Genomic DNA, 144,179 nt, shown 5'->3' with positions numbered 1-144,179 from the left:
GAAAGAGAAAGGGAGAGAAAGAGAGAGAGAGAAAGAGAAAAAGAAAGAAAAGAGAAAGAAAGAAAGGGCTCTGCCACATCCATCCAAATACTGGAATGTTGGCATCTGGGCAGCAGACATTTGTATGCCTAGTCTTTCCTGTACAGGTGAGCAGGACAAACTCCCTGGTTAACTACTTCTTAATTTTTCCAACACAACTGACTGCTTAGTGCTACAAGTATTCTTTCATGCCCAAAGGAGATGGCTCTCACAGGGATAGTCCCACACACTGGGAAGTAGTTACTGATGTCCCCAGAGGCATAAGCCAGAACAAAGGCTATTCCCCTATATAGCAACTAGTAGAAGTATGGCCAAAATTTTTAAAAATGCAAGAGGAGAGTTAATTCTATGTATAAGTACAGGTAAATCATTTGCCTCTCAGTTCCTCGCTTTTCTTAACTAGATTATCTTCTTATGGTTCTAAAGTACTATGAAAGCAGGTCACATGGAGTAACATGAATGAATTTTAACTAACAGGTAATTCCCATTCACGCACAATGCTTGACGTGAGGAAACTTTTACTTACACAATCATTTATGACCTTTGGTTAATATGTAACAACAGTTATTGGCAACAAACAAAATGTTTAACAACAACGTGTAGCAAGTGCTCACTGAACTGATCGTAGCACTGCAGACACTGAGGAGCAAAGGAAGAAAAGCTCTATCCTGGTTGCTTTCCTTTCTTCTTCATACAGATGCAAGCAAATCTTCCCTTTCAAGAACTGGCTCAAAACTGACATTTTCCAGACTCACACCACTGATGTCTGAGTCATCTTACTTCTGCATTCTCTCAGCATTTACACTGTAGTTTCCAATTTACAGTTCAGTTGTTGTCATTCAGTCGTAACCAACTCTTCACGCCCCTGTGGACCACAGAATGTCCATATTGTTCGTAGTGTTTTCTTGGCAAGTGTGCTGCAGAGGCTTGCAATTTCCTTCTCCGGTAGATTAAGGAAAACAGAAGTTGAGTGACTTGCCCAGGGTCACACAGCTAGTAAGAGTTTGAGGCCATATTTGAACTTAAGTTGCACTAACTCCAGGCCCAGTGCTCTATGCACTGCACCACCTTGCTGCCTTTACAGTTCAGTATGATCCATCTATCTAGCCCTGACAGTCATTCATTCTCCATTCTCTCCTTTATATGTGGGATGGCCCTGATCATCAAGATCATCTAGATTTTCCACAATCCCAAACTTTGAGAGTGATAAGAGAACTCAGCAGTCAACTAGTCTAACCTAGAGACTAGTAATCACTCACTCACTTTTAGAGAACATGATAAAAGAAAGAACATGCAGGCAAACACTGACATGGACCCTAGATTTTAAGAAGGCAGAAGGGCTGATTCAAAGGGAAGATAAGTAGGATCTTATAGACTAAAAGATTTCAAGAGAGGTCAGCCCAAGAGGAATAGCTGCTCAAGAATAAAATTCTGAAGACACCAAGAGAAAAAATGTCAATGAGGGCAGAAAATGGGATTGGCCTGGACAAGCTCAATGTGGATGCATCAACCAATTTATATTTCAAAAATAAATTTGTAGAAGGTAGCAAGGCTAGGCACCAGAGGACAAAACTAAGAAAGCATAACACAGGTGCCTATGGTCCTTCTGAAGGACTTATGATGAAAGGTGCTGTTTTCCAGAGAAAGAACTGATAGAGCCGGAATGCAGAATGAAAATGCTTCTGCTTCACTTTATTTTGGGGCTGTTGGGTATTTTTAAAGTCTGTGGTTTTTTTCCCCACAGTATGACCTAAATGGAAATGTATTTTGCATGACTACACATGTATATATAACCTACATCAAATGGTCTGCCTTCTCATGGTGGGGAGAGATTTTGGAACTCAAAATTTGAAAAAAACAATATTAAAATTGTTTTTACTGGTAATTAAAGGAAAACATTTTAAATTACAAGAAAAAAAATAACACTGATCAGTGCCAAATCTCAGAAGGCACCACAGCTAGTGAGGGAGGGTAAAGACAACAAAAAGATATGAAGTCTGAAAAGAAATAAAGTCAATGTGACTGTATTCCCTAGGAAAACTCCAGAATGGTTCAACAAAGACATGATGGGAAAGCTGTGATTACAATGGGCTGGAGTGGCTCCCTCAAGAACAGGTCAAACCAGACTAACCTGACTTCCCCATTAGGCAGGGTCACTCCACAAGTATTAACGTTCAAGGCAGGCGAAGATGGTGTAAGTGCTAGACTTGGGAGTCAGGAAGACTTAGAAATAGACCTGGATGGAAATATACTCAGATCATTAAGAGACCACAAAACACTGCTGGTCTGATGGCATGGGCCATAGGCTAAGGCTAAATGGGCACTTTTTGGGGGGAGGCGGGAGAGGGTTGAAGCAGCTGAAATCCTTTCAGCAAAATACACACTGCAATTCATATTAACTTAGGAGAATGGTGATTCAGTGTCCACCTCCTCACCAGCTGCCTGACCAGAGGGAGAACCTGCCACCAAGTTCTGGAGGGTGACCCCTAAAAGCTGGGATCCTGCTGAACCCCTTAGTAAGCTCCTCACTTAACTCACCACATCAAGGAGGCCTCAATCACATTTTACCAGCTGCCTGGCACCTCAGATGACCTATTCAAAAGACCACTTAAGCTGAGATATTCAGAATCATTTAGGATATAAAATGTTTTAAATTCACCAGAGGCAGTTTTTCTTGTAAGAACTACAAGTAATAGGCAGGCAGAATTAAATGCAAAAAAAAAAAAAATACAAAACAAACAAAAACCTTACACAACTAGCAGATTTACAGTGTTATTCTTTCAAAGCAATCTCCTTGGGAAGCCACCTCAACAAAATCATGCTTAAGGTATTTTTAAAAAATGGCTTTTGAAGAAGGATTACCTTCAGAACTACACAGAAAATTCAATTTTATAACTCTGTAGTTCCCTCATTTTTGAACAGTATTAACGCAACCCAAATGTCTTTTTACCTTATTCACCAGACTTGGCTATAAAGTTATTGGTGTTATTTAGTCAATCAGTCATGTCTGACTTTTTGTGACCCCACTTGGGGTTATCTTGGCAAAGATAGTGAAGTGGTTTGCCATGTCCTCCTCCAGCTCATTTTACAGATGAGGAAACTGAGGCAAACAGAGTAAAGTGACTTTCCCAGGGTCACTCAGCTAAAAAGTGTTGATCTGAATCCAAATTTGAACTCAGTCCTTGAGTCAGTGCTCTATCCACTGCACCATCTAGCTGCCCTGGCTATAAATTACAGTTACAAAAATCTAAAGCCAGTCTCAATGAATAAAGATTTGCCACCACTGGGATATTTGGGACAACAGGCTGCTGCCTTCGAAGAGTTCAAAAAGCATATTGATGAGTTTCCTTAGAATATGTAACAGTACAGTAGCTAAACATTATAAAGTCACACTACACATATAAAATGTACCAGGCAAAACAAAATTTCCTAGTTTTAAGATTTTTCGGTTATCCGTGAAAAAGGAGGACGTAAGCTCCACTTTCCAATGGCTATGTATTTTAAGAGTAAAGAAAACATATGGAAAAACTGGCAAACTGAAATGTCTGACCTGACTCAATTCACAGAGGCTCCTATGGATGGGAAAGTCCAAAGCAGGGTTTATTCTAGCTGTGAACTGCATTCTGTTCATTTTGATTACTTATAAGCTTTCCTTATTCAATTTTCTAACTCCCATAAAACTTTTTGAAAACGTCTTTTACTTAAAAAAAAAAAAAAACCTTTTATAATTTTCTGTATAGTTATAGAAAAGCAATCATCATAGCTCAATAACAAGGCAGCAGATTTTCCTTTTAAAATGTCTGAAGTGTCTTAGCGTATACCAACAAACCTAAAAGTAACTTGTTTATGTTTAATTAAGTAACCAATATTCTTTAGGGGCATTCTAATTATTTACTAGCAAGGTATAAAATTATAAGACTTCTTATGTTGAATCAAAACCTCTAAATTATACATTAGTTTATTTATTTCCCAAATCCAAGAGTCTGCAGCACTTTTTAAAAACCTGTTAGGAAAAGCACCATAGAAATTAAATATTTATCTTAATGTTTGGTGAGAAATTGCTTTCAAACAGCAATCTTCCTACGCCTACAAGTTTTACAGACAGACGGATGCAGACGTAGATACGTCACTTATTTTACAGAAGTGTTTTACCTCAGTTTCTTCTTAAACATCTGGCCTGAAAATATTTGTTTACAGCAGAAGTTTGAAAAGTTAAAGCCACAGCAACGATCTTTAAAATAAGGTAATGGAGGAAGGGACAGTTTACATACAGTACCTACAAATTCCACACTTCTCACAATGGTACTGCTTCTTGTCTTTGTCAAAGAGGTGGCATATGTCGCAATAATATTCTCCAAACACAGTGCTACATTCTTCACAAGTCTGTTGAGCCTATGAGAAAATAGGACAGAAAATATTTAAAATAAATTTCCATATCGTGCTGAAGCAGAATTCTAATACTCCCAATTACAAGTTCTTGTCAAAGAACATTGATATTTTTAACTCATTTGAACTGATTAAATTAAATCTCAAGATTAAAAGTGCATTTTCCCACATAGAGACACAGGAACTTTCTGATCATCTCCAGATAAAAGCACTCACAAAACAGAAATGGATCATAAGGCCTTACACTCTGAACTTTGCCACACTCGGCACATAATACTTCTTTCACTTTAAACCGATCCAGAGGATGATCTTCTTTGTCATCATGGCATAAGCGGCAGATGTAAAGTTTATCACAGCAAGGAGCCTATCCAAAAGAAGAAAAGATTTCAACGTATTAAAAAAAGAAAACTTTTTTCTTTCTTTTTTCTTCACATTCTGCAATGGAAGTCAACAAGCCTGTGTCTGAATTCCACCTCAGCCACTTATGAGCTGTGACCAAACTAAGTCAAGAAAGAGACCAGAAAAATGAGCTAACAATAACAAAACCAAAAAAGAATCTGATCATATAAAGTTACTATGTTATTAACAGGGAAGATTAAAACAAAACTCAGAAGAAGACAACAAAGTCAAGTGCTACATTCAAAACCACCAAGAAAAATGTGACAGTCTTAGGCCCAAAAAGAATTCCTGAAAGGGCTCAAACACGAATTTTAAAATCAGATGAAAGAGGTAGAGGAAAAATATGAGTAAAAAAAATGAAAATGATGCAAGAAAATCATGAAAAACACCAATAGTTGCACAAAAGAGGCACAAAAAAGTACTAAAGAAAATAACACCTTAAAAAACAGAACAGGCCAAATGGTAAAAGAGGCACAAAAATCCAATGAAGAGAAGTCTTTAAAAAGCAGAATTGGCCAAGTGGAGGCTAATGACTCCATGAGACATCAAGAAAAAATAAGACAAAATCAAAAGAATGAAAAGATAGAAAAAAGTTTGAAATATCTTCTTGGAAGAACAACTGACCTGGAAATATATCAAAGAGACAGAATTTAAGATTTAAGATTTACCTGAAAGCTATGATCAAAAAAAGAACCTAGACATTACCTTTCAAGAAATTATCAAGGAAAACTTCTCTGATATCCTAGAACCAGAGGGTCAAACAGAAATTCAAAGGATCCAACACTCTCCTCCTGAGTGAGATCCCAAAACAAAAGCTCCCAGGAATACTGAAGCCAAATGCCAGAGCCACCAGGCCAAGGAGAAAATACAGCAAGCAGTCAAAAAGAAATAATTCAAATACCATGGAGCGACGGTCACGATAAGACAAATTTTTGCACTTTCTACATTAAAAGACTGAAGGACTTAGGATATCTGAGAGGGCAGAGGAGCTAGGATTACAATCAATAATCACCTATCCAGAAAACTGACCATAATTCTTCAGGGGGAAAAATGGGTATTTAATTAAATAGAGGACTTTCAAGCATTCCTGATGAAAAGACCAGAGCAGAATAGAAAATCTGACTTTCAAATACAAGACTCAAGAGAAGCATAAAAAGGTACACACAGGAAAGAGAAACCATAAGCGATTCAATAAGGTTAAACTGTTTCCATTCCTACATGGAAAGATGACAACTTGTAATTCAATGGGATGATTTCAAAAAAATAAAACTAAGGAGTGAGGAAAAGGAGTGGGAGAAATGTGAAAGGAAAGGTAAAATGGGGTAACATATCTCACATAAAAGAGGCTCAAAAGAGCTTTTACATCAAAGGATGTGGCAACAGCATTTGAACCTTACTCTCAGTCACAACTGCTCAAAGAGGAAATAACATACACACTCGAATGGGTATAGAAATCAACATTACCCTACAGGAAAGTTGGAGGATAAGGGAATAAGAAAAAGGGGGACGGGGGAAGACTGATAGGATGGCAGAATGGGGACACAGTAGTCAGAAGCAAAACACTTTCAAGGCTGGATAGGGTGAAAGGAAAGAATAGGATAAATGAAGAAAATAGGATGGAGGGAAATACACAGTAATCTTAACTGTGAAAAAATTTTATAGCAAGTTTCTCTGATAAAGGCCTCATTTCTTAAATATGTAGAGAACTGAGTCAAATATGTAAGAATGCAAGCCATTCCTCAAACGATAAATGGCCAAAGGATATGAACAAGTAGCTTTCAGTCCAAGAAATCAAAGCTACCTATAATCATATGAAAAAATGTTCTCAATCACTGTTAACTAGAGCAACGCAAGATGCCACCCCAAACCCTAGCAGATTGACTAATATGACAAAAAGGAAAAGGATAAATGTTGGAAGGGTTGGGGGCAAGACACTAACACACTGTTGGTGAAGTTGTGAACTGACGTAACCATTATGGAGAACGATTTGGAACTATGCCCAAACAGCCATAAAACTGTGCATAACCCTTTGATCCATCCATAGGAGGTCTGTATCCCAAAGAGATTTTTAAAAAAAACAACAAGGGAGAGGACCTATATGTAGAAAAATATTTATGGCAGTTCTTTTTGTGTGGGCAAAGAACTGGAAAAATGAGGGGATGTCCGTCACTTGGGGAATGGCTGAACAAGTTGTGGTACATGACTGTGACGAAATATTACTGTGCTTTAAAAATGATGAGCAGGATGTTCTCAGAAAAACCTTGAAATACTTACATGAACTGATGGCAAAGTGAAATAAGCAGAATTAAGAGAACACTGTACACAGTAATAGCAATACTGTATTCAATCAATTGGGAATGACCTATTTTCAGCAATACAATCAAAGACCTGAAGGACCTATGATGAAAAACTCCACCCACCTCCAGAGAAAGAACTGATGAAGTCTGAATGCAGATCAAAGCCTTTTTAAAATTCTTCTTTATTTTTGGGGGGTTATTTTTGATCTGTGTTTTCTTTCACATGACTAATATGGAAATGTTTTGCATGACTACACACGTATAACCTTTATCAAATTGCTTGCTGTCTCAGGGAGGTAGGAGGGAAGGGAAATGAGGGAGAGAATCAGGAACTCAACATTTAAAAAAAAAGTTGTTTTTACATGTAATCGTAAAAAAATAAAGTATTAAACTGAAAGAAAGAGAAGTCTCTATCTTAATTACATAGTTAAACTACCAGTCCCCTGGTAAGTGAAATCCCACCCTTAAACAAAATGAGACACTCAGAGGTCTCTGGAAAGGTAACAAAAGGAGACACTAAGGCAGATCAGACGAAAGGAAACCCAGTGATTCAGTTAAACAAAGCTCCCCTGAATTGAACATGCCCACCAGCCAATTCTCAGGGTGGGCCTGGAGCTCTTCCATAAATGAGGTGAACAGAGAATGAAGACAAGACCCCAAGGCTTTAGTCTGGTGGAGGGAATTATGATCTTTACAATAACATAATTGCTTTTGTTTTTCTTTTCGTGTGACAAGTCCTTGGAGTAAATCACAACCTCCTGGGTCTTCATATATAAACTGGGGAAGGGAGAGAGGCAGAGACGCTTGCCTTGGTGGGATGGATGGCGCTAGTCCAAGACTCAGACACTCACAAGCTAGAAGACCTGCAGGAAGTCACCTAACCTGCTGTAGGGGGAAGCAACGTAGGATCTCTGGCTGCTTTTATTTTAGTGTAATCAAATGCCTCTGACTGAATAACGTGATTAAAGACGATTTTCCCACCCACTAACGGGTCTGGAAGATCTGCAGGATTGTGCTAGAGGCGCTGGTTCTCAAGGGTTGCACTGGGCTCTGGCTCTAAAAAATGTACAAATACCGAGTTGAGGTTTCACTTTAGGGCTTGGATTTTGGAAGAAACTTTCTGTCTGCCAGATGAGACTCTGGGCAGCTGCTAAGCAGCCCCTTTTCCCCCCTGCTGTGAAAACCCGGATGTCGGGGCTTCCCTCTCTGGTCAGCCAGCTGGGAGACCAAGTTATCTCGGGCTGAAGTTCTAGGTGCTGACCTCCGCCCCTGAACTAAGTGGAAGACACCTGTGCTTGATTAAGGGGATGGACGAACCTGTACCGCAGGCCCTCCGGGTACATCGGGTGCGTGGTCGCACCTCTTTGCCTCAGTTTCCCCACCTGTAAAATGGGCTGAGCTCTGAAGGCCTTTAAACAAGGCTGACCACGTGATAAGGATAAAGACAGCGGGTGGCAGCGCGGCCTCGGCTCCGTGTGCCTCAGTTTCCCCACCTGTAAAATGGGCTGAGCTCTGAGAGCCTTTAAACAAGGCTGGCCGCGTGATAAGGATGAAGACAGCGGGTGGCAGCGCGGCCTCGGCTCCGTGTGCCTCAGTTTCTCCCGCTGTCCCCCCGACCCCCACCACAAGGCCGCGGCTCTCTTTGCGTGCCCCCGGCATACAGCAGTCGCTTAATAAACGCACAGGGCCCAGCCCTCGCTGCCAACCCTTGGGCCCCTCCATCCCCGTCCCCGGGCGCCCGGGCACCCCCGGCACAGATGGCAGCCCCCGTCGGGGCAGCCCTGGCCCTTCCCTCCCCCACCGCTGTCACCTTGAGGAAGCATCCGCGGTCGTAGTGTTTGCAGCCCCGACGCGCTCGTCCCCCGCTGCCGCCGCCATCTTCGCTCTCCACGGCCACCTCCGCCGTCGCCATCTCCTACCCCTCCTCCCGCCCGGCGCCGGATCCGAGGCCGCGCTGGAGCTGGAGCCGGGGCCGGGGCCACAGCTCAGCCGCGGCCCCTCTAGGCCGCCACCGCCTCTACGGCCGGGCCGCGCAGCCGCACCAGCCGAGGCGCCGCGGCGCACGTGATGGCGCCGGGAGGCACGTGATCCCGCTCCGAACAGCCGAACTTCCGCTTCGCGGAGAGACCGGGCGGAAGAGGAAGGAACCGTCCGCCAATGGCGTTCGGATTAGACACCCTTGTACCGCCCCCGGAGATGGGAATTGGTCATCAAGGCAAGCAATACCCGGCTTATCCCCTGCACCTCTCCCATTGGCTGGAGGCTGTGAAACCCCGCCTCCACCTTTATGCTTCTACGAAAGGAGTGGCTGGAACATCAAGGAGCGCTGCTACGGACGAACCAACCCAAGCGTCCGAACTGGAGAAGCCCCGCCCTCTTTTCTTGACGGGAAGAGAGCGCGCCTGCGCGCGGGATCTGGGATGAGTAGGATGGGAGAGGTCCCACCCTCTTCACCTGCCCAAGGTTACCCCTGAAGGACTTAGGACCTTGCTGTCGTCCTAAATATCCCAAACTGGAAGAAAAAAAAGAAGACGTCCGCTTGCCTGTTTATTTGGCCTCCATGAAACTGTCACTGGTTTGGGGTCCTTGTAACTAATTAATAATTAACGCTGCCTGATTGACCCAGCACCCGCCAGAGTGCAGAAACCCTGAGGATTCCCCTGCCTCGTCCTGGCTGGGGAGGACGGGCGCGCCTATGGGCGTGTCTATGGGCGCGCCTATGGGCGTGTCTATGGGCGCGTCTATGGGCGTGTCTATGGGCGCGTCTATGGGCGCGTCTATGGGCGTACTCATACCCCACCTTGCACCTTGATTCTCCCCCTCCCTGCTTCTCACCTGGGAACCCCAAGGCTGAGCTTCAAGGACCTGGCCCTGCTGAACGAGTTCCACCCAAGCCTTCCTTCAGCCAAAGAAAAGCCAAGTTTATGAAAGACTGGGCACGTTGGGTGGGCACCACAAGCGGGCCAGATAGGACCTGAGCACCTTCACCGAGGCCAGGTGGCAGGGATCTAGGGGTGGGCCCCTAGTCTTGGAGGAGGGGTCTATGGAGGATCTTGATGGGACTGGGGTAACTAGTGATGTCCTCAGAGGGGGTGGGAAACAGCTCAGACCTTGGAGGGCTTGGGTGGGAAGCTGGTGGGGCAGTCCTGAAATAACAGGTAATGTGGGGGCCAGGCTTGGTAACAGAGGAAGTGGGAAGACTCTCAGAGAGGTAAAGAGGTTTCCAGAGTCTGTACCCTGCCATCTTGACATGTTCCTGCTTCATGGTCCCCCAGACAGTCCTACAAACTATGCCATGGTGATTGTCCTTAAGGACAGACCTGACCATGTAATTACCCTACTCAATCAACTCTCTGTTGCCTCTAGGATAGAATATCAGTTCCACTGTTTGCCTTCTAAAACCAAAGTATGTCTTTCCACCTTCATTATGCCCCCTGACACACTCAGTCATCCAGCCAAATGGGGTCTTCTCTCTGTCCCTCATATACAACACTCAAGCACCCATGTATATTCGTGGCCACTTCCCACCCCATGCATGGAATGAACTCTCCCTTCAATTATGCGTCATAGATTTCCTTCCTTCCTTCCTTCCTTCCTTCCTTCCTTCCTTCCTTCCTTCCTTCCTTCCTTCCTTCCCTCCCTGATACTCCCCAGCATCTAGTATTTCCTCTTCCAGTTTTCACCATCAGTTTCTTAAATGCAGCAAAAACAATAAATCAAGCTCTGATTGCCTATGCTCACTCTGAAAATTTAACAATAGCTTCCAAATGCCAACAGAAGTCAGCTCCAGCACAACAGGGAGCTGAAACCACTTCCATTGAATGGCTCTTGGGCCTTCACCAGGTGAAAATACTTTGAGACTGAACCAATCAAACAGAACTGAAAGTGACCTGGGCCTGTAAACGAACTTGAATTAACTATTGGTGAGCACTAACTTGTTCAAGCTCTGAGCATTGTTCAGTTGCGTCTGACGTTTCACAATCCCATTTGGGGTTTTCTTGGCAAAGATACTGCAGTGGTTTGCCATTTTCTTCTCCAGTTTGTTAACAGATGAATGGAATGAAGTTAGTGAAGACTTCTCAGTGCTTAACAAAAGGCTTTTAGTAGATGGTTAGGCCTAAGTTTCAATTTCCCAGAAATCATGTGACTTTTGGGAATACGAAACTTAAACTACCCCCCTTGGGCTGCCATATCAGCAGCCACGTCAACATAATGTCTATTGGTTGTTCCACTGCTGCCTTGTCGCCTATTCACAGGGTAGGCTGTCGCATTTAGATTGTGAGCCTGTCTCCCAGCCAATACAAGTAAAAGACCAGCACTGGAGTGGGATCTGCATTAGGGCTATATAATCTCTTTTTTTGCCTTCTGAAATTGCCTCACTCTCCTGATTACTTATCAGAGAGGAGATACCCTTTCTCTCGAGATCATAATAAAAACTTGCTGCTTTGCTTCTACCTTGAGATGTCTCTGATTTTTATTTGAGTTGGGGTCTCTGACCCACAGAGATGAGGAAATTAAGGCAAACAGGGTCAAGTGACTTGGCCAGGGTCACTCAGCTAATAAGTATCTGAGGCTGGATTTGAAGTAAGGAAGATGAATCTTCCTGACTCCAGGACTAACACTCAGTCCACTCTACAACAAACATAGAGCAAAGGGAAGACTGAGCTGTGGTAGAGACAGGATATAACAAGAGGAGTCAGTAACTGGCTCTATGAGCATCTTGAGATTGTAGGAACCTGGGACAGAGAGAAATCTGCCCAAAAGTTCAGCTCTTTCCCCAGCTTCCCTCTTCCTCCTGCACCACTATGCCTATCTATCCAAAGACACCATAATTAATCTAAAATCTGCTGTTTTGTTACCCACATGATGCCTGTAAACTAATTTTGCCAAGGGTCAACTAGAGGTAGTTATAAATAGATTAGGCAAAGTACCCAACCTCCTCTTAAGTGTTAGGAATTTTCTTCCCTGGGAGCTCAAAAGATTTGTGGCTGATCTCAGAACTCTTCATTTAAAAATAAACTCCCTAAATCCCAAGAAAAAAGAATCAGAGACCTTTGGTGCCATTATGTTGCCCACCATGGTTTGTTAACATGGTCTCTGTAATGGCTGTACTGACCTGTCAGTTACAAAACAAGTTAGCCAATCAGAAAGATTTCTGAAACCCCAGACTGCTTGACATACCAGTGATCCTTGCAAGTGAACTCGAGCAGAATTTGTAGATGCCCGTGGGTGCCAGAAACCACAGAACCAGCTTTGACCAGCTCAAGGCAACCTTGAGCAGCAGCTGCAGACTGGAATAGCTTGGCTTATTGTGTCTTGAGGTCCCTCTCACCTTGACAACTTCCCCTTCTAGAAAGCCTCTAGAAAGTACAAATATCTCACCTTTCTCCACACCCCCTATGAGCAGGTGAGAACAATCTCTCTCTCTCTCCCTACCTCCCTCTCTCCCTCTCTCTCTCCCTCCCTCTCTCCTGCCTTGCAAGGTTTCTTTTGCAAGCTCTTCCCAGACAATAGACACTTTGTAATCTGTGATCAGACTCTATTTCATTTAAGTTCCCTATTTGCATCTGAGGGTCTTCCTCTGACAGGTTAAAATGAGTGAATTATTAGTATTAAGTGTTACATTGAATCCCCAGCATTTAGCACAGTATAAGACATACAGTCCTTTGTTTTGGAAGAGGACCAATGGCATCACAAGGTGACGTCCTGATTCCTGCATGAATTAGATTTAAGACTGACAAAGTCATCAGCCTCACTCTCTCTTCTGGAGGCATCAAGGTCTAGTGGCAGGACAAAAGTCAAGATGACTGTTGATGGTATGGAATGCAGTGGATGACCTTGGTATCTTCCATGTCTAACCATGCCCTAAGCACTCCACAGTATCTGCTTCAGCCACCCTCATGGACAATTGGAATAAATTGTTCTCATCTGCCCATTTCACTGGGTGAAGTTTTCACACACTTGGGGTAGACATCCCCCTAACTCACCTACCAGGTTTGAGGTCTGTCAGTTACCTTCAATCCTGTTTAGCCCATCTGCCAAAACATTTGTGAGGGGCGGTCACTGCCCATGCTACAGCTTCTTGGGGCCACAGGTAAGAGGTGGGTGGCAGGCGGACACCAAAGGTGGATGAGCAGTCCTCACACCAGAGATGCTAGAACTCCTTGAACATGCCATAAAAAAAGCTGTTCACTGATTTATTAATTATAAAAATCAAACTTCCTACCAGAAAAGATAAGTGACAGGTGCAAACAAAATCGCACCAATAAGGCTTAACTTGAAAGAAACATCATGACTTATAAAATGTTCACCAGTACCACATATCCTTTTCCCCTTCCCTTCATTGCACCTTGGTGCCTGACAGATCATATAATCTGAGTTTTGTACAAAGCTAATCTTCCAAGCTCTGACATTTATCAAATAGACTATACCTTCTTAAACAACCTTAGCCCTGTGGTTTATGAGCTTAAGAGTTTCAGAGTTCCCAACAGTGATCTGTTCTGACTCAATGTAATTAAAGTGCAAAACCACATTTGAATCACCAAAGTTATGCTTTATACCAAATAAATAAATAAATAAATGGATGCCTGGGCTATGCAAGACTGAGCAAGAAACTGATCATGACCAGTGATGAGCTCAACCCTACGGAGGTCAGTGCCATTACTGATGCTTTCAAAACAGCCTTGCCTGTGGGCAGCATATGGTCATATGAGTACATGACAAACAAAACCGGGTACTTTGGAATGGTACAAAATTGTCAGGATTGACACAGATTAAGGAAATCTGGCTTTGAAAAACTAAATATTTCTTCTACATTTTGGTGAAGGCATTCTTTATGGTAGATGAATCATAATAAAAGTAAATGACAAACTATGTTTATATTCCAAATTTTTTCCCCTTTCATCACAAATCATGTTTTTGGTTTATAATTTTTTTTATAATAGACATTATAAGTATCAGCAAACATGAGCTCTTCAACACATAAAGAAAAAAACAAAAAAAGGAGGATGCTGTGGACTTCTTTTATATACAGTTTGGGTTTTTTGCCCATGTACATGCTGGAGGTTTTGTTGTAGTTCAAATGTAACATGGTAGTTCCCCAACTACTTAGCTTCTCTGTCCTTCTCTGCTCCTTCTGCTTTCCTTTGCTTATTTTTTAATTATCCATGGACTTTTTTTCATTCTTTTTTAATATTATTATCATTTTCCCTACCTCTTTCTCCCCACTTTAAAACTTAAAAGCCCTGTTTTGTAATAAATGAACATAGTCAAGCAAAGTAAATTCACATCTTGGCTGTATTTGAAAATGTATGTCTCATTCTACCTATCTAGTCCTGCCAATAAAAGGGGGTCTGGCACATGTTTAGAGTGCCTTGGATGGTGCTTCTTCACATGGTGATTGCTAGGGAACTTGTTTCCTAAAGAAAGAAAAAAATCCTCCTCTCCTTTCCATCATCATTCCACATTGAAAAGGAAAATAAAAACAAAACCTATAATAAATATGCAAGGTTGAGCTAAAAGAAATTCCTGATTTGGTCACATCCCCAAAGCAGATGTCTCAGTCTGCATCATCAATCCATAATTTCTCCATTATGAGGTTGGTAGGTGCCTTGGAGGTGGAATTTTGATTGGTCATTGCATTGATCAAAGAGAGAGAAGCTTTGGAACAGCCGTTGTACTGAGTGGGAGAGACTGAAGTCGCTTATGAAGGAGTACAAAGATTGCTTTGCTGCCACGAGGGCCTGGTTAGGATTAGGTGATGGAAATTTGCAGTGAATGCAGACAACATTGTTGTCAGATTACCTGTATACCTCTATTCAGCAGCACTATGACTAGGAGGGGAGGGAGCAGATGATGGGAGTAATCCAGGGATGGAGTTTGGCAAGGAGTATGTGGAAATAGGATGATCATAGCAAGGGATTCAAGGGTCACTAAGGAGTTGAGATTGGAAAAGGAAGAGATATAGCCAGAGGACGGATGATGGCCTGGGAAAGTACCATGGCTCATAGGGATAAGAACTCAAGGTGACAAACGTACTCAGACATTCATAACATCGGCAGTCCTATCTTGCAGCCACACACATTGGTCAATCCAGACTTTTTAACGCCAACCTCCCCCTTAATTCTCTAGCTGAAAAAAAGGCTTTTAAAAGAAAAGAAGCATACAGGGGCGAGGAACCTGAAACCTGGAGGCAACATGTGGCCTTCTAGGTCCTTGAGTGCAGGCTTTTGACCAAGGAAAAGTTTTATAGAACAAATCCTTTTATTAAGAGGATTTGTTCTGTGAAGTTTAGATTCAGACAAAGGGCTGCACTTGAGGACATAGAGGGCCAGCCACATGTGGCCTTAAGGCTCATCTACAAGGTTCCCATCTGCACAAGGAATTTCCCAGTCTGGTGCAGACTGAATTGTTGTGTTCGTCCTTCATTGCCGAAGATCATGCCATCAGAGAAATGATGCCATGAGTTGCACTTGACTTTGTTTTGAGTGAGGGAGGGCTGTGCAAGGTCACCAGCCTCACTTCTCCCCCAGACCCATCTAAATCCAGTGACCAGATATTCATCCGGATGACTAGAGATGACCCAGGATGCTCTGGGAGACCTTGGCCCCTTTAGTCCAAGACCTATTCAGAAACTCACTTAGGGTGAGGTAATTCACATTCAGTGAATAGGCCTCTTTAAGAAGTAGCCAGGGGATGAACCCTTTAGTGAGGCATAGGAAAAAAAAAGCCAACATCAGGTTGGGAGGGAAACAGCAACAGTTACTATTGATAATCACTGAAGCCAGCCCTTGGGCAAAGGCCTAGTGTCCTCCAGTGTGTGAGCTTCAGAGTGCAGTAGGTTTAAGGTTTTTGGAGAGGGAAAGGAAGGGAAGGGAAGGGAAGGGAAGGGAAGGGAAGGGAAGGGAAGGGAAGGGAAGGGAAGGGAAGGGAAGGGAAGGGAAGGAAAAGATCTATGAATAAGGGAAGAATTTATGACCAAACAAAGGATAGGGAGGATCATGGGATGTCTAATGGATAATTTGATTACATGATGTTAAAAAGGTTTTGTGCATACAAAACTAATGTAGCCAAAACTAGAAGGAAAGCAGGAAAGTAGAGGAAATTTTTACAGCAAGTTTCTGTGATAAAGGCCTTATTTCTCAAACATATAAGAAACTGAGTCAAATTCATAAAAATATAAGTCATTACCCAATTGATAAATTGTCAAAAGATATGAAAAGGCAATCTTCAAAAGAACTCAAAGCTACAGTAATTTAAGTGACCAGAGAAAAGTAAATTCAACTAAAAATAAAGCAAACTCAAGAGTAACACAAACTCTAAAGAACAAGATCCAAATCTGGCAGCATGTTTGTGCCTGTGGTCTGGCCCTCCCTGGGTCTGAGCAGGCCTCCTGACCTTAGTCTTCTTTCGCCATAGATGACACTTCAAGATAAAATACTAAAAGAAGGCTACAAGTGTCCATCATATATGCACTCTGCTCTAGACATGACATTATTGGTGCCAGCTGGATAATGAAGTAGCACAAACTTCAAAGCCAACAGAATATCAAAATATGACTGTGGAAGTGAATATTCATATTCAAATCGTTCTTGAACTATTAACAGCTGCCAGTGAATTCCTCTTGTTTCTCCCCTCCTCTTCTGAAATGGATGCTTGGGAGTATTTGTAAAGATGACATCGTAGCTCAAGGTTATTTGCTTTCTGATCTGTAAAAATCATTTTTAGAATAATCTGATTCCTCTTGAGGATCTCATTGATGGAAAACATAAAAAGAGAAGAAATGTATTTTATAGCTTACCCTGTCACTAGGAATGACTGAAATACATGATCTCACTGTGTTGTCTATACTAGCACATTTTTTTGGTAGAACAAAATAGAGCCATTAAGGCTACCTCCAAACAGACTCCTTGAAATATTATAGGATTCTCTGACATAAGGATGATACTAGTGCCTCTTCTGCCTCCACCCCAGACTGTCCTGAGGATTACATATAGGTATAAAATAGAATTGTATGCTTGTGCACAGAGGCTTAGAACCTATGTTGATCCATCTAAAGTAGGGCTTCTTAAACATTTTTCACAGCAGACTGAATGGTACCTGTCTTGAATCCCAAGGACACACAGGGAATCCAGTGTGGAATGCAAACAACAAATTCTTTCAGCTCGCGTTGGGGTGAGGGGCTTCATCCTTGACACATTCAGGGCCTCCTGCATCCTCTGGGTCCAGTGTTTCTGGAAAATATGGCAACACAACATTCTTTGACATAGCAAAAGAAAAATCTAAACTACAAAACTAATTTCCCTTATCTGTGTAATAAGCACACATGCATTCCACCATATCTCTCATGATTCCTAAGACCATGGGAAGAAAGTTCTGGTGCAACGAATGTGTAATAGTCTGGGAGCCCAGCAGTTCCAGTATGTTCCTAAGACTCACTGAACAAGAAGAAACATCAGAGCTGTAGAGAGGAAGTGAGAAGAAAGACAGAGAGAAACTCTGGGCAAAGAACAGACCAGAGACTTTATGAGATCCTTCATTATATTGGAAAGTAGTGCTAGTCAGCCAAGAAATATTTATTTCTAACATTGAAGTATAATATGAATTGGGTATAGGACAGACAATTTATTTCTCTATGTACAAGAAAACCAAAAATATTTTTTAAAACCCTCACAAGTTCAGAACATGAGTCAGTAACTTAACAGGATTCAGTACTTTATGAATATGGCTATAATCTGCTGGGAGGCTAACATTTAACAAGCTGCCAGGTGTTTTATATTCATCTTGGCTCTGCTCATTCACTCTATGATAAATCTGAACCCCCTCTGAACCTCATGCTCAGCTACTTCTCCATCGGTGGCTTTGGCCACTGCCCCACCACAACCCACCTGAAGAGGTTTTCTACTGGAAAGTGGAAACCGCCCTTCCCATTCCTGTGAATGCTATTGGCCCTGCACTGACAGACTGTCAGACCTAACTAAATAGTAATTGTTTCTCTTTTACCCAGGAATCCTGAGGGCTTTCCTCTCCCAGTTTGATTTTTTTTTTTTTTATTAAAAGGGCCATACTTTGAGTAACTTGAAGAAGCCCATTCATTAAATGGGTGTATCTCACTCAAAGTGAGAATGTGACAAGACCTTAGCCTGAAAGAGTCAGGGTCTCACACAGCATTCCGGGTCATCTCCAGTAATCCTGATGAATATCATGCCACTGGACTCAGATGGCTCAGGAGAAGAAGGTGAGGTTGGTGACTTTGAACAGCCCTCCCTCTCTCAAATCAAAGTCAACTGCAAGTCATGTTATCATTTTGACATCATGGTCCTCTTCAAACACAACAACAACCTATCACCTCACAAGGACATGTCCAACTTAGGGTTGCTCCTAGTCACCTACTCAGGAAACGAGACATAAAAAGGACCAGTCAAAACCTAGGGTCAGGCTTCCCTATGTAGGACATATGCTCATGGCCACAGGGAGGTTGGGTGGGAGATAGGGACAATCATTTCTTTCCCTGCCCTTGACTCTCCAAAGTAGTCCTGACATTCCTCACTGCTATAAAGGAAGAAAAGAATTGAAGGAATGAGTCAATCATTTTGTGGTGTGAGTTTCTCAGCTTAGCAGCCAATTAGGGAAACCTTCATCATCTCAAACGGTGAGCCCTGAGTCATACGTAGCCAGAAGTTGACCTCAAAGCTGCCATGACATGGATTAGAATCAATAAGGCTGACTTTGTGCACATTCTACAGGGTAGGGGTTGGGGGGAGGAAAAGAAAACCTTCCTACCCCTATACATATCATTAAATCAACTAGAATGAAACTCCCTTAGATAAGAATTTATTAACGCCTTTGGGTTGACTTTATTCTAGAACTCTCTCAAATACCAATGCTTCTCAAACTTGTTAATATTTCTCCAATCTCTTGTCCAAGCAGCCAAGACAAACAAACAAGCTTAGGATGCCATATATGGGCAAAACATGAACTACCACTTTATCCATGAGAAACGAGCAAATTTCCATAAAAACCAGATACCAAATTAATATCAAATAAAATTGAAATGTAGCATGGTTTTATAAACCTCACTGATTTCTCTTGGTTTATGATAACAATGCAATAACTAACATTTATATAGTACCTAGTACACTATTCCACGTACTGTGCTAAGTGCTTTGCAAATATGACTTCAGTTGATTCTAACAGCAACCCTGAGATATGGGTGCTATTATCTCCATTTTTCACATGAAAACACTGAGGCAAACAGGGTTAAGTGACTTGCCCAAGATCACACAGCTAATGTCTCAGGCCAGATTTGAACTCAGGAAGATGAGTCTTCCCAACTCCAGGCCCAGCACTCTATGCATTGTGCCACCTAGTTGCCCTTTGTAAATATATTGGTTAAAGACTATTAAATGTAATAGTCCTTCAAAATCAAGTGGAAGAAATTAATTTTATTCGAAGCAGTCAGAAAATCATTGTTCTAAAAAATGCTAAACTTAAAGTAGCCTGGAAGGAAGAGTAGTCTGGTTGCAGAATATATGTGTATACATTACATATACATATATGATGCATATATATACATTTATATGATATATTTGTATATCATATATTTTTCTGCAACCAGAATAATTGCCCTTTCATTTATACATATATGTATGTGTATACACATATGTGTGTAAAATAGACTATGTGAAAAGAAAGATGAAAGAGGCCAGATGGGGGCTATAGCAATAATCTTGGTGCAAGATAATGGGGACCCTGACTGGGGTAATATTATAAGAATAGGAAAAAAAGAGGCTGATATGAAAATCATCTGGAAAGGAAAAAATTCAACAGGATTTGATGAGTCATGAGACATAGGAGGATGATGACAGATGAGTCAAAAATGACTCCAAGATGTTGAGTCTACATGAGTAGGAGAGACAGGAAAGTTGGGAGTGGAAGATGGATTTGTTCTAGGGACATGTTGGATTTGAGGTACTGGCAAGACATTCAGTTGGAAATGTCTAACAGGAACTTGGAGATCTAGCATTCTAGATACAGATGTGTTAGTCATGATTATAGTGGTGATGGTTGAGGCCATGAGAATGCATGAGCTATCTGGTAGGAAGAAGGTAGAGAGAAAAAGAAGAATTCCAAGAACTGGACCTTGGGAAGTACCCTCTTTTAGGAATATTTAAAAGGCACTATTGAGAGAAGCAGACAAGGGGCAATCTGAGACATAAAGGTAAAATAAAAGTTATTCTGCATCACAGAGAAGTCAAAAGACACAAGTCTGTCATAAAATAGCATAGTCAGTGGTATTAAATGCAGAGGAGAACCCAGGGAGAATGGAAGTGGAGGGAAAGCCCTTGGCTTGACTTATATATGAGGGACTTATTGAGACTTACAAGGGAACATTCTTAGTAAAGTGTTAGGAACTTGTATTTGTCCTTTGTTCTCAAAGAGGGCCATGACATCGAGATGATGACGTGGCTAGCAGTTGACTTTGATTTGAGTGAGGGAGGGCTGTGCAGGGTCACCAACCTTACCTTCTTCTCCTGAGCTATCTGGGCCCAGTGACCCAATATTCATCAGGATGACTGGAGATGGCCCAGGCTGCAATGTGAGACCCTGGTCCTTTCAGACTTAGATCTTACTTAGGTCTTATCACAATCTTACTTTGAGTGAAATACACCCTTTCGATGAATTGGCTTCTTTAAGTTACTCAAGAGATGACCCCTTTGATTAAAAAAAAAAAATCAAACTGGGAAGGGAAGACCTTCAGGGTTCCTGGGTAAAAGAGAAACAATTACTATTTAGTTATTACATCCACTCTGTGCTAGGTGGGTGGGGACTTGTCTAGTATATGAGCTCCAGAGTGAATTTGGATTTAAGGCTTGATCTTTGTGCAAGAAATGTAGCTTGTTAGGAACAGAAGCTACATTAAGAAAGGAATAGGCAAAGAGATGTGGGTTTTAGATCTGGCTCCACCACTAACTCATTGTAACCTTGGGCAAATCGTTTTGCCCATCTGAGCCCCTAGTCCTAGTTCTTTATGTAAAAAGGATTCTGTGTCATTCATTTGTCCTTCATTCTTGAAGAGGACCATGACATCAGGAAGGTGATGCCATGACTTGCAAGTGAATCAGATTTAAGTGAGGGAGGGCTGTGCAAGGTCACTAGCCCCACACTCTCCTCTGGAGCTATCTGGGTCCAGTGGCCAGATACAGATCAGGATGACTGGAGATGGCCATGCCCATGGGAAACAAGTGTGTTTCCTAGGAGGCTCCAGGTCTTGAGGATATGCCTGGTTGGAATGACCAGGACATCAATTCCTGGAATATAGTTACTATGTAGAATATATATGTGTGTATATATATATATTTAGAGACAGAGAGTCTGTAGAACATGTAAGCATCTAGAACATATAAAATATATGTAGAACATATAAAATAAACATGTAGAACATATAAAATAGTTACCATGTAGAATATAGTTACTACAGTGCCCAGGACTAGAAGAGGGAGCAACCTACTTAATAACTAGCAAGAGTAAGTGGAAGAAACTGAGAGAGTGGGTGGACCTCTCGCTTTTACTGTGAGGGTGGGGTGGGTGGCAGAATGTTCCAAACAAGATCCAAATGCCTGTATGACTATATAATGTACTGTCCCTTTAGGACACCCCTCTATTAGTAGTGAAAAGGTCAGAAAAAGTATTTTTACCCAAGAAAAGTGGCAGGTCGGTGATGCAGTGAATAGAGGACTGAGCTGGAGAAAAGAGGACCTGAGTTCAAATCCAGCCTTACTTACTAGCTATGTGACCTTAGGCAATTCATTTGACCCTGTTTGCCTCATTTTCCTCATCTGTAAAATGAGCTGGAGAAGGAAATGGCAAAAGCTCCAGTATCTTTACCAAAAAAAAAAAATCCCCAAAAGGGCCACAAAGAGTTGGACACACCCAATCAACCAAACAACCTCAAGAAAAATTATATCAACTGTTAGAGAACATAAAAGATTCAGTCAATAAATTAAGCACCTACTATGTGCCAGGCACTGTGATAAGTACTAGAGATACAAAGAAAGACAGAGAACCCACAAAAGGGAGTTGAAAAGCCAGGGTTGTGAGGATCAAATGAAATATGTTTAAAGCCCTTAAAACACTACTTGCTGGCACTTAATAAATGTTTGTGTCTCTCCACCCCAAAAGATACTAGTCATCTTAAGAGGTAATATTTTCTATACGTGTTTTTAAGGATGATTATAAGATGAAAGAGCTTGTAAATCTAACATTCAAGTGCAGACCAACAGAGCAAGCTAGCCCAGCAGAAGCAAAAGCGATAGGAGGCTGTTTCTCTAAGCAGGTCAAACAACCACCACCTTGACCACCATGTCTACTCAGATTCAAGTGGAGTCATCCTCAGACTCTGAATCCAAGAGCTTTTGGAATAGCCTTGCTTCCACAGCCCAGTGATTACAGATATTTTGAAAAGCCACTCCTGCGGAGATGAAGTCTCCTACTAATGATCTAGCCACATCCATTGAAGACCCAGAAAAGAAAATTCTTGTCACCATCAAATGGTTTAACATCAGAAACTAATATGATTTTACCAGAGGAAATGATATTAAGGAGGATTTATTCCCATCTCTTTTGCTACTGTACCCTAAGGTCCATGGGACCTTTCCATTCAACTGGTCACTGAAACCATCCCTAAGTGTGTCTCTCCCATTAGAATGGGAACTCTTTGAGAGCTGGGGCTGTTTTGCCTTGGTGCTTTGCACATCCTAAGTACTTAATAAATGCTTCATTCATCCATTCTTTCACAGAACAGAAGAGGATTAACCCAGCTGGAGAGTAGTGAGCTCTAACAGATAAGCAGTGAGCCAGTTGGGGTGATGTAGAGGTTCTCTAAAGGACAAATCAAAACCTTAGTCCACAGTCATATGTTACTCTGGCTGTTGGCTCTTCTCCCTCATTTTCTTCCCTGTCAAGTTCCTGGGTTCGCCTACTTTCCTCTGCAGATACTCACTGCATTGGTGGAAGAGCATGAACCAGGTTTATGTGGGGAATGTGACATGATTTATTATTAATGCACTTGCTTTAATATGTGAGTAACATCTCTTTTTAACTACTGCTAAGCGGAAAGGTCTAAAATTCACTGTTGTGAGTAATTCATTATATAAATACCAAGCGTTATAAAACCCTGTGTGTGTGTGTGTGTACCATGCATTAGAATATATTACATTATGAGTGGCTGATAATGTAGAAGGAAAAACATTGAAGGCAACTCAAGATAGGTGAATAGAGAAAGTACATTTCCCCTCTATAGATTTCCCATTAGGACCCCGAGAGGGTTTGAATGCAGTCATATTTTGGTGCTCAATATCTCCCTCTGTCTCTCCCATTCTCTCTCTCTCTCTCTCTCTCTCTCTCTCTCTCTCTCTCTCTCTCTCTCTCTCTCTCTCTCTCTCTCGTCTTTATCACAACTAAGGCTGAGATCAGGTTGGGCTGAGCAAGTCAACCCAGAAAAAGTAGGAGATATCCATGTCTCATGTGAAGAGTGACATTGTGGGAAGCCATGTCTTAAGCACCCCATACCCTCCTACTACTATTATAGGTAGACCCTTTCAACCTTACAACAGACTTTTACCATACATTTCTTACGCTGGAGCATGAGACTATCTGTACAGAAAAAGAAGACAGATGAGGAGTTTGGGAAATGTGTTAGAAACTTTGAATAGAAGTATGATTATCAATCAAACAAATAATAAAGCATTTATTGAGTGCCTGCCTTGGGTCACACACATGGATTCCTTTAATGCCAGTACTCACATGGTACATAAGAATACCACTCATACTCTGGGCTGGCTTGCTCACTCCCACCTGTCCTCACTTTGACAGGGATAGGTTCTCAGAGAGAAAGATAATTGAGCATCACCATATGGCTACATTCAAACTCTCTCAGGCTCCTAGGGGGAAACCTGTTAAGGGAAATACACTTTCCCTGCTCACCTATCTTGAGTTGCCACTGATGCTTTTCTTGTACATTACCAGCCACTCATAATGTAATGTGCTCATAATGTAATACTCTCATAATGTATATTGTAGTTCATGTTGCTAATAGCTGGGAACACAAATAGAAAAATGAGAAACTACCTTCCTGTACAGAGCTCATATTCTATTGGATATAATAGTGATATGGGACTTTAATTATCTGAACAAGTGCTTGTTAAGCTGAACATCTAATGGAGCTATCTCTCCACCAAAGACAAAACACCAAGTAGTGCCTTGGCTTGTCTTCCATTTTTCAAGAGCTGGAGAAACTTAGGGGCAACTAGGTGGCACAGTAAATAGAGCACCTGCCCTGGAGATATAATCTGAATTCAAATCTGACCTCAGATACTTAAGCCTCACTGTCACCATCCAAAACATACACACACACATACACACACACACACACACACACACACACACACACACACACACACACCACAAGACTTGTAGAAACTTAAATTTTCTCCTGGATGGAAGTCTCAATGACAAGGAGGGCCTAGTTTCTGAGGGGCAGGGCCTTAGATGAATTGATCACTCCATCTGAGAACCTGTATTAGGAAAGAAAAAAGTTAGTCATAATCTGATGCATCGTAGATTTGAAGAGAAGAAACCTAAAAATGTTCAGAAAAAGGATAGGAAGGATATTTTGACATAAACTTCTACAGGGAAAGTCAACCCAAGAGAGATGGAAAGCTCTCAATGGAAAAATTTCTGAAGATACAAAGAGAAGAAAGTGATTCAGAGGAAAATGAATAGTTGTATAAAATGTAGCCATAGGGGATTCACCACCTAATATAGATTTTTAAAAAGTCATGTACAACTTTAAAACTAAGTGAAGTGAATGTTGAAAACAAAAAATAAATAAATTAACTTAAAAAATATATATATAGACCTGGTGGGATTGATGGGGTGAGGGTCAGGGCTAAGGGCCCAGGTCAGGATGCATGGTACAATGCAGGCATACATCAGAGATATTGCTATTTCAGTCCCAGACCCACTGCAACAAAGCAAATACCACAATAAAAGAAAAAGTCTGGTACAGAAGGTGGAGGCACATGCAGGTAACTGATAAGGAATCCAAAAATGTGGCATGACCTGTGTGAGGAGTACTAAAGGTCAGAATGAATCTGCTAAGAAAACCTAAAGGTTTCATGCACTAAGACTTTTGGAACACTATTGCTTGTTTAGGGAAATGACTGAATTTTTTTTCTTCAGTTGCCTTCCTAGTTGGTATCTCCTACAGAGGAGGGAGAACTTACTAAAAGTCTATATCCAAAAACCCAAACCTTCCAAACAAATATCAATTATACAAGAGGCCATAGCAAGTAGACCCACTTATCTAAGCAGATATTGAACGGAAATCAGAAAAATTATATGGCTTAGATAATATATACCATGTAATAATGGTATATATATAATATATAATAATTATATATAGAGAGAGACAGATAATAATACCATAGTGGGTGAGCTTTACCTCTGGGAGTAAGGTATCTCAGCTCAACCAAGATCTTATCCAAGAAAAAATTTCCCAAAGTCTCTGAGGAAGCATCCCAGAAATTGAGGATATGTGGAGGAGCTAGCTTTTTCCTCTAGGTCGTTCTTCCAAAGTCCATTCTGAAGAGAATCTGGAATTATGTGTGTGTCCTCTCTTGAAGAAAAAGTGAAAAAAGGTCTCTCCTCTCTCAAGATCCCAAGATAACATTTAATAGGGACAAAGGTAAAATCTTACACTTCAGTTCAAAAAGTCAACATCATAAGGCGATGAAGGAATGGTCAAACAGAAATTTGTTTGTATAAGATTTTGTGGTTTCAGTGGATTCTGGAGGTCCATATAAGACTAGAGTATGATGAGACAGCCAAGGAAACTAATGAAGAAAGTCAAAGAAGTTTGCATTTTGCATTGCTGTGGACTATCCTCCCATGATTTCCTGCAGCAATGGGCTCTGTGGCCTAGCAACCCCTTCCCCAAGCCATGTTACCTTAGTCCATTTCCTGACAAAAGCTGCTTAGGAACAGTCATTAAGATTGACATCCTCACCAGAAGTAATAACAGGCAATACTGCAGTAATGTTGTCTGCTTGGTTCACTTGTGGCAACCCATAATGATTACAGAAGGTGCCTCAGTTCTAGTCTGAGAAAGGGATCCTCCCACCATCAGTTCATTCCACAAATAGACCTAGGTCATTGGTGGTCATGGAGGAAGCTAGGTAGCTCAGTGGATAAAGTGCTAGGCCTGAAGTCAGGAAGAACCAAGCTTAAATACAGCCTCAGATGTACACTAGCTACGTGACCCTGGGCAAGTCACTTAACTTCTATTTGCCTTAATCCATTGGAGGAGGAAATGGCAAATCACTCCAGTGTCTTTGCCAAGAAAACCCCAAATTGGGTCATCAAGAGTTGGAAATGACTGAAATGATTGAACAACATTAGTGGGCAAGCTTCCTATTTGACAAGTCAAGTCATCCTTTCATGACAAGTGTATTGGAACCCCCAAAGCATTCAGGAACTTTCCAGGTTTCTCATGCGCTGATCTCCTGTGTGACTGCTCAGGAAGCCATGTAAAAGTGTCATGTCAACAAGCCCACCAGATTTACCAAGTTGTCACTGGGCCTTCTCTATGAGCTGCAGTGCCCTCTCTGATGTTCCCCAATCTGGAATGTGCTAGGCATCAGAGCCCACTTTCCCCCTTTCCTCTCCTTCTCTTCCCTTCCTATGTGGCCCCTTAGATTAGGAAGGCTGTTTAAGTAAAGAGTTGTATTAAGGATGTGTGTGAGTTTTTAAAGGAAAACAAAACCAAACACCAAAACTGAAGGCAACAAACCCTAAGTTTTCTCTATCTGAATCATCTATGTGCTTTCCAATAGTCTTGAGTGACTTTTTTTACTTTGAACTCAGGAAAAACTGATAAACTTTGAGCCACTTTTTTAAAAAGTGGAAGAGAAAACTAATGTGATATTGGGCTTTGATGAGAGGCCCAGTATCCAGGAATAGGGAAGAAGCATCCCACTTGGACTCTGCCTTAGTCAGACGTCTGGAGCATTTGGATACCACCATTTAGGAAGGAGACTGATAAATTGGAAAGCATGGAGAACCAGAAAGGTGACCTCAAGGTCAAGTCACATGAGAATTGACCAAATGATTTAGCCTAGAGAAGAAAAGCTTGGGGGGTGGCATGGAAGGAGAAAGGGGAGGACTGGACATGATGGTAGTCTTCAAGGGTGGGAAGGGCAGTGACCTGGAAGAAAGACTGGACTTCTTGGTCCAATTCTGCTTGGTCCCAGAGTGCAACATAGGTATCACAGGGTGATACCTTCACAAAGACTGTGCCCTTTGGTGATGAAGAGCTACTTCTCTACATCTAGCTTTTAGAGTCTTTCCTTTAAGGCTCACCTCAAGTGTAAGTTGCTACAGAAAGCCTTTCCTGACACCCTAAATGTTAGTGTTCCCTCCCCTATGGATTTCTATTGATAATGTGGAGACAGAAAGAGAGAGATAGACAGAGAGACAGAGACAGAGAGACAGAGAAGAGACAGAGACACATGGGGTGGGGAAGAGAAGGAAAAAGGAGAGGGAAGAGAGAGAGGGAGAGGGGAGAGAGAGAGAGAGAGAGAGAGAGAGAGAGAGAGAGAGAGAGAGAGAGAGAGAGAGAGAGAGAGAGAGAGAGAGAGAGCTGGAACTGAATGAGATAATATATTTTTTAGAAATTTGCAAACCTAAATTGGAGTTATCATCATCATCCTTATCATTGTCTTATCCATATAAATGTCATTTCCTCCCAGGGGTGTATAAGCCCCTCAAGGACAGGGAATATTTTTGTTTTATCTTGCTATCCCCAGTAGCTAGCTCAGTACCTGGCATATAGTAGGTACTTAATTTTAATGATATTTAAATATATAATTATAATTACATATTAATTATAATTAAACAATTATAGTAGGAGCTGAAGTTGCTAAATTTTGATGTATAGAAGGAAAAACAATCAGAACTATCCAAAGACTGGAATGCACCACTTTGGGAGGTAGTGGGCTCCCCATTCACCCTAAGTCTGGTTTCGGAGGGGATTGCTGAGGTGTGGTTTGCACTAGGTAGTCTCTGATTAGATTCTGTTAACATGAGATACTTTTGTTATCTCTTTTGGCATTTTGTAGAATGGAATTATAAAACTCTTTAGAATTGGAAGGGGCCTTCGCAGCCATCTAAACCAGCCCATATCCCTGTAAAATTCCTAAGCACAGTATAGGCCACTGGACTTGATATCATTTTTCTTGCATTGTTATATACTAGAAGTAGATATGAAATTATGTCATATGACTTAACCCCCTGATACCTCCTCTGCCCCCTTCTGATTGTCAGACACTGGTCATTAACCCTTCATCTATCCCTCAACAGAAAGACCTGAAAGAATTTGATTGATGAGTTAGAAATAGGATTGAATAAATGGCCTTTCAGAGTTATCTGTTCCCAGTCTTGTGTTCTGTATTTTGGTTAGGACCTCAGAAGTGAATATGGCTACTGGAGACAGAGAATGAGCCTCTCATAACTGCTTCCTTGACAGCAATGAACCACAGGAAAAGGAAGCCAGGGACTCTGATAGGAAACCTGCTAACAACTTCCCCCAAATAAGATTCTTATTTATTTATTTATTTGTCCATTCATTCATCATTTGTTTGTTTGTTTGTTTAATGAGTAACTGCTAGATGGAAGGAGTCAGAATCCAGGGCCATAATATAGTAACACTACCCATAAGTAGATGCCATACGGATGAAAGGGGCTTTCTCTGTGTATGTACATATACAATACATAGGGTATAGAAGGGTTTTAAGGGGAACTCCAAGATCTGACTTCAAGGAGAGAAGAATGGCACTTGGCTGCCATCCCAAAAGTTTGGGGGTTGATAAATCTCGTCTGGTATTTGCCTCGCTGATCCCTTACCCACCCACTTGCTGGCCTTTTCCCTTATGGAGCTTTATGCAAATACAAATTACCTGAATCAGACAGTGGGTGACTCACTGACTCCCTTTTAAATCCATGTTGGCTTTGACACAGTAGATACAGAGACACCAGGAACTATGGCTTGCTCACCATTACCACTCTGTTTCTCCTACAGGTTGCTGTTTTTCTGGTTGATAATAACTGTGGCAGAAGGTAAGTTCTTTTTTTTGGTGGGGGGGCTTATTCTAACAATAAATTATGACAATGATGCCTCACCTTTATATGTAGCATTTCACATTTTAAAAATGAGATAATATATCAGATTGCATGCCATCTTGGGGAGGGTAGGGGAGAAAATTTAAAACTGATGGAAGTGAATGTTGAAAACTAAAAAAATAAATAAGTAAAATTTTAAAAAGAGATATTTGTAAAGTGATAGCACAATACCTGGCACACAATAGGTGCTACATAAATGCTTATTCCTAGCCCCTATAAAGCAACTAGATCTGCTTATTAATGATTTGATCATTAATAAAATTAACTGCAATTGTGTGGGTAATGGGATCCCAGACATCTTGGTAGAGTAGAGACAGCTGTCTTGGAAGCCAGGACAAGCCCTGGTCTCGGCAATTGGTCTCAGAAACTTTCTAAGACAAGAAAGTGCCGACCTGCATTGGTGAAAGGCATTTCCTCACCTGGGAATTCCAAATACCGATGAAATCATAGGTCAGGTCTCTGTCCCGTGGTTATTTAACTTTATAATCTCCAATTTAGAAAGACTTCAATCATCTTTTTTGGGTTTCCACATTTTCCATCCTAAAACAATAGAATCAAATGGGTTCAGGCTAACATAACTAAATAATTAATAGGATTTATAGTTCCTTCTGTTTCACCTTAGCAACCACATGAGGACTTTTCAATCAAGTAAAAAAGCATATTTATACGTAGATGCATATATATGTACATGTATATATGTATATGTATATATTACACACACGGAAATACAGTACAGATATTCCCTTAAAATCTTCACCATAACATAATTATTTTCATCCCAACTCACCACATAATAATTATAAGAAAGGTTTCCTTAGCTTCACCTTTTCACTTATGAGCATGACGTGCTGTCATGCAGTGAAATTCATGTCTAGACTACAAGAATGCCATAAATACACTTTAAAGGAAAGACTCAGAAGCAAGCCTTTTGACAGATTTTTTAAACAGCATTCTGAAGTTGAAGAGCTATTGTTGTTGATGCAAACATTGTTGTCAATTTACCAATTTGATTTAAACATTTTACATAACACATGGTAGACCCTGATCTCCAGAAGTTTAAATTATAAAAAGGGTTAGGGTGAGGGTGGTAAGGACAGCAACAGAAACAGCCCACATACAAGGGAGTGAGAGCTACGTGGAAAGGAGAGGTGCTGGCAAAGTGCTCTGAATAATTTAGACAATGCCAATCCCTCATCAGGTTCATTGTACAGAGGAGATGTTAGATTTAGCTGCCTGTGTGTACTGAGAGCCAGGGTTCTCAGCCTTACTGTCTGAACAGAAAACTGAAGACTTGATAACAGCCCTTATAATTTTCTTCTTAACGTAGATTGCAAATGAAAGTCTAATAAACTGGGGCTAAGAACAGAGAATTCTTGCTAACCTAATCTTTACATGTTTCAATCACTTCTTAAGGATCAGATAATGTGTTTGTTCTGTATCTTTAAATAATAAAACTAATAGAATTGAGAGAAGTGGGAATGTGGAACATATTTCAAGTTATTTGATTTTTCAAGTACAACAAATTGCAACAACAGTTGTTTCAGGAAATACTACTGGTGAACTTCAATTTAAAAAATGTAACTCCTTTGATCACAAAGGCTTTGTTGCTTTTTAAGAAAGAGGCTGCTCAGAGTATCTGAAGTCAGAAAGACCTGAGTTCAAACCCAGCCTCAGACACTTAACAAATACATGACTGTGGTCTCTGGGGAGTTCCATAAAGACAGAGAAAAGTCTCAGAAACACAATGACAAGACAGAGGCACAGAAAGCTTCTCTGCTGATAAAAGCGCTAAGTTTTAAAAAGCAGCTGTGGGTTCTTCACACACCAGGGTGACCCATAAAGAGATAAAAGAGAGCAGTCACAGGAAAAGAACCGTTTCCTAAACAAGATGCTAGAAATCAGTTACACAAATGAAACCAGATGTGACAGAAAGGTGCCAGGTTATAGCATTTCAGAACTGATTGGAGCAGGGCAAGAGAAGATGGCTTCTCATGAAATGGTGTGCTCATTTCACTGGATTCCCATGTGTCATACTCTGAGTAGAATTACATAAAACCTCAAATCAGTGTCTTTAAAGAAATGTATTTGGCTTCGTACTGGGAAGTAGGGATAAAGAAACATGAATTCCATTGGCATAAATGAAGGGGCTTTGGCACTTGGTTTTTTGTTTGTTTAACTGTTTTCCTTTTTAGTGATCGCAGTAGTACTAGTATTCTAAATTCTTCTGGGTAGAACTGCCCTTCTTTGCTCCTATATTCAAGCCTATGGATAGAAGATCCTTGGCAAGAATTTTCCCCTAATTTCCTTAAATTTAAATAGAGAGGACAGCTAAAGGGGAACTCTTGCTTCCTAGAACAGTGACATGCCCCAAATTTTGCCGTAGGTGTGTAAACAATACCAAGGTCAAACAAATTCTCTTTCCTATACTGGACACAGGTAGTATTTGCTCAGTAAAGTGACCAAAGTCCCCTTGGTCCATGGCATTTTTAACAGTATCTTTTACTGTGTTTTACAGATCCCCCTTTCTCTTCCCTTTCACTATTATATCTATCCTTTTCAAATGTCTAACCCTCCAAGCAAAGCGTCATCATAGCTTTTTACCTAGAGCTTCCATTGATATCAGCAAAGAAATTACCTTCTTCCATAAGCCTGAAACCAGGAAAATACAAGTGTGGCATTTTTTTTTCCAGGTCAAAGAAACAGATACAACACCTTTGGAATATTAGAGCCTACTGTTAATCCTACAGACTGTCAGATCTTTACTCTCACTCCTCCCCCTGCTACCCGGCCTCCAGCAACAACCTCCAGACCAGTCACTTTAACAACCAGATGGTGCCATTTCCCTCATTTCAGAAAACCCAGAATCCCCTTTGGGTTCCCCAACCATCCTTTCAGACATCCAAACTATGGCTACCATCCTCATTTACCACCTCACACTCGTTGTCGGTACCCATTCTCACTGCCTCGGAGACGTTTCCACCATCACAAGTACTTCCCCAGAGTAAAATTCTCAAGAGAGAGTTCATCAGAGGAATACAGAAGGAAGAGAGAAGCCCCTAGTCTTCTGAAAAGGATATGAAAGGTGCCAGACCTCCAAAGGAGGAAGAGAGCCTCTGTTTTTTTCTTGAAAAGAGACAGTTTGGATTCTAAACTTAATGAACTGGGAAACCAAAGGGAAAGAAACCTGGCCTTGGTTCTTTTAGTCAGCAGTGAAGAAGCAATGACAGAAACTACATTAGACTTGTTATATGTCTCTCAGGGCATTTATCTCCCATAGGAAGGAAATCTCACAACGGATGGTACTGGTAATGTCAGTGAATGGAAGGATAGTAAATGTTGGGAGAATTTTTTAACCTCTTCTAAACCAATGGTCCCCTGACCTCCTGCAGCAACACCCAATGAGTAATCAACCCATGACGGGGTGGGAAGGGATCCAGGCCTCCCATTCAATCCTGGGGTTTGTCTCCAACCCAACCATACCACTCTCTTCACACATTGTCTCCTAACACTCCGTCACTTTTGTCTACAGCTATGCAAGATCCTCCTGCCCTTTCCCCTCTGTCTGGTGTCATCTCCAGCACCAGCTGCTCCTGGGTTCCTTTAAGAAAATTTTCTCCTCCTTCTCCTTCACTTCCCGCAAGGTAGCCACGGCTTGTCCCCTGGTCACCTCATGGCTGAAGCAGGTAGCCCTTGTTTGGTTCTCTGCTCTCTGATGGCATCTACACTCTGGGGCAATGGCCAGTGAGCAAGAGCTCACACATCCATCCTTCTTCATTTTTGGTGGATCAGAGCACGTTGTACAAGATGAGCAGGCATGGATGGGTTTTGATCTTCATGATATTATCTCTCCTTGGAACTTTCCCCATTCACCTTTTCTGAATGTCCCTGTTAATGTCAAAGTAATGCAATAAAGCTATCCTTCCTATCATGCAATTTCACAACCTTGGCTTCATCTTCTACTCACACTCTCCTACATCATGTATCCAATGTTCCAATCTCTATAAAATCTTTCCCATCTACCCCCTTCTTTCTACTCACATAATACCAAGACACTAGCAAAGAACCTCGTTGTCTCTAGACTGAATTATTACAATAGCTTCCTAACTGGTATCCCTACTTCAAGCCTCTCCCTGCTCCAATGTACCCTCCATTACAGCTGCCAGTGATTTTGTTAAAACAAAGGTCCAACCATGTCACCCTTTGCTCAAGCAATTCCAGTGGCTCTCCTTCAACTCTAAGATCAAATATTATTTTTATCTTGATCTCTTTTATTTCTGTAAATTTCATCATGCACACAACTGTACATGCACAGAAATTATGTGTACACTGTAATACAGATACAATTTTAAAATGAGTGAATACTGATAAGGGTGCATGTTAAAGACCAAACATGCAGCCCGGAATAGAGGAGTTAGATGGTGGCCCCACCACATTCTCAAGTGGGCCTGGAACTCGATTAAAATGTAATTGGGAAATAAGTAACAAAATAAACAAAAATACAATAAAACATAGATAACATAATATTTTTAAACTAAGTCATTCTGTAGCTACACGTATCCTTATGTACAAGTTAGTGACCCCTGATTCTATTTGAGTTTGACACCACTGCTCTAAACTACAGCAAAGTTTCAGAGTGGTTCATACAAAATTATAAAGCAGGATGAAGACATCTGAGGGCAAAGCCTTGCACACATGAGTCAGCATTTTAATGGAGGATATGGGAAAGGGAGGAGAGAGGTGGAAGGGGAGGAAAGGCAAGGAAGGGAGGGACTGGGGGAGCCATGGGGCAACCAATGGCCATTTCAGGGAAGGATGCAAAGTAGTTTTTGAAAGAAAGTTTGAAGGTCAAAATTAGAATGACTTTGAATATAAGTAACATTTTAGGGTCACCCTACATAATTTTTAACTGGACTGTCTGCACTAAATTAATTCCAGAAATATCCATTCCAGACAGCATGCAAACTGCTTGTTGTGAAGTCATTTTTCAGTTGTGATCAATACCTCATGGCCCCATTTAGGGTTTTCTAAAAGGGCAAACATATTGGAGTGGTTTACCATTTTCTCCTCCAACTCATTTTATAGATGAGGACACTGAGGCAAACATAGTTAAGTGACTTGCCCAGGGTCACACAACTAGTAAGTGTCTGAGGCCAGATTTGAATTCAGGAAGATGAGTCTTCCTGATTCTAAGCCCAGTCCACTGCACCACCCAAACTTTTCAACAGTTTTTGAAAATTAGCATTAGTTAGAATTACCTCTTGAAAAACTTGTAGTACAGTTTCAACAGACAACAGAGTACAGAGAACAACTTAAAAGAGGTATTACCAGTTTTCTTGCTCAGGAAAGCAGCAGACATAAGTTAACTGGGCTAGAGGAGACCTTGTGCTTTTAGCCAGAGGTATCAAGCATGCCAGAACCAGATGAAAATATTAAGTGGGAAATATTTATCAAAATAAAAAAAAATACAATAGATCATTTTATAGCTGAGGAAACTGAGGCAAGTCAAACTTCTTCCTAGAGACAGCTAGGAAGCACAATGGATGGAGCTCTGAGTCTGAAATCAGGAAGACCTGCGTTCAAATCCTGAACTAGTTATGGGAATCTGGGTAAGTCACTAAACCTCAGTTTGCCTCAGTTCTCTTCAACTGTAAAATGGGATAATTAACCTATTCATTCATACTCTTTGGATGCTGACTTTTCAACCACTCACAAAGCCATGTAGCCTTTAAAAATATCAATAAAGTAAAACCTTTAGAGGTTTTCTTCCTATGTGATGTGTTATAAATGTTTTTGGTTTTTTTTTATTGTTTAAAGGTGTTTATTCCTGTGTAAAGGAGAGTAATGACAATGTCATCGTGCACATGGGGCACGTATAGTATGTGTTTAGAGGAAGCTAGTTGAATGTAGAGCCACAAACCAATTTCAGACAGTTCCCGGCTGTGTATATGACCCTGGGCAAGTGTCTGCCTCAATTTTCTCATCTGTAAAATGGGAATTATAGTAGCACCTACCTTCCATGGTTGTCATGAGGATAAAATGAGATAAAATTTTTAAAAATGGTTGCTACTATAATTCTCATTTTACAGATGAGAAAATTGAGGCAGATTTTGTTGATATTTTTAAAGAAAAAAAATCATTATGTGTGGCACACACTTCCATAATGGATCTCTACCTGCTTTTCTGGTGAGGACACAAAGGATGGGATAGAAGAGGCAACAGGATCATATCAGGTAACTTCATTTTAAGTCACTTTGTATAAAAGTAGCCAAGGTCATCCACTGCATCCTGGGCCATCACCAGTCATCTTGACTTTTGTCCAAACACTGGACTTTGATGCCTCTCTGGAATAGAGAGTGAGGCGGACAACTTTGTGCAACTCTGCCTCCCTAAAATCCAATTCATTGGGTAGCTAGGTGGAGAAGTGAATAGAGCACCAGCCCTGAAGTCAAGAGGGCTGAATTCAAATCCAGCCTCAGGCACTTGGCACGAGCTGTGTGACCTTGGCCAAGTCACTTAACCCCAACTGCCTTGCCTTCCACACTCAAAACCCTGTCCCCCCCACACACACAATCCAATTCATGCACAAGTCTAGATATCACTGCATGGTGTCATTGGTCCTCCTTGAAAACAGAGGACAAGCCACAACAATAACCAAACATAACCACAGGAATTGTACAGGAAAACAATCTTTCACTGCTAAAGAAGAATAACATTCTAGTCAGCTTGTGGAAATGCTCACCCAAAATGGCTACACTGCAGGGTCCACTTTGTCCCCCTCCCCAAGAGTCACCTTGGGTCACAGGAGCAGCAGGGGAACTGCTGCTTCCACTGCCCTTGGCCATGAGGGTGAGCTCTGATGGACTAGGCCAACTGGATGCTTTACTCTGGGCCAAGTCACAGCTGTCCAGCTCTAGGGGCTCAAGGAAAGGGGGTCAGCAAGGAGATGAACACAAAAGGGCTAAAGACAGTCGCTTTGGCTTCCTACCCTGCTGACAGTGTAGCATTGGAACTTAGCTGGGCACACAAGTCTGAATCAGAGAGCACCTGGAATCTGGGTCTGGGAGCACCTGGGGGGCCTGCTGCAGAGGTGCATCAAAATATCGCACCCCTATCAGGGAGGAACACTCTAAAATGTTTATTCCTAGAGTTGCTATAGAAAGAAAAAAAATAAGTGATGTCAGACTCCTTGGATATTACTGAATTCTAAAAGGTAATTAACATATTTTTCCCTCTTCTGTTCTCCATCCATAGATTCTTATTAAGGCTGCCAAAATCTTAAAATGAAGAGGGCTATGTGCTGTCAGGACTACACCAAGACATTGGGAGCCGAAGGTTTCTCCCTTTGCCAAAATAGTCCTTGTGTGGTGCGCTGCAACGGAGAATAATTGGAAGGGCCAGGGCAGACCAGATTTTCACAAACCATTGATCGCATGTCTATATCAACCACAGAAAGCACATGGATGCATACATATTTGAGGATGAAGAATTAATATACAAGCAATGCCAAGAAGCAATTAAATGTTAATGTATTTTGTAATTGAATAATGAGGTGGAAAAAAACAAGGGTAGAAGGGCATTTTCCTTGGTAGATCAAACAGCAGAGTGCTATATTCATTTACTACTGTGTCTTGAGCACCTAACCTATTCTACTGGTCTACCCTTCTGTTTCTTAGCCAGGATCAAGTGTCTGATCATTGCTGCTTTATGATACAATTTGAGTTCTGGTAGAGCTAGGCCACTTTCCCTAGTATTTCTTTTCATTAGTTGCCTTGATATTCTGAATCTTTTGCTCTTCCAGATGAATTCTGATATTATCTTTTCTAGCTCTACAAAATAATTATCTGATAGTTTGGTTGGTATGGCACTGAATAAGTAAATAAATTTAGGTAAAATTGTCATTTTTATTATATTGGCTCCACCTACCCATGAGCAACTGATGTATTTCCACTTACTTAGATTGGACTTTATTTGTGTGAAAAGTGTTTTATAATTGAGTTCACATAGTCCTTTGGTTTGTTTTGGCAAGTAGATTCCCAAATATTTTATAGTTTCTACCGTAGCTTTAAATGGTACCTCTCTTTCCATCTCTTGCTGTTGGGCTTTGTTAGTAATATGTAGAAATGCAGAAGATTTGTGTGGGTTTATTAACCTGTAACTCTGCTAAAGTTGGTTATTGTTTCAAGTACTTTTTTACTTGAATCTCTGAGATTCTCTAAGTATATCATCATATCATCTGCAAAGAGTGATAACTTAGTTTCTTCTTTGCCTATTCTAATTCATTCAATTTCTTTTTCTTCTCTTATTGCTGCATCTAACATTTCTAGTAACATATTGAGTGATAGTGGTGATAATGGACATCTTTGTTTCAGCCCTGATCTTACTGTAAATGCATCTAGCTTATTCCCATTGTATATAATGCTTCCTGAAGGTTTTACGTAGATACTGATTATTATTTTATGTAAAGTTCCATTTATTCCAATGTTCTCCATTGTTTCAAAAGGAATGCTTTTATCAAAAGCATTTTCTGCATCTATTCAGATAATCTTGTGGTTTCTGTTAGTTTTGTTGTGGATATGATCAATAATGCTAATGTTTTTCCTAATATTGAACCAGCCCTGCATTCCTGGTATATATCTTACCTCATCATAACACATTATTCTCATAAATTTCTGTATTCTTTTTGCTAAAATCTTATTTAAAATTTTTGCATCTGTATTAATTAGAGAAATTGGTCTATAATTTTCTTTCTCTGTTTTGGCTCTTCCTGGTTTAGGTATCAAAACCATATTTGTGTCATAAAAATAATTTGGTAAGACTCCTTTACCAATTTTACCAAATAGTCTATATACTATTGGAATTAACTGTTCTTTAAATGTTTGATAGAATTCACTTGGAAATCCATCCAGCCCTGGAGATGTTTTCCTAGGAAAGTCATTGATGGCCTGTTCAATTTCTTTTTCTGAGATGGGCTTATTTATGTATTCAACTTCCACTTCTGTTAATCTGGGCAATTTATATTTTTTAAAAGAATCATGCATCCGAGTTAGATTTTTAAGTTTATGGGCATACAGTTGGGCAAAGTAATTTCTAAGTATTGTTTTAATTTCCTCCTCATTGGAGGTGAATTCATTCTTTTCATTTTTAATATTGGTAATTTGGTTATCTTCTTTTTTTAATCAAATTCACCAAAGGTTTATCAATTTTATTGGTTTTTCTCATTCAACCAATTCTTAGTTTTATTAGCTCAATATTTTTCTTAGTTTCAGTTTTGTTAATCTCTCCTTTGGTTTTCAGTCTTTCTAATTTGGTATTAACTTGTGGATTTTCAGTATGTCTTTTTCTAGCTTTTTCAGCAGCGTGCCCAATTCATTGATCTCCTCTTTCTCTGTTTTATTAATGTAGACATTCAAAGATATAAAACTTCCCCTAAGAACTACTTTTGCAGTATCCCATAAGTTTTGGTAGATTGTCTCATTATTTTCATTCTCTTGAATGAAGTTATTGTTTCTATGATTTATTGTTTAACCCACTCATTCTTTAGGATTAGATTATTTAATTTCCGATTAATTTATCTTTAAATTGTCTTTTATTATACATAATTTTTACTGCATCATGATCTGAGAAGGATGCATTGACTATCGCTGCCTTTCTGCACTGACTTGTGAGGTTTTTATGCCAATAAATTTTTGCATATGTGTCATGTACCACTGAGAATATTCCTTTGTATCCCCATTCAATTTTCTCCCGGAGATCTATAATATTAACCTTATCCAGAGTTTTGCTTACCTTCTTAAATTCTTTATTGGCTTGTTTTTGAGGTTAAATTTATCAAGTTCAGTGAGGGGGAGGTTGAGGTCTCCCACTGGTATTACTTTGCTCTGTGTTTCTTCCCATAACTCCCTTAAATTCTCCTGTTAAGAATTTGGGTGCTATACCACTTTGAGCATAAACATTTAGTAATGAGATTGCTTTGTTATCTATGGTGGCTTTTAGTTGAATAGTTTCCTTCCTCATCACTTTTGATTAGATCTTTTTCTGTTTTTGCTTTGTCTAAGATTAGGGCTTCTACCCCTGCTTTTTTTTGATCAGCTGAAGCATAATATGTTCTGCTCCAACATTTTACCTTTATCCTGTTTGTATTCCCCCATTTCAAATGTGTTTCTTGCAAACACCATATTGTAGGATAATGGCTTTTAACACATTCTGCTATCTGCTTCCATTTTATGGTAGAGTTCACCCCATTCACATTCACAGTTATGATTATTATCTGTCTTTTCCTCTATCCTCTTTCCCCCTTTTATGCTTTTAGTTCTCCCTGCTCCCATCCCCTCCACAATAGTTTCAATTTTTGACCACTGCCTCCCTCAGTCTTCTCTCCCTTCTTTCAGTCCCCCTCGCTTTTACTCCCCTTTTCCCTTACTACTTCTTCCCTCACTTTTAACCTCCCCTCCCTTTTCTTTCCCTTTACCCCTCCTATTCCTGATAGAGCTAATTAGATTTCTATACTTAACTGAATTTGTTGTTCCCTCCCTGAACCAAATTAGATGAGAGTAAATCTCAAACAATGCTCATCTCCTTCCCCTCTTTCCCTCTAGTGGAATGTTTTTGTGCCTCTTCCTGTGATGTAATTTATTTTTCTCTGTCTCCTTTTCACATCTTCCTTTACAACCCCTTCACACTCTTAAATAATATTTTTATCATCACATCATTTAACTTATACCCACTCCTTCTATCTATGTATATCCCTTATCATAATAAGTATGCAATTCTCAAGATTATCAAGTCTCATCTTTCTTTATAGGGATGCAGTTTGGCCATATTGAATAAAAAGGTTTTTCCCTGTCTACATTTTTATGCCTCTCTTGAGACTTGTGTTTGAAGACAGAATTTTTTATTGAGCTCTGGCCCTTTTCATCAGAAATGTCTGGAAATCCCTTATTTCACTGAATGTTCATCTCCCTGCTTGAAATATTATGCTCAATTTTGATGGGTAATTGATCCTAGGTTGTAGTCCAAGCTCCTTTGCCTTACGGTACATCATATTCCAATTCCTCTGATGCTTTAATGTAGAAGCTACAAGGTCCAGTGTGATCCTGACTGTAGCTCCTAGATATTTGAACTGTTTTTTATCACTGTCTGAAGGATTTTCTCTTTCACTTAATAGTTTTGGAATTTGGCATTGATATGCCTTGGTGTTTCTGGTTTGAGATCTCTTTCAGGAGGTGAATGGTGGACTCTTTCAATGAGTATTTTGCCCTCTGGATCTAAGACCTCTGGGCAGATTTCCTTGATGATTTCTTGGAAGATGCTGTCAAGATTCTTTTTTCATCATGGATTTCTGGTAGACCAATAATTTTTCAATCTTCTCCTGGATCTGTTTTCCAGGTCACGTGTTTTTCCAATGAGATATTTTACATTTTCTTTTATTTCTTCCATTTTTCAAGATTCTGTTTGACTGATTTTTGATAGAGTCATTAGCTTCTATTTCCCAATTCTAATTTTTAATAGATTGTTTTCTTCAGTTAACTTTTGCATCTCCTTTTCCATTTGTTCATTTGTTCCTTTTAAGAAGTTATTTTCTCCAGTTAGGTTTTGTACTTCCTTTTCCATTTGTCCAATTTATCTTTTTAAGGAGCTGTTCTCTTTAGTGAATTCTTTTTTCATATTTTAAAAATCATCTGCCAGTTTTTCTTCTGTTTCTTTAATCTGGCTTTGAAAATCCTTCTTGAGCTCTTTCAAGAATGCTCTTTGGGCTTGAAACCAGTTCATATTCCTTTCTGAAGTTTCAGATGGAAGTATAGTCTCAATGCTTACCTCTTTGGTATTCGTGTCTTGTTCCCACAGAAAGATTCTATGGTCTCTTCTTTCCTGGTTTGCTTCTTGCTCATGATGATCACCCTTTTCCTGACTTTTAAAGTGAATCTCTGATTCTGGGACACAAGAGGTTCTGTCCTACAGTTCTTGTGTCTAGAATTTGATGCTTTCTTTGTTGTGACCTCTGGTTCTTTCAGCTAGAACCTAAAATGCTGCAGCTTACCTGGTGTTGAGCTGGCTGGTGTGCGAAAACAGAGGCCAGGTGAAGTCTTTCTGGATTTCCCTGGAGTTACCCTGGAGCTAGCTGTGTTAAGTGTGTGGGAGGGGTGGTCTGGCCACAGGGGAATCTCCCCCACTGAGCTAGAGCACAGGCAAGCTCAGGGATTTGTGAACCCCTCTGTACTAGTGTCTTCTCAATTCCCCTGGGGTGCTGAGGCATGCCTGGGGTCCTTGTCCTAGTGATTGTGGGCTCCACCCCATGGGTCTCAAGATCCCCCCACTGGTTCACTGTGGTGGGGCTGTCTGGGACAGGTCTGGTCCTGCACTTGTCCCCTTCAGCCACAGCAAGAGGGATCCCCCTTTTTGCAATTTTCCTAGCCTCACAGCTTGAGACTGTTTACTGCTTAGGCTGATCCCACTGTTCTAGGACCTTTCCTGGGGAAATATTGTCTGAGTTTCTCAAGGGAAACAAGAGGAGGTAAATAGCAATTACCAATCACTCTGCCATGTTAGCTCCCAGGAGTTCAAGTAGGTGATTTACAGACATTTAATCTGAGAGCTGATATTCTCAGGAGCAGCTGCTGCAGTTACCTGGGGTTCTGCACTTCTCTCTCTCTCACTTCCCCTGGACTCCTGTCCTCAGCTGGTATGTTTGAGAATCCACAGTGCTGCTCCTTCAAATCACCCAGGGCTTCCTGCTTGCTTTTGCTATGGGAGGGTCCACACTGGTACAGCCTGGCATTGTGTGCTCCTCCAGTCCATGTAACAGATCCTTCCTGTTGACCTTTCAGTCTGTCCTGGGTTGTAAATCTGCCAACTCTGTCTCTTGTTGTATTCTGCCACTCTAAAATTTGTTCAGATTCTCTTTTTAGACATATCTGAAGGAGTTTGTCCTAGAGTTTAAGTGAGTATGAACTCTCACTACACCATCTACAAAGGAAGTGATTTTCAAAAAGGGGGTTTGTTTTAAATTTTCTGGGCTTGATGAAATGGCTTGACTTAATCTGCTTTCTTCAGTCAACAAAGTACAAACAAGCAAATCCAAAATCCTTCAAACCAATGACGTTTAATAGGAAGATCAGAATTTTAAGGTGAAATAGAAAAGGCAATTCTGAATGGAATTTTAACAAAGAAATAAATGCAGATTATGAGACTGATGCATTGAATGCTGTCTTTGGATGATTTGTAAAAAGAGTAACTGGTCATAGAAAAGTCAGTGTGGTGTGATGTCTAGAACACTACACTTGGAAGTAGTAAGACCTACTGTTGAATTCAAACTCTAAAGCCTGCTATAAGATATCTGTCCTTGCAATACTGCTTCAGGGTTCAAACCTTAAAGTGCTATATCAAGGTTATCTGTTATTTTTCTTGGAGAAGAGCACAATAACTCACATTTGCACAGTGCTCTAAGATGTAATAGTGTGCTTTCCTCACAATTGCCTTCTAAAGCAAATTGGGGAAGCATTTTTTATTTTACAAATGAGGAGCCTGAGACCAACTGAGGTCAGGTAACTTGCCCATAGTCCCATAAACTAGTAAAAGTTTCTGAGTTTGGAATAAAAGTGAGGTCTTTTAAGGCTAAGATCAATGTAATTTATATTCTACCACACTGTGTCCTCAGGGCAGCATGGTGTAGGTCCTGGAGGCCTGGCCTTAGAGTTAGGAAGCTCCCTCTTCAAGTCTAATCTATGACACATATTAGTTCTGGGACCATGGTAAAGTCACCTAATCCAAGTGTCTCAAGTATCTCTTCTAATACACAGATGACAGATGGCTATGCTGGGAATTCCCAACACTAACTATGAAGAGACACAAATGATTGATTAAATCATATTCTAAATGTTCTTCATCTCCTTGATTTGTCTTATGTAGACAGTTAGGTCCAACTCCCTTCCACAGGACTTGGCAATGTTCTAGGGGTAAGTGCAACCATCACAAACACCCTCCACAGACAGGAAGAGCTTGTCATCCACAAGGGACTCTCCTTTCCCTTGGTCTCCTAAGGACTCATTTGCCTGCATCCCCCAAATTTGGGTATGTTGTCTCATTTTTATCATTTTCCTTGATGAAATGATCAATTATTTCTGTGATTTGCAATCTCTAAATTCAAATCATTTATCAAAATATTTTCTAATGCTAATGAGTTTTATCCCATTATGGCCAGTAAAGGATTTGTTTAATATTTCTGCTTTTCTGCATTTGTTGATGAGGTTTTCATTGCTATAGCACACACTCAGTTTAATAGTGCCATGCTTTGGATTTTCATTTAGCCAGAGAGCTATCATATCTAAATTGTCTAAAATTATGTTTGGGTTCTTCATTTTTTATTGCTTTTTTTTTTTCTTACCTTTGGACACTTTTGAAAGGGATCCACTGAGATTTCCTACTACTGTGATAGTTTCGGTGTCAATTTCTTTTTCCAGTTTAATTTTTCTTTTAAGTACTTAGATGCTATGCCATACACATGAGATAAGGATTTATTTCATTCAGTTCAGCAAATGTAACATTTATTAAGTGCCTACTATGTGCCAGGCACTGTGTTGTGTTGTGGATACAAATAAGGAAAAGAAGGACAGTCCCTGCCCTCAAGGAGCTTATAATCAAAAGGGAGAAGACAGCTTACATGGCAATCTGGAAAGCAGAGTTGGAGTGGGTGGGTGGGGAAGGATGCCAGAGGATGTATGAAGAGTAGATACCAGGGATACCACATGGATGTGTCTCACAAACATGAGATCATAACATCATACCTTTCAAGCTTTGAGTTGGAAGGAAACTTTGAGATGATCTATTAGAAAATAGAGACTCAGAAAGTCTATGTTTCTTGCTTAAGGTCACAGAGGGAACAGGCTCAGTGTTTTAACTCAAGTTTTCTGACTCCAAATCCATCTTTCCCAGCTGCCAACAATTCACCTCCAAACAGAGTTGAATTGCTTAGAGCAGAATCTCAAAAATTAATGTAAATTTTTGAAGATAATCACAGATTAAAACTTACTTGCTAATAGCCAGGCATCTCATAGACTGAAACTATCTGGTTGGAAAAAGAATAAAATTTTGTGAGTAATTATGGTAGCTCTTGCTTGAAATAGACTTTCTACCATTTAGTATTGTCCTAAATGTCCTTCTTCTTTAGGATGGGAGGAGATGTCTGTTCACCAAGAAAGTAACCTTCTATGGTTTGGGGCATTTTCCCAACCAGTTACTTGACTTTTGGGTCTTTTGTCAAGAGTAGGGTATATTCTGGGAATCTGTAAAATCTCAGTTCCTCCAAGGTGGCACAATCAAGCATGTACTGGTCTGGGCTCAGGGAAGGATTTTTGTGCCCAGAATCTTAGCAGAGTATGATCTCCACAGCCACCTGGCCTCCAGTTCCACCAAGCCAGCACTAGGGGGCTAGGATTCAGTCAAGCTGTGGGGGTAGGGCCGCCATTCAGTGCGAGACAAAGACCAGCTGCCTCAGGGCGTCTACACAGGGCTGAGGTAGGACTCAGCTCTTCAGTTCCCCCAGGGGTTTTTATGCTCCAACAATGGAGAGGTCTGTGCTGGCTGCTGTGCAGTGTTTGTGGCCTCTGTCCGCTGCTGGAGCTATGGGAAGGCCCTTCTCCCTTCCTGGCCAGCTGAAAATACCCCGTCACTGAGCTTTGGTGCCTGTGGGTTGAGGGATCTGAGGACCTGCTGCTGCAACTGGAGATTCTGCCCCTGAGGTGTCCTCCTACCAGAGTCTTGTCATGCTGGGCTGTGCGGCCAAGGCTGGGCTGGGCTCCATGCTCTGCTCCGAGTCTGGCACAACTGACATTTCCGTGGGCCTTTCAGGTCACTGTGGGCTGGAAATCTCCACTCTGTTGCTCTCCACTTCTGCTGCTCCAGAATTCTTTGAGACTCCCTCCCTACAGGTATTTTATGGACTGTGTGGGGAGACCCTGCCTAAGTGTGTCTTTCTAGTCTGCCATATTGGCTCCACCCCCGCCTCCTTCTTCTTTAGAAGAAAAATAATCACAGTATCTCTTAAGTGGAAGGAGCTTCAGGAGTCATGCAGTAAAGCTCCATACCTGAACAAGAATTTTCCTTTGAAAGCATCCTTTGATAAGTCAGCCAGCCTTTGCTTGAAGATACCAGTGGATTAGAGCTATGGGTGTGGTGTGATGTGAGGAGAACACTCTTAAAATCTATTTCATTTTGAGAGAGCTCCATTTCTTAGGAAATTTTTCTTTCTTTTTTTTGTAAATAATATTTTTTTCCAATTACATGTAAAGATGGTTTTCAACATTCATTTTTTATAAGATTTTGAGCTCTAATTATTTCTCCTTCCCTTTTTCCCTCCCTCCTTTTCCCCTCCCCAATACAGCAAGCAATCTGATATAGGTTATACATGTGCAATCATGTTAAACATATTTTCACATTAGTCATGTTGTGAAAGAAGAAATAAAACAAAGGAAAAAACCACAAAAAACAAAAACCAAAAATGTGAAAATAGTATGTTTCTATTTGCACTCAGAATCCTTAGTTCTTTCTCTAGATGTGAATAACATTTTCCATCATGAGTCTTTTGGAATCATCTTGGATCATTTGATTGCTGAGAAGCGGTAAATCTGTCAAAGTTGGTCATTGAACAGAGTTGCTGTTACTGTTTACAATGTTCTCTTGCTTGTGCTCCCTTCACTCAGCATGAATTCATTTAAGTCTTTCCAGGTTTTTCTGAAATCTCCTTGCTCATCATTTCTTATGGAACAACACAGTATTCCATTACATTCATATACCATATCATGTTCAGTCATTTTCCATTTGATGGACATCCCCTCAATTTCCAATTCTTAGCCACCACACAAAGAGCTGCTAAAAATATTTTTGTACATGTAGGTCCTTTTCCCTTTTTTATGATCTCTTTGGGATACAGTCCTAGTAGTGGGATTGCTGGATCAAAGGATATGCACAATTATGCAGCCATTGCTATCCAGAATGGCTGGATCTGTTCACAACTCCACCAACAATGCATTTTTGTCTCAATTTTTCCCACATCTTCTCTAACATCTAACATTTTCCTTTTCTATCATATCAGCCAATCTGATAAGTGTGAGGTGGTACCTCAGAGTTGTTTTAATTTGCATTACTCTAATCAACAGTGATTTAGAGTTTTTTTATATGATTATAGATAACTTCAATTTCATCTGAGAACTGACTGTTCATATCTTTTGATCATTTATCAATTGGGGAATGATTTGTATTCTTATAAATTTGACTCAGTTCTCTATGTATTTGAGAAATGAAGCCTTTGTCAGAAACACTGACCATAAAAAAATATTTCCTAGCTTTCTGCTTTTTTTCCAGTCTTGATTGCATTGTTTTTGCAGCTCTCGCTCGTTCAGTTCCACTGGACTCCTCTCCTGGGCTGATATGCCTGAGATTATGCAGTGCAGCCACTGCCTCAGACCACCCAGGGCTTTCTGCATGGCCCTGGGCACATGTTGAGCTGTGTGCTGTGTGCTCCTCCACCCCCACAGAACAGAATCAGTCTTCTAAAAAACAATCAAGAATTATACAATATAATCACAAAACCCTCTTGAAAGAAATTAAGACAAATAATTGAACGGATATTCACTGATCATGGTTGGGCTATATCAAGATATTGAAAATTAGTATACTAGCTCAATTATTTTACAGATTTAGTACCATGCTATTACTACTACAGCTACCAAAATTACTTTATTATGCAGAGTACCAGGAGCATAGTAAGTACTTAATAAATGCTCCACCTACCTATTGGTCAGTCAATCTATCGACAGCTAGACAAAATAATATCAATTCAATTATAGGAATAAAATGTAAAGAATTGTAAGGGAAACAATGTGGGGAAAGGAAGAATGGAGGAGGAAGACTACTTCTTGATGTCTTTACAAAGCCATAATCAACAAAATTATTGGGAATCAGCCAAAACAGAAAAACAGATGAGTAGAACTGTCAAATTAAGCAAGTAGGAGAAATAATCACATTCAATAACCCCAAGGACATAAGCAATTTAATTAAATACTTCCTATTTGATGAGAACTGCTGGCAAAACTAGAAGGCATATAGCCCCAAAGTAGGTATAGATAGGCAACTTATACTTTACAGTACCATAGGATTCAAATGAATACCCAATTTAAATATACAAGAGTTCAACTTTAAATAGTTGGAGGAAAATCATTGGAGGCATCTTTCACAACTATAAGTAATGTGAAGATTCTTAACTAAGCAAGGGATATAAGAGATCACAAAAGAGAAAAAACAATTTTGATTGTGTGACATTGAAAAGCCTTGACATGAACAAAATCCATGCAGCTGGTATATGGAAAGAAATTGTTGATAGGGAAAAATCTTTGCCTCTAATCTCTCAAAAAGGGCTGCTACCCAACATATAGAAGTAATTAATGTAGATAGATTTATAAGATCAAGATCACTGACCAGAAAATAAGTGTTGAACAGATATGAACAGTCCTCAAAAGAAGGGTAAGCTATTAACTATTAATTATGAAAGATTTTTTAAAATCACAACTAATGTGAATCAAAATGCTTAAGAGATTTCTCTTTATACACAGCATAGTGGCCAAAATGACAAAAGATATAAATTGCTGATTTTAGAGGAGTTGTAGATAGATAGGTACACTAATACATTGTTGGTGGAGTTACATTGCCATTAATGCAGTAATGGGATACCCTGGGGATCAGGGGTCCTGACAATTCTTCCATGGGGCATGAGCTATGGACCACATGGCTGGCATATGAGAAAGCCTCGTGGCATAGAGCAGATAAGTTCTGCATATGCACTTAATTTCAGGCAGTGGCTATGACTCTGGCCAATTCAGCAGAACCCTAGATAGAACAGAACCTGGACCATGAAATGTTCTTCCTTACTCACAGTTATTATTTAGGCACGTCAGCCACTATTACAGATTACACCATTACAAAATTCCACTGCTGAGCTCAACAACCAGACTGACACCCTGGAGTGAATGGTGGAGGCTGGGACTGGATCCTTACCAATGGAGAAATGCACAAAAAGGAGCAATAATAAAGAAAGGCAAAGAAAACCACTATAATATCCTCCATCTAGTACAGAACTGCAGAGAAGATGCCTGAATCCTTAGGAGGCTCCAAATAGTGGCCAGCCAAGGCCAAAGGAAGGCAAAGCAGACAAATGCTGTGGGTACCCAGCAGGAAACAGGGTCCAGACAGAGTCCAGCCAGTGCAGCCTCCAAGTGGCCCCACCCAAGAGACACAGGAGTGCCTGCAGAATGTGGGTCCAAAGCTTCTCCACCATATCCAGGACTAAGTATAGGTTGCCCATACTGTCCAAGGAAAAGGGAGGCTGGAAACAGAATCTCACCCAAGCACAAAGTCCCAATCCAGGAGATGAGCTGGAGATGTGGGTAAAAGGAAGAAAATGACAATGAAGGAATATTATGGACTTAGAGAAACCCAGATATACAGGAACAGGATAAGTAAATAAGAAACAGAATATGTAAGTGGTCTGTGGATTCAAATGTTCTCATGGGAGGAATCCAGGAACCAGCAGAGGGGTGGTGGATAGATAGCATTTAGGTAAAAATCAACAGAGGAAGAAAGAAAAGCAGTTTTGTCCATGAGGTATATACAACAGACCCCTGGGAAACACATCCCAAGTTTAGCACAAAGTCGTGATACAGGAATAAGAGACCTCAGTTACCTAGGCATCCGGTGAGGCTCTCTCTTCCAAAATCAGAACAGCTAATAATTTCTTGATTTTTTTAATAAAAAGTTCATCCTTCAAAAGGTGGAAGAAATACAAAGGGACATTCTATTTAAGACATGATTCTCAATAACAGGGAGACCCTGGTTCCTAGGATAGGGGACTTTTGAATTATAAAGGACCCCTTCCTCTTAGAGTTTGTAATAGAAAATGAGAAGCAGAGGGAGTCAGGGGAAACAGCACTGGATGTGGATGAAGGGAGATCTTGGTTCAAATCCCACTTCATACAACTAGAATAGTAAAGAGCCCTAAGGCCATGTCACAAGGAACTGGGCATGTGTAGCTTAGAGAAGAAAGGACTGAAGGGAGCCATGATAGTTGTATATGAATGGCTGTCCTATACAGGAGCATCAGACTTGTTCTATTTTTTTTAGAAGACAGGACAAGGAACAGAGATTAGAAGTTGTAAGAACGGAAACTGAGGTGTGACATCAAGAAAACTATAAGAGCTATCTAAAAGGTAGTGAACTCCCCCTCCTTAGAGGTCTTCAAAGGTTGGATGACCACTTGACCTTCAGGTAGGCTGAGGGGACTCCTCTTCAGATACAGATTGAAATGAACTAGGTGCCGCTGAGGACCTTTTTAACCTCTAAAATCCTGTGATTCTGCAATTGTGAAATAGCTGAACAGATGGAAATATATGGATCTGATGTGATTTTACTGCACTGTAGGAAATGGTAAATATAAAAGGCTGAACAAGTCATGGTATATGGTTTTGATGGAATACTACTGTGCAATAAGAAATTTGGAGCTCAATGATCTTAGAAAGGCATGGGAAGATTTGCATGAAATGGTGAAGGGCAAAGTGAGCAGAACCGAGAGAACATTGTATACAGTAGCAATATTGTTTCAAGACGATAGCAATATTGTTCTAAGAACTTTGAGTGACTGAGGCATTTTGACTATTAAAAACACATTAATTAAAAGCAAATGACATATAAAGAGGTTAGATGCATTCCCAGAAAGAACTGATAAATATAAGTATGTATAGAATCATTATACATAAACATATATATACATACATATTAATTTGTGTCTAATAGTAGCCATCTGGGGGGGAGGAAAGTAAAAAGAAATATATATGATAACTTCATTATATATTTAAAAGGAAAGAAAGAAATGGTAAATACAAAGAAGTAGGAGAACAGATGATAAGAACACAAAACAAAGAGAACAAAGCACACAATGATTTCGTAAGGTCACTGACGACAACAACAAAAAGTACTTGAACTATGAAGACTTCTATTGGATAAACCAAGTCTGAGAGAACTGATAAGGAAACACAATTCCTCCTAGCAGAGGTGAGGACTATGGCTGTGGAATGCTACATATATAGCATATGCATCTGCTGGACTCTGGCTTGGTTTAAATATTTGATTGGAGTGGTGAGGTGCTAAGAGAATAGGACTGGCATAAAAACAGAAGGCAGAAAGGAAACTTCAAAAGACAAATGCAAATTACATAACTCTCAGTTACTTCCTACTCATCAAATATGCAAAGATGGAAAAAGTGAATGTGGGATGGGTGGGGAGCTACTTCACTGATGATGGAGTTAGGAACTGCTTCAACTGTTCTGAAACACACACACTTTACAATTATGTTAGAAAAGTTACTAAACTGTTCAGTGATCCCACTACCAGGCTCATACCACAATTAAGTCAACAGCCAAAACAAAGGAATCAGATGTACCAAATATTAACAGCAGCGTAGCTTAATGTGGGGGAAATCTAGAAACCAATTATCAACTTAATGATTGGGATTGGCTTAATGAGTCCCAGTATATCAATGCAGTCCAATTTAATAAACATCTCTTAAGTACCTACTACATGCTGGGTACAGTGTTAGGCATCAGAGATTCAAATACAAAAATAAAACCATCCTGCTTTACAAGCTCACTTTCACCTGGAGCATCACAGTATTGTATGGAATGGTGAATGGTGGAGAGACTAGCATGAATTAATGCAGAAACCAAACCCAAAGGATATTGACAACAACGATAAATAAGGGCAGCAAAGACAGTCATTAAAAGGCAACAGAATTCAGGTAAAAGATAATGGACATTGTTGTTTCCAAAGACCAGAACAGAAATACATCCTTGCTTTCTATTACCAAACCACAAGCTGGAAGAGGTCAAAGATATTAATACTGTTGGTTTTGATCACTATATTAGAACCATTTTGCTTAACATTTTAATGAGAAGTTACAATGGGAAGAGCTTGCCTATTGGGATGTTAGTGAAGTACCAAAACAAAATCAAAATTATGCAAGAAATAAAATTTCACCAAAATGAAAAAGATCATATCCTAAGAAAACCTTGGACTTCCTATGAATCATTTCATTTAAGATATACAGGAAGTTATGAGACATGCAGCTACCATGATGCAGGCCTTCAGGTGTTCCTCAGTTTGGTTACTGTATTCAAGGGAAGTTGACCTCTAGGGCATCTGCCAGGGAGGACCTTGGGACCTGCAAATCAGTAACCAAGAGTTACAAAGTCACAGTAAATTTAAAGCCTACCTTCTTTCCTCTCCCAAAGCTGGGGATCTGGGGGCTATTCAAGTATCACCCCTGTTCATAAACTTAAATTCCATTCTCTAAGAAGGAAGAAGGGAGGGAGGGGGAAGAAGAGAGATAAATGATTTGACTTATTACTTTATACATCTCCCCAAAAGTATGTTTTGGAAGAATAAACAGATTCTAAGGCATATGCATGACAGAGATGAAGTCTAGACAAAAGCCCCATCAAGAAATCCCTCATAGTTATTTCCTCACATCCATGTGGGTCAGAAGGCAAGAGAGTCAGGACTGGAAGGGCTTCAGCCCAGCAGGGAGAGGTTCTAGACTTGTTTTAGAATGAGCGAGGGATTAATCAATTTACTCAATTAGTCATCCCACTCTACTTAGAGCAGCCAACAAAATACTCTAGCCCTGATCCCTCTGTCAGGTCAAAGTATCTCCACTAAATTCATTAATCAATTAAAGGCACTAAACTGCTGTATGCACTGTCACAGCTTATGGTTCTCTATAAAATACCATGTCAGTTAGGAACCCAGCATCTGAGTCTTAAAGAAAGCCCAGAGGAGAGGATAGTTTCAGCTGAGCCCCAGAGAGAAAGGAGGGGAAGGGAGAGGAATAAAAGAGGGGAGCGAAGGGAGAGTGGGGAGGGATGGGAGGGGGAAGGCTGAAGCCACTGTCTCCTTCCCTCACCTTGAAGAGAGCATGATCTTGGGAACTTATGAGGATAAGACAATTTGGACCTATCAGCAAAGAATGCAAGATCTCAGACAGTGTTGACCTTGAGGGTCAAGGACATACTAGATATACTGATCTTCAGGTCACCACAGGGAGCTGGGCACAAAGCAGCACCATCCTGAAAGAGAACTGCCTGGGTTCGCCAAAAAGGGGAGAAATGAACTTGGATTTCCAGGAGGTGTGTTACCTATGTTTGCCTCATGTGCTTTCTAAGCTTGAGCCCACCTTTCCCTGGGCTTTATATATACTTGTGGACTTTACATGTACCCAGGTCATGGAAAAATTGGGAAATTGTTGCACTGCTGGTGGAACTGTGAACTGATCCAACTATTCTGGAGAGCAATTTGGAACTATGCACAAAGGGCTATAAAACTCTGTCTACCCTTTGATCTAGCAATGTCACTTCTAAGTCTGTGTCCCAAAGAGATCAAAGAAAAGGGAAAAGGACTCACATGTACAAAAATAATTATAATAGCTCTTTTGGGAAAGGCAGAGAACTGGAGATTGAAAGGATGCCCATCTGTTGGGGAATGGCTAACCTATCTGTGGTATATGATTGTGAAGGAATACTATTGTACTAGAAGAAATGACAAGCAGAATATTCTCAGAAAAACCTGGGAAGACTTACATGAACTGATGCAAAATGAAATGAGTAGAACCAAGAGACCACCGTACACAACAAAAACAATATTGTACAATGATCCACCATGAATGACATAGCTCTTCTCAGTAATACAATGACCCAAGATGATTCTGAAGGACTTATGATGAAAAATATAATCTGGCTCCAGAGAAGAAATTGATGGGGTCTGAATGCAGATCAAAGCATACACTTTTTTATAGTATTTTTCTAGGTTTTGGGGGAAGGTCTGTGTTTTCTTTTGCAACATGACTAATATGGAAATATTTTTTGTGTGACTGCACATGTACAATCTCTATCAAATTGCTTGCCTTCTCAAGGAGGGGAGAAGGGAGGGAAAAGGAGGGAGAAAATTCAGAATTCAAAATTTTTAAATTTATTTTTACATGTAATTGAAAGAAATAAAGTATTAAATACTTATGGAAAAAAATTTCATATGAGTTATTAGGGACAACAAGCAGATAAGTGTTGCTAAATTATGTCTTTCTTATTTGCAAGTTGTTGACTAAAGCATGGAACTTTGCTGATTGAATCCACTACAAATACAGCCTATGTAAGTCCAGGTGGACCCTCATTCCCTGAATCAATTCAGTACACCCCCTTAGCACAGAAGCTCTTCCAAATATTCTCATCCCTCCTCCATGGTTTCCCTACCACTTTAGTGAGGACATTGCCTGGGGCCTTTTGTCAAGAGCTTCATTGTCTCCTTTCCTCCTCATCTCACATCACTCAACATTTTCCCCAAATATCTCCTCCTTCACCCCTGTCTGAGATAAAGAGATAGTCCTTCTTCTTTCCAAGGAAAGTCATCCCATTCCATCCTGTCTTCAGCAGATTTGCCCCTCTATATTCCCCCCCTACCAATCTTCAGTGTTTCCTTGTCTACAAACATGCTTGTGTCTCTGCCATCACCTGATATCACCATCCCTGCTAGCTCTCATCCTATATCTCTCCCCTCTCTTGTAGCTAACCTCCTTGAGAAAGTCATATACAACCAATGCCTCCTCTTTCTTCTAAATTCTCCTCACCTACTATCTCCAAAAAGATTGCTCAATCATCAAATCTAAGGATTTCTTCTCATTCTTCATCCTTCCTGATCTCTCCGAAGACTTTGACACTATTGGTCATCAATATGGACACTAGATACTGCTAGATAACACTCTCTTCCTCAAGCTTACATGACACTGCTCTCCCCTGTTCTTCTCTTCCATGTTTGACCACTCTTTAATCTTCCTGTGGGCATCCCACAGAGCTCCATCCTGGGTCCTCTTCCTTTCTCCTTCTATATCATTCTACTTGGTTATTTCATCAGCTCCCAACCATTCAATTATGTTGTGTGTGCAGATGATTTTCAGATGTATTTATCTAGTTTCCATCTCTCTCCTGAGTTCTAGGCTTACAGGAACCAGATATCTCAGAGTCATCTGAAAATCAGCATGTTCAAAACTGAAACCTCTCTCAAACCTCCCCACTTTCCATGTTCTCAAACTGCTGTTGAAGGGCCCCCCCATTCTGACAATCACCCAAACTCATCATCGTGGTGTCATTCTCAGATGTGAGTGACACCTCACTCATCTGACCACCACTGGGCCAACCCTCATCATTTTCACCTTCACCTTTCTGGTCTTATACTTTATAGCCTTGTACATAGTGGATAACTGCCCTTCTTTGAACCCAATATTCTGTCTCTTAACTGTGTCTTATCTGGAATGCTCTCTTTCCTCCTCTGCACCCTCCCTTTCCTCTCCTGGCTCCTCCCAGGGTTCCTTGCAGACTCAGCTCACCTATTGAGTCCATCCCAACTACTTCATCAATACTACGCTCTGTACAGGCACCTTCCTCCCCTTTTGTATGTTATCTTTTCTTGTTAGAGGTAACTCCTTGGGGGTAGGAGTTATCTTTATTTGTGTTTATATTTGTGTGCCCAGTACTTACAGCAAGTGTTCAATAAATGCTTGCTATCTTACCTTTCAGGAGGCCTTTTCTAGTCCTGTCCCCTCCTCCTAGTGCCTTCCCTCTGAGATTTTTGTTGTTCAGTCATTTTAGTTGAGTAACTCTGTGTGACCCCCAAATGGTTTTGTTTTGGTTTTTGGCCAAGACACTAGAGTGGTCATTTCTTTCTCCAGCTCATTTCACAAAATACGTTCAACTTATGAATTATGTCAGGAAATAATTCCCTAGATGGTAGATCTGAAGATCCTATTAACTTCACTATTTGCTGCTATACACAAAATACAGTGCAGAACTTAGCACTGGGCCTGGCATACAATAGGTGATTAATAAATGCTGGTTGACCAACTGACCGATACTGACTAGGCCATTCCTCTGATGTTCTGCATTCATTTCACTTCAGTGTGAACACTTGCTACGCTAATGCAGAGTATATCTTTACACAGAAGGAGATTTACTGAGCAACATGGGCCCAAAAATCTATAGGCTAGAAGCCAACCTTCTGGTACTGAGGAGTTTCCAGTACATTAACAACAATAATTTTTTAGAAAGCTCTATGAACTAAAAACAGATGCAGCACACAGGGTTTGACAGACTCCCCCAAACTGGCCCATTGGCGCAAAACCCACCCAGTACATGTAGACAAAACAAGAGTGAGAGAAACCTGAAATATCACGAGGACTGTGAAGGCTATGTCTGTACATGATGCAAGGCCATGTTAGTGTTGTACAGCTCAAAAGCAGTCAGAGATGGGATCCGAGATTCTGAAAATGTTTTGTTTTCTTTCATTATCAGTTTAGAATTGAGAAATAAAGAATTGACACATACACAAAGGAAAGGGAAAAAAACAGTAAGAACAGAACTTTGGGGGGCAGAGCTAAGATGGTGTAGTAGAAAGAAACATGTGCCCTAGCTCTTGCCCCACAGTTGATAAAAACCTGCAAAAAAATGACTCAAAACTAATTCTAGTGCAGCAGAAGACACAAAACGACAGATTGAAAGAGATTTCCAAACCAAGGTAGCCTGAAAGGCCAATAGGCAGGGTCTACCCACATGGGGCATGGAGCAGAGCACAGCCCAAGGAACCCAGCCCAGCTTTGGCCACACAGCACCAGCAAGAACAGGAACAGAGAAGGCCTTGGGGGCAGAATCTCTTGCAGCATCTGCAGTTCCCAGATTTCTCAACACACAAACACCAAAGACAGCTTCAAAGGTCACTAAGAAAGTTTTTTCATATGGGTGAGAAGGGAGCAGAGTCCTCCCCTAGCCCCAGTCCCAGACAGTGGCAGCAGTAGCAGTATCTCTTTTTGGAGCCCTCAGCCTAAAGATCCTGGGGGAATTGAGCCACTGATCTGGGTGTGATCCCTGGGTGGCAGTCCTGGGGTAAGGAAGAGCACTGGCATGGTGGAGCTGGTGGAAGCTCTGGAAAGGAAATTCTCCTTATAGATCCTGGGCAGAAAAGCTTTGGTAGCTCCCAGACCAGAGCACAGTCAGGAGGGGAGTAAAATCCCCTCTATTGATTGTGCCACCTTGGAGGAACTGAGAACTTCCAGATCCCCAGAGTATGCTCTCCTCATGACAAAAGACACAAAAGTCAAGTAACTGGCTGGGAAAATGCCCAAAACAGGGGAAAAAATAAAATCGTAGAAGGTTACTTTCTTGGTGAACAGGAATGTTGCTCCATCCTTTCAGACAAGGAAGAAAAATGCATATCATCAGAGGAAGACATAAAAGTCGAGACTTCTCCATCTAAAACCTCCAAAATAAATATGGAATGGTCTCAGGCCATGGAAGCACTCAAAAAGGATTTTGAAAATCAAGTAAGGGAGGTGGACAAAAAATTGGGAAGAGAAATGAGAGTGATGCAAGAAAATCATGAAAAATGAGTCAACAACTTGCAAAAGGAGACCTAAAAAAAATGCTGAAGAAAATAACACCTTTAAAAATAGACTAATTCAAATGGCAAAAGTGGTCCAAAAAGCCAGAGAGGAGAAGAATGCTTTTAAACAAAAGTAAAAGGAGGTTCAAAAGTTCACTGAAAGAAATAGTTCTATAAAAACTAGAATGGAGCAGATGGAAGCTAATGACTTTATTAGAAACCAAGAAATTACAAAACAAAACCAAAAGAATGAAGAAATAGAAGACAATGTGAAATATCTCATTGGAAAAACAACTAACCTGGAAAATAGATCCAGGAGAGACAATTTAAAAATTATGGGACTACCTGAAAGCCATGATGAAAAGAAGGCCCTAGACAACATCTTTCATGAAAGTATCAAGGAAAACTGTCCTGATATTCTAGAAACAGTGGGTAAAATAATTATTGAAAGAAATCACCGGTCACCTCCTGAAAGAGATATGAAAAGAAGAAATCCCTAAGAATATTGTAGCCAAATTCCAGAGTTCCCAAGTCAAGAAGAAGATATTGCAAGCAGCCAGAAAGAAACAATTCGAGTATTGTGGAAATACAATCAGGATGTAGCACCTTCTACCTTAAGGGACCAAAGAGCTTGGAATATGATATTTCAGAGGTCAAAGGAACCAAGATTAAAACCAAGAATCACCTACCCAGCAAAACTGAGTATAATACTTCAGGGGAAAAAAATGGTCATTCAATGAAATAGAGGAATTTCAAGCATTCTTAATTAAAAGACCAGAGTTGAATAGAAAATTTGACTTTTAAACACAAGAATTAAGACAAGCATGAAAAGGTAAAAAGGAAAGTGAAATCATAAGGAACCTGCTAAAGTTGAACTGTTTGCATTCCTACATGGAAAGATAATATCTGTAATTCTTGAAACTTTTCTCAGTATTTGGGTAGTTAGAGAGATTATACATACATGCATACATGCATACATACATACAGATATATACATATACATATATATTCAGAGGGCGCAGGGTGAGTTGAATAGGAAAGGATGATATCTAAAAAAAATTAAGGTGTGAGAAAGGAATGTATTGGGAGAAGAAAGGGAGAAATAGAATGGGGCAAAGTATCTCTCATAAAAGAGGCAAGAAACAGCTTTTTCAAAGGAGTGAAAGAGGGGGAAGGTGAGAAGGGAAAAAGTGAAGCTTACTCTTGTCATATTTGGCTTAAGCAGGGAATAAATGCACACTCAATTTGGTATGAAAATCTATCTTACACTACAGGAAAGTAGGGGAGAAGGGAATAAGTAGGGTAGGGGGATGGTAGAAGGGACTGCAAATGTGAGGAGGGAGTAATAAGAAGTAATCACTTTAAGGGAGGGACAAGGTCTAAAGAGAGAATAGAATAAATAGGGGACAAGACAGGATGGAGGGAAATAAAATTAGTGTTTCATAACATGACTATCATAAAAGTTTTAGCAAAACTACACATATGTAGCCTATATTAAATTGCTTGCTTACTCAGGGGGGATATGGGTGGACAGGGAGGAAGGGAGAGAAGTTGCAACTCGAAGTTCAAGGAACAAATGTTGAGAATTGTTTTTGCATGCAAATGGGAAATAAAAAATACAGGTAATGGGGTATAGAAATCTATCTTGCCCTACAAAGAAAAGAGAGAAGATGGAGATAAGGGAAGGGAAGGGTCTGACAGAAGGGAGGGCAGATTGGGGAAAAGAGTAATCAGAATTCATAGGGTCTTGGGGTGGGAGAAGGGGAGAGATGGGGAGAAAATTTGGAAGTCAAATCTTGTGAAAATGAATGTTGAAAACTAAAAACAAATAAATAAATAAACTTTAAAAAAAAGAACAGTACTTTGGGAGAATACTGTTTCTTTACATTTTTGACCCCCATTTTTATGGAATAAAACTGTTTTATAGTGACAGGCTGCTTTGGATTTTAAAGTGCTGTTTTTCTCCATTGTTAACACAAGAGCTCCCAAAACATGATCTTAAACTGAAAACTGATCCTAATTAATTACCAATTAAAAAGAAACACAAGAGAAAAAGCAGTGTAACACACAAAATTTAGCATTTTTAAGTTGCTTATCCAAGTTCTAGTAGATTCTTTGTTTGCAAATATTGCAGCCAAATTTTAACACTATTTCATATATATCTTTGAGGGTAGTTATTAGGAGTTAAATTCTTGCAGAGAGAGATTTGGCTCTGAAACAGCATAAAGAGCTTTCAGATCAGGGAGACCATTCCTCAAAGGCCAAGATAGTCTCTCATAGACAATCCTGAGATGTTTTAGTGTAGGGGGAAGAGCTTCTCTCTGCTACTGGATTTTAAAATGCTATGATTAAAATATTAAAATATTTTTTTCTTTTTTCTGTCCAGTTCTATATCAGAAGAGAATGTACAACAAACTACTACAGTCCTGGAGTGAGAAGGAGTAAGAAGATTTCAGGTCTGATCCTTGATCACTCACTAGTTAACCAAGTGACCTTTGACAAGTCCCAGCATCTCTTGGCCTCATTCGCCTCACCTGTTAAATAAGAAGTGACTCCCAGTATGAAAACCAGAAAGCATCTATAAATTTATCCAAAAACTTTATTTTAACATTTTGTCATGCATTGGTTAAAAGGGAGAGAAAAATTCTCTGTATTAAAATGATGTTTTGCCTCATTTGAAAAAAAAACAACTTTACATATTGGGTTTTTAACTGATAAAATTTATAGTTTAGGAAAGAAATTCATTTTATGTCAAATTTTAAAGAAAAATTATTGATTACTTCCTATATATTCAGGATAATAGCATTTAAAACCAGAAAGAGCAGTGTTTCAGGATCAAAACCTGATATCTTAAATGACTAATTCACTCTGATATGAGCGGCTGTTTCTTTTGGGACAGAGAATTTCCAGATACAGCTCTGAGCTTCTGTACCATTGTGGTTAATACCAAAACAAGGCCAGAATTGGCAGTGTTTTCACTTTTGCCATTTAAGGAAGGTCACTTACCAGTATGGTCAGGGTAGCACTATAATGGCTACCCTGCTTAACAAATGGAAACTTCTTATTAGACTTGTTATTATTATTAGACTTATTAGACACTCTTTAATGAGGAAAATCAAAGCAAAATTTAGTCAGAATGATCAATTACAGCATTTTCTAAAGTTCAAAACACAAAAATGATCCAATGTTGCAGCATCTTATTTACTGTTTGGCCAGTTATCACACACAGAGATCTGATATATACCTTCTACTACAGTTATTTTCCAGGCCTATACAATTCATACATGCTGCTTTATTGTATCATGACATGCCAACATCTTACTAAAGACATGCAAATAATCAAAGCCAGCATCCTCTTTTCTTATGACAACTGCCTCGCAATCTCAGCGAAGGAGCTAGACTCTCCTCTCACCCTCTTTGAGACTGTTAGCTACGTTTAGACTTTTGAGACTGCATTGACTCTCTGATCAGGTCTCAGATGAACTTTGTTTATATGGGCTACTGATGTAACATGAGGACCCAATGCAGCAGCCTTTTGAAATATCACTAGGATAAGGTTTGAGTTGTGCCAAAATATTCAATGTGGCAGAATATTCAGAGATTGACATCATATTTGAAAGTATGTTTTTAAGTAGAATGTTTGACTCTGTTTATCACACTCCTATCTGTAAGTACGGCCTCCATAAACAGGCTCCACTCCTGGATTTACACAAGTAACACCAGAAATACCAACTATAAGTCAAGGAATCAACGGGTTGGGATTCTTAGTGCTGTTGCTAGGAACACCAAAGGTGGTTGGATAATCTGCTCTGATCTGTCTCTCTGGGAAGCAGCCAAGATGAACGTTTCAGCTGGGTCTTTCAGTCTGTTCAGGAAGGCTTTTGGTATCTTCCTTTTCATCACTTTGGAATCCCTAGTTTTAGGATCAGCATTGACATCCTGGTTACAAAAGGAAATGTTCATGGGATTACTGATCAGAGAAGGATAAAAAAAACCTTTCTTGTTGTGGAACAACAGCCATAGGAAAATGTTACGCTTTTTTTGTTTCCTCTTTAATAGTCTTTCCATGGAATGGAATTTAAAATTAATGAAGAAATGTAGTGTTGAGATTCATTTGCCAAAATATGAAAAGAATGAGAATGTAATTCATACTAGCTATCACCCACAAAGCATTCAATTTTCAGGTTCAAGAACTCTGAATTTCTGATAAAGGCTTGATTTCTAAAATATGTAGAGAACTGACTCAAATTTACAAGAATACAAATCATTCCCCAATTGATAAATGGCTAAAGGATATGAACAGGCAGTTTTCAGAGGAAGAGATTAAAGCAGTCTATAGTCATATGAAAGAATGCTCTAAATAATTATTGATAAGAGAGACGCAAATCAAAACAACTCTGAGGTACCACATCACAACTATCAAATTGGCTAACATAACAAAAGATGTGGGAGAGTTAGAACATTAATTCATTGTTGGTGGAGCTGTGAGCTGATCCAATCATTCTGGAGAACAATTTGGAACTATGCCCAAAGCGATACAAAAATGTGCATACCTTTTGACCCAGCAATATCATTTCTAAGGATGTATCTCAAAAACATCATAAAAAGGGGAAAAGGTCTCACAAGTATAAAAAATATTTGTAGCAGCTCTTTTTGTGGTGGCCAAGAACTGGAAATCGAGAGAATGCCCATCAACTGGGGAATGGTTCAACAAGTTGTGGTATGTGAATGTAATGGAATACTATTGCGCTATAAGAAATGATGAACTGTTGGACTTCAGAAAAATCTGGAACGACTTATATGAACTGATGCTGAGTGAAATGATCAGAACCAGAAGAACATTATGCTCCGTAACAGCCACAGTGTGTGAGGACTCTTTCTGATAGACTTCGCCCTTCACAGCATCACAAGGACCTAAAATATTCCCAAAGGACTCTTGAGTAAAAATGCCATCTACATCCAGAGAAAGAACTATGGAATCTGAACACAGAATGAAGCAGACTAGTTTCTTTTGTGTTATGTTTTGTTTTGGTTTGGTTTTTCTCATGGCTTCTCCCATTCGTTTTAATTTTTCTATGTAACATGACTAATGTGAAAATGTGTTTAATAAGAATGTATGTGTAGAACCCATATAAGATCGCAAGCCATCTCAGGAAGGGAGTGGAGAGAGAATTTAAAACTTATGGAAGTGATTGTTGAAAAATGAAAACAAATAAATTAAATTTTAAAAAAGAACTCTGAATTTCCATTCTTTTTTAAATAAATTCATCACCATAATGTTTTATCATTCCCTACTCCTCAAAAACTCATTCTCCAATCTCCCAGTGACCTCCAGCCCCTCGGGAATATCCCAGGCCATCAACTCAGCTCTGGCTACACTCTGTCTTCTTTTCTCAACCTTGACCCCTTGGTGAGCCAGATCAAATTGACCTTCTCTTACACTCCTGAATCCTTCATTCCTTTCTTCTATCAATTATCATCCCTTGCCAAACCATGACCCTGGATTATTCCTACTCTCTTGTCTCTTCAGAAGTGTGGTGAGTGGGTCCATTACAATTTATTTTGGTGAATTTCAAATGGGCCCTCACTACATATAGCAAGGCAATCCTCTTGTTGTTCAGTCATGTCTGACTCTTCAGCGATCCCATATGGGGATTTCATGGCAAAGATACTGGAGTGGTTTGCCTTTTCGTTCCCGAGTGGATCAAGGCAAACAGAAGTGACTTGCTCGGGTCACACAGCTAGTAAGTGTCTGAGGCCAGGTTTGACTCTTCCTGACTCCAGGCCTAGTGTTCTATCCCCTGAGCTCCTCTATCTTACTCACCACAGCACCTGTTCCAAGGCATTTCTTCTCTCCTCAAGATTCCCAACTGTCTGAGTATATGGAGTCTCTTCTGCTTGCTAAGGCCAGCTCCTCTATCCTCAGTGCCATTCCCTGTGTCTTCTCCAGAAGAGTGCACAACCGTTTAGTATTTCGTCTCTCTCAAAGTTGTCAGGCTCCTTAAAAAAAAAAAAACATCTCACTACATCCTACAATGCCTGTCAAACGTAATACTATATCTCTCCTTCTTTTCTCAGCTAAACTCCTCGGGAAAAAAAGATGCCTCTATTTCCATTCCCATCACTTCTAAGACCCCTTCTTTAATTTTCAGAATTTGCACTCCATTACTTTGTGGGAGATTTCTAATTTGTTGTTGTTCAATGAGTTTTTTCATGAAATACCCAACTCCTTGATTTGTTCTTTCTTTTGTTGATGAAGCCATTCAGCTGCATTCCATAGCTTTTGGTACATTGTCTCATTACCATTGTTTTCAATGATAAAATTTTCTGTTTCTACAATTTATTCTTTGATCAACTAGAATTATGTTAGTCTCCAATCAAATTTATCTTTCAACTGAAACTAATTCTTCCAAAATTACCAATAATTTTTTTCTCATATAATGAAGATTTTATTAATCCTTGATTGGACATTAGTATAAAGAACTTCTACAGTTCAAAAACACTACTGTCAAAACAAATTTAAATACAATGTACTTGTTATCCTCTTCTCAATTGTTATTCCAGTAACTTTCTAACTTTAAGTTTGGAGGTAACTGTCCCTTAAAAAAGGACATCAAACAACAGTATCCTCACTATGGGTAAAGGAAAAGGTTTTTTAAAAAGCAAAGTTTTACTAATTCTATATTTGAAAAAGTCATACTCATTATAAGGCAATTCTAGTTTTGTACAACACGTTGACAAAATTATTGGGAAAAAAATCTGCCACCTAATTGTTATCCAAGACGACAATGTCACAGTACACAACTTTGAAGGGAGATCCAACACCAGGAGCAGTTTTATTAGGAAACAATTACAATAAAAGATAAGATAAATACTAGAGAATGTTTAGAATTAGGAAACATAATTGAAGAAATTTTTCTATTCTTTCTTGCTCTCTTTATAAGAAAATTAGATTGGGGGCAAGGGGATACCATAAAAATGAATCTCTATTTATCCACAAGATAAATTTCAGAACAAATTAATGATTCAGGTTTCCTAAAAAGGAAGTGAGGGAATGGGTAGGATACCAAGAGATGACATATATATATAACACATCTAAGAGAAAGTATACAAAAATTAAAACCAAGGTAAGATAACTCACTATTTGAAAGCTAAAAATTTCTGTTGAGCTTTAAATTAAAGAAATGAAAAATCCAGTGCATTAAAAGCAAATTGAAAATATGATACACATTTACCTGTATAAAAAGTGTTTTTATTTCTTCACCTGAAGAATCATCTTTTTTCTTCTTACTAATTTTGGATATTTTTAATGAAGAAAGTTCTCTGTCAACTTTCTATATCTTTAGTTTTAGCTCCTGAGAAAATCTGCAAGATAAAACACATTTGCTACTAAAAGATAATCCCATGCTAGACATGTAAATAAACATAGGAATGATTAGACTTAGAAGAAATTTAATTTTTAACTTAATTGTGAAAATAACTAATTATGGCAAGAATGAAAGCATTCTATTGAGAAGTAACTGGACAAAGATCACATATAATTCTGTGACTGATAAAACATACTGTCGATCCACAATACATGATCTTAATAATACTATTAAAATAATTTTAATTAATTACATGTTATAATGAATGCAGTAATGTTTATTGAATTAGGTAGAACTTACTTGAATATTTTGGGGTTTTTTCAAGAAGGAGATATAAAACAAATCAGACTTTGATGGAATTTTTCCAGTTAGATAAATAATTGTTGTCACCAACTTCTAGATTTCACATATTTTAAAACAATAATATAACATGGTTAGGAACAGAAAAATATAGGGCTAATGCAACGAATCATGTTTTCTATCAGTTTACATTTGCTGAGCATCTACTACACGTACCTACACTCAAAAAGGAAATATATATATATATACATAATACACTTGTAAATATTATACAAATACATGCAAAAATATGTACATATATGTTTAATTCAATAAACTTTTATGAAAAGTCAATTCATTCCTGCAGTGGGATATAACATTCTCTGGGGAATAAAAATGTTGACTACCAGAAGGGTAATATAGAGATACACGGTAGGGGTAAACATACTGTAGCATCTTACAAATTGTGGCATCAGTGGTTTAAGGGCTTTCATTGCAATATTTTCTCTCCTTTAAGTAGCTGGAGTATAGTAGTGTGTGATCCTGATTATAGCTTCTTAGTACTTGAACTCTTTCTGACTACTTAGTATCTTGAAATTCTGAATTTTTGTTACAACATTCTTGGGTGCTTTCAGTTTGGGGTTCCTTTCAGAAGGTTTTTGTGTATTCTTTCTATTTTCACTGTGCTCTCTGGTTTGGATGAATCTGGGGAGTTTTCTTTTATGATTTCTCAAAATGTGGTACATAGGTATTTTATTAAGACGTTTTTAAGAGAGGCCAATGATTCCTAAACTATCTCTCTTCATCCTATTTTTCAAGTCAGTTATTTTTGACAGTAGATACCTTACCTTTTCTTCATTTTTTTTCAGTCTCATGTTTCATATTGATATATCCTGTTGCCTCCTGGAGTCACTAAGTTTCGTTTGTTCCATCCTCCTTTCAGGGAGTCTATTACTTTGGTAAGGTATTCTACCTTCCATTCAAAACTATTCTCCTTCCAACTCTTTCATCAACAACTCTTATTTCCCTTTAAAATTTAGCTTCTTTATCCTTTACTTAATTTCTTCCAGTCATTTTTTTATTCCCTGTACCCAAGCCATTTTGTTCCCCTGAGACTTGGCTTCTAATAACTTGCTTTGGAATTCTCTCTTCTTCTGGGCTTGGGTATCTCTTCACTCATATCATTTCAGTATGTTCACTGCATTCAGTTTTCACTTGTTTACTTCTGTTTTCAGCTTCTGTTCATCATTTAGGACTTTGTTCCAGGGCCAGTCAGACTCTATTTAGTTCTGATCCAGACTTCTGGGTTTCCTGCTGTCTTCCATTTCTCCTGATGGATCTGCACTCAGAGCACAGGGAAGATTCAGATCCACACTCAAGGCAGCTTGGGTCCAAGTGTTACGTACTCTAGTCCACTTGAAGAGCCCCCAGTCAGAGCAAGGGCAGATTCTGCAATCCTGCAGCATACTACTCAGAAAACGATGGGTTTGAGGTGTCCCTGGAACATTCCTGATCATAGTGCTGCCAGGCCTCTGCCAAGTTTCCATGAGTTCATCATGACTTCCCTAAGTGAACTCCTTCTAGCATCCATAATGCTTTGGGCTATGTGAGGGGAAAATGGTGAGGGGATGCAGTCTTGCACAGTACAGATGAACTCGTTGTTCCTTTGGATTCCAAATCTCTCAAATTCTTGATCATTATTCAAGCTGGTCTTGTTTTAAGATATTTCTTGGGAGCATATGAAGAAGAGATAGGTTCCACTATAATATTTATAACCTGATAACCCAAACCGTGGTTTTGTTTGTGCCACAGCATGTTTTACTGATGAAAAAAGCACACAGTGTTAAACACCTCTCAGCAAATCCATCCTGGATAAAAAAGTCACGGGGCAGAAGTTCATCACAGAAAGACCTTTTGTCAACATCAATCTGCAAACATTTCTGAAACATCAAGGAAAGTTTTTATTCAAAACAAAGAAAAACTGTCTACATTAAGAGGGATATCCTACATCCTTTAGTCAAAGAGACATCCACCCTCCCCACCTTGGAAAAAACTGTCAGCTCATGGACCTGCTCCCTCATCACATCAATTGAAGGTAAGGTTGGGCATCTCTCTTCCACTGTATTTGTATTTATCACTAAAGGAAATGTATCAGGGGCTCTTAATACCCTCAAATACTACATTTTAAGTAACAAAGGGTAACTGTAAAGATGACACAATTATCAGGAAGTGAAAAAACCTGTAAAGACAATTTCCCCAAAGAAATGATAGAGATACAGTTGAAGGAAGAGTGATAAGATTGAGGAATATATCCCAACCTTTTCTCTTCTCTACTTAATTCAACCAATTATGCACTTACTAGGTACCAGACTTTACTCCTCTAAATTTTAATATGTATTATTGTAGTAAAAAAAAGTCTGAAAAATAGAGACCCATATCTTTTAAGGCAAAATGCATTCCACATCCAGAGAAAGAATTATGGAATTCAATCACAGAATGTAACAGATCATTTTCTTTTGTATTATGTTTTATGATTTCTCCCATTCATTTTAATTCTGCCATGCAACATGACTATGGTGAAAATGTATTTAATAGGAATGTATGGGTAGAAGCTATATAAAATTGTATGCCATCTCATGGAGGGAGGGGGGAGTTAGGGGTGAAGGAGGTAGAGGGAGAGAAAAAAATCTAAGTCATATGATAGTGATTGTAGAACACTGAAAATAAATAAAAGAATAATAATTTAAAAAGAAAAGAAAAATAGAGACTCATGGTCCACCAGTAAGTTTCATTATTATTAATAACTGGTTAATATTTAATATTAATAATTGGTTAACAATGTCTCAGTTTTCCAATTACATGTATTCTTAAGACAGGGATTCATCACACAAAAGTGTGATGTCTTTAAAGCGCCTGATATATTACTGTCGTTTAATCTACATGATGCAACACAGTTATGGTACACACTTGCAGACACATACACACACACACACACACACACACACACACACACACACACACACCCCAAAATACTGTGTACTGAACTGGAAAGAGTTTTAGCCTTGAAATCAAGTCAGACTCTGGTGCCTGAGGCTCCTCTTTGCTACTTATTGACAAGCTACAAGGACTTGCACAGAGTAACAAGTGGTTAGTAAATGTTTGTTGATTTGGATAAAGTATTTCAACACTGAGTCTCAGTATCCTCTTCTGTAAAATGAGGGTTATAATGCCTATGCTTCCTGCCTGCACTTTATAAACTGTACAATGCTGTCTCTCAATGGCACATAAGCACTCTGAATGAATGCAAAGGCCTTCTATTGGACTTTATCCTTAGGATTTTTCTCTCAACCATGACCAGGACTCACATAATCTAGAACTTTTTAAAGAGGAAAATAAGTAGGGATCAATGTTATATTTGTCATGAGAATTCATTTCTTTTCGAACACAAAATAACACAGACCACATAGATTTACATGTGCCATTTTCTAAAGTACTTTCTAGAAGTAGACTCAATCTTGGGATAGAGAGATTTTCCCTTCACATTATATCTGGATGATGTATGACACTAATACCAGGTTACATCTAGGGTCTTTTCACACAGCTTTTCTCACACAGGAACCCAGGTATTGCCAAATAAATCAAACTCAAGGCCCACTGGGTCCCAGATTCTGTTCCTAACCAAGGCTTAACATGGAAAGTGCAAAATTGTCTTCCTGGAAATGAGTATGATCCTGAGAGTTTTTCTCTTATATCCGTATTTTGTACTTATTTCTCTTCTGAAACTGAGTTCCATAAATGAAGCAAAAGAGAACCACCTTTGGTTCATCCCATTTTGATCAAATTCCAAAGGTTCCCCCCACCCCCCATGGTATTTCCAGATTTGGTGAATGAGTGCAAAGTCACTTCCCCAATGCCGTCCACAGTCTTGTGATGTTCAGTCTAGTCCCCTTGTCCTTTCTAAGGTGAAGAGTCCTCCTCACATCCATCACTTCTCTAGCTTCTGAGATAAATGGTTATTTCTTTCTTGTATTAATAACTAACTTCAATTAGGATCAAGTTTTCCCCTTTTTCTTCTTCCTCATACAGACAACAACCAATGCGGGAAATCTTGGGCAAGACTATGGATTCCTGCTCATTGTGTTTACTCAGGAAGTTCTGGGAAAATGTGCATTCTCCCTTTTGTCAGAGAGGTGATATAGGAATTAATAAGTCTCTTTAACCAAGACTTGGGTGATCCAAGTCACTACCTCAAGACCCTCATTGTAATATAGCCCACCCTATAACATTCATTCTCTCATTAATTGCTAACCATACAGAGTTGATTGCCACCCTCAGGAATACCTACTCTTCCAAGAGCATATAAACTATAAGCCCACCACTATTAGGGGTCTTTGGCATTCAAGGGTGTCTCTGACCTTTATTACTAATAAACATGCTAGCCTTGTTAGTGAAATGATTAAATTATCCAGAAATTATTTCTCTCAAACTTTTGAAATGTCATTCTCAAGGACATTTAAATGTCACTCTGCGGACCAGAACCACAAACAATATTCCAGAGACAGATGCATCATAAGGATAAAATTATATTTTCTGTTGTATTTCCAACTGCCTTCAACATGAAACTGAGCTTCTGATGGGACTCCATGCACCTGGAAGGGCAGTGGGAGGACTAGGCCAGGGAACCATTGACATTAACAACAACAGCTCCCAGTTACATGCTACCTGGAGGTTTCCTAAGTAACCAAAGCCTGGGTAGGGCCCGGCTTCTAAGAATGCTTCCCCATGTGGAGATTAGAACTAACGATAACTTTTCTACTTATTTCACAGGACTCTTTTGAAAACCAAGGCCCAGGGTAGGAAAAAGGTGCTCCTAGATCCATTCCAGTCATCTAGCAGGAGCAAACAAAGCATTCTGTCCCTTACTTTTGCTAAATCAATCACCACTGCAGGGAGCATCCAAAAGTGACTTTCAAAACAGTCAGCTTCTTCAACTTTAGGCAATTTCACATTCACAAGGAGTGGGTTCTTATAGAATAGTTTCTGATGTCTTGGGACTAAATTTCCTGAAAGCAAAAACAGCGCCCAGTAACTACACATAGTAATAACAGCTACTATTTATATAGCACCTTAACACTTGCAAAGCACTTTACAAAATTACCTAGCTTAAACCTCACAACAACCATAAGAGATAAGTACTGTTATTACTATTACTTTTTTGTACTTTACAAATAGGAAAATGAGGCCCAGAGAGGCTAACTTGGACAGGGTCACACAAGTAGGGTCCTGAGGCCAGATCTGAATCCAGGTCTTTCAGACTCCAACATTCTGTCTGCTCAAAGTCAGTGCAGAAGCAAAGAGAGGATAGAGAGCACACAGATGACTGAAAAATGTAGCTTTGTGTGCTCTGAGCTCTAAAATCATGTAAAACGCAGCAAAGGTAATGCATATGTTAGGTGTTGGGCAACAAAGATGTTAAAATTCAAAGCAAGTCATTTTTAGTTGTTTTTCAGTTGTGTTGGACTCATTATGACCCCATTTGGAGTTGTATTGTCAAAGATACTGGAGTGATTTTTGATTACCTTTTCCAGCTCATTTGACAGATGAGGATCTGAGACAAACAAGGTTAAATAACTTGCCTAGGGTCACACAGCTAGTAAGTGTCTGAGTCCAGATTTGACTTCATCAGGAAGATGAGTCTTACTGACTCTAGGGCCTGTGCTCTATCCATTGTGCCACCTAGGTACCCAAAACTAAATCGCAATTATCCATTATTAAGAATTTCAGGGGTGGATCCAAGATGGTGGAGTAGAAAGATGAACATACACTAGCTCTTCCCCCACTGCTCATAAAATGCCTGTAAAGGGGACTCTCAACAAATTCTAGAGCAGCAGAAGCCACAGAACAATAGAGTGGAGGAGATTTCCAACCCAGGGTGACCTGAAAGGCCGACGGGAAAGGTCTGTTGCACCAGATGCAGAGCAGAGCCCAGCTCAGCCTTGGCCTAATGGCACAGCTCCAGGAGGAGAACACAAGCAGGCTTGGGGGCAGAATTCCCAGTCGCAGTAGCAGCAGTTCACAAATCCCTCAACCCACAGGTGCCAAAAGTCAGTGAGAGGGTTTTTTCAGCTGGCTGAGAAGGGAGAAGGGCCTGCCCATAGCTCTGGCCAGAGGTCACATTGGGTGGGTGGCAGCAGCTTCTACAGCAGCCCCTAGAGAAGCCTGTATCCATTGTTGGATCTTAAAACCCTGGGGGCACTGAGCAACTAATTCTTACCTCAGCCCTGTGTAGAGGCCCTGCCCCCACCGAATACTCCTGAGGGATTTGAGCAGCTGATCTTTATCTCACACTGAATGGTGGCCCTGCCCCTGCAGATAATCTGAATCTCAGCCTCCAGTGCTGGCATGGTGGAACTGGAGGCGAGGTGGTTGTAAAGACTAAACTCTATTACTCAGATTCTGGGCACAAAAATTTCTTCTTGCTCCCAGACCAGTGTACACACTTAATTGTACCACCTTGGAGGAACTGAGATCTTACAGACCCTCGGAGTATACCCTGCTCTTGACAAAGGACCCAAAAGTCAAGTAACTGGTTGGGAAAATGCCCAAAAAGGGGGGGAAAAAATAAGACTATAGAAGGTTACTTTCTTGGTGAACAGATATCTTCTCCCATCCTTTTGGAGGAGGGAGAACAATGCTTACCATCAGGGAAAGACATAAAAGTAAAGCCTTCTGTATCAGAAACATCCAAAATAAATATCCAATGGGCTCAGGCCATGGAAGAGCTCAAAAAGGATTTTGAAAATCAGATAAGAGAGGTAGAGGAAAAATTGAGAAGAGAAATGAGAGAGATGCAAGAAAATCATAAAAAGCAGGTCAACACCTTGCTAAAGGAGACCCCAAAAAAAAGCTGAAGAAAATAACACCTTGAAAAATAGGCTAACTTAACTGGTAAAAGAGGTTCAAAAAGCCAATGAGGAGAAGAATGCTTTAAAAAACAGAATTAGCCAAATGGAAAAGGAGGTTCAAAAGCTCACTGAGGAAAATAGTTCTTTAAAAATTAGAATGGAAGAGATGGAGGCTAATGACTTTATGAGAAACCAAGAAATCACAAAAGAATGAAAAAATGGAAGATAATGTGAAATATCTCATTGGAAAAACAACTGGCCTGGAAAACAGATCCAGGAGAGACAATTTAAAAATTATGGGCCTACCTGAAAGCCATGATCAAAGAAAGAGCCTAGACATAATCTTTCATGAAATATCAAGGAAAACTGCCCTGACATTCTAGAACCAGGAGGCAAAATAAACATTGAAAGAATCCACCAATCACCTCCTGAAAGAGACCCCAAAAAAGAAACTCCTAGGAACATTGTAGCCAAATTCCAGAGTTCCCAGGTCAAGGAGAAAATATTGCAATTAGCTAGAAAGAAACAATTGGAGTATTGTGGAAATACAATCAGGATAACACAAGATCTAGCAGTTTCTACATTAAGGGATCAAAGGGCGTGGAATAGGATATTCCAGAAGTCAAAGAACTAGGACTAAAACCAAGAATCACCTACCCAGCAAAACTGAGTATAATACCTCAAGGGAAAAATGGTCTTTCAATAAAATAGAGGACTTTCAAGCATTCTTGATGAAAAGACCAGAGCTGAAAAGAAAATTTGACTTTCAAACACAAGAATGAAGAGAAGTATGAAAAGGTAAACAGCAAAGAGAAGTCATAAGGGACTTACTAAAGTTGAACTGTTTACATTCCTACATGAAAAGACAATATTTGTAACTCTTGAAACTTTTCAGTATCTGGGTAGTGGGTGGGATTACACACACACACACACACACACAGAGAGAGAGAGAGAGAGAGAGAGAGAGAGAGCACAGGGTGAGTTGAATAGGATGAGATCATATCTTAAACAATGAAATTAAGGGGTGAAAGAGGAATATATTGGGAGGAGAAAGGAAAAAATGGAATGGGGCAAATTATCTCATAAAAGAGGCAAGTAAAAGACTTTTCAGAGGAGGGAAAAGTGGGGGAGGTAAGAGAAAAATCATGAAGCTTACTCTCATTACATTCGACTCAAGGAAGGAATAAAAGGAACACTCATTTTGGTATGAAAACCTATCTTACAATACAGGAAAGTGGGAGAGAAGGGGATAAGCAGGGTGGGGGGGATAATGGAAGGGAGGGCAATGAGAGGAGGGAGCAGTTAGAACTCAACACTCTTGGGGAAGGACAAGATCAAAAGACAGAATAGAAGAAATGGGGGAGCAGGATAGGATGGAGGGAAATATGGTTAGTCTTACACAACACGACTATTATGGAAGTCATTTGCAAAACTACACATATATAGCCTACATTAAATTGCTTGCCTTCCCAATGGGGGGGGGGGGAGGGAGGAAGGAGGAAAAGTTGGAACTCAAAGTTTTAGGAACAACTGTTGAGTACTGTTCTTGCATACAAATGGGAAACAAGAAATACAGGTAATGGAGTATAGAAATTTATCTTGCCCTACAGGACAAAAGACAAGATGGGAATAAGGGAAGGGAGGGATGTTAGAAGGGAGGGCAGATTGGTGGTAGGGGTAATTAGAATGCTTGGCACTTTGGGGTGGGGAGAGGTGAGAAAATTTGGAACTCAAAATTTTGTTGAATGTTGAATGTTGAATAGTTAAAATAAATTTAAATGCATGTTGAATACTTAAAATAAATTTTAAAAATAAATAAATTTTAAAAAATTAAAAAAATAAAAAGAGCATTTAATTTTCACAAAAAAAAAAGAATTCCAGGGGGTGGTGCCAAGATGGCAGAGTAGAAGGAGAAACCTGTGGAAGCTCTCCCGCATAGCCCACAAAACATCTGTAAAAAAATGACTTTAAACAAATTCTAGAGCAGCAGAAGCCACAAAACAACTGAGTGAAAGAGATTTCCAGCCCAAGACAGCCTGGAAGGCCCACAGGACAGGTCTATTGCAATGGGCTCAGAGCAGAATGCAGCCCAGCCTTAGCCACACAGTGTAGCAAAGAGAGGACTGGAGCAGGCTTCAGGGTACCATGGGAAGCAGTAGCAGTTCCAAGATTGCTCAACTCACAAACACAGATTCAAAGGTCAGTGAGAAAGTCTTTCACCTGAGTGAGAGGGGAACGTGGTCTGACCCTGCCTGCAGCAGCCACTACAGTGGCAGCATCTATATTTGGAGGCCTCAGCTTAAAGACCCTGGGGGAATTGAGCCACTGATATGGGTCTCAGCCCTGAGTGGTGGTCCTGGGGTGAAGAAGAGGGCTGGTGTGGTGGAGCTGATGGAAGTTCTGGACAGGGAATCCTACTGAACATTTAAAAAAAAAAAGAATTCCAGAGGCACCATGATCTCTGAAGAGAGAAGTTAGCCTAAGATTCAGGAAGACCCACTTTCAAGCTCTGCCTCTGAGAGATCACCCTGGGTAAGTCACTAGCTCTCTGTGCCCAAGGCAACTCTAAATTAAAGAACTACTGCTGATCTGCACTAGTAGATGAGCTCTCTGTGCCCAAGGCAACTTTAAATTGCAGGACTACTGCAGATCTGTGCTAGCAGATGATTCCTTACAGCAATGACATCACATTTAAAAAAAATTTTTTCCTATTGACTTTGGATCTCAGTGGTCAAGTTCATATCTCAACATTTCTCACTTTTTCCATTTTAATGGCATGGTACTGACCTTATAAAAGAGTACCAACATGGAAAACATGAAACATTAAGAATCTCTTATACTACTGGATTTCTATCTTTGACATGAAATGTCCAATATTGATTTCCAAAGAAAACAAGATCACCCATCAAAATTACTCTTCTATTTCTATTTTCCAAAGTCTAGATTCAATATATGTATGAAGAATCTGATGATCATTCTTTGGGACTGTTCCAGACTGCAGAAGAATCCATCATTTTCTACAGTTATTTTTTCCCACAAAAAGAGGGAACAGGGAAGTGATAGTTGAATCTAAAAAAGATGCAACTGGAAATGGCAATCTAAAGGGGATGCAAAATCAACCATCAGTTGTTGAATAAACTCAGCTTTCATATCCCATCTCTGGTAAAATTTTAAATGTAAATAGAAAGTCTTACCCAAACATTTCATAATTCAATACAGCTGATCAATATCAGAATTCCCAGGAAGAAAGGGTTTCCCTGTGAATATTTCAATTAACAAACAACCATTGGCCCATATATCAACACCCCTGAGAGAAATGGAAAAATAGGGTCTAAGAAGCTTGGGAATGTACAATTTACTTAATGAAATTAGCACTGCAACATAACTCATCCTTCCTATTATTTGATACCATTGGGACTTAGAATTATATCCAAATATGTCAAACTGTTCATAAAAATAATTTTCTGTCCAAACCCTGCTTAATTCAGAGGATAAACTTCTGGCAACCCTAACCAAGTGAATACTTCTGAAGAGTCAGAAGTGAGTCCCAAAATGAGTCCCAAAATGTCTGTCACAATATCCAAAGACTTTATTTTATGTGAGAATGTCTTTAGTCCTCAGAACCCATTTTTTTTTACATTGCATATCATTCTACCTCTGTGTTCATCCTTCTTTGCCAAAGAAGACCATTCTATCCAAGAAATCATGACATGACTTGCACTTCACCTTGTTTTGATTGAGGGAGGGCTGTGCACATCACCAGCCTCACTTCTTCTCCAGAGATATCTGAATCCAGTGACCAGATATTAATCAGGATGACTGGAGATGACCCAGGATGCACTGGGAGACCTTAGGTCACATAGGCTAATATTGTGGCAGGTGCTCATGGTGAGGCAACACCCATTCATTGAATATGCCCGTTTAAGATGTAGCCAGAACATGGTCCCTTTAATGAAGCCAGGAAAAAGGCAGACATCAGGCTGGGAGGGAAACAGCCACAGTTAGTACTGATAATCTCTCTAAAGCTAGGAGAGTACAGAGGAGCAATTAGCCTTGGTCCCATTGGCATCCTAGCTTCAGAGTGCAGTAGATTTAAAGTTTTGGGACAGGTAAGGACAGGAGAAAAGAAAGAAAGAAAGGAAAGGAAAGAGAAAGAAAGGAAAGGAAAGGAAAGGAATTTTTTTTTACATTGCATATAATTCTACCTCTAGTTCTTAAATTAGGATTCACACATTGTCAAATGGTCAGTGGAGAAAGATCAACGGAGACTGTGAACTTGCACGGGGAGAAATTATGTCTTCATTTTCGCTAATATCTACCAGAAATTTATCATTTCCTTCTATTATTTAAAAAGATTATTCTGAGAAGGCTTCACCTTGGGATGAGTCCCCAGGTTCTATAACCCGAAAGAAGCTATGAACCTTCACTCTAAGAATAATAGGTCATAAAAGGAAGGGGAGGAGCCATTTCCATGTTGGAGGAAGTTAGAGTTACAACAGAAAGAAAAGAACTAGAGGGTGTGGAGTATAAAAGGAAATATGAAAAAAATTCATCAAAAACAGATAAAATGAAAATATTTTGATCTCTATAAGAAATATCATTGGTTATCTGGAAAAAGTAGCCTGTATGAAATCTCTTTCCAGATAGTGGCAGAAAATTGAAAGTTTTATTATCATACCCTGGGAGAACATTTTCCCTTTGTTCTCTTGAGAAAAACTCTATGATCATAACATCATTATCTTACAGCTACTGATAATTTCATGAGAGTGATCAGGACAAGCTCCCTTGATCAGCTGGCCTGGCACCTATGGGAGCTACCCCAAGGAGCAGGCCTGGGGTCGGAAAGACCTTGGCCCCTACAGGTAACAAGCAAGCTCTGGCTTCCTGCTGAGATCAAATGCAGTCTGAGATTCATGACTGTGAAAAGCTGGAAACTGGGTCATGAAGTGCCACTTATCCAAGAGACTTTAAGAGGAGTGACCCTTCTCACAATCTCTCTTGGGACTGTGTCACTTAGGATCCACAGAGAGTAAAGACTTGCCTAAGATTTATGCACTGAGGTGGGGGTATAATGAACCAGAAACATAAGAGAGGCCTGATACCCTTTTTTAGGTCAGGACATGAACCCAAACTGCATGATCCAGGGACTCCAGCCTTCTGCCTTCCTACCCTCAAAAGCTAGAAAATCTCTAAAAATGAAGGTTGTATATGGCTCATGTTCAGAATCTCCCCAAAATGAATTGTGTCCCTTTAAAATTTAATCACTGTACAGAGCAGATTTCAAATTGGACAACAATTATCTATCACAAAAGAAATGCTTCGAATACAAAAGGCTCAAATTTGTGTGTTAAAACATGATACAGCAAGCCATTTCTTTTAAGCTATTCTCCAGGGTAGCTGGTAGCTAACACAGCAGGCATTTCAGATCTACACTGCCAGAGCAAGTTTGTAGCCAGCCCAACCTGCAGGGCTCATCCACTCCTCAGAGGTCATTTTCTCTTAGGAGCTGCTAAACAGAACACTTCCTTCTGGGTAAAAAAGCACCTGGTCCCAGGAGCTCTCAGCCCACCAAACTTAGAAATGCCTTTATCTATATTGTGCTCAGGGAAAGCATAAAGCAGGAGCTTGATGTCTAGTCTCAGGCTGATCTAGACTGGCATACATGTGTGCATTCACTGTAGCCATTGGCAGGCTGAGGACAGGGAATGAAGGAGAAAAACTCCCATCTTTCCTTCTGTTTTTGTTCTAAGACAGATGTTCCAAAGGGAAGGAGAATGAGACAAAGAGGGCGGTTATTCTACTGTAAGTCTGAGTCCTAGCTTAGCCCTCAGTCATCAGCAGCACATCCATGCCATCACAAGGCCCAAGGAACATGCAAGGAGCTTTACTGAACATGCTCCTTTGTAAGAGGCCGGAACACAGAAGTAGCCAAAGTCTGTACCTACATATGGTCCGTGGGAAGGCCCCCTACAGATCCATCCCACACATGCTCTCTGGGCTGACTGCCAAAAGTCCCAGTTCAGAAGATCATGTGGAACTGCATTCCCCCCATGACATTCTCTCTTCATTTAAACATTTACCATCCCAAGAAAATCATGTCAAGTTACCCATATCCCTAATTCTAGAAAATTCTCAGGAGACCTAAGGAAGCTCAAATATTGTCTTTTCCAGTGTCTTCCCTGAGAGTCCCTGCACTAGAGTCTCAAGAAAGCCCACGTAGCACAATTTCTAATGGCCTCCTATATGTCATAAAGAATCCCAGCAAAAGTCCATGAGGCATAGTGCTGAGAACCCACACCTACCACAGCTGTTGGGTCTGAAAGTTACTAGCACTCCCAAATAAAAAGTAATCAAGTTCAAGCAACAAATAACATTTTATAAAGCTTTCATAAGTCCCTGCCTGCCTGCTTGGTACTTTTAAGACACTTATCAAGCCCAACAACAATTAGGAAAAAAAGTTAAAAATAGAGAAACCACTAACCACAACAATATATTTATATAATGTTTACTATGTGCTATAGTTAGCAGTATGCTTAACTGTAATTGTTATTTCATTTGATCCTCACAACCCTGTGAGGTAGGTGTTACTATCTCCATTTTACAGATAAGGAAACTGAGGCAAATAGAATTGACCCGACTTGTCCAAGGTCATACAGTAAAAGTGTACGCTTGGATTTGACCTTGTCTTCTTAAATCTATGCCTGGTTCCCTATCCACTGTGCTACCTAGCTGACCCTAAATGGAAGGAAGGAAAGAGGTAGGGAGGGAAGGAAGGAAGGAAAGAAGAAGGGAAGAAGGGAGGGAGGGAGGGAAGAAAAAGGGAGGAAGGAAGAAAGAAAGAAAAGGGATGAGAAAAAAAAAAGAAAAATGCTTATCTTCTTCGAGGAAAAGCATAGTCCCAGAGTTCATGAAACTCTCTCAACATGGATTTGGGACCTGAGGTGGCCTGAATATCATCCCTTGATTCTCAGGTAAGGAAACAAACTGTCCTGGGTGAAAATTCTTCCATGGATCCTACCAGTACATGGCCAACCCATACCCTTCTCCAACAGATCCTTGTCAATGCATACAGCAATTCAGATAGAGGTCCAGAAAAAACTCTCCAGGAATCCCTGCAAAATATATGGCACCCAATTTTTTCCAATGGACATCTGTGAAATCAGAGGACATTCAAAATGGAGGTCCAAATTCCATTGATTAAAGAACAAACAGACTAGTTCAAAAGAAATCTAACAACTTCAGATGAGTCCTAAACATGTGGAACTCTCAAAAAAGGATTAATCAGTTAGGAGATAAAGGTCACGGGAACTGGGTAGAAAGAGGACCTAGAATTTTAGGGTTTTATTTAAGAGGGTACATATCAATCCCCTAGTATGAGGGCAAGAGATGAAGAAGAAAGACAGTGAGTTAGATATTAAATTCCTTGAGAAAGGAAAGAAAATGCCTGGGGGTGGGGTTGGGGTGGGTGCAGGGAAGGAAAGTCTATAGATATCTTGGGTTTAAGATATTCAAACCAAAATGTTAGAAAGAATCTGGAAACCTAGAACTAAATCTCAGAACAGGAGTAAATGAGAAGGATAGATGTAGGAGACATATGAATGCAAATGACAGCTAAATCCATGTGAATACATGAGCCCTCCAAGAGAAAAAAAGACAAAGAGGAAATAGGTTGGGATAAAAAAAATAACGTAAATACATACATGCATACATGGTTCAATTCTGTGGTGAACCAGGCTAAATATTATGCTGAGAACAAGAAAAAAAATAAGTACTTTTTATTCTTTTTTGGGGGGACAAATCAGTCCTTCCTAAGTCAATTAAAGTCAACAGGATTTATTAAGTGCTTACTATGTGCCAAGAATTATGCTAAGTACATACAAAGAAAAGCAAAAATGGAGATTTTTTTCTCAAGGAGCTCACATTCTAAAGAGGGTGACAAGATGAAAATAACTGTATAAATACAAAATTCACAGGGTGAAAATGGGAGCTAATCTCAGAATGAAGACACTAACGTGTGAGGGAACTGGGAAGGGAGTAGACAGAGTGAGGGCAAGCCAAATAGCATCTTTTGCTGTTTTTGTTTTAATATAATCAACTGTCTCTGATTGAATAATATAATTAAAGATCTTTCCCACCCATTAATGGACCTGGGAAGATTTGTAGGAAGGCCTTTTATGGATGAGGCACTGGTTCTCAAGGGTTGTGATGCCCTCTGGCTCTAAAAAGTGTATAAAGACACTCAGGTGCAGTTTAACTTTGGGGCTTAGTTTTTGGAAGAAGGTTTGTATGCCAGGTGAGATTCTAGGAAGTCACTAAGCAGCCCCCTGGCTTTGAAAACCCAGATATTGGTGTTTCCCTCTGTGGTAAGCATGTATGTATGTTCAAGTTGTTGCATCTGGCTGTTGATTTGTGATGTATGTATTGCTTAGGTCAGACAGTTTGGAAGTGCTGTCTGTTGGTTGATCTTTGTTTGTCTGTTTGTATTTTCTCTGAAGTTCAGGATGCTGACTTTTCCCCCTGAACTAAATAAATGATACATGTACTTGATTAAAGTGATTGTTGACCCTTCAAAAGTTGCTTTCCTTTTAGAAAAGGTCTAAGAACCTGTGATAGCAGGTTCTCCTGTGGGGTACTTACTTTTAGAGACAGCTAGAAAAAGACTGTGCTGCTAGTTTCACAGAGTACTTGGGAGCAAAATGGAAAGGCAGGAAGGGGACAGATTATAAAGGGCTCTGAAAGCCAAACAGGATCTTATATTTGATCCTGGAGGTGCAGAGAAGACACTTGAATTTGTGGCTGGAGTATAATTCCTTTCGCAACTCAATGGAGAGTGAACTAGAGAGAGAGACTTAGGGAGGCTTAGGGAAGGCTACTGCAATAGTGCTCTCATGGAATGAGCTCTGCACCAGGACAGCTGTTGTCACCAGAAAGAAGGGTGTGTAAATGAGATATGGTCTAACAGACAGGAGGTGACCACTAATGGATACAAGTGAGGAACATGAGTGTCTTCATTCCTCTCCAGGCCACATCCTGACTCTCTACAGGTCTTTGTCTGTCATGTTCACAGAATATTCTTCACCCTAGGAATTAACTCCACCTCTAGAATATTTCTCATGTCACACTTGAAACACCCTCTGTTGATGATTGGCCAGTCTGGGAAGGAGGCCCAGGCCTACATGTCCTCATTCCCTTCCAAGCTGTACTTCCCATGGTACTTTCTCCACACTATGCCTGGTACCTTCTCTTCCTTTTCCCCACTTTTCCTCTCCCTTTTATGTGGTGTCTTCCCCTAGAGATTGTAAGCTCCTTGAGATCAGGTACTGTTTTTCTGCTTGTGTTTGTATTGCCAGGGTTTAGCACACTTCCTGGCACAGAGTAAGTGCTTTAAAAATGCTAACTGACTGGAGGATTGAGAGTGAGACCTTGGAGAGAATAGGGAATGGGAAGGTGAGACTGTAGTTTCAAACCTGGGTGAGTGGAAGAATGGTGGTGTTCTCTGTAGCAACAGGGAAGTTTAGAAAAGAGGAGAATTTGGGTAAAAAGCTGAGCTCCATTTTGGACATGCCAAGTTTAAGATGTTTGTGGGGCATCCAATCCAAAGTATCCAATGGGCAGTTGAAAATACAAGACTGAACGTCAGAAAAGAACTTAGGGTTGGATCGACAGATCTGAGAATTGTTTGGAAAGGGTTGAAAATTAAATCCGTGATTGAAAGCTGCTATATTGTGAGAACCATTCTGCCTAAGTTTAACTTGTAAAAACTAGTTTAACTTGTAAAAGAAAGTAAAAAACATGAAAAGACACAGGTGCAAAAATATTTCTAGGAGCACTTTCAGTGAAAGGAAAGTAGTGGGAGAAAGGCAGAATAAAGCAGATCTTGGATGCAGAACAGCTCGGTTCAAGTCCTGACTCACATACTAGCTAGGTAAGGCTGAGCCATAAGTCACTTAACAACTCCGCCTCAAGTACCTTTCTGTGTTCTAAAGCATGCACTAAAAAGAAGTAGTAGAGGGAGTTGCATCACCAGGAAGGCATTCCCTTTGTCTATGAAAGAAAAAAATAAACATCTGGAAGAAAAGTGGGTATCCATCAACTGGGGTTGATGGTTGAACAAAAGGTGATAGGTAAATCTAACTGAATATTATTTTTTTTTTATTTTTTAATGTTTAACACTCACTGCCATACAATTGAGATTTTATCCCCCCCACCTACCCCCCACTACCCCCCTCCCTCCCCACGACTGCATACAATTCTGTATAGGTTCTACATATACTTTCCTATTGAGTATATTTTCACTATAGTCATGCTATGTAGTCAGACTAAAATAAATGAAAGAAATCATATAACAAATCAAAACATGATACACAAACACATACACATACACAAACATGATCTGCTTTATTTTGCGAATGACTTCCATATTTCTTTCTCTGAGTGTGGAAGGCATTTTGCCTTGAAAACCACCTTTGGGATTTTTTTTTTTAAAGAAGTTCTTGCATTATTACAAAATTCCAAGTCTACCAGAAAAAACTCTCGCACACTGTGGTCGTTGCTGTGCACAGTTCTCCTGGTTCTGCTCCTTTCACTCAGCATCAGGTCATATAAGTCCTTCCAAGCCTCTCTGAAGTCTTCTTGTTCATCATTTCTTATGGCACAATAGTACTCCATTACATTCATATACCATAATTTATTCAGCCATTCCCCAATTGATGGACATCCCCTTGACTTCCAGTTTTTGGCAACTACAAAAAGTGCTGCTATAAATATTTTTATACATGTGGGACCCTTTCCCGTTTTTATGATCTCTTGGGGATACAGTCCTAGTAGCGATATTGCTGGGTCAAAAGGTATGTACATTTTTGTAGCCCTTTGGGCATAGTTCCAAATTGCTCTCCAGAATGGTTGGATGCGCTCACAGCTCCACCAACAATGAATTAGTGTTCCAACTCTCCCACATCCTCTCCAGCATTTATCATTTTCTTGTTCTGTCATATTTGCCAACCTTATAGGTGTGATGTGGTACCTCAGAGTTGTTTTGATTTGCATCTCTCTAACCAATAGTGATTTAGAGCATTTTTTCATATGATTATAGATATCTTTAATTTCTTCTTCTGAAAATTGCCTGTTCATATCCTTTGACCATTTATCAATTGGGGAATGACTTGTATGATTATACATTTGAGTCAGTTCTCTATATATTCTAGAAATGAGGTCTTTATCCCCGAGCTTAGCTGTAAAAATTCTTTCCCAATTTAGTACATCCCTCTGGATTTTGGTTGCATTGGGTTTGGTTGTGCAAAAACTTCTCACTAACTGAATATTATTGTCATAAAAAACAATAACTATGAAGAATTGGGAGAAAATTGTGAAGAAACACTTTAGAGGAAAAGTATTTATGCAAACATGACAGACAAAAAAATTTAATCTAAAATATATAAATAGCTGTTAAAAATTTACAAAGGTAACTTCTAAATAAAAGGTAAATGGCCAAAGGATGTTAAAAATTTTCGAAAGAGGTAATGTAGGGTAATAATCATGTGAAAAAAACACTCAATCCATGTAATAATCAAGAAATGCAACTTGAAAAAACTCTGAGATACCACCAGCTCAACAAAAATAATGTCAAACAATGAAATTGAATGAGATTCAGGCATGAGATTGTGGACATAAAGACACATATCCTTTGGGAAACTGTCAATATAGAATGTTTTCAGACAGCAGCCTGTTGACTCATAGTAAAAGCTACACATGTAGCCTCTCTGATTCTGTCTATCGTTGGCAAAATATATGGAGGGTGGTATTTAATAAAAAAAGAGCGAGGAGTCGCTGGTTCCAAAATGTTCACAGTGGCATTACAGACATCTTAAAACACCTAGAAGAAACCAAAATATCCTGTGACAAAGGAATGGTAGTACATTAGCATAATGACATATTATAATTGAGATCCACAAGTTTGAGTAATATAAAGAAAAATTAAATATATTTAAATATAATTAAATATAAAGAAATTTAAATTTATTTAAATTTATTTAATTTAATATATTTAATTTAAATATAATTAAATATGGAGACAAATTTAAGACTTTTCTGAAGTAATGCAAAATTAAAAAAGGAAATCGAAAGTCTACACTAACTCTTGTTATTGTTGTTGTTTGTAGTGCAGTTTGTTGTTATTCAGTCATTTCAGTAGTCCCCAACCTGTCTGGAGTTTCCTTGGCAGAGATATTCGAATGGTTTGCCACTTCTTTCTCCAATTCATTTTATAGAAGAGAAAACTGAGGCAAACAGAGTTAAGTGACTGGCTCAGTGTCACACAGCTAGTGAGTGTCTGAGGTTAAATCTGAATTCAGGTCTTCCTGACTCCAGGGCCAGCACTCAATCCACTGCACCACCTAGCTGCCCCATACACTAACTACAACCATATAAAAGGAAAAATGAATGGGAAAGACAGGACAAACAGAATGCTAGAGGATTCAGAGTGAGTGACTAAAAGATAATATGTAAAGCATTGAAATTAATGTATGTAAATGTTAATAGCTGCAAAGAATATGTAAATCAGTTGCATATGATTATCATTTGGAGAAAAAAACATATAGGGCAACAACTTTAGCTTTGTCCTTCAGAGATTTTTATTCCTCCTAGCTCACTCATGAGATTACAATCCCCTAAAATATTACTAAGAACATATTATAAGCAAGTGTAACTATGTATGAAAATATAAAATTATGCATGAACTAAAATTTTCAAAAAATGTACTTGCAGAGTCAACAATTTTATGTTTTAGAATTTACTTTGTACTATAAGTAGAATCATTATATGAACTCTCGTTTCTTATTTTAGGTCATTTTATGGGAATTTATATAAAGGATTCATGAAAAGGACCTGAAAGATTTTAAAATGTTTTGTGGGGTTGGGGGTGAGGGAGAACAGTGAGCAGCAATTTCAGTTCTTGGATATGTTCTAAAGCCACAAAGAGAGAGCCCAGCAAATTAAAGCCTGTCTCTGCACCCTGGTACAGAAGAGCAAGAATGTTATAACAGCGAACTATGGTGAATGTCTAATGTAAGTATACAAATAGTGCCTGATATGTCCACCAGATCACAGAGGGAGGGGTGGAAGAGACCTTAAGGATGACATAGGTCACCCACCCTACTCCTTTTGTGGAAGAGGAACTGGACATCCATAATGTCTGGAGTTCCCTCTGCTCTTCACACATCTTTACATGGGACTGGAAGGCATCTCTTCTTGCCTCTGTCTCATAGTTTTTTCTTCTTTTAATTCAGCTCAAGCTGAATTTTCTGCTGAAAGCCTCTCCTGATTCTCCAGTACACAAGCCTTTCCTCCCAAACTGCCTTGTAGTCACTATTTCATGTATATTTATATTTACAAGCTTTATACTTATCTTATATACTATAATTATATATTACGCTATATATTTAATATATTATTACATTATGAATGTATATTTTACTTTATACATACACATATATATATCCTTTTTTCTTCCTCAGAATTTAAAATCACTAAGACTAATGATAGTCTCCTTCTTTTATCTTTGCATTCCAAGCACTCAGCTAGCACAAAGCCTAGCATATGAAGACCCTCAGTAAATACTTATTGATTAGTAGGTTGGCTGGTTGATTGACCAGGGTCACACAGACGATAAGTGGAAGAAATATGGTTCAAATCTAAGTTCCCTAATGTTAAATCTAATTCTCTTTCCTCCCACCCAAGTGATCCCATTTAAACTAAATTTAAACTGAACATTGTGATTATGACAAAATTGGATTCCTTTAATAATCTGAAACAAATACTTTTGAACTTTTTGGTATTCTAGTCCATCAGAAAAGGCATCCAGTTCATCTAGTACAGTGTGGTCCACAAACTCAAAAACCAAGTACCAACGTTTATTCTTCTTATATGCTTCTATTAGATTCACCAAATTTTCATGCTTCAATTGCTGTTAAATTTTTAAAAAATAATAAATTCTCCATAAATAAGGTCAAATTATAGTCATATAAAGAAAATTCAAAAAGGATATCACTCAAGAAAGCCTATGTCTTCCCAAATGTACTGCCTCCAAGTATCCAATGACTTCTCTCATTCCAGATCCCTCAGGTGTAGTGTCCTTATACTCTGGTCTGGTCAAACCACATCTAGAGTATAGGGATAATTGTTTGCACCCAACTTTTTGAAAGCACAGATAAACTAGAGAATGTTCAGAGAAGTAGAGAGCAAGAGGATTGGTATGATGAATTCATGATGTTCATCTCAAAGAACATTAGGAAAGGTATATAAGGGAGTCTCCTGTGAAAGAGACCATTCTGCTTATATGCTGACAGATGACAGAACCAGGACCAAGGCAGGGAAGCTGCAGAGAGGCTGAATACATGGAAAAACATGGCAAAAATCAAAGCTATCCCAGTAGGAAATGAACTGTCCTTGGAGGCAACTGATTCCATTGGAAAAGATACGGTTGTCAGAGAAGAGGATTCAATTTTTAATAGTATTTTATTTTTTCAAGTTATACATAAAGACAAATTTTAACATTCTTTTTTTTAAAATATTGAGAAACAAATTTTGTTCCTCCATCATCTCCCAGGGAAGGGGATTCTTTTTTTTTTCCACTTTCTTTCTTTTTTTATTTGTAATTAATTTTATTTATTGTCAGTGTTCTACAATAACTACCATATAACTTAGATTATTATTTTCCCCTCCCTCCCTCCTACTTCCCCCCTCCCTCCCTCCTAACTCCCCCCTCCCTCCCCGAGAGGGTATACAATTTTGTATAGGTTCTACACATACATTCCTATTAAATACATTTTCACTATAGTCATGCTGTATTGAAGAACTAAAATGAGTGGGAAGAATCATCTAACAAACCAAAACCCAATACACACACACACACACACACACACACACACACACACACACACACACACACACACACACACAAATGATCCGCTACAATCTGCGATTGAATTCCATAGTTCTTTCTCTAGATGTGGAAGGCATTTTGCCTTAGAAGACCATTAAGAACTTTTTTTAAGTCCTTGCATTGCAATGAAGTTCCAAGTCTACCAGAAAAAACTCTCATACACTGTGGTCGTTGCTGTGAACAAAGTTCTCCTGGTTCTGCTCCTTTCACTCAGCATCAGATCACATAAGTCTTGCCAGGCCTCTCTGAAGTGTTCCTGTTCATCATTTCTTATAGCACAATAGTATTCTATTACATTCAAATACCAAAATTTATTCAGTCACTCCCCAATTGACGGGCATCCCCTTGATTTCCTGGTTTTGGCCCCCACAAAGAGTGCTGCTATAAATATTTTTGTACATGTGGGACCCTTTCCTATTTTATGATCTCTTGGGGATACAGTCTTAGAAGTGGTATTGTTGGGTCAAAGGCGTTTGTATATTTTTGTAGCCCTTTGGGCATAGTTCCAAATTGCTCACCAGAATGGCTGGATCAGCTCACAGCTCCACCAACAGTGTATTAGGGTTCTAATTCTCCCACATCCCCTCCAACATTTATCATCTTCCTGTTCTGTCATGTTTGCCAATCTGATAGGTGTGATGTGGTACCTCAGAGCTGTTGTGATTTGCATCTCTAATCAAAAGTGATTTTGAGCATTTTTTTCATATGACTATAGATATCTTTAATTTCTTCCTCTGAAAATTGCCTATTCATATCCTTTGACCATTTATCAATTGGGGAATGACTTGTATTTTTGTACATTTGACTCAGTTCTCTATATATTCTAGAAATGAAGTCTTTATCTCCAAGGTTATCTGTAAAAATTCTTTCCCAGTTTTCTACATCCCTCTGAAATTTGGTTGCATTGAGTTTGGTTGTGCAAAAACTTTTCAGTTTAATGTAATCAAAATTATTCATCTTGCACTTTATAATGCTTTCTATCTCTTTTTTAGTCAAAAATTCTTCCCTTCTCCATAAATCTGATAAATACACTATTCCTTGCTCCACTAATCTGTCCACAGTATCCATTTTTATACCTAGATCATGTACCCATCTGGATTTTATTCTTGTGTACAGTGTCAGGCACTGGTCTATGCCTAGTTTCCGCCACACTTTTATCCAGTTTTCCCAGCAATTTTTGTCAAACAGTGAGTTCTTATCACAGAAGCCAGGGTCGTTGGGTTTATCAAACAGTAGACTGCAATATTCATTGTCTACTGTGTTTTGAGTACCTAGCCTATTCCACTTGTCTACCCTTCTGTTTCTTAGCCAGCACAAAGTGGTTTTGATAATTGCTGCTTTATAACACAACTTGATATCTGCTAGTGCTAAGCCACCTTCCCTAGCATTTCTTTTCATTAGTCCCCTTGATATTCTGGACTTTTTGTTCATCCAGATGAATTTTGATACTATTTTTTGCAGTTCCAGAAAATAATTATCTGATAGTTTAATTGGTATGGCACTAAATAAGTAAATTAATTTAGGTAGAATTGTTATTCTTATTATACTGGCTCAGCCTACCCACAAGCAACTGATGGTTTTCCATTTACTTAGATCTGACTTTATTTGTGTGAAAAGCATCTTGTAGTTGTGTTCATATAGTTCCTGGGTTTGTTTAGCAGGTAAACTCTCAAATATTTTATAGTGTCTATGCTAGCTTTAAATGGGGTTTCCTTTTCTATCTCTTACTGTTGGGCTTAGTTACTAATATATAGAAATGCAGAAGATTTGTGTGAGTTTATTTTATAACCTGCAACTTTGTCAAAGTTGTTTATTATTTCAAGTTGTTTTCTTCTTGAATCTCTGGGATTTTCTAAGTATATCACCATGTCATTTGCAAAGAGTGATAACATAGTTTCTTCTTTGCCTATTCTAATTCCTCCAATTTCTTTATCTTGTATAATTGCTATAGCTAACATTTCTAGTACCATATTGAATAATAGTGGTGATAATGGACATCCTTGTTTCACCCCTGATCTTATTGGAAAGGCATCTAGCTTATCACCATTGCATGTAGTGTTTGCAGAAGGTTTTAGGTAGATATGCATATTATTTTGTGGAAAGTTCCCTTTATTCCTATGCTCTCTAATGCTTTTAATAGGAATGGGTGTTGCATTTTGTCAAAAGCTTTTTCTGCATCTATTGAGATAATCATGTTATTTCTGTTAGTTTTGTTGTTGATATGGTCGATAATGCTAATAGTTTTCTTAATATTGAACCAGCCCTGCATTCCTGGTATGTATCCTACCTGATCATAATGTATTATTCTCGTGATAAGTTGCTGTATTCATTTTGTTAAAATCTTATTTAAAATTTTTGCATCTATATTTATTAGAGAAATTGGTCTATAATTTTCTTTCTCTGTTTTGTCTCTTCCTGGTTTAGGTATCAAAACCATATTTGTATCATAAAAAGAATTTGGGAGGGCTCCTTCTAGGGAAGGGGATTCTTGACAGTGGCAGATGTGGATAAGTGGTCTCAGGTCTCAGGACTCTGACTCACCAATGTAATTTTACTTTGAAATGCAGAGAATTAATTCCTTTAATGAGAGACAAGAAAGGACAATATCCTATTCGCAAGCATTTTTTAAATGAGTGTGTGAGGATAATGATCAACTAGTACAAATATTTCATTCTGATATTGACTCTTCTCCAGGACCTAGAGAACTAAATAGAGAATAATGAGTTGTTACATATGGGCAGTCTAGATTTCCTTGAAAGAAAAATGTCACCATATATCAAGATAAGGTCCAAAAGGATACATAATTTAGACATAAAGGGTGATACCATAAGCAAATTAGGAGAGCAAGGAATAGTTTACATGTCATATCTATAGAGAAGAGAAGAATTTATGACCAAACAAGAGACAGAGAACAACATGAAATGCAAAATGGCTAGTTATGATTACATTAAATTTAAAAGGTTTTACACAAACAAAAACAATGCAACCAAGATTGGAAAAAAAGCAGAAAGCTAAGAAATATTTTCTTACAGCCAGTGTTTCTGATAAAAGTCTCATTTCTCAAATACATAGAGAATTGAGTCAAATTTATAAGAATACAAATAATTCCCCAGTTGATAAATGGTCAAAAGACATGAACAGTCAGTTTTCAGATGAAATTAAAATTATCTATAATCATATGAAAAAAAAATGCTCTCAATCACTGTTGGTTACAGAAATTCAAATTAAAACAACTCTGAGGTACCACCTCATACTTATCAGATTGGCTAACATAATAGAAAAGGAAAAGGATAAATGTTGGAGAAGATTTGGGGAAAATTGAGACACAAATGCATTGTTGGTGGAGTTGTGAACCGATCCAACCATTCTGGAGAACAATGACTATATGATTGTGCATACCCTTTGATCCAGCAATATCACTACTAGGTCAGTATCTCAAAGGGATCATAAAAAAGGGAAAAGGATCTACATGTACAAAAATATTTTTAGCAGCTCTTTGTGTGGTGGCCAAGAATTGGAAACTGAGGGGATGTCCATCAAATGGGGAAAGACTGAACATGATGTGGTATATGAATGTAGTGGAATACTATATTGTTCCATAAGAAATGATGAGCAAGCACATTTCAGAAAAACCTGGAAAGACTTAAATTAATTCATGCTGAGTGAAGGGAGCAGAAACAAAAGAACACTGGAAACAGTAACAGCAACTCTGTTCAATGACCAACTTTGAGAGATTTACCTCTTCTCAGTAATGACATGATCCAAAATGATTCCAAAAGACTCATGATGGAAAATGCTATTCACATTCAGAGAAAGAACTGAGTCTGAATGTAAATCAAAACATACTATTTTCACATATTTGTGTTTTGGTTTTTTATTGTGGTTTTTCCTTTTGCTTTATTGCTTCTTTCACAACATGATTAGTGTGAAAATATGTTTAACATGATTGCACATATATAACCTACATCAGATTGCTTGCCATATTGGGGAGGGGATGGAGAGAAAGGGAGAGAGAGAAGGAGAAATAATTACAACTCAAAATCTTATTAAAAAATGATTGATGAAAACTATCTTTACATGCAATTAGGAAAAAAATACTATTTACAAAAAAAAAGAAAGAAAGAAAAATTTCCTAAGAAATGGAGCTTTCTCAAAATGAAATAGGCTTTAAAAGTGTTTCCCCCACACCACACCACACCCATACCTCCACTACAGTGGTATCTTCAAGCGAAGGCTGATTGACTTATGAAAGGATGCTTTCAAAGGAAAATTCTTATCAGGTACAGGATTTGACTACATGGCTTCTGAAGCTCCTTCCAATTCAGAGATTCTGCGATTTTTTTTCTTTTAAAAAAAAGGCATTTAGGACAATACTAAATGGTAGAAAGTTTATGCCAAGCAAGAGCTACCATAACTACTCAAAAAATTTTACTCTTTTTTCAACCAGATAGCTTCAATCTATGAGATCCCTGGATATTAGCAAGTAAGTTTTAAAATGTGATTATCTTCAACAATTTACATTAATTTTTGAGATTCTCCTTTAAGCAATTCAACTCTGTTTGGAGCTGAATTGCTGGCAACTGGGAAAGATGATTGGAGTCAGAAAACTCTGATTAAATGGTAATCCAAAGGAATATACTTATTCCTCAGCTGGGCATGGCACTATTATAAAATCTGAGTGTGTGCTATAGCAATAAAAACCTCATCAACAAATGCAGAAAAGCAGAAATATTAAACACATCCTTTACTGGCCATAGTGGGATAAAACTCATTAGCATTAGAAAATATTTTAATAAATGACTTGAACTTAGAGATTGCAAATCACAGAAATAATTGATCAATTCATCAAAGAAAATGATAAAAATGAGACAACATACCAAAATTTGGGGACGCAGCCAAATTAGTCCTTAGGAAACCAAGGGAAAGGAGAGTCCCTTGTGGATGACAAGCTCTTCCTGTCTGTGGAGGGTGTTTGTGGTGGTTGCACTTACCCCTAGGACACTGCCAAGTCCTGTGGAAGGGAGTTGGACCTAACTGCCTACATAAGACAAATCAAGGAGATGAAGAACATTCAGAATACGATTCAATCAATCATTTGTGTCCCTTCATAGTTAGTGTTGGGAATTCTCAGTGTAGCAATTTGTCATCTGTAGATTAGAAGAGTTACTTGAGACACTTGGATTAGGTGACTTTACCATGGTCCCAGAACTAATATGTGTCATAGATTAGACTTGAAGAGAGAGCTTCCTAACCCTAAGGCCAGGTTTCCAGGACCTACACCATGCTGCCCTGAGGACACAGTGTGGTAGAATATAAATTACTTTAATCTTAGCCTTAAAAGACTTCACTTTTATTCCAAGCTCTGAAATTTTACTAGTTTGTGGAACTATAGGCAACTTACTTGACCTCAGTTGCTCTCAGGGTCCTCATTTGAAAAAAAAAAATGCTTCCCCAATTTGCTTTAGAAAGTAACTGTGAGGAGAGCACACTATTACATCTTAGGGCACTGTGCAAATGTGAGTTACTGTGCCCTTCTCTAAGAAAAATAACAGAAAACCTTGATATAGCACTTTAAGGTTTGAACCCTGCAGCAATCTTGCAAGGGCAGATATCTTACAGCAGGCCTCAGCATTCCTACAGTAGCCATCAGAGGTTGAATTCAATAGCAGATCTTCCCACTTCCAAGTGTAATATTCTAGACATCACACCACATTGACTCTTCTATATCCAATTACTCTTTTTACAAATCATCCAAAGACAGTATTCAATGCATCAGTCTCATAATCTGCATTTATTTCTTTGTTAAAGTTCCATTCAGAATTGCCTTGTCTATTTCACCTTAAAATTCTGATCTTCCCATTAAATGCCATTGCTTTGAAGGATTTTGGACTTGCTTATTTATACTTTGTTGGCTGAAGAAAGCAGATTAAGCCAAGCCATTTCATCAAGCCCAGAAAATTTAAAACAAACCCCCTTTTTGAAAACCACTTCCTTCAAAGATGGTAGAGTGAGAGCTTGTACTCACCTAAACTCTAGGACAAACTCCTTCAAATACCTCTAAAAAGAGAATATGAACAAATTTTAGAGTAGCAGAATACAATAGGAGACAGAATGGGGGAGATTTCCAACCCAGGACAGACTGGAAGGTCGACAGGAAGGACTTGTTACACGGGGCTGGAGGAGCACACAACACACAGGCTGCACCAGCATGGATCCTGCCATAGCAAAACCAAAGAGGAAGCCCCAGGCAATCTGAAGTGGCAGCACTGTGGATTCTCAAACATATCAGCTCAGTACAGGAGTCCAAGGGAAATGAGAGAGAGAAGCGCAGAACCCCAGATAACTGCAGCAACTGCTCCTGAGACTATCCGCCCTAAGATTAAATGTGTGTAAGTCACATACTTGAACTTCTGGGAGCCAACATGGCAGAGTAATTGGTAAATGCTATCTCCTACCCTTTGCTGACCTTGAAAAGCTCAGAGAATATTTCCCCAGGAAAAATCCTAGAACAGTGGTATCAGCCTAAGGGGTAAACAGCCTCTTAGAACATGAGGCTAGGAAAATTGCAAATGGGGGGTTTCATCTTGCTGTGGCTGAAAGGGTCCCATGCAGGACCAGAGCTGTCACAGACAGTCCCACCTCAGCGAACCAGGAGGAGATCCAGAGGGTGGATCCCACAATCACCAATGTCAGGACCCCAGGGGAAATGAGAAGACACTAGTGCAAACGGGTTCACCAAGCCCCCAGCTTTCTTATGCTCTAGGTCAGCAGAGGAGATCCCCTGTAGCCAGATCACCCCTCCCCTACATTTAACAGAGCTAGCTCTAGGGTTACTCCAGGGAAACACAAAAAGAGTTCACCTGGCCTCTGTTTTTGCACAGCAGCCAGCTCAGCACAAGGTAAGCTGCATCATTTTAGGTTCAAGCTGAAAGAACCAGAGGTCACAACAAACAAAAGCATCAAATTCTAGGCACAAGAACCATAGGGCAGAGCCCCCTGTGCCCCAGAAGCAAAAATCCACTTTGAAAGCCAGGAAAAGGGTGATCATCATGAGCAAGAAGCAAACCAGAAAAGAAAAGACCATAGAATCTTTCTATGAAGGACAAGGAACAAAACTCAAATACCAAAGAGGTCAGCATTGAGACTGTACTTCCATCTGATACTAAAGAAGGGAATACAAACTAGTCTCAAGCCCAAAGAGCATTCTTGGAAGCACTCCAGAAGGATTTTAAAAGTCAAAATAAAGAAACAGAAGAAAAATTGGCCAATGATTTTTAAAATATGAAAAAAGAATTCCCTGAAGAGAACAGTTCCTTAAAAAGGAAAACTGGACAAATGGAAAAGGAAGTACAAAACCTAACTGGAGAAAATAACTCCTTAAAAGGAACAATTGGGCAAATGGAAGAGGAGATGCAAAAGTTAACTGAAGAAAACAATTTATTAAAAATTGGAATTGGGCAAGTAGAAGCTAATGACTCTATGAGACATCAAGAATCAGTCAAACAGAATCTTAAAAATGGAAAAAATAGAAGAAAATGTAAAATATCTCATTGGAAAAACACCTGACCTGGAAAATAGATCCAGGAGAAAAATGTAAGAATTATTGGTCTACCAGAAAGCCATGATGAGAAAAAGAGCTTCGACAATATCTTCCAAGAAATCATTAAGGAAAACTGCCCAGAAGGCAAATATTCATTGAAAGAATCCACCATTCACCTCCTGAAAGAGATCCCAAACCGAAAACACCAGGGCATATCGCTGCTAAATTCCAAAACTATTAAGTGAAGGAGAAAATACTGCAGACAGACAGAAAAAACAATTCAAATATTGAGGAGCTTCAGCTGAGATCACACAGGCCTTTGCAGCTTCTACATTAAAAGATTGAAGGGATTGGAATATGATATTCTGTAAGGCAATGGAGTTTGGACTACAACCAAGGATCAATTACCCAGCAAAACTAAACATAATATTTCAGGCAAGAAGATGGACATTAAATGAAATGAGGGATTTCCAGACCTTCTTAATGAAAAGGGCCAGAGGTCAATAAAAAATTCGATCTTCAAACACAAGTTTCAAGAGAGACATAAAAAGGTAACCGGGGGGGAAGGGGGGCAGAAACCCTTTTTATTCAAAATGGGCAAACTGTTTACATCCCTATAAGGGAAGATGAGACTTGATAATCTTGAGAATTGTATACTTATTATGATATTTAAAAGGGATATACATAGATACAGGGAGTAGGTATAAAATAAATGATGTGATGATAAAAATGAGATTTAAGGGTGCAAAGGGATTGTAATGGGAGGTGTGAAAAGCAGGAGGCAGAGAAAAGTCAATTACATCACAGGAAGAGGCACAAAAATGTTCCAGTAGAAGGAAAGAAGGGAGAGAGATGAGCATCGTTTGAGATTATTCCAATCTGGTTTGGTTCAAGAAGAGAACAACAAACCCAGTTAAGTATAGAAATCTAACTAGCTGTATTGGGAATAGGAGGGGAAAGGGGAAAGAAAAGGGAGGGGAGGCTAAAAGGGAGGAAAAAGTAGGAAGAGAAAAGGGGAGTAAAAAGGAAGGAGGCTGAAAGAAGGGAGGGAAGACTGAGGGAGGCAAAAATTAAAATTAAAACTCTGCTGCAGAGGGGAAGGGAGAAGAGAAAACTAAAAGCATAAAAGGGGAAAAGAGAATGGAGGGAAAGACACAGATAGTAATCATAACTGTGAAGATGAATGGGATGAACTCTACCATAAAATGGAGGCAGATAGCAGAATGGATTAAAAAACATAATCCAACAATATGTTATTTACAAGAAACACATTTAAAACAGGGGGATATACACAGGGTAAATGGAAAAGGTTGGAGCAGAATGTATTGTGCTTCAACTGATTTTAAAAAAAGAGAGGTAGCAATACTAATCTCAGACAAAGCAAAAGCAGAAATAGATCTAATCAAAATAGATAAGGAAAGAAACTATATCCTGCTAAAAGCCACTATAGACAACAAAGCAATATCATTATTAAACATATATGCTTCAAGTGGTATAGCATCCAAATTCTTAAGAGGAGTAACAGGAAGAAATAGCAAAACCATATTATTGGGGGACCTCAACATCCCCCTCTCTGAACTTGATAAATCTACCTCAAAATAAACAAGAAAGAAGTTAATGAGGTGAATAAACCTCAGGATAAGGTAGATATGATAGATCCCTGGAGAAAATTCAGTGGGATAGAAAGGAAAATAACTTTTTCTCAGTGGGACATGGCACAAAAATTGACCCATGTACTAGGGCAAAAGAACCTCACAATTTAGTGCAGAAAGGCAGAGATAATCAATGCTTTCTTCTCAGATCATAATGTAATAAAAGGCAATGGAAAGATAAATGAAAAATTAATTGAAAACTAAATAATCTAATCTTAAAGAATGAGTGGGTTAAATAATAAACCATAGAAACAATCAATAACTTCATTCAAGGGAATGACAATAATGACACAACCTACCAAAACTTATGGTATACTGCAAAAGCAGTTCTTAGGGGAAGTTTTATATCTTTGAATACCTATGTGAATAAAATAGAGAAAGAGGAGATCAATCAATTGGACATGCAGCTGAAAAAGCTAGAAAAAGAATAAATTGAAAATCAACAAGATAATGCCACATTAGAAATACTGAAACCAAAAGACAGCTTAATAAAATTGAAATTAAAAAACTATTGAACTAATAATAAAACTGAGTTGGTTTTATGAAAAAAAAAAACAATAAAATTGATAAACCTTTGGTCAATTGGATTAGAAAAAATAAGAGGAAAACCAAACTACCAATACAAAAATTGAAAAGGGTGGACTCACCCCCAATGAGAAGGAAATTAACAATAATTAGAAATTACTTTGCCCAACTGTATGCCCATAAATTTGACAATCTAAATGAGATGGATGAATATTTTTAAAAATATAAATGGCCTGATTTAACAGATGAGGAAGTTGAATTCTTAAATAACCCCATCTCAGAATGAGAAATTGAACAAGCCATCAATTAACTCTGTAAGAAAAAAATCTCCAGGGACTGATGGATTTACAAGTGAATTCAATCAAAGATTTAATAAACAGTTCATTTAAACATTTAATTCCAATATTAGATTGACTATTTGCGAAAATTGGTAAAGAAGAAGTCTTACCACATTATTTTTATGATACACATGTAGGTGTGATATCTAACCCAGGAAGAGCCAAAACAGAGAAAGAAAAGTATAGACCAATATCTCCAATGAATATAGATGCAAAAATTTTAAATAAGATATTAGCAAAAAGAACACAGCAACTTATCATGAGATTAAAACATTATGATCAGGTAGGATTCATACCAGGAATGCAGGTCTGGTTCAATATTGGGAAAGCTATCAGCATTATTGATCATATCAACAACAAAATTAACCGAAACAATATGATAATCTCAATAGATGGAGAAAAAGCCTTTGACAAAATACAACATCCAATCCTATTCAAAACCCTAGAGAGCATAGGAATAAGTGGGGCCTTCCATAAAATAATAAGCAGTATCTACCTAAAACCATCAGAAAGCATTACATGTAATAGGGATGAACTGGATGTAATTCCAATAAAATCAGGGGTGAAAAAAGGATGTCCAATATCACCCCTGTTATTCAGTATAGTACTAAAAATGTTGGCTTTAGCATAAGAAAAGAAAAAGAAATTGAAGAAATAAGAATAGGCAAAGATGAAACTAAGTTATCACTCTTTGCAGATGATATGATGATCTAATTAGAGAACCCCAGAGAATCAAGTAAAAAACTACCTGAAATAATAAACAAGTTTGGCAAAGCTGAAGGTTACAAAATAAACCCACATAAATCATCTGCATTTCTATATATTATTAACAAAGCCCAACACCAAGAGATAGAAAGAGAAATCCCATTTAAAGCCAAGGCAGAGACTATAAAATATCTGGGAGTCCACCTGCAAAAACAAACTGAGGGACTATATGGACATAATTACAAAACACTTTTTGCACGAATAAAGTCAGATCTAAGTAAGTGGAAAAACATCATTTGCTCATGGGCAGCCAAGTCAATATAATAAAAATGACAATTCTACCTTAATTAATTTACCTATTGAGTGCCATACCAGTCAAACTACCAGATAATTATTTTCTAGAGCTAGAAAAAATAATATCAAAATTGATCTGGAAGAACAAAAGATCCAGAATATCAAGGGAACTAATGAAATGAAAGAGTAGGGAAGGTGGCCTAGCTCTACCAAACCTTAAATTGCATTATAAAGCAGCAATCATCAAAACCACTTGGTGGCTAAGAAATAGAGAGGTAGACCAGTGAAAATAGGTTAGGTAATCCAGACATAGTAGTTAATGAATATAGTAATCTACTATTTGATGAACCCAAGGACCCTAGTTTCTGGGATAAGAACTCACTGTTTGACAAAAATTGCTGGGGAAACTGGATAACAGTGTGGCGGAAACTGGGCATAAACCATTGCCTGACACCATACACAAGAATAAAGTCCAAATGGGTACATGATCTAGGTATGAAGATTGATACTATAAACAAATTAGGGGAGCAAGGAATAGTGTATTTGTCAGATTCATGAAAAATGGAGAAAATTTTGACCAAATAAGAGATAGTGAAAAATGGATCATTTTGATTACATTAAATTGAAAAAATTTTGCAAACCCAATGCAACCAAAATTAGGAAGGAAGCAGAAAACTGGAAAAGAATCTTTGCAACTAGTGTGATAAAGACCTCATTTCTAAAATATATAGAGAACTGAATCAAATGTACAAGAATACAAGTCATTCCCCAATTGACAAATGGTCAAAGGATATGAACAGAGAGTTTTCAGAGGAAGAAATTAAAGCTATCTATAGTCATATGAGAAAATGCTCTAAATTACTATTGATTAGACAGATGCAAATCAGAACACCTATGAGGTACCACATCACACCTATCAGATTGGCTAACATGACAAAACAAGAAGATGATAAATGTTGGAGAAGATGTAGGAGAGTTAGAACACTAATTTATTGTTGGTGGAGCTGTGAGCTAATCCAACCATTCTGGAGAGCAATTTGGAATTGTGCCCAGTAGATTACAAAAATGTGCATAACCTTTGATCCAGCAATATCGTTTCTAGGACTGTATCCCAAAGAGATCATGAAGATGGGAAAGCTTCCCACATGTACAAAAATATTTATAACACCACTCTGTGTAGTGGCCAAGAACTCAAAATTGAGGGGATGCCCATCAATTGGGAAATGGCTAAACAATTTGTGGTATATGAATGTAATGGAATACTATAGCAATCTTGTGCTATAAGAAATGATGAACAAGAAGACTTCAGAGCAGCCTAGAAGGACCTATATGAACTGATACTAAGCAAAAGGAGCAGAACTAGGAATACTTACTACACAGCAACAACCACAGTGTGCGAGGAATTTTTCTGGTAGACTTAGCCCTTCATAGCAAAACAAGGACTTAAAAAAATCCCAATGAACTCTTGAGGCAAAATGCCTTCCACATCCAGAGAAAGAACTACGAAATTGGATCTCAGAATGAAGCAGATCATTTTTTTCTTTTGTTATGTTTTGTTTTGTTTTCATGGTTTCTCCCACTCATTTTAATTTTTCTATACAACATGACTATGGTGAAAATGTATTTAATAAGAATGTATGTGTAGAAACTATAGAAGATTGCATGCTATCTTGGGGAGGGAGGGAGACAGAAGTGGAGGGAGGGTAGGAGAAAATCTAAGATGTATGGAAGTGATTGCAAAAAACTGAAAACAAATAAATTATTTAATTTTTTTCAAAAGCACTTCCAATTATCTACCATTAGTGAAATCAGGAAACAATCAGTCCACTCAGCCCTTTTTTATCCTTTAAATTAATTTATTTAATTTTAGTTTTCAACATTGACCATCCATAAGCTTTTGAGTTTTAAATTTTCTCTGCCTACCTCCCCTTTCCCCAAGACAGCATGCAATCTGATAAAGGCTCTACATATACATTCTTATTAAACATACTTTTACATTAGTCATGTTGTAAAGAAGAATTAGAATGAATGGGAGAAACCATGAGAAAGAACAAAAAAGAGAGAGCAAATGGTATGCTTCAATATGCATTCTGACTCCACAGTTCTTTCTCTGGATATAGATGGCATTTTCTATCATGAGTCTTTTGGAGTTGTTTTAGGTCCTTGAATTGCTGAGAAGAGCTAAGTCTATCAAAGTTAGTCATCACACAGTGTTGCTGTTACTGTATACAGTGTTCTCTTGTTTTTACTCCCTTCACTCAGCATCAGATCATATAAGTCTTTCTAGGTTTTTCTGAAGTCCAACTGTTCATCATCTCTTATAGCACAATAGTATTCCTTTACATTAATTTACTACAATTTGTTCAGCCATTCCCCAATTGATGGGCATCCCCTCAATTTCCAATTCTTGGCCACCACAAAAAGAGCTGCTACAAATATTTTTTTTTGTACATGTAAGTCCCTTTTCCCATTTTAATAATCTCTTTGGGATACAGCCTTAGAAGTCACCAAGATCCTTTTAAAAGCAGAGAAATGGGCCCATGGATTTAAGTGATTACTTAAGGTCACACAGATAATAAACATTGGAGACAGGATTTGAACCCAGCTTTTTCCACTGTCCTGGGATGCTTCTGTCTTACGCTTATCCACAGTGTCACACAGAAAGTGTCTTAGCACCTTGACAATGTCAAAAATGGAATTAAAAGCAATAGTAATATTTCTCTTCCAAAACCATCTCATTTTATTGTTTTAAAATAAAAGTTTATCTGGAAACAAAATGGATACTCACCAATGGGGGAAAGACTGCACATATTGTGGTATACAGATGTAATGAAATATTACTGTTCCAAAAGAAAAAACAAATATGAGAAATTCAGAAAAGAAAGGGGGGAAAAAAGTAGACTCCAAAGATCAATCTCTGATACAATGTGAATGAACACAATAAAATACGACTGAATTCAGACCAAATGCAATGGTCAATATGAGATTCTGAGTGCAGCTGATGACAAAGATGTCCTTACTCAAAAAGCAAAGGACTATGAATGATAAATGGTGCTCACTCTGGGGTTACTCTGGTGGTCTTTTTCTGTCAGTCAGTTTCACCTGTTTTCCTCTACTTTCCAGGAGAGAAGATGCATTAGGAAATATTTGGCATCAGTAAAAGTTTTTAATCAAGGTTTAGATTTTATTACAATTTGATATGGTTTTTTGACACAGGCAAATTACAGTCAAGAATGGTTTTTGGACAAAATGCAATATTAAAAACCTGCCATGCTACGAGAACAGATCTTAAATTTAAACACACATGCTCCATTTTGATCTAGTCAATGTTTAACCACAACAACTCACAGCTGCATTAAACATTAGCAGGTCTTTCTTCTACAAGGACAATGAAACACGGGAATGAAGTTAGGGTAGGAAAAACCTTTAGGGAAGGAGGTTCCATAATAATAGCATAAAGTCAGCCTTGCAAAAAAATATTTACCTATGATTTGGGAAAAATAAGAGACTTACTCTCCTGGCAAACAATCTTGAGTTTGTCATTAACTTGCCATTATCATTAACACATTTCCCTTTGAAATCCTATAATCAACCCATTTTAATATTTCATTTCCTTCTGACCTCCTGTGCCCCTCTCTCCAAAAAGAAACTGAACTGACATGGTCCCAGAAAGGGAGTCCAGAGGAAAAGAATTCTAAGCTGATCCAGTGTCCAAAAGAATTCAATCTGAAAAATACTTGGGAAGTGGTTCACTTGGGGGGAAATACATTTAAATTTGTTTAAATCTAGAAATCTGGCTTCTTTGGGTTTTTTAATTAAAATAAAACTAAATGGAATCTTGAGGGAATGGAGCCAAGATGGCACAGTAGAAAGAGGGACCTGCTGTAGCTGTCCTTACATAGCCCATAGACCTGTAAAAAAAAAATGACTAAACAAATTCAAGAGCAGCAGAAGCCATAAAACAACAGACTGAGAGATTTCCAGCCCAAGTCAGCCTGGAAGGCCAACAGGAAATTTCTATCATATCGATCTTGGAGTGGAGGAAAACTCAAGGAGTACAGCCCAGCCTTGGCCTCGTGGTGGCAGGAAAAGGACTGGAGCAGGCTTTAGGGAGTGGAATCACAGGCAGCAGCTGTAGTTCCCAGATTTCTCAATGGACAAACACAAAAGACAGCTTCAAAGGTCAGTGTGAAAGCTTTCTCATTTGGGTGAGAAGGGAATGCAGTCTGGCCCTGGTCCCAGGCAGTGACAGCATCCTTTTTTGGAGCCCTCAGCATAAAGAACCTTGGGGAATCAAGTCGCTGATCTAGATCTCTGCCCTGGGTTGAGGAAGAGCACTGGGGTAGTAGAACTGGTGGAGGCTCCAGAAAGGAAATCCACCTCGCAGATCCTGGGTGGAAAAGCTAGTCGTTACTCCCAGAGCAGAGTGCAGTCCAGAAGAGGAGTAAAATTCTCTCCCTTGATTGTGCCACCTTAGAGGAACTGAGAACTTATAGGTTCCCAGAGTATATCCTCCACTTGAAAAAGGACTCAAAAGTCAAGTAACTGACTGGGAAAATGCCCAAAAAGAGGGTAAAAATAAGATCTAGAGAAGGTTACTTACTGGGTGAACAGGCATTTTCTTCCATCCTTTCAGATGAGGAACAACAAAGCATACCATCAAGGAAGACATAAAAGTCAAGGCTTCTGCATCCAAAACCTCCAAAAAAATAGGCAAGGATCTCAGGCCATGGTAGAAATCAAAAAGAAATTTGAAGATCAAGAAAGAGGGGTGAAGCCAAGATGGCAGAGTAGAAAGACGAACATACCTACCTCTTACCCCACAGCCCGTAAAATACCTGTAAAGAAGAACTCTCAACAAATTCTAGAGCAGCAGAAGCCACAGAACAATGGAGTGGAACAACAAGAAAGGTCTGTCACACACTGGACATGGAGCAGAGCCCAGCCCTGCCTTGGCCACGGGGCACGGAAAGGAGCAGATCTGAACAGGCTTCAGGGACAGAATCTCCAGCAGCAGCACAGATCCTTCAACCCACAGGCACCAAATGTCAGTGAGAGGGTCTTTTCGGCTGGCAGAGAAGGGAGCAGGCTGTCCCCATAACTCAGGCCTCCTCAGGTGGCAGCAGTAGAGGTAGCAGCAGATGGGGCTCCCAAAGCAGGCAGCAGTCCACACCCATTGTTGAAGGTCTCATCGTAAACCCCCTGAGGGAACTGAGCCCTGTGTGGAGGCCCTGACCCATCCTGAGCAGCTGATCTTAATGTCACACTGAATAGCAGCCCTGCCCCCCACCTAAAGCTTTGGAGCAGCTCATCTGAATCTCAGCCCCCAGTGCTGGCTTGGCAGAACTGGAGGTGAGGTAGTTGTGGAGAGAAAACTCAGACGTCAAGTAATTGGCTGGGAAAATGCCCAAAAAGGGGGAAAAAATAAGACCACAGAAGGTTACTTTCTTGGGGCAGTTGTTTCCTCCCATCCTTTCAGATGAGGAAGAACAAGGCATACTGTCAGAGGAAGTCAAGGCCTCTGCCTCCAGGGCCTCCAAAGGGAAATTAAACCAGGCTCAGTCAATAGATGACCTTAAAAAACAAGTTAGCAGCTTACTAAAGGAGAACCAAAAAAATGCTGAGGAAAACAACAGCCTTAAAAAGAGGCTAACTCAATTGGAAAAAGAGGTCCAAAAAGCCAATAAGGAGAAGGATGTTTTAAAAAGCAGAATTAGCCAAATGGAGGAGAAGGTTCAAAAGGTCACTGAACAAATAATTCGTTGAAAGAGAGAATTGAGTTCAGGGAAATGAATGACTATGAGTTAAACCAAGCAGTTAGTAAATAAAACCAAAAATTTGAAAAAATAGAAGACAATGTGAAACATCTCATTGGAAAAACAACTCACCTGGAAAATAGATCCAGGAGAAACAATTTAAAAATTATGGGACTACCTGAAAGCCATGCTCAAAAAAAGAGCCTAGACATTATCTTCCATGAAATTATCAAGGAAAACTGTCCTGATGTTCTAGAATAAGAGGGCAAAATAAATATTGAAAGAATACACCAATCACCTCCTGAAAGAGACCCAAAAAGAGAAACTCCTGGGAATATTGTGGCCAAATTTCAGAGTTTCCAGATCAAGGAGCAAATACTGCAAGCAACTAGAAAGAAACAATTTGAGTACTGTGGAAAATACAATCAGGATAACACAGGATCTGGCAGCTTCAACATTAAGGGATCAAAGGGCTTGGAATAGGATATTTCAGAGGTCAAAGGAACTGGGATTGAAACCAAGAATCACCTACCCAGAAAATCTGAGTATAATACTTCAAGGGAATAAATGGTCATTCAATGATATAGAGGACTTTCAATCACATTCACATTGAGGAAATGACCAGATCTGTATAGAAAATTTGACTTCCCAAGACAAGAATCAAGAGAAGCATGAAAAGGTAAACAGCAAAGAAAAACCATAAAAGACTCCCTAAAGCTGAACTGTTTACATTACTACATAGAAAGAAAATATTTATAACTCTTGAATCTTTTCTCAGTATTTGGGTAGATGGAGAGATTGTTGTACATACACACATACACACACACACACACACATACACATATATAGATAGAGTACAGGGTGTGTTGAATCAGAAGAGAAGATATCCACACACAAAAATAAAATAAAAATTAAGGGTGAAGGAGGAAAATATCAGGAAGAGAAAAGGAGAAATGGAATGGGGTAGGCTATAATTCATAAAAGAAATGAGAAAAAATCTTGTTCAGTAGTGGAGAAAAGGGAGAAGGGGAGAGGGGGAAAAATGAAGCTACTCTCTCCACATGTGGCTGAAGGAGGGAATAACATGGTCACTAAATGTGATATGAAAATTTATATCACACCACAGGAAAATAGGAGAGGAGGTGGCAAGTGGGGAGAGGGGAATGTTAGAAGGGAGGGCAAATGGGAGAAAGGAGTCACTAGAAATAAACACTGTCAAGAAGGGACAAGGTCAATTGTGGGGGGAAAAAATAAGGAGGGATAGAGTAGGACAGAGAGCAATATAATTGGTATTACATAACATGATTATTATGGAAGTCTTTTGCAAAACAACACATATTTAGTCTGTATTGAATTGCTTGCCTTCTCAGTGGGGCTGGGGAGGGAGGTGGAAAGGGAGAGAAGTTAGAATTCAAAGTATTAGCAACAAATGTAGAGAATTTTTATTGCATATAATCAGGAAATAAGAAATACAGGGAATGGGGTATAGAAATTTATCTTGCCCTACAAGAAAAGAGAGAAGATGGGGATAAGGGAAGGGTGAGGTGTGATAGAAGGAAGGGTACATTGAAGGAACGAGTAATCAGAATGCAAGGTATTAAGAAGTGGGGGGAGGGGAGTGATGAGGAGAAAAATTGGACATGTTACAAAGTGAGGTAAAAGCAATTAGTATTAAAACAATTGACTGAATTAATTACTGAGAATAAATCAATGACATCTTTAGTTTGGGGGAAAAAATTTTAGTCTAAATTTCCTAGAGGAAGGTATCCTCAGGTAAAATCTGGCATTGATAGAAAAGTTAAGGTTTTAATGGTTAATTTTATTTTATGATTGCTATTTAATCAGGAACTAGAACACATATAGAAAGGCATGTAAGCCACTTAAGACTTGCCTCAAAAGATGTTCCTTAGCCAAAGTGAAATCACAATCATATTTGAAACCCGGTTATTGGAATTTGTCATTTTTAGATGCTATGAAACTATTAACTGACTGTTCTTCTGAGTCTAACTCCAGGTATGGATAGCAAGAAAGGCGGTTTGAGCCTCCAATCCATGATGCCAGTAAGCCTGTGAGATTCTGGTATGAACTGCAAAAGGTGATCTCATGGGAAGGGTGGGAGAGCAGCTGTTCAGTCTGGGCTGAGGTAGGATTCTCCTGACTCAGTTTTCCCACTGACACCTGGCAGACTTTAAGCTTGACAATCTACTCCTGCCTGGAATTGCCATGAAGTTGAGGAAATATTGTATCCGTGCAATGTCCCTACTCTTGGTGGCAATTTCCTATAGTCAAAATGTTTGTAAGTTTAATACCAGATCTATTAAATTATAGATTATTTGTATGGGAACATTTGAGGTTAAGTCTAAAATTAAGCTATTAGGCATAGGACTTTAGACCAACAACAATAAGTTAGGGTCCTTTAACTCTTAGTAATACTGTGGAGACAATTAGGTCAAGAGCTTGTGAAGTTAGCAACATCAATATTATTTGTGTATCAGTTGGTTAATGTTTAAAAAAAATTCTTTTGTGGTCCAGATTGTAAATGCTTTAAAAAGAAGTATCACCTGACCAAAAATTTGAATTGTTTTATCTATTACAAACTGTGTTAAAAATGAAAAATTAAATTAAAAAAAACTAAAAAAAAAAAGAAAATCAAGTACGAGAGCTGGAGGAAAAAATGGGAAGAGAAATGAGAGTGAGGCAAGAAAATAATGAGAAGCAAGTCAACAGTTTGCTAAAGGAGACCACAAAAAATGCTGAAGAAAATAACACCTTTAAAAACAGACTAACCCATTCTAATTTTTAAAGAACTATTTTCTTCAGTGAGCTTTTGAACCTCCTTCCCATTTGACTATTTCTGCTTTTTAAAACATTCTTCTCCTCATTGGCTTTTTGAACCTCTTTTGCCAACTGAGTTAGCCTATTTTTAAAGGTGTTATTTTCATCAGAAAATACTGCATGCAGCTAGAAAGAAACAATTCGAGAATTGTGGAAATATAATCAGGATAACACAAGATCTAGCATCTTCTACGTTAAAGGATCAAAGGGCATGGAATAGGACATTCCAGAAGTCAAAGGAACTAGGACTAAAACCAAGAATCACCTACCCAGCAAAACTGAGTATAATACTTCAGGGGAAAAAATGGTCTTTCAATGAAATCGAGAACTTTCAAGTATTCTTTATGGAAAAGATGAAAACTGAAAAGAAAATTTGACTTTGAAACGGAAGAATCAAAAGAAGCATAAAAAGGTAAACAGGAAAGAACAATCATAAGGGACTTACTAAAGTTGAACTGTTTACATTCCTATAGGGAAAGATAATTTTTGTAACTCTTGAAACTTTTCTCAGTATCTGGGTAGTTCGTGGGATTATACACACACACACACACACACACACATACACACACACAGAAAGAGAGAGAGAGCACAAGGTGAGTTGAATAGGAAGGGATCATATCTAAAAAAATAAAATTAAGGGGTGAGAGAGGAATATATTGGGAGGAGAAAGGGAGAAATGGAATGGGGCAAATTATCTCTCATAAAAGAGGCAAGAAAAAGTCTTCTCAAGGGAGGCAAAAAGGGGGGAGATGAGAGGGGAAAAGTGAAACTTACTTTCATCACATTTGGCTCAAGGAAGGAATAACATGCACTCTCAATTCTGTATGAAAACTTATCTTACAATACAGGAAAGTAGGGGAGAAGGGGATAAGCAGGGTGGGGGGAATGAAGGAAGGGAGTGTAATGGGAGCAGGAAACAATTAGAAGTCAACATTCTTGGGCAGGGCCAAAGTCAAAAGAGAGAATAGAAGAAATGGGGGGCAGGATAGGATGTTTTACACAACATGACTATTATGGAAGTCATTTGCAAAACTATACATATGTAGCCTATATTGAATTGTTTGCCTTCTCGGTGGGGATGGGTGGGGAGGGAGGAAGGAAGAGAAGCTGGAACTCAAAATTTTAGAAACAAATGTTGTGGATTGTTCCTGCATACAACTGAGAAACAAGAAATACAGAAAATGGGATATAGAAATTTATTTTGCCCTACAGGACAAAAAAGAAGATGGGGATAAGGGAAGAGAGGGATGTTAGAATGGAGGGCAAAGTGATGGAAGGGATAATCAGAATGCAAGGTATTTTGGGGTGGGAGAAGGGGAGAGATGGGGAGAAAATTTGGAACTCAAAATTTTGTGGAAATTAATGCTGAAAACTTAAAATAAAAATTAATAATTTAAAAAAATAGACTAACCCAAATGGCAAAAGAGGTCCAAAAAAAGAGAGAGGAATGCTTTTAAAAGCAGAATTAGCCAAATAGAAAAGGAGATTCAAAAGCTCACCGAAGAAAATAGTTTTTTAAAAATTAGAATGGAGCAGATGGAAGCTAATGACTTTATGAGAAATCAAGAAATTACAAAACAAAACCAAAAGAATGAAAAAATAGCAGACAATGTGAAATACCTCATTGGAAAAACAACTGACCTGGAAAATAGATGCGAGAGACAATTTTAAAATGATGGGACTAGCTGAAAGCCATGATCAAAAAAGAGCCTGGACATCATCTTTCATGAAATTATCACTGTCCTGATATTCTAGAACCACAGGGTAAAATGAATATTGAAAGAATCCACTGATCACCTCCTGAAAGAGATCCCAAAAGGAAAACTCCTAGGAATATTGTAGCCAAATTCCAGAGTTCCCAGGTAAAGGAAAAAATATTACAAGTAGCCAGAAAGAAACAATTCAAGTATTGTGAAAATACAATCAAGGTAACACAAGACCTAGCAGCTTCGACCTTAAGGGATCAAAGGGCTTGGAATATGATATTCCAGAAGTCAAAGGAACTGGAATTAAAACCAAGAATCACCTACCCAGCAAAACTGAGTATAATATTTCAGGGGAAAAAAATGGTCATTCAGTGAAATAGAGGACTTTCAAGCATTCTTGATGAAAAGACCAGAACTGAAGAGAAAATTTGACTTTCAAACACAAGAATCAAGAGAAGCATGAAAAAGTAAAAGGAAAGTGAAATCATAAGGGACTTGCTAAAATTTAACTGTTTACATTATTACATGGAAAGATATTTGTAACTCTTGAAACATTTCTCAGTATTTGGGTCATTGGAAGGATTATATATGTATATATATAGACAGAAGGCACAGGGTAAGTAGAATAGGAAGAAATGATATCTAAAAAATAAAATTAAGAGGAGAGAGGAATATATTGAGAAGGGAAAGGGAGAAATGGAATGGGGTAAATTATCTTTCATAAAAGAGGCAAGAAAAAGCTTTTTTAATAGAGGGGGAAATGGGGTAAGGTGAAAGGGAAAAATTGAAACTTACTCTCATCACATTTGGCTTAAGTAGGGAATAATGTGCACACTCAATTTGTTATGAAAATCTATCTCACCCTACAGGAAAGAAGGGGAGAAGGGGATAAGTGAGGTGTGTAGGATATAATAGAAGAGAGGGCAAATGAGAGAAGGGAGTAATTAGAAGCAAACACTTTTGGGGAGGGACAAAGTCAAAAGAGAGAATAGAATAAATGGAGCGGCAGGACAGGATGGAGGGAAATATAGTTAGTCTTTCACAACATAACTCTTATGGAAGTCTTTTGCATGACTACATATGTATGGCCTATATTGAATTATTTGTCTCCTCAGTAGAAATAGGAAGGAGAAAGGGAAAGAAGTTGGAACTCAAAGTTTTAGGAAAAAATGTTGAGAATTGTTTGTGCATGCAACTGGGAAATAAGAAATACAGATAAGGGGATATAGAAATCTATCTTGCCCTACAAGAAAAGAGAGAGGATGAAGCTAAGGGGAGGGAGGAGTGTGATAGAAGGGAGGGCAGATTGGGGTAGGAGGTAATCAGAATTCATAATGCATTGTGGGGGGGGAAGAGGAGAGATGGGGAGAAAATTTGGAACTCAAAATCTTGCAAAAATGAATGTTGAAAACTAAAAATAAAGTAAAATAAAACAAAATTATTTTAAAAGCCCAAATCACACATGCCTTCCTTCAGTGTTACCCACAAAAACTATTACGCATGATAAATTATAAATTATCAAAACAAAAATATCTTTAACAAATTCATTTTAAAAGACATTTTAAAAATTCTTAGCAATTTTTAATATTTTAACACAAAATATGAACAAACACCAGAATATCAAGAAAGTTCCTATAGTTTTCCATTTCTAACAGACTAAAAAATACACTCTGTGATACCAACAATTTTTATAAACTAAAAGTTCAGGCAATGGGTGTTTGTAAATTTTATCTATCCCTTTCCTCCAGTGGAATCTTAAACACCCCAACTTCCACAAGCTACCCAAATGCACTACTAGGTTTATCAAAACAATGACTACCTGTCACATTTCTTCATATTATTTCTCCTTTTACTTGGTTTACAATTTTTAAAACAATATTTTATTTAACAGATTATTACATACCAGTGAATGACATTCAGATAAGTTTCTGCAATGTTGAAACTTAAAATTAACTTATTAATCTTACTGTAAACACAAGAGCTACTGTAACAAGAAAAACCTTTTCTAGAAAGCAGTTAGGATTTTATCAATAAACAACTCTTCTGCATTAACAAATACATGCTCACTGACCTTCAATAGCTTGATTTCTCCAGTGACAATTTTTTTTAACCACTCTATCATCTTCTCTCTCCAGGAACTTCTTGATGGCCACTGTTCTTCCATTGGTATTATTCTGACACTTCATCACTACTCCATAGCCAGCCTGACCAATCAGGCCTAGGTTCTCTTATTTCTCCATTTTTAAATAACAATATCAAGAGAAATTTCTCTTGCTCTGAAAACCAGAATACAAGATTAACAATACCTAGGCACATTCATTTTCATGAGTTTAACCACTAACAATGTTTCATGAGTGCTGTATCCTCCTACCCCAATGGAATTTTACCCAAAGACCAGGCTGCAGAAACATATCTGTCCCCCCTCCCTAATCTCCTGCCATCCACCTCTCCTCACCCCCCTCCTCTCTCTATGTCTCTCCTCAATCTCTCTCCTCTCTCTCAATTCCTCTCTGTCCCTCTCCTCTCTCCCTCTGTCTCTGTCTGTCTCTCTTTCTCTCTGTCTCTCTTTCTCCCCCTCTCTCTCTCCCTCTCCCCTTCCCTCACTACTCTCTGTCTCTTCCTTCCTTCCTCCCTTCTTCCCTCCCTCCCTTTCCTCACAGATTTGGAAGGGCTTGAGAGGGTCTTTATTGTAATCCATACCTGAAGAAAAATTCCTTCTGCAACATCCAATCAAGTAGATATACAGTCTTTCCTGAAGACCTGCAATAAAAAGAAATTTCTAAGCAGCCCATCACAATTTGGGACAGCTCTAATCAGAAAGCTTTTCCTTGGGGCCATTAAATTGCCCTATACTAAAAATCCGATCTCACTAAAACTTCCACCAATCGCTTCTTATCATGAATTAGTAACCAAGCAGAATGTGCCTACTTCTTAATCTACCTAACATAATTCTTCTATTTGAAAACATACATCCTGGCCTCCATTGGCTCTCTTCTACAGGCCATTCATGCTCGCCTTCAGCCCCTCCGAGTATGATCTACATTAACCTCACCACCAAGTGCTTTGTCAATGTCTTCCCTTGCAAGTGGTACTGGGAACATCCTTCAAAGGGGGCCTGACCAATGCAAGTAAAGGAGCCTGTTACTTCCCTAATTCTGGGCACTGAACAGCAGCCTGACATCAAGGGACAGTTTTTGACTCTCTCCCATTGTTGATTCTTACTGAGCTTGTAGGTTATCAGAACACACATAACCCTTCCACAGGATGCTGTCCAGTCATACTGGGTGTTCCTGAGACTTATGGCCCACCTCCAAAATTTTTTTTAAAGGATGGGTGATATATATTTTTTTAATTTCACCCACTCCTACAACTTCTTATCTTATTTTCCAGTTCCAGATACATGCTCAGGACACCCACATGCATTAACAATAACCTATGAAAAGTAGATGTAATTTTTTCAGTTGAAAGGTCAGGTCTTCAAATGGGGTAGGGAAGAAGTGTGGAAGGTTCAAGAAAAGAAGAGGCTTGGCAATACCTTTTGTGGGGAGTGGCATACAGAATCAATCAGGAGGGATTAAAAAAATCGCCTGATCTAGGGGAGACTAGATAACATGTTTGTACTATATACCATCAGAGTGGTAAGACTTCCAAAAACTAAGTTCAGCAGCACTTCAGTAGGAGCAGAAGAGGTGGGTGGTGGGCAAAAGGCCAAGAAAGCAAGGGATTTAAGATCAGAGAATATTATAGAGTTAAAATTACTATTTGGACTGAGATTTGGCCTGGGAAAGTACTGAAGCACAGAGGAGTGGGAGATCTTGATGAGAGTGCATAGGTTTAGAAGGGATGAGACATAGGAAGCTATGATCAGATAGAGGAATGTCAGCGTTTCTAATTAGGGAAGGAGGACACGGTGTGTGATGGTGAAATCCAGAATGTGGCCTGAGGTTCAGTGAAGGAATAAGCTGTGCTACTGAGAGGCTAAGGAATTGGGAGTTTGGAAGAGCATATAGAATATTCAAGTCTTCAAGTGGAAGGGAAGGAGATGAGGAGGGAAAAAAGATTGTGAATCAAGTGCTGAACTCCTTGAGAAAGCAATGAGTATACATTGCGTCCATGCACTACAGCTACCGTTGTTTGGGCTGGGTAGCAATTTTTGATAGTGTTTGCTTTAAAGCAGAAAACATGGCTTAGTGATGGAAGTAAAGGGAGAATTCAGAAGGGACAGTGGGGAGTAAGGAGTCTCCTGACTCATCCTCCAGGACCAGTGTGGAGGGAAGAGGGAAAGATGGTGGTGGTGGTGGTGGTGGTGGTGAGACAAAGTTCAGCCACATTTTCATGAAAGCTAGCAGAAGGAAGGAGTGTGAAAGGTGAAAGATGTCTAGGATGAAGGGGAATGTGTTTACTGGCATACAGAGCACATTAAAGGGAGCTGCTATTGCTCATCCTTCATTCTAGAAGAGGACCAATGACTTCAGCAGGGTGAAGTCTTGACTTGCAAGTGAATTGGATTTAAAGGGAGTGGCATGAGATTAGATTAAATAGGTGGGCTGGCACCAAGACTATGGAGGATATTAAAGTCAGAAGTTTTCATTTTATTCAGCAGGCTACGAGAAGCAGAGAAGCAGCATGATCATAGCAATAGAAAGATTACTCACACAGCAATGTGGAACATGAATTGGCAAGAGAATAGGCTGGCAGGTTTCCTGAAGAGGACTATGATGAGACTGAAGACACTGGGAAGGAAAAGGATTCCAGATAAGAGAGATCTTGGAGAAAAAAACCACAAGACTTGCCAACTGACTGCATTGGAGCATCAAAAGGAAGTGGCAAAGATGACTCCAAGGCTATGAGTCTAGCATAGTGGTATACCTGTCCTCACAGCAGTAGCAATTGAGCAGTTGTAAAAGGAATAAGTTTGGAGGGGGAAATGACTTCATTTTCATGTGACATATTAAATCTAAGTGAAAATATTTAGTAGATGCTGGAAATATAGAACTGGAGCTCTACAGAAAGGTAAGGACTGAGGGTGAGAAACAGTTTTGGGATCAACCTACACAGAGGTAATAACTGAAGCAATGGGACTGGATGAGATGATTAATCTTAATTATTATCTGAATTAAGTAGTGCAGACTTATAAACCTTTACTGCTCACATAAGAATTTCCTCACAGCAACATGGTGAAGTAAATAATACATATATCATCCTCATTTTATAAATGAGGAAACTGAGATCCTCAAAAAGGGGTTAAATGACTTGTTCTGAGAAATAAATGTTGGAGTCAGGGCTTGAACCCAGAGCTTCTGCCTCCAAGATCAGTGCCTCTCTCCACAGTACTATGTTAGCTCTTGAATTAATTTAAAAAATCACTGATTTATGGAAACCTTTATTGCCTCATCCCTATTCTACTAAGAAATGATAAAAATATAATCACAGAACTCAGAGAATCTTGGAAAGAACGATTTGAATGAACTGATATGAATATGAATAACCAGAACTTGTTTGGTCTTTTTTGTTTATCGTCCTCCCAGCATTATCCTTAAGTACTAATTCACCATGATCGTCCACTGTGGCATCCAGTCCTTGCTCTTTTATGAAGCAATATGGCTTATAGTTTTCTGCCATCCTCCTCCGTAAGATGTGAATGAGTTTAGATTCTAAACCAGTGTGGGCCATAGCTATCAGATCTAAAATATCTGCTGGCTAGGGTAGCTTCTAAGCTCTTTTGGTCTCCTCCTACAGCAACTGACTTAGTATAAATTAAGCTTCTTCAGAAATAATGTGTCAATAGCCATATTTTTCCCATTTTACAGTGCCGAATGCTTGTTTAACAGCTCAGGTTGGAGTCTTTTAATTTCATACCCACACATTTTGCTCATTCTTAGTCTTTCTTCATGTCTGATATTAATTTTTATCTTTGCTCTAAGACATTGCTGCTGCGACTGTATGGGGACAAGAATGAGCTCCTCCTTATCTGTTAAAATGTAATTAGTTTCATATTCAGTTATTTGGGACCCACCATGCCCAGCCCCTACAGAATCTCTTCTACCTGTATTCATAACATATTAGGCTTCTGAGAAGTCTGTAATAGCTCAGACCTCTCCTTTCTTACTCCTGAATTATCTTTCCCAACACATTTTTCACCATCCTCTCCCATGACCACTTTTTTGCATTTTAATCAAGTATCAAAGCATACATATACATTTGGAGTCTTATTGAGTTTGCAATAGAATTTCTCTACTTTATCCTCTGCAAAAGATGTTGACGCACATGCTAGTTATTTTCATGTTCTTTTTAATTATACTTAGTGGCCAAACTTCCATGCTATGATGGTTCTTCAGGGATGAAAGTTAAAACCAACTCGCCCATCATCTTTATTTGTCCCTCTAAAGAGAGCCTGCAAGTCAACCTTCCATTTAGTGCAATTTCCTATTTTTTCTGGTTTCATTTATAACAAGAAGATGAAAATTATATCTTAGCTCCTCCAGCAATATTTCCACTAACTGGTCATTGGACAAAATCCTCACATTTAGAGCACTAACACCTAAGTTAATGGTTATAGAATGTCTAACAACTGTATTCTTCTCTTAACAACACTGCAATGCTCTACTGCCAGGAGTGGGGAACTGTGGCCTCGAGGCCGCATTTGACCCTCTAGATGCAGGCCACAAGTTTCTATATCAGTAAGCACCCCAACACACACAGAGGGGCCTAATACAACAGGTTCTTAGATCTGCATTCATAAAAGGAAAGCAATTTTCGAGGGGTCAGCAATCACTTTAATCAAGCACAGGTATCAGAGAAAATCAAAATTTCAGAGAAATCAAAAATAAATCAACAGACAGCACTTCCAAACTGCCTGTCACATACATACACATGTCTGACCATTACATACATACACAGTTACCAGAAAGGGAAGCAGCAGCTTCTGTGTTTCAGCAGGGGGGAAGTGGGGGCTCATGAAGGGCTTCCCAGAGTCTCTCTCAGCAAAGAAACACTTCCAGGCAGAAAGCCTCAAAGTCAAACCTCATCCTCAGAGTATTTATACACTTTTCAGAGCTAAAGGGCATAACCCTCTGGTCCAGTGCCTGAATAGAAAAAACAAAAGGTAATTGGGACGTTCCTACAAAACAGCTCCCCTAATCAAGCTTTCCGCGATGGGCAGGCCCATCAGTGAGTGGGAAAGATCCTTCCCAATCCTATTATTCAATCAGAAGCACTTTCAGTAAAACAAAAACAGCAAAAGATCCTAATTTGATTGCCACTTCAGTTCCCCACTACTGTTAGTCCAACCCATCACCTTGGACATGTTTTCCCCTTATAAGCAGGGGTCTGCTGATAAATGTTTAACAACCAGCTCTTCAAAAAATTGTACATACTATACATTTAAGTTTTATCAATATTATTAGCATTTGCTCCATCACTTTCGAAAGTCTAGAAAATCAATCAGCATTTTCCATGTCCAAGGTCAAGATGCCCACACTGAAAACTTAAGCTCACTTTAGCTAGTTCAAGCTGGTCCAGATACACCCATCTCATAGCATCCATGTTACATGAGTATGTGTATGTGTCTATATGTGTATATATACCTGCATACATAAGTATATATATACATATATATGTATGTGCATATATATATATACACCACAATACATATATAGATCATATATACTATATGACTCTTAATACACTCAAGAAGTCTAATCTGATAAAATTTCTATCATCACATCACAACAGGCGTTAAAGTGGAAGTGTGAGATGTAAAGGAAAGAAACCAGTCAAGAAAATTTATAGATTGTAAGTTAGTAGAATCTCATTGATTTGAACATCAATGTTGCAGAAGTGGTGATCATCCAGATGGGCTGGGTTAAATACAGTTACTATTGTTATGCTGATCAACAAGGGAAAAAGTTCCCTAAAACACACAGATCTAGTAAAGAAAATTAGAGAATCTTAACCCCAGGCAGTGTAAGGTAGTGAAAAGAGTGGCAGACTTGGAGTTAGAAGACCTGGCTTGAGTCCTGACACTTTCACTTACTGAGGAACAAAGTATTTTACCACTCTGTTGAAGAGAGAGATGAGAAAGCTGGTTCAAAGTGTGAATGAATTCCCTTAGACCTTCTCTGTAGCCATTGGGAGCTTTACTGACACAAAAGCAGCAGGCCTGAGATTTAGCAAGGAGCTAAACAAAGGCAGTGATATAGGAAAAGGACAATTCAGGATGATTTTAGGTTTTCCTTATGGGGGTTTGGAGTTCCAGGGTAAGTCCTGCAAGATAAAAACACTGGGTGAAGACTATGAATGACACAAGATAAGGGAGATAAGGAAATCCCCTTCCCCAGGATGAGGGGTGGGGACAAGGAATTTTATGGTCCCTCCAGGATATGGGGAAGTGTTGTGGTAAGGGGAGGCTTTAGGGCACCTTCAGGTTAGAAAATAAACCAAGGACTTCACAAAGTCAATCCTTAACGTCATTTTTAACACTTAGGGCACAGTTTCTATCCACATCGCTCAACCACTAGGTAGGAGAATGCTTTGGGGGGGGGGGGGGGGAAGGAGGGAGAAGGTCGGTCTTCAGTAGCTGCTTTCTGCTAAACAAGGGTGAAGAGTTCGCTTCAGCGGCTACAGTAGGTTGGGTGATCATCGTGAGGAACAGAGTGCAGTGCCAATTGAGTCCAGGATGGAGAGAGGCAAACTACTTGGGGTCATCAAGGACAGGAGTTGGCATCCTAAAAGTTGCTGCGGGTGAGAACACACAAAGTGAACCAGGAAATTAAACAAGCACAAACCAAGTGTAAGAGTGAGTAAAATGCCCAATAACAGGGTCACAATGAGGGGAAAGAAGGGAGAGAAACCATGACCCCCAGGAGGAGGTAGGGAGAGACATCAGGCTGGAGTGGATGTCTTACATCCAAGAGGTTGCCTCTAATATCCTCTGAATGCTCAAAGGATAAATTTCATGGAAGATCTTCAGGGAATGTAGGGGAGAGCCATGGAGAATAAGCTAGTATCCTGAGCATGATGGTGACACACCCAGCAATCATGTACTCTGCCTTGCCCCACAGAGTCCCCTATTTGAATTAAGGTATGGAATCAGGAATCAGATGGTCTAGGAATAGAAATGGCTCAAGGTGGGGCCCAGAACACAAGTCCCCAAAGTGAGAGGCTTCAATGCATAGTCTTCTTTGATCACTTTTCTGGCTAGTCACACCCTGCACCTTAACTCACATTTCACATCCTGCCTCCTGCTTGCTTCTCTGCCACAGCACTGCTGTCTGCTTCACCATCCACCCAAATGCTTTTGGGAGAGGGACAAAGTCACTGCCCCTGCCTGAGTGGGGGTGGGGAGGAGAGTAAAATGAGACTGAAGCAGCATCCAGGGGATGAGGAGAGTGTGGAACAGAGGTGGACAGCATAGTCCAGGAGACACAAATCTGACAAACAAGTTCAATATGCAGACCCCAAATAGAAGGAGCATTAAAAGAGATCTCAAAAAAGAGGAAAAAGAAAGAAACTGAGAAACAAAGCAAAGTTTCATTTCCACAAGGTCAAAACTTCCAAAAGGGAAAGCTGACCTGGGACCTAGCATGAGTCAGGTGAAAAGAATCAGGGAATGATCAGGCACAGGCCTGATGAGTTTGAGGGAAAGTCTATCAGAAAGAAGAAAATTAATGACGTAAATAGACGAGTCAAAGGTTGTGACCTGAAAGAGAATGAACCAGTCCATTCTCTGATGGGAGGATCTATCCTGCATGAACTTCATAAAAATGCCTTCACTTCCATATCTCCGTCTCTCTCTGCCTTTCTGGAGAAGGGTGGAGTCCACATTGGCCAAGGCGTTCAATTCCTCTAAACTCCAGTTTAATAAATTTTACTTGATACTTGATTTTGACCCCCAATGTGGGGCTTGATTCGCTGTCTTGGAGGAAGTGAGATTAATAATACAGGATGAATGCTCCTGTAAATAAGTTTTTTTTTTTAGTCCCAAAGTTAAATCTAGTCCAGTCCAAGAATGCAACATCAGACCAAGGGCAGGAGTTCAGAGGAATTGGGGGGCAACATTTGCCAGAGGACCAGGTAACTTAGTATACTAAGCAAAGATTCAGGTCAAACCCGCCCCTCCCCCCCCCCCCCCAGGAACTTCCATTTTGGATCAGTCTTTTACTGATAAAGTGGAAGTCTGGGTGTGTGGCAAACTTTGTTGGTCCCATTTTCCTGTCCGAAAGTTTCCTTGCTTGGTCCTAGCTAATCAGAGAACTTGGACAAAATCCCAGAAATTTGAGCCATGGCGGGAAGGAGAGCCCTCCCAGGTCAAAAGAACTATGGTGGTCACTAGGGCCCAGGGACATTAGCCCCAACAGCAACCAACTGGCATTTCCCTAAATCATCTGGTGTCAGACCAACCATCTCTAGGTATTTATTTGTCCCAGAAGTTGGAGTGAGCTTATTAGGGAGGAATTTAATCCTTAAATTGGCTAGAAACCACAAGTTTTTGACCAGGCCTCAATTCAAATTCAAACTGATGTGCGTACTGTTTTGTTAAAGTGTTTTGTCTGTATTTCATGTTTGTGGGATAAGGCTGTAAATGCAGTCAGCAAAGCTTCCCCCTTCTCTTCCCCTTCTCCTACCCCCACCTAGAACAGTTTCAAAGGAGTGAGTGGGTCAGAAAAGAGAGAAGGGGAAAAAAAGAAAATCTTTCTTTCTGCATTCTTAACCCTGGCCAAGTTTTTGAATGTGAAAAGAAAGATAAGGGGAAATGAACCTCAGGCAGTCTGCAGGGAGAAGTTGAGTTTTGATTTGATGAGATCTCAAAGCTAAAATCTGTATCTGAAGGTTAAATTGGGTCAATGTATCTGCTTAAAAATTGGAATTTCAGTGATTTCTTTTGGAGGCATTGACTCTCTCCAGATTCTGAAAGATGAAGACAAGGAGGGTGAGTATTTAGGCAAATCAATTACTTAATCTTTTAAATTATGAAAGCTTCTGCCTGGAAAGACTGGCATATTTCAAATTAACCTGAGGAGAACAGGTGAAATTTCAAACTCTGTAGAGCCTGAAATTCCTAGGGTAGAACTAACAGAAGGGTCCATGTGCTCAGGGGAGATTACCCCCTCTCCCTCCCAATCTGAGTTCTGCTTGTCAGATGGGCCTCAGAGAGGGGGAAAAGGAGCCAGAAGATGGTATTTCAGCTCTTTAAGGAAGTAGAGTAAAAAAAAAAAAAATAAAGGAAGAGGCAGAATGGCCAGCCACGTGCTCCTTCAAAGGAAATTGTCTTTTAAGTAGCAAAAGTATTTGACTTAAGGTAAAAGAAATAAAGATTTGATTGAAAATATGAAAGTCAGATAAAGTTTGAAGAGTTCAGGATGGGTTAGTTTCAGATGGTTTCAGTAAGTTGTGAGGGTGTGAGGAAGTATTTTAAGAAGACAAAAATCATGTAACTTGATTTAATAGTTAATAGCTAAATCAAATTTGAGAAATTTCAAGCAAACTTAAACAGTTTAAATTCTCAGGTAACCCATCTAAATGTTGTTATATTAATTATATTGCTAAAGTAATGATAAATTGTTTAAGAAGCTGTTATGAATCTGCATAAGAGTTTCTTTGTTGTAGAATTCTTATTGGGAAAATGAGAATCCTTTAAATACACACACACACACACACACACACACACACACACAAGTGTGATTTTCAAACTTGTTCCATCTAAGGATGTATTAAGTATGTTAAAAACTTTATTTCTGCTATTAAGAAGGAAGTTTTAACTAAGATTGTTTTTGCTATATATCAAGCATTTAAGGAAACTTGTTGAATACACAAAGGCTTTGGTTTTAGGTCTTTTCTTGTAATTTCTGTCAATTAGGTTCAAGAGGGTTATGTGATAAATTATAAACTGTTCTTAAGAGAGGAAAACATTTGTTGTATGGAGAAATGCTTGGTAACATCTGTATGATTTTTAGAAAGACTACACAATTTGTATCTATAAGTTAAATTTGTTAAATAAAGCTTTTATGGGGGTTGGAAAATAAGAGACAAGGAACTACAGCTCCTCCCCAGTCAAGACTGGAAGATATGGAAACCTTCCCCTTCTCCCTCTTCAAGTACCTTGGAAGTTTTTTTTCGGGTCTGACCTCTCAGGTCCCAGAGTGTTGGTCAGGTACTTTTCTGTGTTTTCTTTGCCTTGGTTTGTTCTGTTTGTTTTTTGAGGCTTACTCTTAAATCTTTGTTTATGGTGGAAGGGAGTTCCAGCCCCATGTCTATAATAGGTCAATCCTTTGTAATTATCAAAAATTCCCCTTTGGGTTTGTCTTTTACAAAATTAGGAAAAATTTAGTTTCTCTAAAGAACTTAAAAAGAAAAAGCTCATGTTCTTTTGCAACACTGTTTGACCTCCGTATCGCCTAGAGGACCAACAAGCATGGCTAGTTTTGGGGACTTTAAAAATAAGTACTCTCTTACAAGTTAGAATTATACTGTAAGCCTAGAAGAAAAACGGGTAGAAGTTTCCTACATAATGGCCCTTCTTGAGCTCTCAGAACCCTGTTCTCAGGAAAGATTGTGAGATACCTGTAGTTAGAACTGCCCCTCAAAGGAGCAATGGGGGCCAACTGCACATTTTTGATTATCCCCTTCTCATGGCCTCAGGGCTTTTTCCCTTGAGGGAAGTGCTTGCATCTAGAGGACAATTACAGTGCATGTTCTTTTCTCCATCTCAGACCTCATTCAGGTTAGAGAGAAACTGGGGAGATTCTTGGAAGACCTCACTACCAAGGGTTTTAGGGACCTCCCTACAGTAGGAGCTTTCTTGGGAAACAAGCTCAAAAGTTTAGGGATCATTTGTCTGGTGATAACCCCACAAAATATCCAGCAGGAGCAGCTGCTGTTCCCACTAGTGACCCAGAATGGGATTATCAGAAGAGTGAGGATACGGGAAAGGGAGATCTTATGATAATTTGCCTGTTAGAAGGCCTAAGAACTGCATTACAAAAGCAAGTAAATTTTCAAAAAAATTAAGGAAGTTACTCAGGCAGAAAAGGAAAACACTGCCCTTGTTCAAGACCAGCTGGTAGAAGCTATTAAAAATTGTACAAATTTGGATCCTGACTCTATAGAAGGGGCAGCAGCTACAGCCTGGAAGTATCCAGGTTCAGTACATAGCCACAGGCATGGGTAAAGAGAAAAGGGGGATGGATCAGGATAGAGAAGCCAGCCAGTTGCTGTCTGCCCTTGGTAAGACAGCCCATTCTTCTGTCAATAATTATTATATGAGGCGGTGGAGCCAAAATGGCAGAGTAGAAAAATGCACATACTCTAGCTCTTCCCCCACAGCCCATAAAATACCTGTAAAGAAAGACTCTCAACAAATTCTAGAGCAGCAGAAGCCACAGAACAAGAGGGGAGGAGATTTCCAGCCCAGGGTGACCTGGAAGGCCAGTGGGTAAGGTCTGTCACACTGAACATGGAGCAGAGCGCAACCCAGCCTGGGCCACACAGTGCTGGAAGGAGCAGGACCAGAGCAGGTTACAGGAGCAGAATACCCAGCAGCAGCAGGGGAGGGTCGAAGATCCCTTAACCCACAGGCAACAAAGACACTTCAAAGAGAATGAGAGCTTTTTCACCTCTGTGACAAGGGAGCAGGGTCCTCCCCTAACCTGGAGAATTGGATTGATAGGACATAATGATAGGGGAAAGCTTATGGGCCTCTATAGAGCGAGTTCATGCGGGGAAATTCAAGGAGCTCTCAAGGTAAGGTTTTCCAGGGCCCTTTTAGACAAATGGGACTAAAACTCTTTTGGGGTAATGGACAAAGGCTCCAACTTGGAATAAAGTCTTTACACATTACAAAATGATGCAAAAGCAATTGCTATTTCAACAATTGACTGAATTAATCACTGAGACTAAATCGGAGACACTTTCAGCTTCCAGAAATGATTTTCAGTCCAAGTTTCTTGGAGGCAGGTAACCTCTGGTGATATTTTGCATTGATGGACAAGTTAAGTTTTCTGTTTTGATATGAATTCATTTCAAGGACATAAGTTGAAGTTAGTGTTTGAACTTATCATATGTGTAGCTCATTCTTTCAGATTGAGCATGGTTAGAAAGGTATAGGGAAGCTTCGGAAACAGATGTAAATCTATTAGAGTAATAACACAGTTTTAATGGTAAATTTAATTTTACGATTGTTATTTAATCAAGAACTAGAACAAGTGCAGAAAGGCATGTCAGCTACTTAAGATTTACTTCAAAAGATGTTCCTTAGCCAATGGGAAATTATAGTAATATCTGAAACTGATTATTGGAGCTTGTTGTTTCAAGATTTCATAGGATTATTAACTGAGTCTAACTCCAGGTGGGGATAGTAAGAAAGGCAGTCTAAGCCACTGATCCATGATGCCAGCAAACCAGTGAGATGCAAACTGCATGAACTGCATGGGAAGGCTGGGAAAATGGCTCTTCAGCCTGATTTGAGGTAGGATTCGCCTGACTCAATTTCCCTACTGATGCCTGGCAGACTTTAAGCCTGGCTGAATGCCAGTTCACAATCTACTCCTCCCTGAATTGACATGAAGTTAGGGAGATGTTGTTTCTCTGCAATGTCCCTACTCTAAGTGGCAATTTCCTATAATCAAAAGTTTGATAAGCAAAATACAAAATCTATTAAATAATCGTTGGTAGGGGAACATCTGAGGTTAAAGTGTAAAATTAAGCTATTAAGCTTAGAATTTTAGACCAACAACACTAAATTAAGGTGTTTTAATTTTTAGTAATAGTATGGGAACAATTAGATTGAGGGCCTGTGAGGTGAGCATACATAGTCATTATTATTTTTGTCTCAGTTGGTAAATGTTAAAAGAAAAAATGGTTCGTGGTTTGCATTTTAAATGCTTTAGAGGAAGCATCACACGAGCAGAAGTTGAAATTGTTTTATAATGTGATCTGTACTGTATTAAAAATGATCATTTATTGTATTTGTGTAAGTACTGGAACCTGTTATTGACTCCTTAGTGAAATGTCATCCTCCTGATGGGGGAAATGAATACTGAATTAATGCAAAATTTAAAAGCTGAGTTCTAATGTGAATTTCTTAAACATGACAATTGGATAAAGTTCCAATTTTGATTTTGTGAGAGTTATAAGTATATAGAGCTTAGGAATGGTAATCTAAAATTATATTAAGATCAGTTTGGTAGTACAGCGGACATCTGGATTTCTACAAAAACATAAAAGGAAGAAGATGCAGCGATGCTGTGCTGAGGACAGCTCAAACGAGCATCCAGATCAGAAAACTGCATCAGATGATGTTCCTCCCCAGACTGATGTTTGAGATGAAACCTCTAAATGAACAATTGATTTATCTTTTTCTTTTGAATCTCTATATCTGTACTTAGAACAAAGGGATTGCCCCCTTCTAATTTGTCAATGCGTTGGTCAATTTTGCCCCTTCCCATACTCATGTAAAGGGGAGATAGATGAAGGGAAGAATTCATAGGGTAAAGAAAATGGGGAGGTATTGATTGATTGGATTTAGGTGTGGCAACAGAAATTTTAATAAAGAGAAAAGGGGGGAATTTTGTGAGAAACAAAGGAAAGTTTCATTTCCACAAGGTCCAAACTTCCAAAAGGGAAAGTTGACCTGTGACCTAGCATAAGTCAGGTGAAGATAATCAGGGACTGATTAGGCCTGATGAGTCTGAGGGAAAGCCTATCAGAAAGGAGAAAATCCAACCATGTTTGTTAGTGATGTAAATAGGCGACTCAAATGTTGTGACCCAAAAGAGAACGCACCAATCCATTCTCTGAAGGGAGGATCTATCTCACATGAACTTTATAAAAATGGAACTTTATAAAAATGCCTTCAGTTCCATCTCTCTCTCTCTCTCTCTCTCTCTCTCTCTCTCTCTCTCTCTCTCTCTCTCTCTCTCTCTCTCTCTCTCTCTCTCTTTCACTCAGCCTTTCTGAAGAAGAGTGGATTTTCACCTTGCCCAAGGTATTCAATTCCTCTGAACTCCATTTTAATAAACTTTACTTGATACCTTTTTGTGAGTCAAGTTCATCGCTAACAGAAACCAAGAGTCCCATGATATTATTATTCACTTTTGATGTACACTGTTTTCTGATCTTGTTATTTTCTCCAAAGTTTCCACTTCTGGAGGATCAGATGCTATTGAGAATCCAACTCTATACGTGTACATACAAGTAACAACACTTTGCAGGTAGAAACTTTCTACTCTTGAGCTTAGTTATACAGATGAATTTACTTATAAGAGACTGACTTTTATACCATGGTTACCATAAAGGACTTGGGAGGATCCATAAGTAATTAATTCCAAGATAGCACACAGCAATAACTTGCTTATAATAAAACATGTTTGTACCACAGAACACACCGTATAAACAGGTATTAATTTCACAATAGTAACAAACTTTGAATGAAGTTGACTTTTCCATTGATACAAAAATATTCCATGTTACCTTCCTCTAAGAAAATTGCACTGAAATTTTTTTCCTCAAACTGAAAATGTTTCTGATCTAGTTTTTTTCAGTAATAAAAAGAGTAGCAGGCAGGTACCTCAGTTGTATGTTATGTTAACATCATTTTGAAACTTTTAAGGACCTTGTTCCATACAGACATACATCTAGTAACAGAGAGAGGACTAGACCAAATACCCACTTATGTTAATAGGAATGTAACCTTAGGCTGAATAGCCCAGATCTTAAACCCACTTCAATATAGTATCACAGATGCATCCCAGCCTTAGTCTATGGGATAACGATTCCACATAGTGTTGGTACCTTTGTTTCACAAACTTCTTTTCCCTTTGTCTAATTATTTTCATATCATTCAGAAAGAATGTTCTGTTGCAGGGATTTAGTCTTTCACATGGCTATGCATGACTACTAATTTACACAACTGAGGTGTAGAACCCATTGAGACTGACACTTGCTTTGATTATAGAAATTTGCCATAAAAAGGAAAAGCAGGTGGGTGTGAAAAGGGGGAGTTGGGGTGACAGGTTTTTTTATAGTTGCCTTAGAAATGGGGCTTCTTTCTCTCTGCCCTTCGGCCCTCCCGGAATCAGTGTTCCCCTCTGTCTCCAGCAGTATGTCTGTGAGTGAAATCTTCATCAAGCTGCAGGGATTCCTGGCTGCTGAGCAGGACATCCGAGAGGAAATCTGAAAGGCTGTCCAGAGTTGAGAGCCTACAGCCTGAGACATTTTAATTCTGCTTCAAGGGGTTGATCAAGGTTCTGGATTTCAGGACATTCCAAAGAAATGTCTGAAAGCTCGAGAACATTTTGACACAGTCAAAACACAGCTAACATCTCTGAAGACCAAGTTCCCTGCTGATCAGCACTACAGATTTCATGAGTACTGCCGGTTTGTGTTGCAACACTGGGTCTTCCTGGCGGCATTTGCTGTGTATTTGGAAACAGAAACACTTGTGACTGGAGAAGCAGTTACAGAAATACTTGGCATTGAACCAGATCGAGAAAGAGGATTTCATTTGGATATTGACAACTATCTCTCTGGAGTGCTAATTCTTGCTAGTTGTCTCGTCTGTCAGTTAACAGTGTCACTGCTGGGGACCATGCCTGTCCTCTTCATATCTCCACTTTCATCTGTGAGCTAGATTCTCACTTCCGACTTCTCAACTTAAAAATTGATTCAATGAGAAAAAGCTATGATGGCTTGAAGTATGATGTGAAAAAAATAGAAGTGGTCTATGACTTGTCCATCTGAATGTTTCAATAAGGAAGCAGCAGCTGCTTGAATAGAGAAATAGATTTCCTTGTTCTTGACCTTGCTCACCTCTGATTGTTGCCAGTGAGGGGTGGGAGTTTAATATCCTTCTCCTGTGGTAGTTTAGAGGATGCAAATGCTAAAAACTTCTCTTTATTTTCTTACCAGTTGCATGATGCAGGTATAAGAAATGAGACACTTTTTTGGAGAAAAAAAAGCCTTCAGGACAGAATTCCCTTTTGTTGTTTGCAGTGAACTTATTGTATAATTCAGCGTATTTCAGTTCTGCCAACAGTAGTAACTGCCATCTTCTTGGTAAAAATAGTTCTCATGTTAATCCTGACTTCCTTGCCATATTGTGTTGAATGTTTGGTATCTTGCTTATATATTTTTTCTTCTGTGATAATTCCTATTCTTTACATATCCCAAAAGGCAGATCAATCATGCCGGAATTTGGCATGACTTATAAATAAGCAATTAAAAAGAATTTTTGTAAAATTGAAAAAATACATAAAACATGCTTTCTGGTTCAATAATGCCTGTGGTAATTCTAGTCCTGTTAATGAATTGAGTGTCAAAAGTTTTATATGGGAGGCATTTCTTAAGCATCCCTAATAATATTCGCAAAAATAAGATCTGATTTGCATAATCAAGCTAAAAATCATTTTGGAGCATTTCTATTTGGACTTAAGATTTTGGTAATTTTTTTTTTTTTACCCTCTTTGAAAGATGCTGTTATCAGGCTCAGACGAAAGTTTAATGTTTAAAAACTTTTGCTTTTTGATGTTGCCAGATTGATTCACTTCCATAACTTCTACCATAAAAACAGTCTACACTTAGGTTATGATCACATGCTTTATGTGATGTATGCCTAGATCATAAACCATATTTCTAGAAGCCAGCTAAATAGTTTGGACTGAAGCACACAACCATCAATATGTTTTTTTTTTTTCAAAAATATCCTGCAGACTACATATTTATATTACATAAATGAGAATTCAACAGTTTGTACTTTGTGTAAAAGAAAGGTATTACCCTTAAATATGAAGTATGACAAATCTCAAATTGAATATCAGTTGTTTCCTAAGTACCAGTATCAACCTTTAGATTTATGAATTTTGGTACATTATTTAATTTCAGCTTTCTCTTTCCCATCTGCCAGGAAGAATTAAAAATACTCTCCATTTGTTATTCATAGATGTAATGAATGTAATTAAGACTGTAACTATACTGCTTAGAGCTAACTGAAGGAAATTTGCCACTCTTTATACTTGTAATGCAAAGTAGTTACTTTGACTAGTCATTCTGTTTGTAATATAGAATACACATGATCATAATTTAAGGATTTTGGCCTCTGTTAATTTATAAACTGTTAACAGCACATGTAAATTAAATTACAGACTACTGACATCTGTAAATTTTAAGAGATAATAGATGAGAAACATTTTTTGAGAACTCCTTTTAAAGAGTAGATTGTGGAAAGGTCTCTTTTTAAGATCTTAGCCACTGAAAGGTGCTCAGGCAGGTGAAGCAAGGTATTTAAAAATAATTTCAATGGGTGCGAGCCTGGGAGCAGCAACCTCACATCTAACTCAGAACTTTTGCAGCCTGACCAGCTATCCCCCCAGCTACCCTCCAAAATGGCATCAACTGTCAAGGATCAGCTTATTTCGAATGTCCTAAAGAAGGACCAGGTTCCCCAGAACAAGATCACTGTTGTTGGGGTTGGTGCAGTTGACATGGCATGTGTCATTAGTATCTTAACAAAGGAATTGGCTGATGAACTTGCCCTAGTTGATGTAATAGAAGATAAACTAAAGGGAGAGATGATGGATCTTCAACATGGCAGCCTTTTCCTCAAAACGCCAAAGACTGTTTCTGACAGTGTGACTGCAAACTCAAAACTGGTCATTGTTACAGCTGAGGCACGTCAACAGGAGGGAGAAAGTCATCTTAACTTGGTCCAGTGTAATGTGAATATCTTTAAATTCATCATCCCCAATATTGTTAAATACAGCCCTAATTGCAAGGTGCTTACTTTTTCCAATCTAGTGGATATTTTGACATATGTGGCCTGGAAGCTAAGTGGCTTTCCTAAAAACCGTGTTATTGGAAGTGGCTGCAATCTGGATTCTGCCCATTTCCATTACCTAATGGAGGAGAGACTTGGTGTCCATTCTTCAAGTTGTCGTGGATGGGTCCTTGGGGAACATGGAGATTCCAGTGTTCCTGTGTGGAGTGATGTGAATCTTGCCGGTGTGTCTCTAAAGAACCTTCATCCTTCTTTGGGATGCTGATGCAGAAAATTGGAAAGATGTTCATAAACAGGTGGTTGAAAGTGCTTATGAGATAATCAAACTGAAGGGCTACACTTCCTGGGCCACTGGCTTGTCTGTGGCAGATCTGGCAGAAAGCATTATGAAGAATCTTAGAAGAGTGCATTGAATTTCCACCATGATTAAGGGCCTATATGGCATTAATGAGGATGTCTTCCTTAGTGTCCCATATGTCTTGGGGCAGAATGGCATTTCAGACATGGTGAAGGTCAACCTGAATCCAGAGGAGGAGAGCCATTTAAAGAAGAGCGCAGATACCCTTTGCGGAATCCAGAAGGAGCTGCATTTTAAAACCTTTGAATGTGCTGCCATTGAGAGAACATGACAGAGGTTGAGGGGTTATGTATGATCCACTTTTCAAATAGACCAAATCCTTCCTCTAATTAGTGATTAAACACCAGAAATGTAAAACCTGTGAATGCACTCTAGTTTCTTCCTAAAGTTAGAAATGGGGAATAGAACCAAGTTGTAGTTAGCATATGATGCTGGATATGACTTGTATAATATCAGTGGTTGGTGTCAAGCAGAGCCAGTGCCCCACAGGCATATAAACTACCTGCTTAGTATGTAGGTGCTACAGGTTCCCTTAGGTCCAGAAGACAACACTCTTGGATACAAAACACCATCCAGTAGTAATTCTTTACTGATGCATTGATTACCTTTGTGCTCCCCTCCATTAGGGCACTACAGCATGACCCCATGTATCACCTTTCTAGAGGGCCTGATTTTGTCTGCCTATACATATATATATATCATATATATATAACATATATTAAATAGTTGTAAATTTCCATATTATATAAAAAGATCTGCATATGTACAACAACGCAACCAATTCCTCAAGTGTCATACTAACCCTATAACTGAATAAACAACAAATAACTAATTAAAAAAATATATCACTATCTGACTTGAAAAGAAAAGGCTTTTCACTTAGATGATCTAAAGAAGATAGGGATTTGATGTCAGGTATTTTTTTTTTGGTTTTAAGTGTTGATTCTGCTCGAAAATGTCAAAAGTTCGGTGGGAAAGAGATGAATTATGATTCCAAGTGGAAAAATACATTCAAATGGGAGAAGAGGGATGGGTTGATTTTAAATGTGCATTTTGTTTATTTGTTTTAGCTGTATTATTGCTGTCATATAAGAAATAAATTTGTTTTTATTTTAAAAAAAAGGGAAAGCAAAGACATGGCTAGATAAAACAACACAGTTTTGCAAACATGTAATATCAATTCCATCTCATAGCCAGACTCAGTAATATTCAGGTAGGAAGCATTTGTTTTCAAAGGAACACAATAGGGAAACTGAGCCAGGAGGATCCCATCCTAGGCAGAGACTAGGATTGTCCACTCAGCTGTTCCAGAGCAAGATCTCCACCTGTAATGGTCACATTTTCTCTCAGTAGCTTGTGGCATTTCTCTTAGATGGTGAATTACTGACTATTGCTTATTGATGGATTTTTATGAGTCATCAGATAACTCAAAACATAGTTTGTTGTAGTCCCAAGAGCTTTTACCTCAGATGGCAACTTTCACTAATCAAAAATTTACCAGGATTCACATCTCAAATTTTAAATTTGTCCTGGAGCAAAAGTCAATTACTAGAATTCATTCGTGTACTCAAACAAGCTCCTTAGAGCTGCTGGGACTGTACTTTTGACTTGCTCCTTACCACACATACAATGTACCAGCTTTAGGTTTTAGCATTAAAACTATAACCAGCAAACTTAAAATATTCCTAAGTGAGAACCAAATTGTTTTAGCTCTAAATACAAACAATAAACTTCAGATGACATCAGTTGCATTTCCAGATCATATAAAAATTATTGACAGGAGGATGGGCTGCCTTACCAAGTACAGCGATAGGCTGGCTTCTTTATCTTCACCCATTCCCCTTCGTTTGCCCTCTTGACTCAAAGGAAGGGAGTAAGGGGGAAGAGAGGGTTGTAAGGTGGTGTTTCAAAACTCCTTAGTGATCAATGACAAAACCTCTAGAATCTGCTAAGATTCTAACTTTTCACCTTTGTGTTCACCCCTTAAAAATTTAGAGTGGGGCATTGAACCTTTCAGACACACATTCATAGAGTGCCCCTTCTTAGGATACCCAAAGCACAAATCAGTGACTCTGTTTCTCTGAAAGCTCCTCTTTAAGGCTGATCCAAGGATACAACAAACCTAAGAGTGAAACTTAAAAGATTCACATTATGTTTGGATATAATTGTTCTCGGTATCAAGATTTTGCAAAGCATTTCTTTGTAAAAAAATATTTCCCTTTCCAAAAAAGCTCACAATTCATCCTGATACTAAAAGGGATAATGACTAAGCTTTCATTAAGTAAATTAGCTGGAAACCTTAAGGACTGTGATTTCTGGAAATCAAGTTACTGCAAAATGTCTTTTAAGTATCACAAATCCCCAAAGTGCCATAAATCCAAAATTCTCAATCACAAATTCCTATGACTCAAAAGGTATTTTACCTCGGGGAGGAAATTCAATTTTTTTCTAAGACAAGAACATACCCAATTAAACTAGCCTTATCACAATAAGTTTACCAGGCCTTTAAAATTTTATTTAAAAATTCTGTGTAATAGAATTCACAGAAGACTTTACACAGGCTTGATTAGAATTTATGGTTCAATGGTTGCAAAAATCTTTGTTTTAGTTAACAACCTCATAATTTGAGAGTACAATTCTTAATCTAACAACATCTAGATTATAAGAGAAATTGCTTTCCTAATAACATATGTACTGTAAAATTTCACAATATAAGAAAATTCAGAAATATAACCTTACTAAAAACGTATTTAAAATCTGAAACAGAACCAATTAATTACCAATCAGGTGACCGTAACTTAGTTGAAAGAGCAAATCAAATCTAAAATCATAATCACTAGTGGTAACATTTTAATTTCTAAAGCCCAATACTCTTACACTTTAAAAGAAAAGATTATTATCCATAAATTCACGGTTTTGGGCTAACCTAGGGGCAACTGTCAGGGAAGTCCTGCTGAGTCCTGCTGCAAGGACCTGGTGGCCAATAGGCCAGGAGAAAAGGGTGATCCTATAGGAATGGGTAGGGGGACAGGGAGTTTTGGGGTACACAGGGAAGGGATACCCTGCAGTTTTCCCAATTCCCTAGTGATGAGAGAAATGAGAGAATTGGATTTACCCTTCCAGATAGGGTTTTGGAAAGTGTGCACAGGTCCATGGCCTCCAACCACTGGACCCAGAGCCTTCCAGTCTTGGCTGGAGAGGAGTTATAGTTCCTTGTCTCTTTTACCTTTGAGACTTAGCAGACTAGAAAATGCGTATCCCTCAGGGAGGGCCATAAAAATGTAGGGACAGAGAGAAGGTTTACATCTAAGCAGTTTTTCCAGGCTCAGAGGCCCACTGACCCACCTCCCCAACATTCCACAGGGGAGGGGAACAACACAGAATACAGAGACCCTGAAACCAGGGTGCAGGGACCCCCAAAGAAAAACATGTGCAGAGGCCCACCTACTCACCTCCCCCAATGTCTAATGGAGGAAGAGGAAGGAACAACACAGGGTAAAAAGTCTGTTCAAGCAGAGCAAGGTGCCTTTCTTTAAGTTTTGGAGACCAAACTTCTTACTAAGCTTGTTTTGTTTAGAAATTCCCTTCACAAATTACTTATCTAGATTATGTTGAGGTCTGGCTGTGTTACAATGGAACACTACTCATTTTTCCTTAAGATCTCTTTCCCAAATTTCCCTCCCAGAAGTCTCCAAGCAGCTTCTCACCACTTTACCCAGTGTCCCAGAAAGAGCAAAGAAAAAAAATGTGACTGACCCAGCACAAGGATGTCCCGTTTTACGAGGGTCCACACACAGTCTGACTGACCACTCAGAAGTCAGTGGAGCTACAGATGCTGCTGACAGTGTCTGGGCACTCTAGGGAGAAGTAGGAGCAGAAATGTCTGGGGACAAGAACAAAGAAATGGGCACTTTACCTCTTACCCCAGTGGCTAGAGGATCATCAGAGACCAATTAATATTTGGACTCCCAGGTTTCGGCACCATAATGTTGAAGAGAGAGATGAGAGCAGTTTCAAAATGTGAATGAATTCACTTAGACCTTCTCTGGAGCCATTGGGAGCTTTATTGATGCAAAAACAATGGACCTGAGATTTAGCAAGGAGTTAAACAAAGGCAGTGATATAGGAAAAGGACCAGATTGATATGGGATAATTTTAGGGTTTTCTTATAGGGGGATGGAGATCTAGGGTAAGTCTTGCAAGATAAAGTCTTGTAAGATAAAGACACAGGCGAGGACTATGAATGACCCAAGATAAAGGAGATAAGGAAATCCCATTCCCCGGGATGAGTGGTGGGGACATAGAATTTTATGGTACCCCAGGATAACAGGAAGTTTGTGGTAAGGGGAGACTTTAGGGCATCTTCAGGTTCAAAAATAAACCAAGGGCTTCACAAAGTTAATCCTTAACATTTTTAATTCTTATGGCACTGTTTCTGTCTACATCAGCATCCCCCACACCATCTCCACTCCCTTCACCACCATCACTCACAGTTTTCTCACCTGTAAAGTGACTAACAATATTTCTGCTAATTGCAACAAAAGGTTGCTGTGAGGATCAAATGAGGTAAGATATAACTATAAAGTGATTTAGTAATCTGTTTTCCATCATCACCATTCTAATTTAAAATATCTTACAGGCAGGTCTGAAAAGGTCTGAAAAAGCATTGTAAACTCTGTGAAGGCAATGGGGTAGAGCCAAGATGGTGGAGTAGAAAGATAGACATGCTCTATCTCTACCCCCATAGCCCACAAACTACCTGTAAAAAATGACCCTAAACAAATTCTGGAGCATCAGAAGCCACAAAACAACAGAGTGAGATTTCTAGCCCAAGAGAACCTGGAAGGCCGACAGGAAAGGTCTATTATACTGGGCTCAGAGCAGAGCACAACCCAGCCTTGGCCATGCAGTGCAGCAGGGACAGGACTGGGGCAGGCTTCACAAACTGGGAACCACAGCTGCTGCCTGTGATTCTCAGAATCACAGGCTGTGATCCACAGATTTCTCAACCCATAAATACCAAAGACAGCTACAAAGTTCAGTGAAAAAGATCTTTCTCCCAGGTGAGAAGGGAGCAGGGTCAGCCCCAGCCTCAGCCTCAGGGCACTGGTAGCTACTGTGACAGCAGCATCCATTTTTGGAGCATTCTGCCTAAAGACCCTGGCGGAATCGAGCAGTTGATCTGGGTCTCAGTCCTGAGTGGCAGACCTGGGGGTAGGAGGAGCTCTGGTGTGGCTGAGCTGGTGGTAACTATGGTGAGGAAATCCTATTCACAGATCATGAGGACATAAGAATGCTTGTGGTTGCTCATAGACCAGAGCACAGGCCAGGAGAGGAGTGAACACCTCTCCCTAGATTGTGCCACCTTGGAGGAATTGAGAACATACAGCTCCCTAGAGTATACCCTCCAGTTGAAAAGAGACTCAAAAGTCAAGTAACTGGCTGGTAACATCCCAAAAAGGGGAAAAAAAAATAAGATTAGAGAAGGTTGCTCTCCTGATGAACAGGTATTTTCATCCATCCTTTTGAATGAGGAATAATGAAGCATACAATCAGAGGAAGATATAAAAGTTTAGGCTTCTGCATACAAAACCTACAAAAAAAATGCAATAGTCTCATGTCATGGAAGAGCTCAAAAAGAATATTGAAAATCAAGTAAGAACAGGTGGCATAGCACAGGCATGGAGGGGACTGCAGCTCAGCACAGGCATGGTGTAGAGCACAGCCAAGCATACGTGCAGTGCAGAGCACAGCCAAGCACAGGTGCAGAGTGGACATTAGCCCAGCATGGGCCACACCATGGCAAGGACAGGCCTGGAGTGCACTTCAAGGAGCCATGTCATTGGCAGCAGCTGTGGGTGCCAGATTCCTCAACTCACAAACGTCAAAGACAGCTTCAAAGGTCATTGAGAAAGCTGCTTCACTTGGATGAGAAGGGAACGCAGTAGTCTAGCTCCAGCCCAAGGCAGCAGCTGCTTCCATAGCTGGATCCCTAGACTGCAGCCCCTGGGGGAATTAAGCAGCTGATCTGAATCTCAGTTCTGAGTGGGTGCCCTGCAGTGAGGAGGAGGGCTGGCAGGCATGGTGGAGCAAATGGAGGCTCTGGAGAGGGACTCTTGTTCACAGACTAGAGTTTAGGCCAGGAGAGGAATACTCTCCTCTCCCTTGATTGTGCCATCTTGGAGGAACTGAGAACTTACAGTTTCCCAGAGTAAACCTTCCCCTTGACAAAGAACTCAAAAGTCAAATAACTGCCTGGGAAAATGCCCCCAAAAAGGAAAAAGAATAAAACAATACAAGGTTACTTTCTTGTTGAGCAGGTAATTTCTTCCACCCTTTTGGATGAGGAGAAACAATTTAGGTCTTCAGAGGAAGACCTAAAAGTCAATTCTGCCTGCAAAACCTGCAAAATAAATATGCAATGGTGTCAAGCCATGGAGGAGCTCAAAAAGGAATTTGAAAATCAAGTAAGAGAGGTGGAAGAAAAATTGGGAAGAGAAATGAGAGCAATGCAAGAAAAGCAAGTCAACAGCTTGCTAAATGAGACTCAAAAAATGCTGAAGAAATTAACATCTTTAAAAAAAGACTAACTCAAATGTCAAAAGAGGCCCAAAAAGTCAATGAGGAGAAGAAAGCTTTGAAGAGCAGAATTAACCAAATGGAAAAGGAGGCTCAAAAGTTCACTAAAGAAAATAGTTCTTTAAAAATTAGAATGAAGCAGATGGAAGCTAATGACTTTATGAGAAACTAAGAAATTACAAAACAAAACCAAAGGAATGAAAAAATAGAAGACAATGTGAAATATCTCATTGGAAAAACCATTGACTTGGAGAATAAATCCAGGAGAGACAATTTTAAAATTATGGGACTGCCAGGCATAATCAAAAAAAGAACCTAGACATCATCTTTCATGAAATTATCAAGGAAAACTGCCCTGATATTCTAGAAGCAGAGGGTAAAATAAATATTGAAAAAATCCACCGATCAGCTCCTGAAAGAGTCTGAAAAGAGAAACTCCTGGGAATATTGTAGTCAAATTCCAGAGTTCCCTGGTCAAGAAGAAAATATTGCAAACACCTAGAAAGTAACAATTCAGTATTGTGGAAATACAATCAGGATAATGCAAGATCAAGCAGCTTCTACATTAAGGGATGGATGGGTGTGGAATATATTCCAGAAGTCAAAAGAACTAGGATTAAAACCAAAAATCACCTCCCCAGCAAAACTGAGTATAATACTTCAGGGGGAAAAATTGCCATTCAATGAAATAAAGTACTTTCAAGCATTCTTGATGAAATGATCAGAACTGAATAGAAAATTTGACTTACAAACACAAGAATCAAGAGAAGCATGAAAAGGTAAACAGGAAAGAGAAATCATAAGGGACTTACTAAAGTTAAACTGTTTACATTCCCACAAGGAAAGATAATACTTGTAATTCTTGAGATTTGTTCAGTATTTGGGTAGTTGGAGGGATTATAAACATATATACAGAGAGAGCACAGGGTGGGTTGAATAGGAAGGGATGACGTCTGTGAGGAGCTACAGTAGAGACTGCTAACTGCAAGTAGATAAGTACATAAGTAGATAGACAGATGGATGGATAGATAGATATGATAGATAGATAGTGTAAGACAGATAAATACAACACACTTGAGGGCTGCTAGCACAGGTGCACTCTTGATTTGGTCAGACAGAAAAGATACTATAAAAGGCTTAATAATCTTAGCTTATTCTAGTCTAGTTTTTTCAGAAGAGGATTGCTGATAACAGGAATACAACTCCTACAGCATTCCCTAATCACCCTTCTCACAGGGCTGGTGAGAAGGCGGGGCAACTACCCCTATGTCTTGATGGGATCAATCGAGACAAGCACAACTTGTGCTTCCCCTAAATCCCCTCAAGCCACAATGGGGGCCAGCTGAGGCAAACACAGATTCCCCTCAAGTCTTGATGGGGGCTGATCAAGAAATACACAGCATGCCAGCTTGTGCATTCAACCCTAAGGTTCCCTGCAAGCCTCAAAGGGGGCCAGTTGAGGCACACACAACATTTGTGCATTCAACCCTAAGGGTTCCCCATTCACTGTCTAGTGACCGCCTGTTTTATAGACCAACAGACAGATGGCATATTGCCAGCAATAGTCTCACAAGTTTACATCACCCCATCCTTGTATCTCACTGAGCAGCCACAGTGGATGCTTATGTTATTTACCATTATATAACTATGTGCAAGCATGGTGGAGTTGTTTTGAACCATAACTGGAAACTCATATCCAATACCTGAGAACTATTGGTTGCTGTGGTCATGGATCTGAAACTGAGACATAATAACAAAATTCACTTTGCACACACTAAAATCTACCTTACTTACACTAAAATTCACTGTGCATACAGATAGACAGATGAACAGATGGACAGACAGATGGACAGATGGACTGACAGAAAGAGCATTTATGAAACATTTGCCATGTACCAGGCACTGTGCCAATCACTACAGATATAAATACAAGCAACGAACATTGCTCCTTCCCCTTAAGGAACTTAAATTCTAATGGGGGAAGACAATGCAAAAAGGGAACCTAGAAAGTGGACGAGGAAAAGGGACACATGGCCACATGGTGTGGAAATGGAATGGATGTGGCATTGAGCCCTGGTTCTGGACAAGAGTCGGATAAGACACTAGGAGGCACAGTGGATACTACTGGACCTGAATTCAAGATGACTTGAATTCAAATCCAGCTTCAGGTACTTGAAAGCTGTGTGAACCTGCCCAAGTCACTTACCTATTTGCTGTTTGCCTCAGTTTACTCAACGATAAAATGAGGATTATAATAGCATCTACCTCCCAGTGTTGTGAGAATCAAAAGAAATACTCTTTGTAAAATCTTAGCATAGTGCTTGACATAGGGTAGACACTTAATAAATGTTTATTACAAGGTCAGAATATCCCATTTAGACATAAATGGTGATGCCACTAGCAAATTGGGGAAGTATGAAACATTTTAGCTGTTGTTGCGGTCGTCCTTGATTGTCAAAAAGACCATACCATCAGAGAAATGATGACATGACTCGCACTTGACTTTGTTTTGAGTGAGGGAGGGCTGTGCAGGTCACCAGCCTCACTTCTCCTTCAGAGTTATCTGAATCCAGTGACCAGGATTTTCATCAGGATGACTGGAGATGACCCAGGAGTCACTGGGAGACCTTGACCCCTTTAGGCCAAGATCTATTCAGGAAGTCACTTAGGGTGGGGTAACACCCATTCAGTGAATAGGTCTCTTTAAGAAGTAGCCAGGGAATGGCCCCTTTAGTGAGGCATAGGGGGAAAAAAATGACAGACTGGGAGGGAAATAGCAACAATTACTACTGATAATCACTCTTAAGCCAAGAAGGTCCAGAAGCCAGCCCTTAGGCAGAGGCTTAATGTCCTCCAATGTATGAGCCTCAGGGTGCAGTAGGTTTAAGGTTTTGGGAGAAGAAAGGAAAGGAAAGGAAAGCTATCAGATCTATGAATAAGGGAAGAATTTGTGACCAAATAGGATCATGGGAACATGTTGTGGGGGATGGCCAGCATCCCCAGGTAGCTTGGTGAAGTGGTGATGAAGAAAGACATGGGCAGGCAGGAAAAGACAAGACAACTCTGTTTATTGATCTGAGGGTCAGAGTCTTTAAAGACAAAGACTACAAGTATACATGACAAGTTGCGCATCCTCTTTTGGCTAGTTCATTCTTCTCAGGAATGTTATCCTAGAGGGCATCCATTGATTTTCCATATCTCCTTGTACTTGGTAGTTCTCTGTTTATCTCAAGGAGACAGCAATATCCAGGGGGTATGGAGAGCAATACTGGATGATAATGAGCACAGTCTCAGAGAACAGGCTTCCCCAAAGTTCTAGCCTGGACTTGATACCTCACTCCATCCTTGCCCTCAACATTTCCCCCTTTCTTTGGCTGTAGCTGGAGATAATGTACTTGGGTTTGAAGATCTTTCCCATGAGAGGGAAGGCACCTATAAATAGGTGGCCCGATACAGAGAAACACAAGGACAATGATGAATAGAGGTAATATAGACATGAGCCAATGGAACAAGGATGCAAAGGGATTTGTATTAGCAAAATAATCCCAAATCATACTTGCAGCTTCATTGGGGTCAAGATTTTCCTTGGAGGCCTGATCTATATCATTAGCAATCTGATTAAGATCTTCAATATCCAAAGTAAGACTGCTATTCCCCCATATCCCATTCAAATAATTTCTAATCTTTGTCCAATTATATATAGAGCTATTATAATAGACACGAGTAACACCAATAGAAATGAACCTATAATCTCATCTCATGGACAATCTTGTTTCAAGAACATCAACTTCATTTCCCACCATCACAGTAATTCCCGTCAAAGCATCCATTAAATGGTAAAAATCATCATTAATCTTACTCTGTTTCTTCAATGCTAATGAGACATTCTTTGTCAAATCTTCCATGAAATGTGCTTGTACGATTTCTTCTTGCATGGTATGTACAGATAAACCAACTGATACAGAAGAAGCCAATGCTGCCACAAAGCTTACAATGCCTAAAATAATACAACTTACACATCTTTTCTGTCTTGCTTTCAACATTAACTGATTAAAAGTTTGATCAGATGCAGACATATACCATCCTTTACTTTTGATAGGCATTAAAGCAAACCGAGGACACATAATTACAAAAATAATGCTAGTATTAGTTATACAAGAACCAATGCATTTGGTGATAGTACAATTAAAGCATGTTATATTCCATGTCCCTTGTCCTGTCATATTTATGGTAACATTTTCCTTTTTCCCAGTCATAAAAGCAAAATTTTTTCCAAGGCAAACTCGTATGTTTGTGCAATTTTACTTAATATGTATGCCATTCCACAATCTAATTGTTATGTTAACATTTCCTAAAGCTGTCATAGCTTTCCAGATCTGAACATCTGATTTTCCTTGGGGAGGGATCCATTCAGGAATAATCCACCCCCCACAAGTCAACCAATTCCCAAAGTTAGGGAATGTCCAACTCTGCATACTGTTTGTATCATTGTTCACAGATCGATAAGGAGATTGATATCTCACAAATGGAAGGAAATTATTATGTTCAGCATCCCAACTAGCCATCTGTAGCATGGTGGTGAATTGCTCCTTCTTATGGGCCCCTGTGTTGACTTATTATCTTTTATCCCTAACACAAGTATATCCCAATGTGTTCCCCAACTCTGCAATATTATTTGTGCAGTGCTGTTAGTGATGGAAAGCTGTAAACAAGGTGGATGTTCAGAAGCATTAACACTCTTTGCAAAGCAAATAGGATTCATATGGGTTAATCCCATAAAATTACATTTAACTGATGGCAAAGATGCATTTTTTCTATCTGTATCAATTTCTTTCCCTAAAAACCTTTGACCCATTTCCTACCGTAATTACCTCCTCTATCTCCTCTCCCCATGTCACCACCCTAACCCAAGGCAGATTATGTACAAAAGCCCATCTTTCTCCCTCTTGATCAGTTTTTTCTGCTGCAGTGGTCAGCTGGAGGGTGCCTAGAAGCAGAAAGAGTGTCCTTATTGTCCTGTTAGTCCAATGACGGGTTCGTCGTGGTTGTGGCTTCTTCTTTTTCCTCTTTTCCTTGATCCATATCTTCTCCAATGTATGGCAGAGGTCAGATGTTTCTTTCCAGTATCCAGATCATTTCTTCACCATTTCCTGTGGAAACACAAGTACGTTAAAAGTTCAGACAGCCCATGCCACAGGTCTGTCTGTGGGTCCTTCCATTTTATCTTCACTTTTTTCCAATCAGTGAGGTGTGTTTTGCCTTTTTGAAACTGTTTTTGAGCAAACGTAAGCCTCTCTCTATCAGATGTCAGGAAATTTATGGTATACAACACCATGTCAACTCTTCTCCTTATTCTTTTGCCTTTCTTCTGTTTTTGGAGAAGAGTTTTTATGTTGCGATTGCAACGTTCTACAACGGCCTGACCAGTAGGATTATATGGAATGCCAGTTCTATGCTGTATTCTGTATGACAGATAGAATTTAGTAAAGGTTTGACTAATATAAGCTGGACCATTATCTGTTTTTATAATTTGTGGCATACCTAGAGTTGCAAAACACCTAAACAGGTGATCAATAGCAAATTTTGTGGATTCTCCAGTCAGTGGGGTGGCAACAGTATAACTTGAATATGTGTCTATAGTCACATGAAGGTATTTATTCCTTGTGGCAGTACTTTCCATTATATCTTTGGTTGGGTGCTTTTAAATTAACTGAAGGCATTGAAAAAGCAAAATATTTGTGATCTTTAGGGTGTAGAGGTATAGTGTAAAAGCAATCTTTAAGATCTATAAACCACAATGGCCATTCTCAAAGGACCATAGTGGGTGAAGGAAGGCCTGGTTGTAGGCTTCCCATGCTCTCCATCCTCATATTTATCTGCCTGAGATCAGTTAGCATCCTCCATTTCCCTGGTTTCTTTTTTATAACAAATATTGGAGAGTTCCAGGGACTAGTGGTTGGCTCTATGTGTCCCTTTTTAAGTTATGCTTCAATAATTTCCTTTAAAGCCATCAGCTTTCTTTTATATTTCTACCATAGACAAGATAGTTCACAAGTTACTACTCTTCACTAGCATAAATGTATTATCTTAAACAAAAGAGATTTCAAACTTGAACCTTACAACTGAATAAGATGTACATCGTTGTTTCACAGGCTTGCTTATCCTTCTCTGATTATATTCACTCTGGAAGAAAAACTTTAGAAATTAAGTTGTTAATAACTTCAAACACTAATTTTAACTTTTGCTTAGGCTACAAGATGACTACAAATTCAGATTAAAACAATAAGATCTTTTCTGCTTTATATATCATTACATATTAATTTGTCAATAGATTGTCTTGAAAATGAAAATTTAGTATGCTTTAGAAGAGAGATTGTTTTAAAATATTTCTTCTAAAAGTGTTTTCTTTTATTTTAAAACAGTTTAAAATTTATCCTGATGTTAAGTCACTAAACTTTTATAAAGAAAATTAGTTGAAAACCTTTAAAATGATAGTTCTCTTTTTACTTTGAAACAAAAATAAACCATTTAAAATTAAAATCCATTAAAGCTTAGTCAGTATAAAAATGTCCTTAAGTAATATGAATTCCCAAAGTATTAGAACAAACCAAATTCTTATTATCACAGAATTCCTAGATATGACAAAATGCTTTAGTCAAAAAGGTTCAATAGAATCTCACATTGTTACAGTAAGAGAGTGATTACATTAAACCACTACTGCTTTTAAAATCCTTTTAAACAATGGGGACATCTTAGGTGAGTTTTAAGTAGTTTACTTAAATTGCTGAACATTTTCTAATTTCAGATAAAAACAATATTAGATTTTCCAGTAAGATTACACAAAAGGGGCTCACATGTTTGTTGGTCACTTGCTATTGATCATAGAAATTTACTTTAGAAAGAGAAAGCAGGGGGGAAACATGACATAGCAAATATGACAGGATAAAATATCTTTGACTCTGTTTGAATTCAGAAAAGAGTGAAATTCTCCAATTATGCAGTATCTGTTTCATAGCCAGACTCAGGAATAGTCAGGTGGGAAACATTCTTTCTTAAAAGAACACAAAGGGGAAACTGATCAGGGGGATCCCATCCTAGATTGAGGCTAGAATTGCCGCCTCAGTGTTTCCTTTCCAGATACAAACTTCACCTGTTAACAGTGTAGGATCAGATTCCCTCTGAGTACCTTGTGGCATTTCTCTCAGATACTGTTTTAATGCAAACAACCATACCCAAATTCAAACTCAAAACAAAAATATTTGTGGTCCCAAATGCCTTTCACCTTAAACAGGAAAATTCACTAATCACAGCTCAGAGTCAGATACCGTCATTTCTATTCTCATCACCAGGACACACATATATAAGGGATTCCACCATAGGTCTTTCCTTTTCAAATTTACAACTTGTGCTAATGTAAAAGCCAATTGTTAAAAATCCTTTCTATTTATAACAACTTCTGAACAAGTCCTATTCATTATTTAGAATTCACATAAGCCAAACAAGTTTCTTTCTTAGGGCTGATGACTTTGCCCACAGGGATGATTTTCCAGGGACCTTAGCAATTTTACAAAATAAAAGGAATTGGCAAGGGCCCCATGCCTCCTACCAACCCCCAAACATACAGGAGAACTGTTCTGAATGGGCAGAACTAATCTAAATAAAGTTTTCAGTCAATTCCTTTCTTTCTACATGCAGTAATCAATTAACAATTTTAGGTTTAGCATTAAAAGAATAACTCCAAATAACTTAGTTAACCATCTTACAACTTTTATAAATGATAGCCAGATTGTTTTAACTGTAACTTCTTTAACAGGCAAAGGAAAAAATACCTGGTTTTCTAAATGACAATTACAAAAAACAAAAAGGTTAGCAGGACTGATAAAATTTAAGATAACATAACTGGTTTTACACAATTTTCCCAACATCTTTTAGTCTCAACAAAATTCAGTTTGAAAATTGGTTTCTCTAACACTGTTTCTGGATTACAGTGGTTACTCAATTTTTACAATACAAGACTATTTTATTACAATTTAGAAGCACAACAGTAACACAGATGGTGAATCTTAGGTGCCATTAATTACATTTCCAAACCATCACATAAATATTCTTAATAGAAGACTGGGCTTACTAAATGTAGGGGCTAGTTGGCTTACGATCTCATATTGCTGTGGCCCATCCCCTACTCTTGGGGAGGATAAATTAAATTCCCTACTATTCTTTAGCATTCTCTTCCCTTAATCTAATCTGAGATGATAAGAAATAACAGAATCTACTAAAATGTTTTTAGCTGTCCTAACTATTCACTGTAGCCTTAGGTTGATGGTCAGAGTCAGGACTACAGTGTAAAAAAAAAAAATCTTAATGGGTTCTAACTTTTACTCAAGTAAATTTTACTTCTGTGTCCACTCCTTTTAAAACTTGTTTGAAAGAGAGGGCTTTTGAATCTATCAGTTGAAGTGAAGGAGACTTCTGGAAAACTATGGCAAATCCCTTCCTTTCTACTGGAGAGTTCAAAGCTTTATCTCTGAGGTGTCTCTTTTATTTTCAGATCTATGCATTTTCCCAATTTGCCTTAGTGCCAAATAATATAACAAATTCAGACCTGTCTTAAACATACAATTAGGAGCGACATGTTTGACTCAAAATACAAGCACAATAACTACCTTTTGGTTATGTCCCATTACACAAAAACCTTTCTCTTGTAAGTGAGGCATGAGATAATTAAAATGCTAGTCAGTCTGCCTCTCTGATATGAGGGAAAAAGGTTCCCTGATTTCTTCTTGTCTTTCTCTCCACCTTCACAGCCTGGGCAGGGTTAGAAGGTAGAAAGAGAGAGAGAATTTTACCAACAACTTCCCAACAATTTCCAAAACGTTTATGCTTTCCTTAAAGTTTATACCCACGTTATACTCCTAGTGTGCTTTGATTAAAGCCTCTTTGAAACTGCACATACTTTATTCCTTTGTATTTCTAACCTGAAATTGCCTTTAGCAATCATAAACTAAATAACATAAGATTAGTTTCTCTCTTTCTTTCTCCCATTTTTCTTCCTGATGCAGCAGCCATTAGAGATAAGGGATGAAGGGGAGGGAAAGAGATAACCTTCCAAATTCCAGCTACAATGGAGCTGGGTGTATTAACACACAAACACATGCACACAGAACATATAGAGACAGAATACATATACATACAATAAAAAAGAATCCAAAAACTGGGAAAAGATTGTCAGAAATCCTCTGCACAAATTGGACCTTTGGCTTGATTTCTTTTACTTTGTTCCAAACATCCTTTATAAAATTCAGATTTCCACATTAAGTAATCTCTTCCTTCAAGAGTGGTTTTATCTAAATTACACCAATCAATAGGGCATGGGGCTGTCTGAGAAATGCTGTCTAGAAGAGACTGAATGTGAGGATTACTTGGTCCATAATTGATTGCCGCTTGTTTTAATTCCTTTAAAAATTTAAAATCCAGAAGAGTGAATTCTCTTGCAACTCCTCCTGGGTTATTAGAATCTAGGGCTTCTGTCATTGACAAAGCTAGCTGCCAGGCCTAGAGGCCTGAGGGCTACCCGAGTCTTACCTTACCTCTATCGCAGGTCTTTGGCTGGCCAAACCGGATAAACGTATGAGAGAAGAGACTTTCCGGAGTCGAACAAGGGTTAGGCTTTATTCAGGGTCTTGGTTACATGTGCAGGGGAAGCTCTTCCTTAGGAGGGAGAGAGAAAATCTCCCAAGGAGGCAAAGATCTTATAATAAGAGATT

The 144,179-nt window shown here is 39.1% G+C and overlaps 3 protein-coding genes and 2 pseudogenes across 3 annotated transcripts in view; 3 read left to right on the top strand and 2 right to left on the bottom strand.

Annotated features, from left to right (window-relative positions):
* The window catches only part of RCHY1 (ring finger and CHY zinc finger domain containing 1), a 17,533-nt gene extending 8,284 nt beyond the window's left edge, over positions 1 to 9,249 (bottom strand). Inside the window, exons 1-3 of the mRNA XM_072624237.1 lie at positions 8,932 to 9,249; positions 4,670 to 4,789; positions 4,316 to 4,431 (exon numbers count right to left, since the gene is read on the bottom strand). Coding sequence (XP_072480338.1) covers positions 4,316 to 4,431; positions 4,670 to 4,789; positions 8,932 to 9,033 — 338 coding nt within the window. The 5' untranslated portion in view covers positions 9,034 to 9,249. The remainder of the gene's footprint in view (positions 1 to 4,315; positions 4,432 to 4,669; positions 4,790 to 8,931) is intronic.
* A 19,950-nt stretch (positions 9,250 to 29,199) lies between these two features.
* Positions 29,200 to 33,649, top strand: ODAPH (odontogenesis associated phosphoprotein). Its single transcript, XM_072624235.1, has 2 exons — positions 29,200 to 29,294; positions 32,048 to 33,649. Exons 1-2 carry the CDS (start codon positions 29,219 to 29,221, stop codon positions 32,434 to 32,436), a joined length of 465 nt encoding a protein of 154 aa, XP_072480336.1. The 5' UTR covers positions 29,200 to 29,218; the 3' UTR covers positions 32,437 to 33,649.
* Positions 33,650 to 62,694: 29,045 nt separating this feature from the next.
* On the bottom strand, positions 62,695 to 109,950 carry CDKL2 (cyclin dependent kinase like 2). Its single transcript, XM_072625166.1, is given in 8 exon segments — positions 62,695 to 62,870; positions 64,106 to 64,235; positions 66,368 to 66,456; positions 69,440 to 69,579; positions 74,616 to 74,728; positions 85,182 to 85,381; positions 109,782 to 109,817; positions 109,819 to 109,950. Coding segments are annotated over 7 exon segments (741 nt in total). The 3' UTR covers positions 62,695 to 62,870; positions 64,106 to 64,204.
* A 14,858-nt stretch (positions 109,951 to 124,808) lies between these two features.
* On the top strand, positions 124,809 to 125,489 carry LOC140514147 (translin pseudogene; annotated as a pseudogene).
* A 1,696-nt stretch (positions 125,490 to 127,185) lies between these two features.
* LOC140514148 (L-lactate dehydrogenase A chain pseudogene) lies at positions 127,186 to 127,817 on the top strand (annotated as a pseudogene).
* Positions 127,818 to 144,179: the final 16,362 nt, after the last annotated feature.

This window comes from Notamacropus eugenii, chromosome 7 (genome assembly GCF_028372415.1).
Source record: "Notamacropus eugenii isolate mMacEug1 chromosome 7, mMacEug1.pri_v2, whole genome shotgun sequence".
NCBI classification, from domain to species: domain Eukaryota; kingdom Metazoa; phylum Chordata; class Mammalia; order Diprotodontia; family Macropodidae; genus Notamacropus; species Notamacropus eugenii.
This window is presented reverse-complemented; position numbering and strand designations above follow the sequence as displayed.

Bases quoted from the DNA above. Each gene is read 5' to 3' on its own strand.
- ODAPH (XM_072624235.1), top strand. From the start codon at position 29,219: ATGGCTTGCTCACCATTACCACTCTGTTTCTCCTACAGGTTGCTGTTT. The intron at 29,295-32,047 runs GTAAGTTCTTTT...TTTTTTTTCCAG, and splicing joins GATAATAACTGTGGCAGAAG to GTCAAAGAAACAGATACAAC.